The sequence below is a fragment of the Sander vitreus genome, chromosome 17, assembly GCF_031162955.1.
Source record: "Sander vitreus isolate 19-12246 chromosome 17, sanVit1, whole genome shotgun sequence".
Lineage (NCBI taxonomy): Eukaryota > Metazoa > Chordata > Actinopteri > Perciformes > Percidae > Sander > Sander vitreus.
The window spans coordinates 2,320,555-2,464,733 of NC_135871.1; the positions used below are offsets into that span (position 1 = coordinate 2,320,555).

The 144,179-nt window shown below is 41.9% G+C and overlaps 2 protein-coding genes across 2 annotated transcripts; one reads left to right on the plus strand and one right to left on the minus strand.

Moving 5' to 3' along the window:
- Positions 1–2,579: 2,579 nt before the first annotated feature.
- slc2a15a (solute carrier family 2 member 15a) lies at positions 2,580–47,775 on the minus strand. Its single transcript, XM_078273081.1, has 12 exons — positions 47,731–47,775; positions 37,979–38,077; positions 32,862–33,022; positions 28,090–28,214; positions 27,576–27,721; positions 27,251–27,383; positions 25,247–25,434; positions 18,580–18,690; positions 14,195–14,296; positions 13,375–13,450; positions 7,604–7,731; positions 2,580–4,208 (listed from the first exon to the last, which is right to left on the minus strand). Exons 1-12 carry the CDS (start codon positions 47,773–47,775, stop codon positions 3,960–3,962), a joined length of 1,563 nt encoding a protein of 520 aa, XP_078129207.1. The 3' UTR covers positions 2,580–3,959.
- A 49,680-nt stretch (positions 47,776–97,455) lies between these two features.
- Positions 97,456–99,969, plus strand: lbx1a (ladybird homeobox 1a). The gene is made up of 2 exons (XM_078273773.1): positions 97,456–97,783; positions 99,452–99,969. The coding sequence occupies exons 1-2, from the start codon at positions 97,456–97,458 to the stop codon at positions 99,967–99,969; spliced, it is 846 nt and encodes a 281-aa protein (XP_078129899.1).
- Positions 99,970–144,179: the final 44,210 nt, after the last annotated feature.

Genomic DNA, 144,179 nt, shown 5'->3' on the forward strand with positions numbered 1-144,179 from the left:
GACTCTTCTTCTAGTCCGTAGAAATAGCAAAGTCGGTAGCCTTTCCTCATTAGCGACACCTCTGTTCAGGAGAAGACTGCAACTAGTGTCGCGACCTCCACGCGTAAGTATAAACAGTTACAGCGCTCCCATGACGTCACATTGGCGCACGACAGGTTGGCTGCGGCGAATATACTGGACGTACCTTTTTAGTGCATAGAATACTAAGCTATTAAAATAGCCTGATACTTGTTGGCATTATTTTTAAATCATGTTTTAATGTTAAACATACATGTGGCACAGTGAATCCTTGAGAAGAACTGTATCTGTGGATGGCCTTAGTGACTACCTTACCTATAGGCCAGTAAACAGTGGGGATTTATGTTTGCTAATAATATGTTGGATTCATGTTAAGACTTTTTAATTATTTTTTTTTAAACTTAAGGCCCCCTCCTGCATTGACTCTGAAGACCACCTAGGGGTCCAGGACCCCCTGTTGAAGATCCTTGCTCTAGGAAACATTTGAAAAGCTGAGTTTTTTTCTAAACATTTTGATATAAAACACATGGGTATCAGGTTATATGCAAATACCCTTAAAAAGTGAATTTAAGAAGATATGTAAAAATCAAGAAAAGGCCCTCAGACCTCAGAAGATTGAAGTGACATAGGAGATCCTGCTCTACGAAGGACAGCAGGAGCTCTGTAGGGCTCTGCCTCCTCTGCCCTTTCTCCTCTTGCCCTGCAGGTGTTGATGTTGAAGCATTTTACAGTAATTAGAAGTACGAGAGCAGAGAGAAAAACACTGAACTGAATGCACTCCTGCACTATTTTTCTGCTGCTAAATTCTATATATTCTACCTTCACCTCACGGTGAACCTAACTTATAACAATCAATGTGCTGTCTTTAATTGTCTGTCCTGTCCATTCTCTGTCTTAAATGCTCCACTTTAAGTAGTACTTGCACTTTATGTATAAACTATAATGTGTGTGCACTAAATGTAGCCTGTCTTACATGTTGTTTTGATATATTTTTAATGCAACAGCGTGCTCAGCGTGTAACACCACTTGATCCATGGTGAAACGTTGCGTCTCACTATATACAGTGTACATGGTTGAAATGACAATAAAACCCACTTGACTTGACTTGGAAAATTATATTGTAAATGATAATGAGATTTGGTAATGTCTTAATTCAACAAATTACTCTTTTTAATATTTTGCCCCTCAAAAATAGAGAAGAAGCAACCTCCTCTGCTTCTATGGACCAGCCTTCTCTGCAGTGTGGGTGTGGTAACTCAGGACAGACCCTAGAGGAACATCAACATACGGTGGCGGGATATACAACTAGTTCATCAGTGTGAGCAACTGGCACGTACTTCCTATTTCATTCTGATTTTTCTGCAACCTCACCGCAATATCCTTACAAGGAAAGGGAAGTGACCCCGGACAATGAAGGTGACTACACCTTGCCTCGGTATCTTTGTAGCAGGGGCCAAGTCATTTTGATGTGGCATTATTCTGTTGATTTCAACTAAATGTATGGACTTGGGGGGGGGTAAACCGATTGAGGGTTAATGGATTTGCCAGGTATGTGGCAAAGAGGTCTTGCTCTGCACTGGAGGGACAGACTTCACTCCTAACTTTTGGTGACGCGCTAATGTGTATAGTAACCCTAGGCCAGCTTTGCAGTTGCACATTACTTTGTCAATAGTCTCGCATTGCCAGACCTTCCTCCACAACGCAGCAGAGGAGGGTCTGGCTAGTCCACACAGCATATCGGGATGGGAGAAAAACGTCCTCCGGTTTATTGGCATTTCTTTAAACCAATCACAATCATCTTGGGTAGTGCTTAAGCACTAAGCACTAGGAAACTAAACACCGGGAAAAGACGCGGTGCCTCTGCAAAATAGCCTCGGGAAGGAACTTGTTTTGGTGGAACGTGTGTACGTTCAAAAGTAGTTTTAGTCGTGCAACAGAGAACTCAGATTGGACAGATAGTCCTCACAACATGATAGTTGCTCACATTGACATGACATTTATTCTGTTGGAAGGTAACACAGAGACTGGCATCTACCATAATCTTCTATTTATGTGTAACAGAATACTTAAGCTCAGGAGTCCAAAAGTCCAGTCCATTTAAAAGGATGTTGATGTCACTGGCTTACGTTCCCTAATGCTCATACAGCTTCAGTTTAGTTTGATTTCAGATTCAGTTAAAAATCAAGCCCTGCATTTGTGGAAAATGTTAAGGATAGGACTGGATTGAGAACTTCTGCTCTAGCCCTAAATAGACAAACAACCTCTCAACACTTTGACCAGCCTGGCTACCTGAACTGTGTAGGGTGGCTCGCTCTTTCTTATGGATGGAAATGCCCTAGCTTTCACTGTACATCTGTCCTCCCTCCTCCTGACTTAAAAGGAATGAAATTCCCAAAACAAGCCCATTGAAGAAGTTAAGACATCGTGGATCACCTGGGGAGTGAGACTGTGTTGGATTTGGACGGGTGTTCTCGGCTAAAAATAAACCAATGTCCAATGCACTGTATTATTTCGGATTCGGCAATCCATTTATTCACTGTTCTGTATACACATGCTCACTGTAATGTTCCACTTACAAGTTGGAGACAAGAGTAAAGTTCTCCCATTAACCGGTTTATTAAACCACTCAAAACAGTGCCGAGAAAACTTAAAGAAATTTATTTTTTCCAAGGGGACAAAAAAATACGTTAATATTGTGAGTGTCTCAGAAAAACAAATGTATGCATGGTGCGTAAAGGATTACGGCTGCTGTCCCCACTGCTTGATGTAGTCAAAGATGAAGCAGGAAGTGAGTTTGTAAACTGTAATGTAGGATTGGTTTTTTTAACATGTCTGATGGTCTGTTTGTTGTCGTGTCAGACTAATTTTCAGTGATGTCCCCTTGGTCCCAGATCTTAGCTATTAGCTTGGTGAATACAATGTCATTAGTACTGATAAGCAAAATAGGCAAAGCTATGAAATTAAAACTCAATTTACCCTTAATGTAACACTTTATAACAATCTCTAACAAACGTTAAAATAACAGTAACGCTGTTAGGCACTATTTGGATGAAACTGGATCATATTTTATGGTGGAACTGTTTTCTGTTTTTTTGTCTGATGTCCTCTGGCTCCTCTGCCTCGACTTCCAGTGATTTATAGAGTTTTCAGATTGACAGAAAGCTTTACTTGTTGCTAGAATGGTTAATAGTTAGTGCTAAGGCTAACCGCTAACTGCTGCTAACTATAGCTGCCATCAGCTGGTTGGCTTAGTTAGCCGTGCTGCCAGGACTTGGAGTGCCTAGCACAGGGCGATGTTAATGTTTGCATATAGTCTCCCTTTGCCAGACCTTCCTCCACAGCGCTGCAGGCGAGGGTCTGGCTAGTCCACACAGCATTCCAGGATGGGAAAAAATGTGCTCTGGTTTATTGGCATTTCTTTAAACCAATCACAATCGTCATGGGCGGTGCTAGGCACTGGGAAAAGCCGTGGTGCCTCTGCAAAATAGCTTTGGGAAGGAACGCATTTTGGTGGAACGTGTACGTTCAAGTTGTTTTAGTCGTGCAACAGAAAACTCAGATTGGACAGATAGTCTAGCTAGCTGTCTGGATTTACCCTGCAGAGATCTGAGGAGCAGTTAACCATAGTCCTCACAAATCCACCAGAGGTTAGAACGCAAAGGAAGCCCAAGGCAACGGATATCCGGCCTAAATGATTGAATCTGGAAATTTCCGTCGGCAACGGAGCAATTCCAGAAGTGTAACGAAAGGATATAGACTAATGTTTACATCACTAGCAGAGGAGCTTTGGAATGCTGGGAGGAGGAGGTTTTCAGGACCGGTGTGGTGGAGAATGCTTTTTGGGAGAGGCGGTGTGTTGGCTGATGTGTGTATATCAAAACAGTATAATAAAGAGGAAGTAATGCATGGTTTTGTAGTCCCAGTGAGAGCCTGAAGCTCAGTTAAGGTACAGATGAAGAACTGTCGAACTCCAGTGAAGAATGTTCCACACCACCATAGCCGTTCATCTTCCTCAGTTTCAGGTGGTCCAACAGGCCCTGGGTCTCTAGGACTGCCTCCTTCTTAGAGAACATCCGGCTGATCTCCATGAAGGTCTTGTTTTTGGTCTCTGGGATCACAATATAGACATAGACGGCCACGGCCAGACAAATGGCGCCAAACACCAAGTAGCAGTAAGACCCCGCTGACATCTGATGTTCAGATGTGGCAGATGGACGTAGGATCATTGGAAGGAGTAAAAGATAAGGAATAAAAAATGAGATTGAGACATAATGAAACAAGTGATGAATTGTCAATCCAAAGAGGAAAGAGTTATTTCAGATTAAAAGTAGAGGGAACTCAAAACAGAGAGCAAAGGAAAGGGTTACGAATTAATGATTTGTATAGGTTAAAACAGAACAGACATGATGTGGCACGCGGTTGGAAACAATCAACATCCAAGTTTTAATTATGAGTGGGAAATTCCAACTTTTCTGACTTGGAGAGTCATAATAAAGACGTGCCTAAATATTAAGCACATACCACACATCACATCAGCCAAACTCTGTTGTTCAAGTTAATTAAACTCCCAATTTAAAGGTCCCATATTGTAAAAAGTGAGATTTTCATGTCTTGTTTGATTTTAAAACAGGTCGAGCTGCTGTATAAATACTGTTAAGTATCAAAACGCTCAATCCACAGAGAAACGCACACAGCCCGTATTCAGAAATAGAGCATTCAAACGAGTCGTCAGGATTTCAGTACGGTTGTGATGTCACAGCTATACTATATATAGGTAGAAAGTGCTGCTACAGTGCCGTTACAGTCATTCTCCGGTTGCAATGATGGTGCAGAGATGCTGATAGCACAGATGCTAAAGACCCAGAAACCATGACCAATCAGAGCAGACTGGGTGTTTTTAGCATGGGGGATTAAAGAGACAGGCGCTAAAACGCAGCATTTCAGAATGAGGGTGAATACAGGTATATTTAGACAGACAGTATGACCAAAATAATGTGTTTTTTGAAAATGTAAGCATGTAAACATGTTCTACTGGAAAACCAAAATACAAGTGTGAACCTGAAAATGAGCATGATATGGAACCTTTAAGACTGTACTGTGTAATATAGTTAATACACAGGATCTTAAACACTCATTTGACCTACTCTGTAATCATACAACCCTCCTGAGTAATCCTGTGACGTGAACGAGAACATGGAAATCTTGTTCACCTCTACTATCCAGTGAACGCTGCATTATTACATTGTAATTAGGGGTGCTCCAAACAATGTCACCGTTTAGGGGATGTGCTGAAAAAAAGTTCAGCTCGGCAGGACGTATCTTGAACTTTAGATTTCTTGTAATAAACCATGCCCACTTTAATCAAGCTAATCTTAATGCATCGACTGGGACGTGTGTTTCTTGATGCATTTGTGCGGTTCTTCTTTGCGGTTATGTGTTAACATGCATTTCACAGCAGGCTGAAATGATACAACTGTTAGTTTACATTGTTGATGTTAGCATAGCAAGATGTAGAAGTAGAATTGTATAAAATCAAATGAAAACAGAGCACAACAGTGCAGCAATTATGTTATAGTTAAGTCTGACTGTTTAGTAGGATTTTGAAATCCTGTGGGATTCAAACCCTGAACCTTTGAATCACCAAAGAGGGTGACTTTTTGGGGAGACATGCTTTTCTCTCACCTTTTGACAATTGTGACAATGACATGACATTTGCAAATCCGAAGTATTTTTGTCGATTTAAACCTAAAAATGGAAAAGCCACATAACTTTTTTTGCCATGCAATTATTTAATTCAACTTCAAGTATCCTTTTTCTTGCAGTGGAAAAAGGCCCTCAGTGCCTATAGTGCCAGGGCCTCTGATAGCATACTGTACTCGGAGCAAATGGAACAAATGCAGCTAATTGAACTTTGACATTTTTTAATGTCTACTTTTGTCTGTCTACACTGTAAGCCAACATCTCAGACTTAGATTTTGAGCAGTTCTGAGCTACTCTTAGCACACTCTCTCGTGCAGTTCTGTGACTGCAAAATCAACAGACATTGGTGGGACTGGAACAAGTGTAAGACTGTGTTACTACCAGCAGGCCAGATTGATTTCTGGAGCCAAAAAACAGGATTTGAAAGGGATTTTAAATGGATAGAAAGGCCATTTCCATTCAAATCAACATAGCAGAATGGTCAGAGCAGCAGCCATTTTTATGTGTACCATTGCCATGGTAACATATAAACTTCCAATAATAAGCGGTAAGTCGCGGAGCTGAGGTTTTGCAGTAATGGACAAACGAGCCGTGGAGTAGTTACGTTATGAGGCAGAGAGTCAGCTGCTAAATGAGTCAAATTAACTTAATGTTTCAGCCACACAAAGCACGTTGCTATCGCCACGAGTGACAGCTTTATTCGGCTCGTTTTCTGTGAACGATGTGGCGAAGGGGTAACGTTAAGGCGTTGTTAGCAAGCTAACGTTAGCCAACTAACACCGCCATGCTTTTATGCTGCATCGGTTACAGAGAATGAGCTGAACAGTGGGCTGGGTCTAACGTTAGCGGTTCGCAGACCCAATGCCGCTGCGTCTAAAGGTGTGGACACACAGAGCTGATCATCGGCCGTTGGACAGTCTGGCGAGGTCAGTGACTCGAGTCTGTTCGGTGTGTTCCGTGCCGTCGTCCGTCTGAGGGGCCGCTGGCCTTCATTTTGGCCGATTTGACATGTATAATCGGCACTGCCGGCAGTCGGACTCAAATGACCCATCTGATTGGTGGAGAGCTAACCCGTAAACGGGGAGCGGAATGAGCATGACTAGAGTCTCGAAAATCTTTTAAACTGACCTTTGTTGATCTGAAATGAAGACAGATTCAGCAACTGCACGGCCTATTTCTCTCTTAAAATGTTTTCAGAAACACGTTTCGGTGAACTATTTTAGTACAATATGAGATCGTATTCTGAACAAGCCGCCATGACGGCTTTTGTCTTTGAATTTCCGGAGAAGTCAGACCTACGTGACGCGTTCGTCCAATCAGCTGCCGGTTTTCATTTTTTGGGCGACAATACAGATTAGCGCCGCCTGCTGTTATGGAGACGTATTACGTCTCGTTGCTTTGGTGTGTTCCGAGGCATTTTTTTAACCAATTTGGGGAGACTGATCAGTCCAACTGCCTTTTCTGCCGACATTTGGCAGTCGGCTCTGTGTGTCCACACCTTAACTGTCCCTCCTCACTCCCTGCAACACTGAGGACATCTCCCGAGCTGCGAGCTGCGAAACAGCTTACAGCCCCACTGACACTATGACAAATAACAACAATCGCAATTTTGTTGTGTACCAATGAAATGACCAGGGTTCAATGGCCTTTCTATCCATTTTATTTCTATGAACAAGCACTTTATATTGGGAGCATTTTAAAAATGACATAAAAGAAAAGACAATAATTGGGATTGGAACAAAACCAAGCAGCGGGTCAGTGAACAGATTAGCCAGTTCAGATCACATTCAATTTGCAGTTATTAGAAAGCCAGAGCGCGCCTAGTAGTATTAACATTTAGGAAAGAGAAATGCTCACGCAGGGCAGCATATAGTACAGCTTTCACCTGTAAGAAGGGGAAGACGAAGCCCACAGTAAAGTTAGACAGCCAGTTCAGTGATCCTCCGACGATGTAAGCCGCTGGACGATGGGACTGTTTAAACAGCTCTGCTGTGATCAGGAAGGAAACCCCCGCTGGAACAAGAACAAAGCAAAAAAAAAAATGAAAACATCAGTGCAAATCATACACTTATGTTGAATGAGTTGATTGAAAGAGGCACGCTAGTGATTTAATATTGGACTGCTCACGAGAGACAGATTTAAAGGAACATGCCGACTTATTGGGACTTTGTCTTATTCCCCGTCTCCCCCAGAGTTAGATAAGTCCATACATACCCTTCTCATCTCCGTGCGTGTCGTAACTCTGTCTGACGCCCCCACCGCTAGCCTAGCTTAGCACAGATCCTGGAGGTAACCGGCTCCATCTAGCCATACTGCTCCCAATAAGTGACAAAATAACGCCAACATGTTCCTATTTACATGTTGTGATTTGTATAGTCACAGCGTGTACAAATAACAAGATAATATGAGACACAGCCATCTTCTAACCGTATACATACTGGGAACTATATTCTCAGAAGGCGAAGCACTGCTACTTCTGCTACTTGGGCGGAGTGATTTGCTCGCAGCACCTGAGAAGCCCCGCCGTGAGGAGCAGAGAGTAACAGTGCTATTCAGGTGTTTCAGGCGCTAAAATTGTTGCTGCATACCCCTCTAACACTGGGTAGTTGCACCCCTGTGAGAAGGGTATGTATGGACTTATCTAACTCTGGGGGATACGGTGAATAAGACAAAGTCCAAATAAGTCGCCGTGTTCCTTTAAAAGAGCGGTCATTATCTGTTCAACAGAGGCTGAGATATCCTGACTTTTAGTCCCTTGTATGGGTGAAGCTCCCAAAAGTCTTGATCCTACATTTCCCACAATGCCACATGACTTGCATGTGTTACTTATGCAGGCTCTCTGTAATACATCTCCAATTCCAAACTAAGAGAACCCAAAATTTGTTTTAATTTATTTCTATACACTGTAAACCCAGAATTAGTTGTAATTAAACTTTTTAGTGGCCACTACCTATTCTTTCGTATTTTGTTAAAAAACATTTTCATTACTAAGTCCCCGGATGACACAATCTTCTGAACATAGCCATACTGAGAAATCCAGAGAGAGTTGTGTGGAGCTGATAGTCTTCATTAGCTTTGTAGCAACTCATTTGGCAATGGCTTGAATGGAACGGACGTTCATTAATATGAAAAGTTACGCACTAAAGGCTCTGACACACCAACGGCAGAAAAGGCAGTCAGACTGATCAGTCGGCTCCCGTCTCTCAAAAAAGTGCCTCAGAACACACCGAAGCGACGCCGACTTGAGCATACGTTCTGTGCGCGTGCGTCGAGATGTAATACGTCTCCATAACAGCAGGCGGCGCCGATAATCGGGTTGGTGTGTCAGAGCCTTAAAGCTTTAAAGGTCCCATGGCATGACAATTTCACTTGAGGTTTTTTTTTAACATTAATATGAGTTCTCCCAGCCTGCCTATGGCCCCCCAATGGCTAGAAATGGTGATAGGTGTAAACCGAGCCCTGGGTATCCTGCTCTGCCTTTGAGAAAATGAAAGATCAGATGGGCTGATCTGGAATCTTCTCCTTATGACATCATAAGAGGAAAGGTTACCTCCCCTTTCTCTGCTTTGTCCGCCCAGAGAACTTGGTCCACCCATGAGAAAGAGAGGGACATCATGGCTTGCAAACGAGCAAAGTGGCAGTTGGTCAAGGCCACACCCCCACCCTCCACTGTGCCCCCCCTCTCTCCACCTCAATAGCATTTAAAGCTACAGACACAGAAATGGCACATCCTAAGGAAAGCTCATTGTGGGACTGGCTAAAAGAGACTTCAGATACAGTATTAGGGGACCACTAAGGTCTATATAAAAGAGACTTCAGATACAGTATTAGGGGACCACTAAGGTCTATATAAAAGAGACTTCAGATACAGTATTAGGGGACCACTAAGGCCTTAAAAGAGACTTCAGATACAGTATTAGGGGACCACTAAGGGCTATATAAAAGATACTTCAGAAACAGTATTAGGGGACCACTAAGGTCTATATAAAAGAGATTTCAGATACAGTATTAGAGGACCACTAAGGTCTATATAAAAGAGACTTCAGATACAGTATTAGGGGACCACTAAGGCCTATATAAAAGAGACTTCAGATACAGTATTAGGGGACTAGTAAGGGCTTTATAAAAGCATCCAAAAAGCAGCATGTCATAGGACCTTTAAGTTTCTGTATGGGAGGGGCAGGGTCATTTGAACTGTTGTCATTACTTAGAATTCCTCATGGGGGAGACAGAAACTAAGCACTATAGCTTTAATACAACTTAACATGTTAAGTTTCACCTTGATCGAAAACGTAAACGGTTTAAGGCAAATTTCTAATAAAGTCAACTAGTTTGGGATAACAGTGTATAATAACTCTTCTGTTCATATTCCACCACAACAGAGCTGGTGTCTCCTGTCACATCATAAATAAATTGATGATACTAATTGTGGAATATCTAATAATGTAAAGTTGCTCTAGTACTTGAAAAATTAAACCTCATTTTAGACCCATATTGAGCCACGCAGAGGTAGACTCTTTTCAGTTTTTTAGAGTTAAGGTAGCATTTTGTTTTCACAAATCAAGCACCTTGTGTTTTCTTTTGCTTTTGTTTTTCTAATAAAAATTAATATCTCCTAATAGGATATGTCTGAGCAAGCAGATACTAATGGTATTGATGACTGCCTGTGAAAGGAAAATATTATTCATGTTAATTCATTATCTTTTACACCAATATGGCTTATGAAAGGCTAATTAGAGAATGGAATCTGCTGTCATATATCAAAGAATGCATATGACTAATTAGTTATTATATTCTATAATTAAAACTCCATTGTTTGTCTCTCTTACAGGAGGCCGTAGAACATGGATTTGTCAGTGTGCAGAACTGAATCCAGAAAAATAAATAGGCATATTTATCACTCAGTGTATTTGTATGATGCTGTAGAACAGCATGTTGATTATGTGATTTCTATGGCTATTAACACTTGTAAATATTATCAATTAGGTATCAATTTACATATTTGACAAACCGTATGTAAATATGAAGATTAATAGCTTAAGCTACTCTAGGACTTTTACTTTCAATTCTTTCAAACTTTCAACAACAACAACTACAAATTAGAGACCCCTTAAGAATGTTTAGGGTTTGAACCCTAGAGGGAGCCATTTAATAACACAAAGCAACTTTAACCTCTGCAGACTAATCACGTCAATGGTGCTGTTTACTACCTGGAAAGTGCAGAAGCCAACCAAAAAGTGCAGGATGAAGAAACCCTCATTTTTAAAATCTGTTGCACTTAAAAAAATAAAATAACATAATCCTTTCTCGGTTGAAATTACAAACACTATATCATAAATAATATTAAATGTTTCTTCTCCTCCATCTAGTGTTATCTCTCCATGCAGATAGTGTTGGTTTTATTTGGCAATGCAATATAAAGAATAATTGGAATAATTGACATTCAAAAAGAAATCCAGAATCAACGTCCTGGTTGCTTTGGATCACCCACAGACACACTTTGAGGACAGTCTACATTGGCCCTAAAATGAGATTATCCATTACTCGATTGACAGAAAATGAAACTTGGCAATTGATAAATCATTTACATACTTTTTTAAAGCAAAAATGACAAAAAGTGGCATGTTTCAGCTTGTCAAACGAAGCATAGCCTTCAGGCAGAGCACTGCCGTTGTGCTTGTGTTGGCTAATTGGAACCAGCAGTTTGCAATATGCTTCACAATGATTGGCTCATCGACACCTGTTTGGCAAATAACATTTAATTATATTCATGCAGGTGTATAGCGTCATTTATCACTGTTACTCTGCACGGTCATGTTGTATTCATTTGCATTGGTATTAATTAATTAATGAAATGAATCTGTAGCAGTTAAGCTTTCAGTGTTGTCTTGCATGTGCTTGCCTTGTTGGGATCATTTGAATACGCCTGTATGGGCGCCATTGATAACCTTAATGATGGCTCAATTCCATCAAGTGTCCCAGTAAGCTATTTCAGTGAGTCAGCATGCACAATACCAGGGTCTCTCCTAAGTGGAATGCAGCCATCATTATGGGTTTGAATACACCTGTGCTTTTCCTACTATGACATGTCAACATGAGTGCCGTGAAAAAGGTCTATTTTATATTTGCTCATACATGCTACTTAACAGATACCTGAGATCATCTGTACCATGAGCTGTTGGGTTTCTCAACAAACTATAGGTCATCTGCCATCCCTGCCCATGTCACAGCACATATTTTTTCATTTATTTAAGTATAGTGTACATGTGTATTTATGCTCTTATCTATTTATTATCTCATGTTTTTATGTGTTTTTGTGCGATTGGGTATGTGTTGGCTACCTGTTGTGAACCAAATTGCCCCTTGGGGACATTAAAGACATTTCAACTCAGTTAGGTAGTGTAGTGTTACATATAGTTAGGGTTGGGTACCGTTCACATTTACCTTTTGCTCTGTAATAACAAAAACATTATTTCACTTGTCAACGGTGTCTGCGTGAAGTTTTGAAAAGTGCAACTCCTTTACCAGCATTGCCGTGACGCTCTGTGACTTAAACAAGAGTGTGTGTGTGTGTGTGTGTGTGTGTGTGTGTGTGTGTGTTTTGGATCCCCGCTCTCTATCAACATGCAGAGAGGGCAGAGAAACTCGCGCTTATTCGCTTTCAGGTACCGAAATTTGGCACAGTTTTATTTAGTGTGAATCGGTCCACGGTACGATACGTCAGCTTCAGCCTTGGGAAAGTGGGATAGACAGTGTTTACTAGCTTTGAATATTTTATGGACCAAATAATGAATTGATTAAACTGAGAATGTAATCAACAGAATAGTGGATAATGAAAATGATGTGTATTTGAAATCTGTTCACAGCTCCTCTGACACCATGAGATATGAAGAATAACCAGAGCAAAATGATAGTTGTGATGTCTTGTTTTAACTCGGGAATACTTCATCTCCTGACAGATTTCCAGATTTATCCTTGGGATTTTGAATATTAACTATGATGTCTAAACCATCCAGGGTAGATGTACCACCAGCTTTGAGATTGTGAAACAATGGTTTATGACCCTGTTGAAGCCACAAGTCTATATGAAATCATCTTTGTTTTAATAAAAAACATTTTATTCTGATGTCATGGATAAGTACTACACTACCCACAATCCTAACATAACAGCTTAACAGTGACATTTCCGCAGTGTGACTCGAACCCAGATCGCCACACACCAAAGATGTGTCATATCCACTGCGCCATCACCACCACCATTGCTTTTGTTGCTTTTTTGAAGTTTATGTTACTATTATTGACCTATTCTTCCTTCTTTCTATTGTCTTTTTCCAAGGTTTTGTAGTTTTAAAAAAAAGTTTTTGTCGCCTTTATAATTAGCATTTAAATGTTTTTCAGTTACAAGGCTGTAATCTATCGCTTACATCGCTGTATTGTCCCTCTTTATATAGACTTTTTGTTCTACCAAAAATGATTCTCGCTGGTCAGGGGATACTTGGCTTAAAAACACAATTGAAAGGGGGAATATTATTGAAAAGAGTTGGAGAATCACTGGTTTAGACATCATAGTTAATATTCAAAATCCCAAGGAAAAATCTGGAATCTGTCCTATCCACATCATCACAGTCCTTCAACACGCAGTATAGAGCAACTTGCCTGGGCCGATACAGAAGCCAGCGATGATGCCGACCACACAGCAGACACTGACGTAGTGCATGAATGATAGGTGAGTCTGCCGAGAGAGAGAAGAAACAGCATAAGGAGAAGTCCGATCACATTTAGTTATTTTCTCTAATGAAAAACTTGACCCCATCCTTTTCCAACACTGCTTCACCCCTTAGCCCGCTGCTACATGATGGCCCTGCATGTAATCCATTGTTGCACAGGGCAAAGCAGAAACACAGTGCTTTCTGCTAACTGAAAGTGAAACAGACACAGTTGTTCCTCCCCACGCAATGCATTCTCATGAACGGGTTTGTATTATATCGTACCAAAACTTATGAACACCAATTCGTATGATATCCCTATCATACACATTGTAGACCCTTCTAGAAAAGGGTCTTTTGAATGGCAAATACAATTTCAAAGCCCTTCCAGATGGCTCTCTCAACAAGACTAAAGTTATTTGCATGCACTGTCAACGTGAACTGAGTTACCACTGGAGTATGTTTAGTCTCAAATTACACTTGAACTTACTAACTTTAAATATCCCTTTTAAAGTACATTTACAAACAATTACAAAATGTGCAAATAATTTGTTATTAATCACAAGTTAACTATGAACATTGATGCAATTAATAACGATTAAATATTTTAATCAATTCACAGCCCTACTCTTCACCCTGTACTCTCCCTGTACTGGAAAGGGGTCACAAGACTTTTAGAGAAACACACACACACACACACACACACACACACACACACACACACACACACACACACACACACACACACACACACACACACACACACGCACCTGTAAAATGAGGGCTACTGTGATGCCAGCACTGCAGAAGCCCATCATGGCAAATCCCCCGATCATGAGAGGCCTCCTGCCCAGCTTCTCTATGGAGAAACACTATTGGAGGACACACAGAGCTCATGTCAGACACTATTAAATGAATAAATACACACTACAGATGCAAGAACATACCGTAGTGAGCTTGTATCTGAAGGAATAATACACTTATATGCTTTCTTTCTGAGAGTGAGATGTTCAGATGGATATTAATGTTATGTCTGTGTTTTAAGGCCCTGACACACCAACCTGATAATCGGCTGTCGGGCAGTCTGGCGAGGTCACTGACTCAAGTCTGTTCAGTGTGCTCTGATTGGTGGAGTTCTAGACCTTGACTAGCGAATCAGTGCACTTATGTTAGCGTGACTAGAGTCTCTCAAAATCTGACGAAAATCTTTTAAACTGACCTTTGTCGATCTGAAATGAAGACAGATTCAGCAACTGCATGGCCTATTTCTCGCTTAAAATGTTTTCAGAAACACGTTTCGGTGAACTATCTCCGTAAAATATGAGCTTGTATTCTGAATGAGCCGCCATTATGCTCGGTTGTAAAATCCGGGAGCAGCCTGACCCACGTGATGCGTTCGTCCAATCGGCTGTCGGTTTTAATTTTTTCGGCGACAATACAGATTAGTGCCACCTGTTGTTATGGAGACGTATTACGTCTCGCGCAGAATGTACGCTCAAGTCGGCGTCGCTTCGGTGTGTTCTGAGGCACTTTTTTGACCAACTTGGGGAGACTGATCAGTCTGACTGCCTTTCCTCCTGCTGGTCGGCTGTCGGGTTAGTGTGTCAGGGCCTTTAAGCACCGAGCTGGAGTCAGGCTATGATTAGCCTAGCTTAGCATAAAGACTGGAAGCAGGTGTAAACTGCTAGCCTGGCTCTATCCAAAGTTCACAAATACACCTACTTACACCTCTAAAGCTCACCAATAAACATGGCATGTTTCTTTTAGAGTTATGTGTGGAGATTCTCTTGACAAACAACAATGTATCCATCCACACATTCTCAGAACTATGCATTGTGTCTCTATAGCACAGTTTGCCAGATAAGTGTCAGTGAGTACAGGTTTTAGTTTTGATATGATGGAATTGAACCTGACAACCTCAATGTGACAAGCAGTTATTATTACTGTAATAGCCAACTGTTTGATCTATAGGCTGAGACGACAGTCTGGTACTGGCATTTTAAGTTTCTTTCCTGATGTGACAGATCAAGGGAGCATCGGCGATGCCAGTCTGGTATATAGCTTGGAGCCAAAGCCCATCTATCAGGATCTTTTTTAGGACATGGCAGGGGAATAAATCAGAGTACATCAGTGTTTGGATGTACTGTTGGTCCAACCAACAATAAAGCCACTCTTCTGCGTAGCCTTCTTAATGTAAAACATTTGGAGCTATGTTCAACTTCCTCTGTTTATGCTGTTGCCGTCTATGTAGTAGCCTAAAAGCATTTTGTGAGAAAAAAGGGGTTAATCTCCCACAAATTGCAACAGAAACTCTTTCAACTGATCTAGTCTCATAAAAGTCTCCTCTATAACAAATAAAAAGTCCTAAGAAATCCAAGTGGTGGAAAGTATTGAAAAATACTGAAATTGGCGATGCCAATTTCCCATTGCAGCCCACGTTAAGGTGAGACACTACAGGTCCATCCATCCATCTTCGTCCACTTATCCGGTGTCGGCTTGCGGGGGGAGCAGCTCCAGCAGGGGACCCCAAACTTCCCTTTCCCGAGCCACGTTAACCAGCTCTGACTGGGGGATCCCGAGGCGTTCCCAGGCCAGGTTGGAGATATAATCCCTCCACCTAGTCCTGGGTCTTCCCCGAGGCCTCCTCCCAGCTGGACGTGCCTGGAACACCTCCCTAGGGAGGCGCCCAGGGGGCATCCTTACCAGATGCCCGAACCATCTCAACTGGCTCCTTTCGATGCGAAGGAGCAGCGGCTCTACTTTCTAAATGGAACCATTTCGGCCGCTTGTACCCTGGATCTTGTTCTTTCGGTCATGACCCAGCCTTCATGACCATAGGTGAGGGTAGGAACGAAAACTGACCAGTAGATTGAGAGCTTTGCCTTCTGGCTCAGCTCTCTTTTCATCACAACGGTGTGATAAATTGAATGTAATACCGCCCCCGCTGCACCGATTCTCCGACCAATCTCCCGCTCCATTGTCCCCTCACTCGCGAACAAGACCCCGAGGTATTTAAACTCCTTCACTTGGAGAAGGCACTCCATTGGTTTCCTACACTACAGGTGAATAGGGAAAATATTTTAATTTACAGATATCAACATGAAACTTCCCCGGTTGATTACTTAGCCTTCATGAAGACAATAATATTTTGTCTGTTATCTGTTAAACTATTTTTATATTCACCTGTAGTGACCACTCAGCCTGTTCTCATGAACCATTCGTTCAAAACTGTAATCTGTAAGCATTCCACATTTTTTGTTGTTGTATTCACTACATTGATGGCTGCTGTATAAAGGCTGTTTTACAGTCGCCGCATCCGAGCTTGCGCGTGCCAATGTGACATCAAAATGACGTAGATCTCGCTGGTGTGCGAGGATTTTGAGTGCGCGTCCAGATGGCACCACTCTATGTTTTTTTTGTGGCGTGCGACAAAGCGTAAACAGGAAGCATGGACGAGTTTGAGGACAACCGGATGCCAGGACTCTCAGAGTGACTGCAAGTCTCTCTTGTAAACTTACTGGGTTAAGATTAGTTCTTTTATGGCGAATGAAAGGCTTGATCCCACCAAGTAGGTAATCGAATCAAATCGAATCATTGACGGCAATGCTGCTGCCAGTTCTGCCGTTGTTTACCTTTTTCTTCTTCTTCTAGTCTAAAGTCGGTAGCCTTTCCTCATTAGCGCCACCTCTGTTCAGAAGAAGACTGCAACTAGTGTCGCGACCTCCACGCGCGTGTATTAACAGTTACGGCGCTCCCATGACATCACGCTGGCGCTCGACAGGTCAGATGCAGCTAGTATACCGCACGTTTAAGAACGCGGCTGGCACGTATAGCGGTGGTAGGGGTAGATGAGTGGGCGTTAACATACAGGACTTTCAAGCCAGAGAGTGGAGTTTGCTTCCAGGGGAAAACTAAAGCCCTTCACCCAGGAAATGTGTGTTCCTTACGAGTGTTTTAATCCAAACCATGATCTTTTTCCTAATCTTAACTAGTCGTTTTGGTGCCTAATCTTAACTTTCGTCGTGGCAAAACGCTCATATTGTGTGGACTAAATTTAACCGTAATGTCCGCTGTAAAGACTGGCAGCTCGTGGTGCTCTGTACCCGGCTCAAAGTCACAGATTCTTGGGTAACTGAACCACCAACTACCGCTGATACAACGGAGGTCTGTAGCTGGCGTTACGAAGCTCTGTAGCAGCTTAAACAACTAGCAACTGCCGCTCGGCATCATGGAGCTCGTAGCCAGCCGGCGTCACGTGACCAGCCGGGGGTCTCCTAATTTCATAGGATATATCATACGTTTTGGTGTGCATACATTTTCCTACTATATCATATGGACCCGTTCATGTGAATGCGTGGCTCCACTTACGTAACATGGGCTGCAATGGGAAATTGGCATCACAGATTTCAGCATTTTTCAAAACTTTCCACCACTTGGATTTCTTAGGACTTTTCATATGTTATAGAGGAGACTTTTATGAGACTAGATCAGTTGAGAGAGTTTCCTTTGCAATTTGTGTGGGATCATGTTGCATAATGCCTGTACTGATGGGGAATTTGGGATTGTTTTCCCCCGAAAGGGGAGTGGGGATGAGAGCCTCCCTTGGATGACGTATTGCCAGTCTGATGTATAGAGCTACTTCTATGGATGACATATTGGAGCTCTGATGTATAGAGCTACTTCTTTGCTCTTCTTTTCAGTGATAGGTCTAACGAGCAGTCCAGCAGGCAGAAACATCAACGTACGAACTGGTGATTGAGAGCGTTTCTACGCCTGACTTTTGTTGATCAAGAAATAGTTCCAGATCATAACTCCTACTGAAACCACAAGTTGTCATTTTTACCATTTTGTTTGTGCATTCATTAAACAAATGAGATCAAATGTGTGCATCAGTGAACTTTAGATGTGTCCGTAGGTGTATTTTTGAACATTGGACAGAGCCAAGCTAACTGTTTCCACCTGCTTCCAGTCTTTATGCTAGGCTAAGCTAACCACATCCTGAATTTAGCTCTGTTACACACAGACATGAGATTGATATCAATCTTCTTATCCCATATTATGTTAAATCAATATAGTAAAAAAGACCTTCTAGACACAACACCAAAATAAAGATAGGGCTACAATCTAATTGCACCCCTCTAATTTGTAAGATTACCCCAATGAGTCCAGCGATGATCTCTATAATTCCTGTTCCTGCTGTGGTATACGGTACCTGTGTTGCTGGGATACCCACATTTTTAAAAATGTCATTGGTATAGAACCAGATCTGTGGTAGAAAAATAAGACACTAAAGATAAGTAAGGTGAAATCCATTTGATGCTTATTAAAACTTTATTGTTCTGTGTGATCACATGTCGGCTTGTTGAAAAATGTAGAAAAAAAGAGGAAAAACAATGAATAAAAGGGTTTTTTATGGGTGTAACTTAAAAAAAATAAAAAATAAAAATATTACAGAACACAGGTGTTTACACCAAAATATATCCATCTGATTAAACCAGATTAAACATAAAGCAAACGTGAAGTTCTAAAGTTGAATTAACAAAACATTGTCAGCTTTCTGCTTTCAACAAACGTTGGATAAGTGGCATCTCAGTGCTCAAAGTGGCATGCAGTGCTGTCTGCCGCACCGTGTCTTTTTTGAACTGGCTAAGAATTTCTACTGCCTTCTGTGATGACCTCATGCTGCTCTAGTGGGTGTCAACAATCTCGCCTTTCTTCTCTGTTTCTATAGAAATAGCCACTTGGTGTACACTTATATGGTAACTATTGTTTTTTCAACCTGGACCCTATTTTCCTATGTTTTTGTGTCTAAGTGACTTATGGGAACTACAATCTTTGACATTTGTCCAGTATTAAGCAAGATGGCTGCAGTCGGCAGCGGAGAAACAAGCTACAATGTAAGTTAACAGGGCAATTGTCCAGCTTGTATTTACCTTCACTAAAGTGTCTTACAACATTATGGAAAGGATTTCTAAGGAGGTCAACCTTTCTGTTAAAGAGTAAGATCCTTTTTTAAACATAAAAACATCCGCAATACTGCGTTCGCTAAACCCACCAGACTCCATGTAAATAAACAGTAATTTTAGCATCGTAAAATACACTTCATTCAAAGTCGACAGAAACAAAATAAAACATGAAAAGCCGTTTTGGGTCGTCTTTCCACTTTTCCAACCATCACACTTCTAGTTTTGGTTGAAATAAACACATAGTTTACTGATTTACATGTGAAAATATGCACGCTAAAAGTATTGCTTTTTTAAATGGAGTCTGGTGGGTTTAGCGCTAGCGACTTCATAGCTGTTTCTGGTTAAACAGAAAGGTCTCTAAGAGGTTTTAAAGGTCTACCTCCTTAGAAATCCTTTCCATAATGTTGTCAGACACTTTTGTGAAGGTAAGTACAAGCTGGACAATTGTTCTATTAACTTACATTGTAGCTTGTTTCTCCGCTGCCGACTGCAGCGATCTTACTTAGTACTGGACCAATGTCAAAGATTGTTGTTCCCATCAGTCACTTTTACACAAAAACATAGGAAAATAGGGTTGAATCCAGGTTGAGAAAAACTGTAGTTACTCTTTAAGATTGAGATCTCACTGACCTCTTTCAATGAGAGACATCACATTAGGAAGTAATGATTTCCTATTATGGGACCTTAAACCACACCAAACCTACACCTCCCTACAACCAGTCAATGCTGTTAAACAGAGGGAGCACCTTCTTCTACATATTGACAAGCCCAGTCATTCTTCTGATTGACACCAGACCCTTCTCAGTTGTAGCTGAGAGTGGGTCTGGGAAAGGTTCATTCAAAGCCCATTTCCAAAGGGGCGTCACTAACGGACTCAAATGCCTCTGGGTGCAATTGGAAAGACCTTCAACCAATCAGACCAACGATCCGGGTGACGTAACAGCGACAGTGGCATCAACGGGTTGCTGCGCCTCGGTGGCCGTCATGTTGAATGTAAACAAAAAGCTGCTCGCCGCCGCTGCGCTATCGTCATCGTGTAAAGGCCGCCTCAACGGTGTTGATTGGTGCCTCGATTTGTAAAAATTGGAAATGGGCTTGAATGGGCTCTTGGCCAGACAAAGAGCAAATCTCAAATTTGCCTGAAGTTCGTCAGGGTTTTCCCAGGCTAATAAAGCGTATCAGTTCTGATGTGGTAGTGACAAAGACACATAAGGAACGCTTTGAAAAGTCTTGCTCAATTTGACAGTTTCAACAAAGTCACAGGGATATTGAGTACTATCGCTCCTTGCCTTTTATCTTTTTTTTGTTGGCTTAAACAACGTATCAAGAGTAGTGTGTGTGGAATTGAGACACACTGCATCTTACATAGCAACAGTTACCAAAAATAGATAAAGTTATAAGTCATCTTTTGAGCAGTTTGGCTGAGAAGCAAAGGTAAAACCATAGGAATAGAATGAGAGTAGAATTAAACATTCCCATTACAATCAACAATCCAGAGCGGCGGCTATTTCCTTGTGTACTGTTGCCATTGCAAAGAACTGTGGCCGTTGTAGAAGGCCAACTCAATCTATTTAATGGTTAATAAAGTGCTGAGCTTTCTTTTGAACTAGTCATATGGCCACAGCAAACAGTTCAATGTCCGTTCTACTCTCATTCTATTTCTCCCCATAATGTGACATATGCTTCAAGAAGAAATTCTAATTTAATCTGAAAATCTAAATGAGGAGACAGACATTTAGGACTTTGCTGCACAGGTGGCACAGCACTGCCATGGAGAGACAGCAGACATTTGCTCACATTCAATTCAACTCAGTTTGAGGCCTCCGGGGGAGCAGGACAGGACAGGAGGTGTATTAACTGTTGACAGCAGACGGTGATGGTTAGAGGAAGAACTGTGCCAAGGCTTGCCAACTGTCACATCTACTTAGAACTAAAGATCACCCCAAGCCTCTGCCACATCACAGTCATCATCACAATCACCATCGATAGCGGCAGTAGCTTAGTCCGTAGGGGACTTGGCTTAGGAACCGGATGGTCGCCACTTTGAAGTCCCGGACGGGCCAGGTACGGAATGTGCCAGTTCACCTCCTGGGCACTTCCGAGGTGATCAAACCCCTGACTGCTCTGGGTGCTGTGCTGTAGTCACCCATCATTCTGACATCTCTCCGCATTTGATGCATGTGTGTGTATTTCAAGAAAAATAACCGAATGAAAACTTGAATTACCGCCTTGCGATTGGATGTCTCCGCCAACCAGTGCAGTTTACATCTCTGTCTGTCCAGACTTACATAACACCTGTGCTGAATGCTGAATGCTTTGATATTGATTTTAAGGTCACGATTCAATTTTTTATTTTTATTTTAATGGCGCAATTGAATGCACAACGTGTACCTGAAGACACCCAGGAGTCCCTTTGGAGCCCACATGCTTCACCTTTGTTGTTTGTTTCCATAACTCACTCACAGTGGAGGGCAAAAATGTTGCCACGTGGTGACTTCAAGGAAGCACGAGGATTTTCTCTTGTTTCTCCGTCATCTCCAACTCCGGCAGTGGCCATGGGGTCTAGAAAAGAGCACCTGTAGCCTGTAACTTTTAAGCTAATGTTAGCCTGTGTCTTGATGATACCAGCTGGTAAGCTATACTGTCTTTTTAAATAGTGGGGGATTTCAAATTTTAATGACGTGAAACTCGTGACGCCCCTAGCATTGAAGACTTTAAGGAATTTAATAAAAGGTATTAAGTGTATTGTTTTGCATGGATGCTGCACACACATCAACAATGCAGCGGCACAAAATCTATACAATCGCCGCAGTTCTAAGGTAGGCACCCAAGTGTAGTGTCACTAAATCAGTATCTTTATCTTTTGAGTTATGGCATTTAATAATAGCGAGCAAAGCGTTTTTGCAGAACATTATGATGTCACAGTGAAGTTGACCTTCACTTCATCATTTTATCCTATTCGTAGTGCTGTCAAACGATTAAAATATTTAATCGCGATTAATCGCATTAATGTCATAGTTAACTCGCAATTAATTGCACATTTTTATCTATTCTAAATGTCCCTCTATTTCTTTTTGTCCCATTATTTTTTCTCATTTTAATGCTCTTATCAACATGGAAAAGGCCTACATGCAGTAGCCACCCATCTATGGCTGCAGTAAGTTTGTTCTTAGTTGTGGTATCCATGTGCTTCTGTCTGAAGTCATCCATTGTCGCCTGGCTTTGACGAGGGGGCGGACAATTGGCATCAGCTGTGTGCTTGGCCATCAAGTGGTACTTCAGACTGGACGTGCTGCGATGATAGCTCAGTTCACAACGACAAAACACAGATCACTTTGGTCTTGTCAATGAAACCATTTGGCAACTTTTTAAAAGTAAACTTTCCATTCAGAATCTTATTGGCATCCATTTCGGCGTCTCGCTCTTGCCATCCACTCAAAACGTAACGTTAGCCTACTACTCTTTGGCCGGCTCGCAAGCCCAAACAAGTGTGTGCGGCGTGACTGTTTTGTTTTCACTAGCACTACCTAGTACTACCTATTAGACACTTTTTAGACACAAATGTTGTCATAATAAGCGTAGGAATTCTTATTATGGCAAAAAACGTGTTTTGTGAGTTCACAGTTCTCACTTCTCACTACTGCTGTTTTTGTTCTTTGTTTTGTAAGGAAGAGGATTAGGGCCACATAAAAAATGTATTTTGAGTTCTGAGAAAATTGCTATTGCTATAGGTATTGCTTTTTTAAATGGAATCTGGTGGGTTTAGTGCTAGCGACTTCAGAGCTGTTTCTGGTTAAACAGAAAGGTCTCTAAGAGGTTTTAAAGGTCTATCTCCTTAGAAATCCTTTCTATAATGTTGTCAGACACTTAGAATAATAATCTGAGTCTGTAAGTGGCAAAACAAGCACTTTTGTGAAGGTAAATACAAGCTGGACAATTGCCCTATTAACTTACATTGTAGCTTGTTTCACCGCTGTCAACTGCAGCGATCTCGCTTAATACTGGACCAATGTCAAGGATTGTTGTTCCCATCAGTCACTCAGTTGAAAAAAACTGTAGTTACATATCGCAATTGCAATATCAGTCAAAATAATTGCAATTAGATATTTTCCTAATATCGTGTATCGTTAATTAGCAGCTAAAAATACAGCCTGGAGAAAGGCGTGCTAATGAGTCCAGCGCCAGTGCTTACAGTGTGCACTCTGGCCCAGGCGCCCCGGTAATCATTTGAAAAATTGATGAATCTTCAGGGCATAATTCAGAGGGGGAATGTAGCTAATTGTAACGGCAGAAAAATAATGACACCGGCATTTGGCTTTGTTAATGAGACGAGACCACGCAGGGATTATAAAACAACGAGGGATCATTTAGACTTATTTTCATCTCTGTGTCTTTGTCTAATAAGATAGATCAATCAGAAATGGAAGCTGTAAAAACAGGGGGAGTGGTCGGGGTGGACAATGGAAGTAAAAAAGCAAACAGAACAGCAAGTGAAAGGAGCTGACTTAAACCATCTGATGCTGTTACATCAGGAGTTTGTGCTGCTCATCACTGTAGCCTAAAGACTCCATTTAACAGAGACCATTTAGCATCCAACAGCTGATGGGTAGCAAGCACAATAGGGGATATAGAGACAGAACATGTTTGTTGATACCGTTTTAAAGCAAACACCTGCTAAACCTTGGAATGCCCTCTGGACAATAACACTATTTTATACGATCAAGTATTTTGGGCGCCTTTTTAGGGAAATGCCACGAGGATGGAGGGCGGTCTGGCTAGTCCACACAGAATTCCAAGATGGGAGAAAAACACGCTCTGGTTTATTGGCATTTCTTTAAACCAATCACAATAGTCTCGGGCGGTGCTAAGCGCCGGACAGAGCCACGATGCCGCTGCTAAATATCCTCGGGAAGAAACTTGTTTTGGTGGAACATGTGTACGTTCAAAGGTTGTTTTAGTCGTGCAACAGAAAACTCAGATTGGACAGATAGTCTAGCTGTCTGGATTTACCCTGCAGAGATCTGAGGAGCAGTTAACTATAGTCCTCACAAATCCACCAGAGGTTAGAACGCCAACACAAAGACAGAGGAAGGGGACGGACATCGGCGAAAAGACATGCATCCGGCGGACTTTCCTGCGGCACCGGAGCAATCCCGGAAGTGGAACGTCGAAGATATAGACTACGTTTCCCCCGACTCATTTCCTGGTTTTCCTTCACCATAAACAACATGAAATCAAGGAGAGGGTTAACTTTTCCTGCTACAGATTTCCCACAGTGGTCAGAAAGCACAGGGAAAGACATCTTGTTTCTCTCACTATGACTCTCGGCACTCGCTCCACCACACACTCCCCAAGAACACACACCATAGACTGTCAAATAAATACACATTACGGCCATGCTGTTATCTTAAGGAGATCAACGCACACACCAATGCACAAGTATAAACTTTAGGCCACTTATGTAGGCTACGGCGAAAGCTCTGCGTGGAGCCTCCGCAGAACCATAGATCACGGCTTAAGTCACATAGAGTCGAGTCAGACCCAAGTCATAAAGCTGGTGACTTTAGCCTTGCCATGACAAAATCAAAAAAAAGACTTCACCAATGACTGGTGACTTCACTTGGATTTTAGCTTTTAGCTTGGAATGACTTGATATCCTCCCAATGCCCAAATATGCCCATATTTATGTGTGCTTGGACATCTAACGAGTTTAGGGAATTTCCTTTTTGAGGAAGCACCTGGTGAAAATGTGAACATTTTAGACTTACTTTAAAAAGTATTTCGTATTATCAAAAAAGACATTGTGGCAGACAGCACAGCTTCGTATACATTACTCAGTTTTCAAAGAGTCCTTACAGCATCGATGCCAGACAGCTGCATGCCGATGTTGATGACCATCACGCTGAGCACCTGCCAGCGGACTGTGTCATCCAGCAGCAGTTTCCATACTGACAGCGTCTCCACTGAGGACAGAGAGCGCTGCTCCTCCTGCATCTCTTCAATCTCAGCCTGGATGTTACACTTGGCTCTGTACCACTTCAGGGCTGAGAGACAGGGGACAGTAAAACAGCATGGTCACAGGATATCAGGGAAAGAGACAAGAGCACACACTGTACTTGGAAAGTCGGACAAGCTAACTAGCCAGAAAAGATAACAGTAGTGTGGATACAGAATTTTGCCCTGCCTAAGTGTGGTAATGTCAGTCAGTCAGAAAGTCTGTCCACCAGTCATCAACACCTTTAAAGACAATAAACAAATCAGGCGCAAAATGAACCTAGGGGTTAATAACACGTGTACCGAGTCGACCGTTCTCTGGGATATGTTTTCATGCTAATCTTGGGAAAACAGTCATGACCAGTCGCCAGAACGCCGTGCTTGAGCTATGTTACTGGTTACTGGTTGCACGGCGTTCGTCGTTCGACTGGTCATGGCTGCTTTCCCAAGATGGCGCCTGCCTGTATACGTGAACGGTACTGTCTTTCTAAACTATCTTTTTAATAAACTGTCTGTACACTTAAGTTCTCAATGCTTCAGTTTAGATGTAGGGACCCTCATTATGCTACCGTGGAAGTGTGGTGCTATTTTGAGCCTTGTTAGTGGTATAGAAATAGCAATTTCTTTTTACTTTACCCTCTGCCCCGACGACTAGCGTTACAAGCTAATTAGCGGTTTGCGCTTAAACTGGTCACATTCGATTAGCATGAAAACATCTCCCAGAGAACGGTCGACTCGGTACACGTGTTATTAACCCCTAGGTTCATTTTGCGCCGGATTTGTCCTTTAATATGCAGTGTGTCACGAGGGTTAAAGGGATACTTTAAATCTTCTCCATAGTCAGTGTATTACCTTCAATAGATGGTGGATGGCACACCCCTAGTTTGGACAAACAGGCAGGAGTAAAGCAATGTACCGCTGTAAACGGGGGCAGCAGCTAAACCTATCTAAGCTACCTAAAAAAAAGGACTACCAAAAAACATCTACATCAGTTTAAGTGTATGCTATATTTAGAATGTGTTTCCACTTTACCTTTGTCAGACAGCCCTTTCTCTTGGCAGTACATTTTCTCAACTCTAGAATGTGTTCGTATTTCTACACAAAAGCACAACTATATTATGCCGCAGATCAGCTGTTTGGGTCAGATTTTCAGCAGTTTATGAAAGAGACAACAAATACAGGAATATAAAAATGAGTGAATATGACAGCAACAGATAAATGCCGTTCACTTTGGATAGAAGAGCAAACCTTTATGAGCCAGAGTAAACAGAAGAATAACTTTTGCAGAGGGAGACTGAACAGCTGAAATATAGCGTAAACGTCAACCGATATTGATTATTTTAATAAGGCCTTATTTTAGGTGGCTAAAATACGTTTAGCTGCATTGCTTAGCTTCCTTGTCGGTACTTCTGTCTGCTTCTTCAAACTGAAGGAGTGCAGACTGCCATATACTGTAGGTAATACACTGACTATGAAGTATTTCATACAACCCCACTTAAAAATATCCAAACTATCCCTTTAATTCTTGGTCTCATCTTGTTCTGTGTACATGCCGCTTCTGATCTGTAGCTCTGATATCTCTAAATATTGCTATAGTGATGACACACAGCTGTAGCTCTCTTTAATAGTAATACCTCTGTGAAGACACAATTCACAAACTGCAATAGTGCAATAAAAAAATGCACGTCTCAAAGTGTATTACTACTAAACTGTGACAATACATGAATTATTTTTATTGAACCAATTAACAGTAATTGACTCTAGTTCAAATGGTCCTCCTTCCTCCAAAATGTTGGCAAAACTCAGTGTTCTTTTCTTACTGTAAAGTGTCCTCTTGTGAATGTGCAGCAGTGCCACAACACTGACCTGTGATGGTGGCATGGACGTTGTGCTTCTCAATCAGCAGGTACCTGGGGCTCTCTGGGAACCATGGCAACATCATCAACTGGATGAACGTGGGTACCACTATCATTGAAAGAAAGAGGGGCCAGTACTCCTCCTGTAACAGTTACAATGCAGTTATACTTACACACCTGCATTTATTGTATAGGTGAACGCTGAATACGTTCTAATGAATAAAGGCCATTTCAGGTCAGGCTCAGGCCAACTTTAATCAGTCCAAGGTACGCTTTGTTAGGATTTTAGCTTGAAAGAGTAAGCACACTAATGTTAGGAAAGCAGTGTTGGCTACCTTTCCTAGAAGCTCATGTAGGCCGAGGATTTGGGCGGCGAAGACTCCGGTGCCGATAAAGATACTCGGCACGAGACCCAGGAAGCCCCGCAGGTTCTTAGGCGCTATCTCACCCAGGTACATTGGTACTACACTGAGAGAAATGCCTGCAGTAAAAAACAAAAAAAGATCTATGTAACAATGCAGTGATTTAAAATACATTTTCTATGAAGACTTCATAGTATAATTCTGAGTTCATGAGTGAAACATGCGGGTAGGCCAAGGTGAGAAGAGGGAGATTAGCTAACGTTAGCCAACATATTTATAATAAATGTCACATTTGAATAGTAATTTCAGCATTCGAATAGTATTGATTTTTTTACTATTCGAATTATATTCAACTTTCGGTATTCGTTCCAACAGCCCTAGTTCCAACAGCCCTAGTGTATATATATATATATATATATATATATATATATATATGTGTGTGTGTGTGTGTGTGTGTGTGTGTGTGTGTGTGTGTGTGTGTGTGTACCTGAGTGAATTCCTGAGATGAAGCGGCCAATGATGACCATCTCAGGTGAACCACAAATCCTGCTGAAGCCCATTAATGAGCCAGCGATAAACACCAGCACTGTTGTGTTGACCACTGTGCCTTTCCTGAAAGTGGACACACACACACACACACACACACACACACACACAGGCAGTAGGCAGACATTATGAATATACATAAAAGCATATGACTCAGAGGTTTATGAAACAGTGAGGACAGCAGCACTATATGGTCGACAGCAGTAACCCCCTCGGCTGATATACACACAGTCATATTGATAGACATGTATGCCTGTATGTCCTGATTAGCCATAAAACAGCTCACAAGGTTGCTCATAAGCTGTGATTAACCATAAAACCGTGCTGTGTGAAGAAACTGATCAGCCTGTAAATGGGTTTATAAAGTGCCTGCTTTCATTTGCATTTAAATGCCCACCGAAGTTCTATTAAATAGTGGAGATGAATGGAGCTTTCAGATGATTTGCACTGAAGACAAAATAAATTGTCTCTGCACTTTTAGGACTAGTAAACTTCTGAAAGGCAGAGGGGACGAGATGACACTGTGCACTCTGAAGGACAGCAGGGCCTCGGTGGAGGGGTTACCAACAGCTCTGAATAGAGGACAGAGGCATGATTGATAGAACGCCCTGATGAAGTGCCATTTGTGCCAGTGTAGGTGTGTGTGTGTGTGTGTGTGTGTGTGTGTGTGTTTGGGTATTTCTGGTCTTATTTCCTAAACTTGTGTTATCCAAAGATTATTTCTCTTTTGTATATGAAACACGACATAAACTGGACAATGTTTATCCGTGTCATTTTCAGAATTTTGAAAAAGAGTGTTGTATGTTGCTTGCTGTGATTGTGTGTTAGTGGTGTTCAGGTGTTGATGTTGGTGGCAGCACCAGATGCTGCTGAGTGTCTCTCAGGCTGGCAATGCCAATTGGCCACTATCCACCCTCATGGTTGGGCATGGGCAGTCTTTTGGGGTTATTGGGTAGGGTGTCAGGACAGAGCAGAACCAACATCCAAATACAGCTCTGAGGGCTTCTGAAGACAAATATTTACTTCTTGATTTAAAACTCTGCTTGTTCTACAAAAGCAGTTTAAAGAGGCATCATTATTATCTTTATCATTATATATTGACAAATCACAACATTTGTAGAATGTAGGGATGCATCACACTAGGTACGGGCAGGTAAAGTAAAACTAGTGGGCTGGTGGGCACCCCAAATGATCCTACCATTTGGGGTGATAGAAATATGTTTTATGTATTCAGGACACTGCAATTTAAGCATGCAAGTTCAAGTTCAAGTTTTTTTTTTTTGCCATTTGCTCAAGTACAACGTACAGGCGCATTGGAATACTTGTGCGGATCACTCAGTCAGTAAATAAAACACACTCATAATTAAAAAAGACACAGCAGATACAAAAAAGTCCACATACTAATAAATAATAAGTACAATAAATACAGAAGTGCAAAGTGCAAACTTGTGCCCATGATGATTGCACAGAAAGATGAGCTAAGTGTGTGTGTGTGTGCGGGAGTGTGTGTGCATATGTGGTCTCAATGTATCAGAGTCTGAGTCTGAGGTGGGACAGGGTACTTCAAACCAGATAGAATGTCCTTAGCCAGCAGTCTGATGGCTGCTGGGTAGAAACTGTTTTGAAAGCGCTTTCTATTTGCTCTTATGCTCTCTGGTCTATGGTGTCTCAGCACCCCACCAGACCTTCTCCACCATGCAACCTTTCCACATAGTATTGTGCCTGTCTCCATTCCAAAGTAATATGATGAATGACACAGAAATTAAGGTATTTCAAAATGTATTGTGTATTCTACTTTAGTAAATAAATAACATCATCAGTTACAAATATAATCTGTTGACATGGGAAATTGTGAGTATCCTTAATCTCCAGAAATAGCTGAAATGTTGTGTAACCATTTGAAGGGCAACACCTGTGTGACTAACATGTACGTCAGAACTTAAAGGACAATTGCGACGCAAAAGCGAACCTTGGGGTTATTAACAGATGTGTACCCACTCTGTCGTTCTCTGGGGACATGTTTTCATGCTAATCGAATGAGTTTGTAGCTTGAAAGACGCTAGCGCGGACCGCTGATTAGCTTACAACGCAGTTGTAAGTATTCGAGGGCACAGGGAACGTAAAAACAAATCAGCTATTTATACCACTAAAAAGGCTCAAAACATCACCACACTTCAACGGTAGCATAATGAGGGTCCCTAAATGTTAACCCAAGCATTGAGAACTTTGTAAGTGTACAGACAGTTTATTGAACGAAGAGCTGCGGGAGCTCCTTGAAAGGGCTCACGAGAGAGAGAGAGCTACCAGTAGTCAATGCTGCAACACAGCCTCGTACTTCAGGAAACTGGTGGTGTACCTCATGCGGACATTGTGAAGCTATGGCCACCAAACAGGAGTAAGTCTGTGTTGCACGGAGTGGGGATCTGTTGCGTCGCGATGCCCAAGAGACGCAGTGTTTTGTACAGTCTGAAGATTTTCCCCTCTCTGATAAACAGGGCTGTACTTGAAACTTTTTGGCGACCCAGACCCGAAGGGACCAGATGGACAGTAAGTACACTAGACAAGTTATGCAGAGTGCGATTATTTCAGATATATTGAGCAAATTGCTTTTTGATTTTAGTTTGCATCACCAGCTGTAAGTCATGACTGGTAATCTATCTTTTTAATAAACTGTCTCTACACATACAAAGTTCTCAATGCTTCGGTTAACATGTAGGGACCCTCACTACCGTTGAAGTGTGCTGATATTTTGAGCCTTTTTTAGTGGTATAAATAGCTGTGGGGTCTCACGACTCACGCAATGCCCTTTAGGTTTAACTAAATAAGTAAGAGTGACAAGGCATACAAAAAGGGGGTGCTATGGAGTAGAGGGCTGCATTGGGATTGGGTCCCGCCGGGAGTGGGTCCCAATGCAAATCTCACGGGAGCGGGCGGTTTGAACTTTGCTGCGGGCGGGAGACGGGCGGCTAAAAAAACACTGCGGGATCAGGATGTAGCCTGGAACCCCCCACGCCAGCAGACACCATAGATAGGCTATATATACTGACAGCATATACTGTATATCTATGAGCAGACACCAGCAGCGTGTCTGAGCCTCCCAGGACGGGGGAGCTCCAAGGCTCCGTCCACCGTCCTCCCGCTCCCTCATCCTCTGCTCCTTCCTCCCCCTCTCACAGCAGCAAGCACCTGCCTTCGTTCGCTGCATCTTCTCCCTATTATCCTAAAATGACGTGTTTTCTCATGCGGGACGGGAGAAGACACAAAATCAGAGTTTTACAGGTGCAGGCGGGAGTGGACATACACATTGCGGGAGCGGGTGGGAGTGTAACACACACGTTGCGGGTGCGGGCGGTAATGGTCAGAAATTCGGCGGGATGAAGAAAACAGTCCTGCTTAGGGCTCTACTATGGAGCCTGCTAAACATGCATGAAACAAATCACTTATAGTCTTGCAATGCTCACAGGTTTTGACGTATACGCCAACTTCCGTGAGTTTTCGAGTACATCAACCTAGTGCAAACATGGGTGCAAAAGTTTTTGTGCAAAATAAAATATGACTTCCTCTCAGGAAATAGTATGCAGTAACATTTCAACCACTTTCTCTGTCCACTATGTGGCGCTAGAAAACACGGACTAATTATTAGTCATGTTGCTTTAAATCCTGTTTAGACCGCACCATGTAAATGTCATGTAAATCGGATGATCTGTGTCACATAAGGCTGACTTTCTGTTGCCAGTAGGTATCGCTTTGAATATAACTCAGTAGTGGCATGTAGATGTCCTCAGGGCCTGGACTCTTAGCAAACATGAAACTTAAACACCGACACCCAGTGTAGTATTAACCAGTGTTGCAGTTCTTGAGATCGGTCTTGGTTTCGACACCAGTCTCAAGACCACTTTTTGAAGGTCTTGTCTTGGTCTCAGATAAAGAGGACTCAGGATTTTATTTCAAGACCGGTCAAGACCACAACTGCCTTTTGATTATTTTATCAAGGCATTTCTCATGATACACTTATGTAAAAGAGGTGAATGTGGGTGGTTTTTTATGAGAATGTAGATCTTTCAGATCAATTTGAGGAGTGCCTATGGTTAGCATTTTCCACATTTTATCGTGGCATGCAGTGTGGGACTCGCATTGGTCTGGTCTGGTCTGATCTTGGTCTTGGTCTTGACTCGGTCTCGCCCTGCCTTGGTCTTGGTCTTTTCTCGGTCTCGAAACACTCTGTTCTCAGTTTAGGTGGTCTTAACTACAACACTGGTATTAACACAGTTTTTTTGTGGCTCAGCTGTCTGTATGCATTTCTGTTTTGTATATCAGTATACATTTACTGCACCTCAGATAAGAGAAAACCAAGAAAAAAAAAGAAAAATATATATATAAATATTCTTAAAGCAGCACTTTCATATGGCTCTTTGTAGTTTTGCTTATTTAAAGTTAATGTACTTGCACTTACTACTTGTCTGTCTTGTCTGGAGTTTGAACCTTCAAGGTTGAAAGCACTTAATTGGGATTTGCTTTGGATAAAAGCGTCAGCTAAATGACATGTAAAGTCAAAAAATCTAACATCAGTATACCATATCACGGCCTTAACTCATTGGTTAGAGTTAGGAAAAGACTGTAGTCATGGTTCAAAGAATCCAACATTGTCTGTTGTAGAACTGGTCTAGAATCTAGTATCCTCTCCTGAACTTTCTGTGAAAACAAATGTCTTACCTGCCAAAGCGAGAGACCAGTAGGCCCACGATAAGGGAGCCCAGCAGACCTCCAATAGCGAAGACAGACACAGTAAGACAGTACATGAGGGTCAGGGTCTCCTCACTGAGTCCTGTTCCAGTACGACTCACCACTGTCTTGTTGTAGAAATCCTTTATGTACTGAGAGGAGAAGGGGGATAGTAGAAACAAGATGTAGGAAAGGTCAGAAGAGGAAGATGGCAGAAACAAAAAAAACAAAAAAAACATGATCATTCATGATGTATGAATGAAAAATAATTCAATAATTACAGATATACCAAAGTTTTAACTTCAGTCCATACTCACTGAAATAGTGACAGTCACCTTGTGCAGTGACTGCCAGGTATGAAAATTCAGGTTTGCAGGAGCTCTGTCAATTATGTTCGTTTGTTGGCCGTTTGGACACCGGATAAACTTACAGTAGGCTATCGTAGAATAAAATGTGTGCAGATTTAAATAGGAACAAGGTCCTGTTTTAGTGTCAATTGCACAACAATGCAGCCTAAAACAAGTTGGAATTAACAGGCAACCTGTTGCTTTAGTAAAGCTCTTCTTCAATCTTCCCAATCAAAACGGAAGGTCGAGGAAGAGCTGTATTGGAATATCAGCTGAACATACTATGGACTGACACATCGCAGTTTAAGCCTCTTTAATTTAACCACTGAGTAGACTGCAGAGGGCCCAAAGAAAAAAGCAGTAACTCATTGGCTGCGTCTGAAATTCCATACTAACTAGGCTAAAACAGTATGTGACATTTTTTAGTATGTATGGAACCTTAGCATGAAACCAATAGTTCTTGAATTGCATACTATTTCCGGTGAAATACTACAGTATGCAAACACTGTACACTAAGCCGGCATAAGTATCCCACAATGCAATGCGGTAGTAACGACAACATTTATATCAGACAAACAGACAGCAACCAAGGCCGCTCTGTAACGTCAATAACGCTTTAATTTACATTTCTACATATTTAAAGCTACATTGTGTAATAATTTCTCCCATCTAGCGGTGAAATTGTATATGACAACCAACTGAATATTACTTTATAGCCCCTCCCATTCCGAGCGAGTTTGAACTCTTACAGTGGCCGAACCCGAAATGATCTCTTAGTAGCTCCATCGTTTACACGCAGCTGTTCTAGCCACTCCAATATTAACTTTGGTGTTGTTGCTTTTCCTGTCACGTTGTCTTTTTCGCTTCCTTGGCGACTCTGTTACATGTCCTCGAGAATAGGTTTGATCCTCCATCTTCAACAGACTTTCAAATCTGCCGGCAGTCACAAGTAATCAAGTTCTTCAAGTTAATCTCTCAATGACCAAATGCATCTCTCTTAATGACTTTAAAAATGACTTGGTGATTCTGTAAGCAGGATCATTTTTGAGTGCCTCCCAAAGTTATAACACCCCTCCCCTGCTATGGTTAAAGGACAAATCGGGCGCAAAATGAACCTAGGTGTTAATAACACGTATACCGAGTCGACCGTTCTCTGGGATATGTTTTCATTCTAATCGAATGTGACCAGTTTTAGCGCAAACCGTTAATTAGCTTAATGGCGCCCGTCTTTATAAACTATCTTTTTAATAAACTGTCTGTACACTTACAAAGCTCTCAATGCTTCGGTTTACATGTAATGACCCTCATTATGCTACCGTGGAAGTGTGGTGCTATTTTGAGCCTTGTTAGTGGTATAGAAATAGTGATTTCTTTTTACTTTACCCGTGCCCCGACGACTAGCTTTATAAGCTAATTAGCGGTTTGCGCTAAAACTGGTCACATTCGATTAGCATGACAACATATCCCAGAGAACGGTCGACTCTGTACCCATGCATTTCATTTTGCGCCCGATTTGTCCTTTCAGTTCTGGTTAGGTGTCTGCACAATAACTAAAGGCCCTGACACACCAAGCCGACGGCCAAGAACTAGTGGTGATGAACACCGACTGTGGCATGGCCTCACGTTGGCCCACTTCAGCCTTTGTCTTAGCCAAAAATTAGCACTGGAACACACCGCACAGACTACAGCCGATGGCAGAGTACCACGTACGTTCTGCACCTGCGTGAGAGGAAATAACTCTCCATACCAGCAGGCGGCAGTAATCGATTCGTCATTCAAAAAGGGAAACCGGATACAAACGTTGCTTTGATACCCACAACAAACTGCGAATGCTCGAATCAGCAGCGGCAGAACCAAACAGAGCCTCTGCTTCACTACCGGCAGGATGACAGCGGACATCCATTGTCTCCACAAAGTTTTCTCCCTACAGTGGGAGCAGAGGGACCGAGCCCGAACGGCCCACTGCTGGCTCGTTAGCTAACGTTAGCTTGCTAATTCCACCCACCCAACATGCCTTCATTCTGCCTTCGAGACAGAGACAGAAAGTTATTGAATGTAAGATGCTTCTTATTAGCAGCCTATTAACAGAAGTCCAACAGGTCAACAGCAAATCAACTTCTAAACAAAGAATATTTGGAGGAGTAGGTAGTTTGATCAATCAGGAGCTACAGTGTGTAATTCTACAGGACACGGAATTCCACTTTGGATTAAAACAGTTCATTTGTCCGTTCTTCCCACTTTGACATTATCTTTCAGATACTATTCATTGATATATGAATGTAATATATTTGAGCATAGTGATCGTTTTCAATGGTTACTTTTATTTAGTTTTAATCTTGTCTTCATTGGAAAAGAAAAGTCATCAACGAATATTTTTTCGTCATAGTTTGTCTTGAGGAAATCAACACTGGTTGCTTGTTCCAATCCACGGATGAAATTGGAAACTGTGTGTAACACTGGTTAGCTCATTCCCTCACCTACTACAGGTAAAGCAAACTCAGCATCTTAATCCTCACAGATCAGATGCTGTATTGGACCAATAGAAAGGATTTGAGTCAATCAGAGAGCATTCCTTCCTGATAAGAGAGGAAACCTTGTCTTTGTGTATCATGCGGCCAAGATATCCTGGTTTCACGAGACCAGTACCAACACACTCTTTATCTCTATCTCTTTTTTTCAGAATTTTCAGCTCCCTGTCTAATCAAATCAAGTCTTTTTTTGACCTCAGTTTACCATGTTATAGCACGAGTTGGTGGACCAGCATCAATTCCCCCAACTGAAGGAGGAAGACGAGCAGAGGCATGCTTTTAATTCACTAAAAGCTTTTATGCATGTGACTTGCTCTTAATTCAAAGACTGATTTTGATGACAAAGACCTCAGGAGGGCTCTTTTATAGGGCTCTCTTTTTTTAACGGTTGGATATCGGTAGTGATGTCAATGAAAAGGTCTTTCACCAATTGTAGGATAAAAAAGAGAGATATAGAACCGAATTAGATTGGAATTCTACATCAGCTTATCGTTATCCCGTGAAAATATGTTTTTTCACGTTCTAATATGTTCTCCCATTATGACATACAAAGTTACTACAAAATACTACTTATCTTGTTATAATTTGAAACGTTTCACGTTATAATGTTATAACTTATATTGTTATCAAGTGAAGCTCATATTTGAATGAGGAATGTGGCTTATTTACACAATTTGATTAAGTTCTTCATGCTTCATGCTACTTGTGTTGAGCCATGGCGAGATTCTGCCGTTAATGAGCACGGTGTGAAATAAGAACATTAATAAATCTTCAAGGCATAGGCTATATGTTTCATTTCATTCATTCTCCACACGGTACCTCACGTTGTTTCTCAGTAAACAAAAGCACATGGCTTACGCAGGAGGGTGTCATTGAACATTTCGCTGTAGAAAGTTGGGGGGGGGAACATCCAAAATGGCGCTCTGAGCAGACGTGTTTGGATGAGCTCCGCAAACCTGTTTTCCTTTCAATTTATAGCGCAAACAAGTCAACTATCTTTACGTACTTCGACAGTAATTCTATCCTGCTGCTTTTGGTTAATGCCAAGAAAAGCTAAAATGCTCAGAGAAAAGAAAGAGCGAAGTTAAGAAGTGCTTACTCTGCTAACTCTGCTAGCAAACTTGCTACTGCAACTCTGGATGGACAAATTGCAGCTAAGAAAGCGCTTATTGCAAACATGCACGACTGTCTTGGCTCAGTGAAGGTAACGATGATGGATGAAGTATTTTCCACCTCTTCCTGTTACACCATGTAAGTCTTCTGCAGTTGATAATAATAATATATTTTATTTTAGGGCACCTTTCAGGACACCCAAGGTCCAACACAGTCTCACTCCCAGCGCGTCAAAAACGTGACGCTTGGTCAGGTGCCTTTGGCTTCAGGTTCTGACACAAAAAGTCTCCTTTAGCGCCTCTGTCAGATGCCGGGGGCTTTTAACTAATTACAATGCAATCCCTTCCACGGTGATATTTGATGCTCTGGGTACACCTTTTGCCTGATTTTTCAGCGTGCTAGGTCGGGACCCTTGGCGTCGCTTTTTGATGCCCTCAGGCAGGACCAATTTGGCAACATTTTTCAAGATGCAGGGTAAACCCACTTAGTTAGGGTTAGGAAAAGATTGTGGGTGGGGTTACAAAATGTACGTTTACTTAACACATGGGACAAGAATGGGACACCGACCTCAGTCTCCTGGGTGAAAGTCCATCACCCCAACCTGCCTCTTTACACGGATTTTAGGTCTTTCATACTACTGGCTACCTCACATTGTAGCGGTCAAGCTGCTGCTATGCCCGGTGCGGTCCATACAGACGCTAAAGGCTTTTCCATCGGTCTGTGACGTTGAGAGCCACAGACCAAGCGTCAGTATGTGACGAGTTGGGAGTGAGAACGGGTTGCAAGGTCGCCTTACAGTGCATTCAAAAACAGTAACCATGTAGGTAAAACATACAGGTAAAATGATTGTTGAGTCAAAGATTATAAATGCATAGTTGATTTTAACATTAACACCACTTTATTTAGGGGTATGTACCTTGTGAGCACAGGGCTTCTCTAAACAACAGGCCAACAAAATCAGCTAGAACTGCAAGGTCTGCCTTAGTTGACATTGTACTTCAGTGGTTCAAAGCCCTAACAAATGCAACTAATTAAATTAGTGTGTGTGTGTGTGTGTGTGTGTGTGTGTGTGTGTGTGTGTGTGTGTGTGTGTGTGTGTGTGAGTGTGCATGCATCTTACCACAGCAGGGGAGTTGACCACTGCCAGATTGTAGCCGTAAAGCATGGAGCTCCCGAAGGAGGTAAGAAATGCCACCGCCAACAAAGAGCTGGTCAGTTGCTGCAGACAGCAGGAGAGAGAGAGAGAGATGAGAGATGAGTTAGTTCATCCTGAGAATGGTGAGGAAGTGAGTCCTACTTCTAGGCAGGGCAAGGCAAGTCAAGTTTATATATATATATATATATATATATATATATATATATATATATATATATATATATATATATATATATATAGCACCTTATCATACACAGAGGTCATTCAAGATGAATAGACTTGTACATGTACAAAGACACATTTTATAAAGGTGCAGAGAAGTTTAAAACCACATTTATGAAATAAATAAGTATAAGTACCATAAAACAAGACTAATTACCTTAGTTTTAAAAATGGCTACATTTGGAGCCTGTCTTAACCACTGACTGCAGTTGGCACCACTAACTCATCAGTCTCTGCAGATGACCTACAAGGCTTGTACTCAGCAAACATATGTGCAATATATGTTGGGTCTAGACCATCGAATGACTTAAAGACAATAAGTAGGGCCTTGAAATCAATTCTAAATTGAACCGAAACAAAAATATGCTCTTGTTTATTGGCATTTCTTTAAACCGTACGTACGTTCAAAAGTTGTGTTAGTCGTGCAACAGAAAACTCAGATTGGACAGATAGTCTAGCTAGCTGTCTGGATTTATCCTGCAGCGATCTGAGGAGCAGTTAACCATAGTCCTCAGAAATCCACTGGAGTTTAGAATTACAACACATAGAAAGAGGAAGGTAACGGACATCCAGCCGAAAAGAGTGAAATCCGGTGGAATGTCCAGCGGCAACAGAGCAATCCCGGAAGTGGAACGTCGTAGATATAGACTAGTAATGCTGTAAAGATGCCTGAGAGTAATGAGCCTTTAACACAGTTGTTTTACAATATGTATCAAATCAGCTGCAATTAAAACATATTAAAAGCTTGTAGGCAGAATATCTAGTGAGCATGTGGATGGTTTTTAATTGCAGTGAATTCAGACATAGAGACCCTTCTTTTTGCAGAGGGTGGTAAGGTCATAATGTCTCTGCTCGGCTGAGTGGAGCTAAAACCAAATCGTATATTTGACACGGAAAGTCCACGGAAACGGAAAATACATGCATCCGTTTCAATACATGCATTTCCTGTGAAGTGGAACGTCAAGGATATAGACTATCTTTGCTCTGACTTCCTGCATTCTCTCTTCTGATATGCTATTGTCGTAGCATTTCTCCATGGAGCTTTCTGTTTGCCGGACATTATTTTAGTCTTAACAGGTGCTAATTCATCAACAACCCTGAGTGTTTTAGTATTTTCAGTAATGTACCTTTTTTGACGGTTTTAGATCTAGTCTAAAAAGCTTGAGAAACTAATGCATCAAAGAAAATGTGAAAAAAAAGTGAATAGACAGAGCTAGATCCTTGACATTTACAGCAACAAAACTAAGGCCCTTATTAAGAACCAAATCTATAGTGTATGACCTCTAGTGTGAGACAGGCCAGTCACATGCTGCGACAGCTCCAAAGTATCAAATTAGGCCCAACATTATTTAGCAGTGTTATTATTGGGATTGTTGATATGAACATTGAAGTCGACAGTTAAAATAAAAGAATTAAAGTAGCCTACACACATATAATTGACAGCATTTCAGAAAAGTCGTCAATAAAGTCTGCAAAGTATTTCCGGGGGGCTCAATAATGTAATAGTTCTTGGTGAGGTTTTTACAACAGTACAGAGATTTTTAATTCAAAAGAATTCAATTCACCTGGTGAAATCTGTTTGCATTGAAATGTATCCAACCTTTCACCCAAGTCTAGAAACATTTAAAAAGTTAAAATGTGGGGGCTCAGTGAGAAACGTTGCACTGCAGCTTTTATCTAACCATGTCTCTATTGAAAGCATAACATCTAGCTGGTATAAGGTAGAAGGCTCCTTCAGCAGCAGACTGCTGCACCCTCAGTGCAAGAAGGAGCACTACCGCAGCTCCTTCATTCCAGCAGCAGTCAGACTCTTTAATGCAACATCATAATGTAGCACTGCTAGCTGTTTCTGCAACATGAGCCATCAATGGACAATATTTTGCACTATGCACATGTATCTATTTATTACTCTGTGTCACCTCCAACTGTGCAATATGTCATCTCTATTCATCCACACCTTACTCTTCTGTATATCTGTGTTTATATACTGTCTGTTTAAATAAAGTTGTTTATTGTGTAAATACTGTTGTTTTATTTATTATTATTATTATAACTAATTATATTCTATTTTTCCATTTCCTATAGTTTATGTGTATTTTTTCTCCTATGTCTAATTGATGTGTATTTGTGTTATTCTGATGTGTGTACATTTTTCTTTTGAGCTGCTGTAGCACAGGAATTTCCCCAGTGTGGGATTAATAATTAATAATATCTTATCTTATCTTATAAAATCCTTAATTAATAAGGTAAAGTCAACACGGGGCCAACTCATAACACCCCTAAGCGCCTGTGTGTGGACAGCAGTTGCAATGGTGTATCTATCCACCAGGAGGAGCAGTGATTCTGGAATCTGAAGCAGGTTACTGCCTAAAATCAGCTGCTCTTATCATATTTGATGTGTAGCCTACTGTAGGATGGAGTGTGCCTCCTACACTGAGCATACATTTATAATATGATCATATCACGTTGATCAGTTCATGAAAATATATTGCCAAAGCATTTTGTAAAACCCTGATAGGCTACAGATTGTTGTTGTTATGCTTTTAAGGAAGCAGCGAGACGGCTGAAGGAGACACGCCTGTAGTTAAAATGAAAAAATGTTTGGGGCATTTTCGGCCTTTATTTTGACAGGACAGCTGAAGACATGCAAGGGGAGAGAGAGGGGGGAATGACATGCAGCAAAGGCCCACAGGTCAGAGTCAAACCGGGGCCCGCTGCGTGCAGGAGAAAACCTCTATATAACAGCGCCCCCTCTACCAACTGAGCTATCCGGGCGCCACAACCCCCTCAAAATGATTATTTTCACTGTTCACTATCAGTCACTGTTGCTTCATGCTGTTGTTTTATGTCACAATGAGTGCAGGGAGTGTTAAAAGCATCGATGGGATACAGAGCTTAACTGTCATTTCCCCTTAGTCTCACTGACTGGACTGGCAAATTATTGGAGCAAATGTTCTATTACTGGGGAAATCATCATTTATAGGTTATACATAACACTGTCATGGGGACTTGTTCTAAGCTGCTACCACTACTACTTCTACTACTACCACTACTACTACTCTTACTACTACTTTGCTATTGGGTGGTTGACGTTTTAGGCTGAAAAAAAGTTTTTGAAAAAAAAAATCTGATATTAGGCATGGAAATCACTCCTGTTGTACTGACTCTCCTATTCGCATAAATATGTATGGTCTTTTAGATTTTGTATTGGAATTCATATTTATTCACTAATTTGTTGTGTTAGTGACTAAAATGGTCATATGGTGTGACATGAAAATGATTGTGTGTAAAGTTATAATGGGGTATATTTGTTTTATGTGAGTTAATGTAACATAATCTTCTATCATTACTTCATCAAGATCTAGCATTTCCTTGTGCAAATGTATTACATTTTACAATATATTTCTTCATCAATACACAAAGTAAGACATTTGTCCTCAATCTTTCAATAAGCTTCATATTTATTTTGACATACCTCGATATAAAAGACTTTTTATTTTCATAATTTCTGGATGTCACACCAAACGATATGGTGTCACGCCATATAATAAACCATACCACATAACAATCTGTTAATGCAAAAATGTGTATTATATGTATTTCACAAACAACAAAAGACGTAAAGGTTGTTACAATGTTACAAATGTGTAAAACAGAATGCCAGCAAATATTCAACCCGGTCTCACGCAAGTTTGTGAAATGGTCACGTTATTTAGATTTATTGATTTGTGTACAGGTCACGATTTTCTCGTTTATTTCGTGTACAGGTCACGATTTTGTACAGGTCACGATTTTCTCGTTTATTTCGTGTACAGGTCACGATTTTCGAATGTGACCATTTCAACTGCCATGCCACGAAAATAACGACATTAATGTGTTCAGGACATGAATCAATAGATTCAATAACGTGACCATTTCACAAACTGTCGTGAGACTGGGCTAAAATATTGTATAGCACTAGAAAACTAGAGTTTTTCTCTTCTCCATGGTGGGCTTCAATCTGAATGTTTGTAGTTCCACTTTGAGTTTATTCTCTTCATATCTGTTAAAAGACAAATTCAACAGTGTATTCAGATATTTAAAAAACATATCCTGCATTATAATCAGATTAAATTGTTGCAATTACGTATAGTGATAAAGACAATATTAATATTACTGTTGTCTTTAACACCAGGATTTATTTTCTCTGACTACTATTGATATTTAGAATGTCAAATATGTGCAGTTTATACCATATAGTGTGACAAATAAATCATATGGTGTGACGAGAAAACCCGGTCACACAATATCATATGGGGTCACACCATACACTTGCAGAACAATGAGTCTTGTGGCTTCGTGCTAGCACCATGCAGCATGGTAACATAGATTTAAAGGTAATATTGACAAAACGTAATTTACTTTTGACATTTTCCTGTAAAATGGGTCACACCAAAAGACAGTGAAAAGGGGTACTGAAGTAGGAGTGTTAGAAATACTTGATTTATTGAAAGAAATATGAGAGATAACTCACCTGGAAAACTTTCAATGTCCTTCTGAGATGTTGTTATACTTCCTGCATGAAGAAGGACCCCCCCCATCCCCAAAGGTCTCCAGACAATTGCACATTTAAAAAACAGTATTTAGGGTCACACCATATGATATTGATTTTGGGACAAAATCTTTTTGTTCAGGGCTGGTTCAAAATATTATGCCTGGACTTTTAAAACAGTAGACTTACAAGTAGACATCTGTGGTATTAATATGTACTTAAATAAGGGGAAAATATATTAATTTTATTAGTTTTATTCAAAATCAAACTTTATGAAATGGGCTTGGGACATGCCATATGAGCTTTTCCTGGTTTGGCTGAAAATTGTGAAAAACAGGAACATAAATGGCATGAATTGTCTATATGTATAATATAAAACGGCTTTTTCTGAACAATATAACCACATTTATTTGCAGATTAGACATTTATTTACTTATGTTTGACACTCAGGACCACAAAAAGGCCATGTCACGTCAACCAATGCGTTCCTTAAAAAAATCTAGTATGATTAAATGAATGTTCTTCTGTTGGCTTAATATTCAGTTCACAAAAACACATTTACTTGGCATTGTTTGGGATCTTTTTTGCAGTTAGTCCAGCCCAGGTTATTATTGGATGGATTCAAATATAGCAGATTTGTCAGCTAAACATAAATTCCTTGAACTCTACTCTAGCATAACAAAAATAGGTTTCAAGATGACTAATGCTGTTTATGCCAAATTCTTACCCTACCAATGTAATTTCATTTAAAAATAGTGACATCAGACAATTGTTGGCTCTTTTTATATTGCGGGAATGGAAATTTGTCATCACTAATATGTGTTGGGATCTGGTTTCAAAATGATGAAGACATAGCTTCTGTAAATGGGAAGGATCTCCCCAGACCCCCCTAGGTTTGGGCTGAGCCCCGAATGTTTACATTGTCCACAATACCCATTGGCTCCACCAATGGGTATTTATTTAAATGAAGCTCTTAATTCGCCAGTCTAAAATGTCTTGTTTGCATTGTTCACATTCCTTGCTGTAAGCAAATCAGAGAGCGTGGCTGGCTGCCAATTCTGAGGGAGCTGAGAGGCAAAGACAGAAGCTTTCCCTAACAGTGTGACCAGTATCTCAAGAAAGTAATATCCAGCTAAACTTTCATATGTCTGCATCTGGAAAATATTTGAATATTGGCTGATTGAAAGTGATGCCAGGCAGAGAAAGACATATGACATGACGTGAAAGACATGAAATCCAAGTGACTAAATTAAATGATCAAGTTCATTTTCATTACATGGGAAGTTATCAAAAATAATATATCAAAATGCACCGTGGTTTACTTTAAAGGTCCAATATGTAATATATTTACTGTAATAAATCCCAAAATGACCCCAATGCGTCATCAGCTATTAAGGAAACATGCTAAGTTGAAATACTATCTACAATGCTAAAGCTAGTATTTTCTCTTGAAATTTCCGTTCCGTGACCGAATGTCTGTCTGTGTTTTAGCCTGTGTGTTGTTATCATCTGCCCAATTTGACAGCCAGGCCAGGTTGCCAGATATACCTGTAAAAACATAAACCCAGCGTGCTACAGCTGTAACGTTAGTACAGCCATGAAATCTGCAAACAAACGAACAGGATCAACAGAGATAAATTCTACCCAACCTTAAAAACCCCGGCAATTTCCTCCTGAATAGGTAGCTAAGCATTAGCCTCAGGCTAATTTATCACGACTTCAACGGACGGGCCTTTTATGTCATTTCAACATTCGTGTTCTCACATTGAATTATATAGCTAGAGTACCCAAGTTAGTTACTCGCAAAAACAATTGAGACACAGCCAGTAAAGTGATCCCGACTGGTCCTGGCTAACGCCGCCATGCTAACCCTGCTAACCCTGCTAACTACCTAACATTACCGGAGGACCAGGCAAGCGGGCCACAGCTGTTTACGACATGCAGCTTGCTCAGCGGCTGAGCCGACAACGCTAAGTTATTTGAAGCCAAGAGAGGGGGGCTGTGAGGATCGTGAGTTTGCAGTGTGTTTAGCGATTGTTGCCGTAATTCTAAGCCAATAAAGTGTATTCAGTCGGGTGGAGAGGACGGCAAGGTAGTGTTATTTTTAGCAGTTACCTATCGTAATTCTAAGCCTAGGAAGTGTGTCTGTCCGTCGTGTGGAGAGGACGGTGAGGTTGTTGTGTTTTTAGCGGTTCCTATTGTAATTCTAAGCCTAGGAAGTGTGTCTGTCAGTTGGGTACAGATCTCTGCATGAGCACGGGCTTCTATGACTGTCAATATATATATATAACGTTAGCTACTCCACTGTGCTGTGAAGTAATGAAAGCAACATTGTTGTGAATGCTCCTTCAGCGCACTTTGAAAAGGGTCTGGCAAAGCGAAACTATGGATGCTGCGGTCTCAGCCTGGCAACCTCCGTGAAGTCTGGGGAGGACGGGGCGGGGGAGACAACTCTCTCCAGTATTTTGAATTTGTACTGCAGTAACTATTTTGAACACTAGCTGTCAGTGTTACATATTGCACCTTTAAAATACTGTTGGACAGTAGCTCATCTCCATGGTTCACGCTAATGCTGTAGTATACAGATTATAGATAGCATAGCAAATCTTACAGCATATCTCTATGCTATACACTATAGAAATGCACTCTCTATGCTAGCATTTAAACATGCACGAATGGAAGATAGTCATAATACTTGGATCAGGCTTCTTCCCTTATTTTGTTCCTTTTGGCCAGACCTCCAGAATAGTTAAGTTGTGAATAAACTTTAATCTACTTTAACTAATCCTCAGGTTTGGTGTTCTTCGATATGTTGACGGTCACGTTTAAGTTGTGTTTGTTTGCTGTGGCCGTAACTTATTTGGGGGCTCGTCAAACAGTCTGGTGTGTAACACGCTGGAGTGTGGTTTTGATTTGGTGTATACTTGGTTTGTGGCGTTGTGTGGAGATGCCTTCCAGAGGGCTGTTACTGGTGTAGGGAGTTGCTGTATTATTGTTACTACTGCTTGGTTTGCCTAAGATGGAGTTTGACATAGAGGATTTTGTTAGTGACCCAACGTGGGGCAATTTGGAAGCGTACACTAAAAAAAATCTGAAAGTCATTGCGGACAGGTTTACAGCATATCTCTATGCTATACGCTATAGAAATGCACTCTCTATGCTAGCATTTAAACATGCACTAATGGAAGATAGTCATAATACTTCACATTAGCATATCTTACACGGTTGAATTATTGGACTTTATTTTGAATGTTATGGTAATGCTGCAGATGTTAATTACCAGTTTGTGCCCCTCAGATTACCTAACTAAAAGATGACAGCCCAGTATTAGTTTAGTTGAGTTTATTATAAGGAGCCCCATTAGCTGACGCCTAGACTAGAGATCTTCAACAGGGGGTCCGGGGCCCCTAGGGGGTCCTCAGAGTTACAGGGGGGCCACCAAGTTATTGTTAATTTTTTCAAAAATTAAAATGTCTGAATGAATCAAACACATTATTATCAAATATAAATCAGCCTATTTAATGAAATTTAATGATCATGTTTTCGTACGGTGTTTTGGATGTTTTTGAACTAAGCAGTACGGCAATCATGCTAATGAATACAATTATTTTTTCATCAGATGTCTTAGTTACAACACGATGGAGCTAGCAAAGCAGTTTTGTGTTTATACGTGCGACCAGGATTTATTCAGTTTGGGAAATCCCACGGTCTGTAAAGCTACAGGTCTGGCTGACTAAACAGGGAGGGATCCATCTGCTAGCGATAGGGGCCGAGACTGAGAGAGCTACATGGAGCTACATGGATAAATATGCACCAAACCTTGCTCTACTCATGAATACAAAAGTTGGGTGACCCTTCCCCTGAGACAAAAAAAAAATTGGATGACCCTCCCCTCAACAAAGAATAAAAAGAAATGACCCTCCCCTATTTTCCTCCGGTGGTCCATTCCATAAATACCGAACGGTCCCTTAGGATTCACTGTGCCACATGTATGTTTAACATTAAAACATGATTTATAAAATCATGCCAACAATTATTATTTGAATAGCTTAGTAGTCAATGTACTAAAAAGGTACGTATGAAGGCTTTAGGCAGTCAACACGTTATTGTAGGCCCAGTTTATTATGAAACTTAATATGTAGTAGGGGGTCCCTGCTCCGTCTCTCTCAGTTAAGGGGTCCTTGGCTTAAAAAAACGTTGAAGACCCCTGGCCTAAACGACCAGCTAGGCCCAGTATCCCAATTACATCTGTACTGGATTATTCGGCACCTCATTATTGATTTTGTATATCGACGTTCAGTGCCAATAGAGAAAGTAATGTGCGTTTTATGTATCTATCTCTTTCTATCTAAAAGTATGGGTGAGGTCAGGTTGGTTGATGGGACTGTAGCCTGTCAGATTTTCTTTCAGGAGACCAGTTTTAGGGCCCTGCACAGACCTGCAGCTCATTTTCACCTTTCAACCCTTAACCATGATTAAGTGTTTGGCTGTATTCCATGTTAAGCCATTCAGCTTTGTGCTAGCTAAAACAGGCTTTTATACATGCTAGTGTATATATAACTAATTATTTAAAATAGGTATGACACAACGCACAAAAGAGCTGGGGAAAAATATTAAACATAGACTGTTACAGTTAATACAATTTATTTTATTAGCAAGTTTCAAAGTTTAATTAAGTCTGATTTAATTCAAATTACACTACTTTTTCATGTAGGCTGTACTGAAATGACAGTTTATTGTATATTATTCACCCTACTGAAAATATCAATTATTTCACCCAACCGAAAAAAAAATCATCAAAGAATGTTGCCTCATATTTCAAGTAAAATCAAAGTACGTTTTTACAGTGTGGGTTCCGCTTATCATAATACATTTGATGATTTTAAGGTTAGTCTAAAACAACAGGGAAGCAGTCAGTTGACAGCCCTGGCTGACCTGATTTATGCAGTCAGTCTAAACTTACCGATGTGATTTTCCCTGATGATGGAATTAAAACCTCCTCAGCCATTTAAGAAATCTGTCATCCAGTCCCAAACAGCAAACAGCAGAAAATCTCTACACGGCAAAGGATCTCATGGCTGTAGCAGCAACACACAAGGTCCACGAAACTCCACGATAAAATGGACAAGCCAAATTATGTGTTGTGTGCCAGGCTTCTCCTCCACACAGCAGCAATCCACAGGCCCCGATAACAAGCCTACACACTGTCCTCACATGACGGATAGCAGCGTGACAGACCGAGAGAAAAGCCTGCTGGAAGCAATTAACTCTTAAGTGAGTTTACAAAGAAAGAGAGGAGAGGAGAGGAGAAGAGAAGAAATGAACTAGGAGAAGAATAGGGGTGAAAAGGAGGGAAAAAGATGACTCAAACACTGATCATTTGTCGCAGTTGACAGAAGCAGAGCAGTGGGTTTTTGTGACTAATTATTGGGAACAATCACCCGACTAGCATTACACATTCCTTAATCCAAAGACTTTACCTCCAATGCTGCTTAATGAAAGGTTGGTTTTGTTCAGAAAATCCTGCCCTTTGGCACTAATATTCTCTGTACTAGCCTACAGTTAATCACACTATACACTTGCTTATTACAACATAACTATACATTTGTAAATTCCATGAGCTGGCCTGAGACATTCAATCCTGTATGTCTTATGTAATATGTGAATATCCTTTTCATAGACAATAGTTCAGCATTAAACACCATTCTGCCTCCCAAGCTCATCACCAAGCTCAGAGACTTGGGACTCAACACCGCCCTCTGTGATTGGACGCTGAGTTTTTCTGATGGGGGAGACCCCAGGTAGTGCGGATTGGCTCCACAAATATCCTCCACCTGACCCTGAACACCGGTGCCCCCCAGAGCTGCGTTCTCAGCCCTCTCCTGTTCTCCCTCTTCATGCACAACTGTGTGGCCACACACAGCTCCAACACCATCGTAAAGTGTGCTGACGACACAACCGTCATCGGCCTGATCACCGACAGCTAGGAGACGGCCCAAAGGGAGGAGGTCAGAGCCCTGACATCTAGTGCCAAAACAACAACCCGCCATCTCAATGTAAGCAAAACAAAGCTAATTGTGAGTCGGCGGCTTCAGGTTCCTCGGGGGTTCACGTCAGTGAGGATCTGACCTGGACTCACCACATCGACCCCATCACAAAAACTGCTAGACAGCATATAGACTGCTACGACAGCGGCTCTTCTTCATCCGCAGGCTGAGGATGTTCAATATGGACCCAAGACACTCTGTAACTTCTACAGGTGCACCATCAAGAGTATCCTGGCTGGCTGCATCACCGCCTGGTATGGCAGTTGCACTCCCATTAACTGCAAGGTTCTACAGCGGGTGTTGAAAACTTTTCACGTTGCCTCATTGTTTTTTTGTTACAACGTGATAATTGTTAGGCCCGCTATTGTTAGGTAGCTTCTCTGTTCTCTCCTCTCACCCTCCCTCTGTCTGTCCTAAATGCAGGAGTGGAGTTTGGTGTGCAGGAGTCAGGGTTCCAGCTGCCTCTCATCTACCACAATCAACCTCTGCTTCATGTACCAATATATCATTCCTCCACTCCACGTCAGATCATAGACAATACTGCCACAGTTAGTCTCGCTCCAGTTGAACCTTTGCCTAGGCCTTTCTGTTTAAGCCTACTTGTATGTTTGCCTGTCCTGATTCCTTTTCTTGTGCCTCCAGCTGCCATTGGAACCTGACTCCTGCTACCGCTCCACTCCTCCCATACACCGAACCGGAACCACCACCACTGGACCCCCGCCGCTAGCCGAACTACTGTCTCTCTCTGACAGACCCGCTCACCCCGCTTCACCTGACCTGTTCTCCACCCTGGAAACCTGGACTTGCCTCCCCCCCCCCCGGAAACCTGGATTTGATACTTGAGTACTTTGAATAAAAACGTCAGAGGAAAATTAGGCTTAATATTGGCAGGGTATTTGATTTATGAAGGGGCCCAGCTGGCTTTCTTCCTACTGGACAGGTAAGATAACATTACTGCAAAGCATGTGAAATATATTGTAATATTGTTGTTTTAGCTGGCTTATATTGCTATTGCACTTTTTGACGCTCTGGGTCGGGACTCTTGGTGTCACTATTTGACGCTCTCGGGACTTGCGTCCAGCCCTTTGGTCGTCATATTTAGACGTGCTTGGTTGGGACTGGGAATAAGAGCAGCTGGCCTGGCTGAAGACTGATGGGGCTGTGGAGAATATCCACACATCCATCACACTGCTAAATAACACCTGTGCAAAAGAAGAAGAAGAGTACCACGTATAGTAGTATTAGTGGTACTTTAAGTTCATTGTTAGTTTCTACAACGTAGGGTTGCACGTGGCCGGGTTAGCTCAGTTGAGAGAGGTTTATTCCTCGACGCAGAAGGTCCAGGTTTCGAGTCCGGCCTGTGACAATTTCCTGCATGTCTTCCCCCTCTCTCTGCCTTTTCATATTTGGCTGTCCTATCCATTAAAGGCGGAAATGCCCAAAACATTATCTAAAAAAAACACAGGGTTTCACAACGAAATGCATTTGTAGTCCCTTTATACTACACAAAACAAGAACAAATATGTTTTACGGTGGAGAGTGGAGGATGAGGGTGGAGTCAAGGACATTCATAGCCTGAAGAAAGAAACTGCTCTGTGTCTGGTGGTACGGCAGCAGATACTTCAGTATCTCTTGTCAGATGGCAGCAGGGTGAACAGGCTGTTGCTGGGTGGGAGGGCATTGTCTTCTAATATTCTTTGGGCTCTGTGCAAGCACCGATGCTCTTCTGTCCTGTGCCGTGCGCCAGAGTTAAATCTCTCCAGATGTCTCAACTTTGCCTCCTTGGTGCAAGCTTTCGGTCTCTTCTGATGTCTCTGTTTTGCGCCCATAATGCCAGTTTTCAGTCTCTCCAGATGTCTCTGCTTTGTTTCCTGGATGCCAGTTTTCAGTCCCTCCTGATATGTCCGCTTTGCCTTCTTTTTGATGCCAGCTCTCAGTCTCTCCTGATGCCGCCGCTTTGCCTCCTTGATGCCAGCTTTCAGTCTCTCTTCTGCTTTGCCTCCTTGATGCCAGCTTTTAGTCGCTTCTGATGCCTTACCTTTGCATCCTTGATGCCAGGTTTCAGTCTCTCGTCATGTCTCCGCTTTGTATCCTTAATGCCAGCTTTCAGCCTTTCCTGATATCTCTGCTTTGCCTTCTTGATGCCAGATTTCTCTCTCCAGATGCCTCGGCTTTGCCTCCTTGATACCAGTTTTCAGTCTCTCTTCTGCTTTGCCTCCTTGATGCCAGCTTTTATTCTTTTCTGATGCCTCACCTTTGAATCCTTTATGCCAGCTTTCAGTCTCTCATGTTGCCTCTGTTTTGCCTCATTGATGCCAGTTTTCCATCTATCCTGACGTCTCCGCTTTGCCTCCATGAATCCAGCTTTCAGTCTCTACCGATGTGTCCGCTTTTTCTCTTTGATGCTAGCTTTCAGTCTCTACCGATGTTCTCTTTGATGCTAGCTTTCAGGCTGTCCTGATTTCTCTGCCTTGCCTCCTTGATGCAAGCTTTTAGTCTCTTCTAATGGCTCCGCTTTCCCTTCCTAATGCCAGCTTTCAGTCTCTCCTGATATCTTTGATTTGCCTCCCTGATTCAAGCTTAAAGTCTTTCCTCATGTCTCTCCTTTTCCTCCTTGATGCCAGCTTTCAGTCTCTCCTGATGTCTCTGCTTTGCCTCCTTGATGCAAGCTTTTATTCTCTCCTCATCTTTTACTCTGTCCTGATATCTCAGATTTTCCTCTTTGATGCAGACTTTTTGTCTTTAATGCCCCTGCTTTGCCTTCTTGATGCCAGCTTCCAGTCTCTCCTGATGTCTCTGCTTTCCCCACTTGTTGCAAGCATATAATCTCCCCTGTTGCCTTTGTTTTGCCACATTTTTTTCATGAAGTTAATGAATTAACGTTCAGGAGCAGGGCCACGCCTCAACCACACCTCTAATCACCGACCAGCCTTTATATTCCAAGCCAATCCACTCTTTGTGTCTCACAACAGCCGCACCAAGATGTCAGCTCGAGGAGACGGCGCCCCGCAGGCTGCGGCTGCACCTCCCCAAGCCCCGGCTCCAGCTCCACTGTACCGCCCTCCTCCCCCGCGGCGGTATCCCCCGCCAAACATCAAACCGACGGGCCCATAAGGCAAGCTTGCTGCCACACTCCCATGCAGTAACGCAGGCGAAACCCAGCCACACTGTGTCAGAATTAACAGGAGCAAACACCCATTCAAAGTGCGTAGCCTACTCAGTTATTCTCCACCTCCCAGCTGATTACACGGATTGGTAAGAGTCCTGAGTCCCCCCCCTTAGCGGGCCTTGTTTTCGGTACTCTGATCCGAATACACATTTCGTTTGCTGACCATGCCATGCATCCCCAGCATATATCGGGTGGCAGCCGCATTTTCGACTCTGCCTACCAAGGTTTGTGAGAAACCAACAAATTGCTTCACACAGTGGCGGGGAACAGACAACACACAGACATGCACGTGCCCGCTCTCGCAATGCTGTGCTGTGTGGAAGCATGTTACCCATGATGAACACATGGATGTTGAAGCTAATCACAAATAGCTATACGCTTTGATTCGCCAGCCCTCCCCTGGTTCATCAAAGTGATAAATACTATCATGCTATCTCAAGTTCAGATAACAGCTCTGACGTCAGAGCTGGCGGAGCTGCTGGAAAAATATGCTATAGCCTAATCTCCCACGCCCCTCCAGAGGAGGAGAACGACAGGTTTTTCTCCCGTTATTTCCTCGAACAGGAGCAAACGGGAGGGATGAGTCTGATGCTGGACCTGTCTTTGTTCAACCGGTGCATCCTGTAAGCGACCGTTCCACATGTTGCTGCCGTACATGCGTTGCAGTGTGTGACACGGGAATCAATTGTCGCTCCCATCCCATCCCGAGCCCACGAAAATACTCCCGTCACATCCCGATCACATGACTGCCCTCGCAAAAAAATCCTGTACTGCAAAATCCCGAGAGAAAGACTCCCGAATCCTGTCCCGCTTCATTACCATTACGCAGAGGGGCTCATGGTTCTGTTAGAGGACCTAATCCTTATGACACCCTCAGAGAGAGCTGCACTCCACACCGTGGAGGCTGTGCAGCATCTACAAACACTGAATTCGCCATAAACTGGCAAAGGGTTCGCCATCCCCTCACAGTTGGTAGTTTATCTGGTGTGGACATAAACTCCACCACTATGAAAACCAGGATGGATGCATTAAACTCTCTGCTGTCACACAATGCGCCTCACAGGGTGGTGTCAGTGCTGTCAGTGATGCGTCTGCTGGTGTTGAAGCCCGCGAGTCACGTAGTGGCTCCCCTAGTACAAGAGTAAACACACACACGTGTCAAACCTGGCCTAGCGGAAACCCCCTGTGCTCTATTGTCGGAGATTCCCCTTGGGAGGGTGACGTCACACGTAACAGACACAGACGCATCTCTCGTTGGATGGCAGGGCAAGTCCGAGTCCCAGGCTGTAAATGCTCTCCGCATTGCCTGGAGCCTGCCACGGTGCTAAAGTGCTGAAACACTTTGCTCTAAGTCTGTCAGGTAGACGTGTCGATAAGAACAGACAACGTGACAGGGGCAGGTACACTCAGCCCGGCTTTTAGAAATAGCCAGGAGCCTGCTGCTGTGGTCACACAGACACCTGCTCTTAATCAGAGCGGCGTACACTCCGGGGTTACTAAGCCGTGCGGCAGACCTGATGTCGCGGGGTCCCTCTCACAACGAGCGGAAATTAGATCCCACTCTCGTTTAGATGCTGTGGAACAGGTTGGGAGGGCGAAAGTGGATCTGTTCGCCTAACGAGAGAATGCACAGAGCGCACTGTGGTTCCTCTATGAAGGCGCAAGACAGGTCTCGCTTTTACCCGTCTCCCTGACTCCTCGTCTCCTGGCTCGCATTCAGGAAGAGAGCCTGGCAGCCATTCTAGGGGCATTAGAACACACGAGCGCACCATGGTTCCCGATTTGGGGGGATGTCATCATCATAACAGCTGCCATACGGCACAGGGACGCACTGTCGCAGCTGGACTGTGCGATCTCCCACCCCGCAGTGATAAGCCAACGGCTGTTGCCCTGGCCGCTGAACGGGAGCGCTTGGAGAGGTTAGGGTGTCTCGTTGCGCTACTTAGGCAACAGCTCCACCCTGTGGTTAAATTGTGTATGTTGAGCTGTAACAGTAGAGCCCACTGTGTGAGCCAATATGCTGTATGTGAATACACGGATCACCCAGTCTGCCCAGTGCACGTGTTATCTCAGTATGTTTTACGCACGGCAGACATCAGGCGGAGCAGCTGTTCGTTCACTATATGACACTCACGCGACTCAAAAATGCGTTATCAGCACCCACGGCCTTCCTCAGAGGTATGACAGTGGCTGACATCTGCACAAAAGCGTCTTGGGCATCTCCGTGCCATTTTTCATCTGCTTTTAGATCTGGTATGCCATGTCTCCATCCTCCTGCACCAGAGTGCCATGAGGAATGTGCTTTGCATTAGTTAATGATGAGTTTAATCTTAATTATGGAGCACCTTCAGAATCCATGTGGCAGGGCCTCACAACGTTAAGCAGGCCAGTCATGGAGATAGCCTATAAGGTTTCACACAAACAATATAATTTTGTTACATTAAAAAAAGGTGCCATTGACTACATCAGCCCTTAACCCAATAGCAACAGTTCTTAGAGGATGAAGCCTATATGAAATAGAACGATAGTTACGTATTGTAACTCCAGATTCTATGAGTATAGGCATAGCCCTCCAAGATCCAGGCCACCTGCTTCACTAACATTGGCTGAAGAAAAATGTTGATGTTGGGAGCAGATCTCTGTTCTCGCAGCTGTAATATACAGTAACTGTGGACGTAAGGGAGGCCCGTGCTGGGCACGAAAGAAATCTTTATGACTGCGCATGCACGAGGGATAAACCCAACAGCAACAGCTCTTAGAGGGCTATGCCTATACTCATAGAATCTAGAGTTACAATACGTAACTGTCATCACAGTAGTAGTAGTAGTAGTAGTAGCAGAAATAGCATTGATGATGGTATAATGAGGTCATTTCAGTGCTATGTTAAGTTGTGTTTTCATTATATTCTATGCCCTTACCCCTCCTCTCAGTACTGCTGTTCCACTGGCTGATGATCTCCCAGCGGGTCGCCAGTCGGTTAATAGGGGGAGGGGCTCGAAGATGGATTACCCAGCGCATATTGGCCATCAGGACCAATCAGCTGCCAGAAAGGAAATGGATGGCTCTCATTTGTTCTCATTATTATCATAACAGCCATAATGCTCAGACAGACACACATGCCACTCGCGGTCATCACCATGAAATGTTCCAATTAGTTATGCTGGGAGACAGCCTTTAAGAGAGTGGGAGAGTTTGTGTGTGTGTGTGTGTGTGTGTGTGTGTGTGTGTGTGTGTGTGTGTGTGTGTGTGCGTGCGCGCCTGCTCATGTGCAGGGTGTGTGGCTGCTCTAACCTGTTAACATGGACGCCGAAATGAAAAAAGGAAGAGGTTTACACGCTCAGGCAATGTGGCATGGCCAGTCTCTCCTGCAAGTATAGCTGACTTATTGATAGCTGTCAGTTTCAAGCGGTTTTACGTTATTCAGATGCAGGGAGAGAGTGGGTTTTTTAGGAAATAATTACCGCGGTCCGGGCCTTTGTGACCTCATAGCTGGCCATGATACCAGAACACTGTAAACAGTAGTGGATTTCTTGTCAGTGTAACTTAAGACTGAGTATATAACAGTTTCTATGTCCATGTTTATAATACATTATAAACACATTTGCAATGTGTTACAATCTGTTTATAGCGCTGTATAAGAATAGTTATAAGCACTCAATTATTTATAATTCTTTATAACACAGCATGTAAGTAAACACACTTATAATGGGCTATAATTTTGCACATTTCACCTCGTAATTAGTTATAAGCATGTATAACTCTTAATTATAAGTCTTAATAACACATTTAAAAAAAATTGTATAATGACTTATATGGTCAAGTATCATAATATTTTATAATTACCAGTCATTCACTGACTGTAGGAGCCAAATATGTTGTCTTGAGTATTCAGACATTAGGTGTTGTTTCTTGTGTGTACATTGGGTGTCACTATTCATTTACCTGGGGCAAGGTTATTAAAGGTAGGATCCAAATTGTTGTCGGCAGGTGTTTGGTCCGGAAGGAGCAAAGGGTTTTTGACCGCTGTAACACTGTAAGGCTGTGATGCTGCGGCGCATTGGCACTGAACCTTTCTTTAAAATGCTTTCTTACAGTTTATGGATTTACTGCCGAACACTGAAAGAATATGGACATTTTCATGCTGTACGGTAAAACAAAATAAACTTATTTTTATTCTGCAACACAACAAACCCCTGGAGATTTTTTAACGCTACACAGCAATGTTAACATCAGGGCAAGGCATCAGCCAGTTCACTCTGGGTTAAACCACCTCAGTACCTAACATTATTAGACTGAGCTCCTTTAATACGGGCCAGTGGTGGCATGAAGGTTAAAGCGAGCTTGGGACCAGGAGGTCACCAGTTTGATCCCCAGACTGGCCAGATAAAATCTGGGTGGGGAAAGTAAAAGAGCAGTGTTTGTCCCTTCCCTCATTACCACCACTGAGGTGCCCTTGAGCAAGGCCCTTAACCTCAACTGCTCCAGTAGAGCCAGCAGATCAGACTGTGGCTGTACTGGGCAGCTTCCAGGAATGAATATGGAGCTGTGTGAATGTGACAGGTAGTCGTTGCAAATGAGAATTTGTTAAATAAAGGTTAAGGCTTTTCTGATTTCATTTCTATGTTTCATTCTTTTTATTGTATGATATGTTGTATGATATGTGTTTTACTTGACTGGCAGTGACTGTGAAGCACTTTGGATACCTGCTGGTTAATGTAAAGTGCTATATAAATAAATGTTGATTGATTGATAGTTCATTGTATTAGTAAATCAATTTGGTGTAACCCAGTGACAAAACATGGTTAATATATGTGTTTATGTTCAATTCAATTCAATTTATTGATAGTATCCAATCATAACAAGAGTTATCTCGAGACACTTTACAGATAAACAAATGATGTCCACAAAACCAAAGCAGAGAAGGTAAGGTAAGAGAAAATGTAGTAATGAAGTAATTATGTCAAAGTAAGATATGTACGTGGAATATGTTATATGTTGATGTCTATGAATTTGCCTCAAATACAGTGGAGAGTTGCTGGATCTGTCTGTCCTCAAAGTGCCAGAAATCTACAAGGACTTCACCCCCGTTTCTGCAGCATGGGTATCACCTGCATAATCCAAGTGATAAAAGAGAGAACAGACCATTGTTTTCTCTGATATATGAATAGGTGCCTGTAATGTCTGTTGACATATTACAATCACTTCAATGAATGTTAATAAATACGTCTGATGTGTAGTTTTTCAGAGCTATGAGATACAGATTATTAAAGCAATGTTCATATTTGTAACAAACTTAAGCCATGATCAAGACAAATAGGTTTTTCATGTTCTGTAACCTTTAACAAAATGCTGCACAATTACATTTACCAAAGCTGACACTTGCAGGTTGTTAAGGCTTATCTTGTCAAAACAAGCGAGTAATTCATAACAAACTGCCCAATATCTAACACAAAAACCTAAATAGCATATAGTTCATACTCCTGTGAAGCAGTATGCTTTGCCTGTAGGATTTACTGTAGCAGGAACATTGATATTGGCAAACAGATGACCCAGGTACAGGTGAGTTGGTGAGCAGGGTTATGATATGAACTAAAATAAAGATAAGCCTAGTGTTCACAAGATGGGAAATTCCAACCCGGTCTCACGCCAGTTCGTAAATAGTCACGTTATTTTTATTTATTAATTTGTGTACAGGTCACGATTTTCTCGTTTATTTTCTGTACAGGTCAAGAATTTCGAACGTGACCATTTCACGAACTGCCATGACACTGGGCTGCTCTGAGGAACGCAACAACGGGGAGATTAAACGCCACAACAGGGGAAATTAAACGCCACACGCCGGCGACAACAACGGGACGGACTGCCACACGGGGACGCGATCCCTGGGCTCAGGGACACGATCCGCGGTCTCTGTTAACAGGGACATGAAACACCACAACAACGGGACGGTTGAGGTTAGGAAAAGAAGAACTGGGAAAGGTACCGTCACACGCAGGACACACCGACAACAACGGGACGGTTGTGGTTAGGAAGAGAATAATGCTGAAAGGAACTGCAACACGCCGGACGCGATCCCCGGTCTCCTGGGTGAAAGTCCTGTATCGTTTGACCCATTCTCCACCCCGACCAACCTCCCAACACTGATTTTCTGCTTTTCATACTACTCCCTACCGTTGTTGTGCTGTGATTATGAAACATGCTTCCCATTTAAATACATTAAATTAAAATTCGTAATCACCACACGAAAAAAACGACATAATCGTGTCCTGTTCACAAATCAATAGATTCAATAACGTAACAATTTCACAAACGTGAAGACTGGGCTGGACATTCAGGTATTGCAACACAAAATGAGAATTATAAAAGGTCCTCTGACATGCTGCTTTTTGGAAGCTTTTATATAGGCCTTAGTGGTCCCCTAATACTGTATCTGAAGTCTCTTTTATATAGACCTTAGTGGTCCCCTAATACTGTATCTGAAGTCTCTTTTATATAGACCTTAGTGGTCTCCCTAATACTGTATCTGAAGTCTCTTTTATAGGCCTTAGTGGTCCCCTAATACTGTATCTGAAGTCTCTTTATATAGACCTTAGTGGTCCCCTAATACTGTATCTGAAGTCTCTTTTATATAGGCCTTAGTGGTCCCCTAATACGGTATCTGAAGTCTCTTTTATATAGACCTTAGTGGTCTCCTAATACTGTATCTGAAGTCTCTTTTATATAGACCTTAGTGGTCCCCTAATACTGTATCTGAAGTCTCTTTTATATAGACCTTAGTGGTCCCCTAATACTGTATCTGAAGTCTCTTTTATATAGGTCTTAGTGGTCCCCTAATACTGTATCTGAAGTCTCTTTTATATAGACCTCAGTGGTCCCCTAATACTGTATCTGAAGTCTCTTTTATATAGACCTTAGTGGTCTCCTAATACTGTATCTGAAGTCTCTTTCCCGAAATTCAGCCTTGGTGCAGAATTACAGCCACTAGAGCCAGTCCCACAATGAGCTTTCCTTAGGATGTGCCATTTCTGTGTCTGTAGCTTTAAATGCTATTGAGGAGGAGAGAGGGGGGGCAAGGTGGAGGGTGGGGGTGTGGCCTTGACCAACTGCCATGCTTCGCTTGTTTTCAAGCCATGATGCCTCTCTCTTTCTCATGGGTGGGCCACATTCTCTGGGCGGGCAAAGCAGAGAAAGGGGAGGTAACCTTTCTCCTTATGACGTCATAAAGGGAAGATTCCTGATTGGCCCATCTGAGCTTTCATTTTCTCAAAGGCTCATAAAGTGAAATTTTCATGCCATGGGACCTTTCAATAGGAGGTATATACAACTAGTATAAGAGTAGAAAATAAATTAACTATACAAGAGCAATTAAGGCAAAGTTTAAGTTATGAATAATAAATAGTGAGTCATGTCAACAGTATACACCAGAATAATATACTGTGATTAAGTAATGATACTTAATGTTGTCTGTATTAATATAGCAAAATAGAAAAATGATTTATGATGCAGTATGGTGAACAACCAAGTCCCATATGACCCCAAAAGACTTTAAGTGCAGCTATTGATGTTCACTACAAACAAAACTTGCAGATGGTTGTAGTCTGTAGCCAGCCATAGATAGATCTGGGCCTGCTGGAGGGTCATGGGGGGGGGGGCAGCAGTGTGACTTCTAGCCTTCATGGGTTGGTAATATGACTCTGTGCAGCTATGGTGCAGCAGCTCAACATTGGTCAAGTCCTTCAGCCCCATATGGAAGAAAAGAAAGTGACACAAAATAGTTGGTTTTCTGTTCAGTTTGCTTTGTATTAAACTGCTGGAGCAAATAAAAACGCATATATTACATTTCTAGATCTGTTTTATTTTAGTAACATTTGTGAAACTGTAGGATAACGTTACAATGTTTTATACAGACTGATATAATTCATTATTTTAACGTTATATGAATGAAGAACAATAACTGATAAACACACAACAGTGATGCAAAATCCAACACAAACAATCCAGTTTCTGGATTGTTTGGCTCTAACATGTCTGAAATTAGCCAAATCCCCAGGGTTAACCAAATGAGAAAAAAATACAAAGTGGGTTATAAACATTAAATATACATACTGTCCATCATCTGTCGTTCAATCTAGCTAAACTCTATAAAGAAACCTTTGTTTACAGACATCAAGCTAGGCCATATGCTAACGCCATATGCTTTATGCTTAATTTATGGTACTCACCCTCGTAATTGTGGACGTAACTTGATATGTCCCACTTCTAACTTTTCTCCCTTTTGCTGGTGGGTGCAGGTGAAAGTGTGTCGACCATTCTGTGCACATTGTTGACATTATGTACTTATCATAAAGCATTGAAAGGCGGGGGTAAATAAACCCGGTTACAGAGTAGCCGCCCGCAAGGGACTTTCTAACATAAAGCGAACGCACCCTCAACTGGGCAGGGATCATTTTATTGGTCAACACTACACCTTGCATTCTATTGGTTGGGGTATTTGCACAAGGTTGTAACACAAAAAATCAGAGAGCGCAGGAGAAATCTGAGAGAAGATTTGCAAGCGCACAGAAGCATCCTGAAGGCGAGGAGAAGGGCTGATGCTCAGAGCAGGAAATCTGTCCATGCAACAACAAATCTGAGTCCAAGCAGAAACTTTGAGCAGAAGCACAGCAAATCAAAGGGCGAGCAATTGCTATTTGAGTGTGAGAGCAAGATTTTCGAGTGAAAGTTTGAAAAAAAATCAATGAGAAGTGCTCTCAAATTGAAAGAACGCGCTCTTGAATAAGGATAGGAGAACTCTATAATGCATTGTTGCATTTCAAGTGTTACATACGGTAACTTAGCCTACTTTGGATGTATCGTGAGCTAAACCGGGTATCACTGTCACTGGGTCACGAGCCGAAGCATTAAGAGACTGTTGTAGCAACCAACGTAGTAATAACTTAGAATAATATCGCGCATTTCATGAAACCAAAGGACGCTTTGAACAAGTATAAGGGGACAAGGGGAAAGAAAATAGTAGGCTAACACAAACACAGAGTAAAAGGAATATAATGGCCGCGCTAAATGGAAGAGGGACGTGATTTAATGTCTGTTACTAATGTACAACCACATTGCGCTTTGTAAAGTTATTTTATGAATGAAATAGACATATAACATACCTGAGGGCCAATACAGGACGTTTTTAATCCTTTACAATCCCGTAATTGCTTTTAGTTGTTCTCCGTTTAATTTCCTTTTTTTCCTGTGACGGCCCCGCCCCAGTATCAGGTCATTTAGATGAAAAATTACACAGTTTCAGAAACATTAAAAAGTTACATATAGTCAACGACGGATTATCATGACTAGGCCAGGCTGAGCCTTTGATTAAGCTCTTAAAGCTCTGGACAAAAAATGAACTCACGCTTTGCATTTTTTGTTTATGACCAATGTATGTTTACTTTATAAGATGCTGCGTGATTTAGCTCTCCCACTTATACTACAATCATTTGCTCAAACTTTTTCAGTTACATGAACAAAGCAGTTAAGTCTTCATAATATATGCCACCACTTTATGTGCTGCAACTGTTTTTATTTAAATTTAAATTTATCTGAAACTTTATTTCTTAAATCTTTATTTAAGTGAAATAAGCAAATACAACAATCAATAATTATGAACTGAAATCTTAAATCTAATGTATAGGTTATCACGTTCAAATTTATTTTCCAGTCTGTCAAAGAGAGACGGGTATCTCTCTGCCCTTTCAGACGTTGCTCCCCCTCTCCTCTGCCTGCTCCATGGCCGGTGTGTGTGTGTGTGTGACTGACAGCCCGACCAGCGAGCTCATTAACGTTACGCCCGCAATCGCTTGTGGAGCTCTTTAACTCCGAAAAGGCAGATAACCACAGACTCACATTAATCTTATAATGAATATTTGTGTTGTGTTATTTAACCCTTGTATTGTCTTCCTGTTGACGACCATGCACTTGTCCCCCGTTTTGGTTTGCCTGTTTATAAAGCATAAAGTAGCCTATAAATTATCACGCCACAGCCAACTTTACAACTTATTACCACTAGTTTTACACGTATCTTTGGAATTGATGGCCAATAAACCTCATTTACATCAAATTATGCCTAATTTTTGAGTAAAATAAGCAAACATTATGAATTGTTTTGACAAATAGTTAGGATCAGAGGAATATATGTTTATGGATGTTCACATATTTTGACCCAGGTTGACCATGAAAGTAGAGATCATCAATAGGCGTTTGGAACTATCCATGTTATTTTTGGCCATAGTAACTGATATAGAAACTTTGAAAATGGGGCAAATTTGACCCGAAAGGTCAAGTTGACCGTTCTCTGGGATATGTTTTCATGCTAATCGAATGTGAGCAGTTTTAGCACTAACCGCTAACTGCCTGTATACGCGAACGGTACTGTCTTTATAAATCTTTTTAATAAACTGTCTGTACACTTACAAAGTTCTCAATGGTTCGGTTTACATGTAGAGACCCTCATTATGCTGCCGTGGAAGTGTGGTGCTATTTTTAACCTTGTTAGTGGTATAGAAATAGCGATTTCTTTTTACTTCATCAGTGCCCCGACTACTAGCATTACAAGCTAATTAGCGGTTAGCGCTAAAATGGTCACATTCGATTAGCATGAAAACATATCCCAGAGAACACGTGTTATTAAAAACACACAGAGGGAGAGAGACTGTAGCCTGGTAGCAGAGCTCTCTGCCCAACACCACCACTAAAGACAAGAACTTTCTGTTTCCTGCATGAAGTCTAAACAGGACATGGTAGCCAATCTTTGTAACTGTAGTTATCAAACTCATCTCAGAACAAGTTTGTTTTGGTGTTTTGTTCACAAGCAATTGGATGCTTCAGAAGTTGACATTTGGACTTAAACATGATCTGACACCTGGCCTGGTGTTAACCCTTTGTGCATACCATGCAGATACTGTCACATTACAATAGCTACAGCGATCCGTGCTTCCGGAGAGCTCGAGTCACTGTAGGCAGGGAAAGTTTACCCGATCTTGTGTCCCTCGAACAGGTGCAGGAGTTTGGCATTGATGGTTCAGCTTAGCGCTTAACAGCCGAGAGAGGTCGGAAAAAAACATTTTCACTGCGGACACAAAGGAAAAGCTCTGGGTTCTGAGAAAGTTGGAGGAATGGAGAAAATCTTTTCAGTGTTTACTTGTAGGTGTCAGCGTGATATTGTAAACTTATCTCGGCTCAGTTTTCCTACTTCATTTTTTGAAAACAGAACTTATTTTTCTTTATGTTAATGGAGGTGTCATAATCACCTACTGTAGGTCATAGCTCACTTACTGGTCTATTTACACCTCTTTCCACATGTCTAACAAGTACTTTTACTACTGTGCAACTGCTGTCATCAAGAACACAGCATCATTACAGTCAATTAAGTCCATCAGCATTTGGCTCAAACTTCTTTCAACACACACAAAGGATGCTTCTCTTATTGCTGGTGTCACAAAGGCTCGAAGTTAAAATGAGCCAACTGCTTTGTCAACACATAGAACTCAGGCCATTTGGTTGGCCTCATTCACGTCCAAACATATCTCTGCTGTCACTCCACTTTACGAGCTGGGATTAAAAGTTGTTGGCTGTAGATTCCAATGCCTCCAACTGCGACCATTCCTATGCAGCTCGGCCTCTCAACAGCAACTTGGGAATGTGAAGAAATCGGGAGAAGGCCACACACGGACGACACGCAAGTCTTTCCGCCAAGATATTTAGTTCACATGTCAGTCAGTAACACACATGGGATGGGGACACTGTCAGGGATGAGTTAATAAATTGACATTAATTAGCCACTAATGTGTCTGTTATTGCACACATTTACTTTACATGAATGGTCTAAGTCAGGGCAAGAATGTATGGCTATATTAACCTAATCTGACACAGAGACCATTTTAACAGACAAAAGAAATGGTGTAGTCTGGACCCAGCATTAGTTACTGTAATGTAGGCCCTGGACTAGAATGTCTTTTAAATCCCTTTGTTTTTTCTAATAAAAGTAAGACTTGAGAGCTTATTGTTGCTTGGAAAACAATGACTTGACCCAAGTCTGGCAAGAGCTTATTCCATGCTGTGTCTCTTCATTGGACCTGTGTGATAACAAGATCAGCTCAAAACTGTTATATCCCATAGATGTCATGCATACTGGTGTGTGTGTGTGTGTGTGTGTGTGTGTGTGTGTGTGTGTGTGTGTGTGTGTGTGTGTGTATGCCAATCTAGTAACCTAAATGCATGACATGACTATTTCTAGGTGCACAGTCAACTCCCTAAAGGTTATACTGGCTTATCGAAATTGGAGAGGATAACAGAGATACTTGATTTGACTAAAAAGCCACACAATCAGGTCATCAGTAATAGGCTATGTTTGGGGTTTCATATTGAAAGTAACCCCACAGACCAACTCAGCAGTCAGGTCTTTTATGGATACAGGCTGGTACTAATGTCCCAGCAGGCCAGAGGACCGGAACCATGTTCAGCATGTACTCTTGACGCTCTAAAAGCTTTAAGATGAAAGCGCCCACTGAGGGGTATCTAATATCAGCCCATGTACAGTATGGATTATAAAGGGATTGAACATTAATTCCCTCACCAGCCCAAATGTTTAGCCTTAAATCCCAAACTGAGCTCCACAGGTTGTTTTTTTTTTCTACTCAGCACTGTTCACTAAAATACTCTGAATCTAAAGCACACCAACAGAAAGCATGCTAAAAATACATCATCAACATCCTGCTGGCACTATTACACGTGGCACACACACACATACACATAAGCCCTTTCGCAATTCCCAGTTTGTGCATCCCCGATTCCTCGCCTCTGGTCTTAGTCCCGACCCACTGTCGAGGCAACAGGTATTTAACAAACATGAGACATCTTTGCCTCGGAGCCGTCGTTTAAAAGCGACGTCAATTAACTATGATGTGCGGCACAGCTGCATCAGCTGTTAATTTTTTACAAATAATGGTCTGAAAAAGGAAAAACATCCAGTGCGGCAGTCCTGTGGGCAAAAATGCCTTGTTGATGCTAGAGGTCAGAGGAGAATGGGCCAAGTGATTCAAGCTGATAGAAGATCAAGTTTGACTCAAATAACCACTCATTACAGCCGAGGTATGCAGCAAAGCATTTGTGAAGCAACAACACGCACAACCTTGAGGCGGATGGGCTACATCAGCAGAAGACCCCACCGGGTACCACTCATCTCCACTAAAAATAGGAAAATGAGGCTACAATTTGCATGAGCTCACCAAAATTGGACAGTTGAAGACTGGAAAAATGTTGCCTGGTCTCTGATGAGTCTCGATTTCTGTTGAGACATTCAGATGGTATAGTCAGAATTTGGCGTAAACAGAATGAGAACATGGATCCGTCATGCCTTGTTACCACTGTGCAGGCTGGCGGTGGTGGTGGTGTAATGGTGTGGGGGATGTTATCCTATCAATATGGGCCAACATTTCTAAAGAATGCTTCTAGCACCTTGTTGAATCAATGCCACAAAGAATTAAGGCAGTTCTGAAGGTGAAAGTGGGTCAAACACGGTATTAGTATGGTGTTCCTAATAATCCTTTGGGTGAGTGTACATACACAGTATGTATATATGCTTTATACAGTACATATAGCCTTATAGGCACTACAAAAGTTTGTATGAAAAGAACTATATATATAGAACAAATATATACAGTATATTATGTACACACAAACTATCTATTATTAATGCGTGGATCGACTCTTTATCCGAATCCGCGTGTAGACTTAAAAATCCACCCTCCACCCACCTGAAAGAATAATTTTCTCCGATTTAAAGACCCGCACGGACACTTCACTGCCCCTCTACACTCCCCGTGGGCTAATTTGCTTTTTAAATGATGTGTTGCATTAAGTTTGGGTGTATTCTATAACGATTTATTAAATAATCAGAGATGTCACTGCAGCTATCGTTGGACATTTAAGCAGCAAAACTAACTGTAGTCATAAACTCAACAGAAGAAACAACTACTAGACCTTTAGCTTTTAAAATCATTTAATTTAAGCTGCTGTCTCTCTGGGGATGCACTTACAAATGAAGCTGTCTGTCTGACAGCAGCTCTGCTATGTTCACATTTTAGAGAACATTCATAATATTTTCCTTGACAATTATGTGTTATTTCACCCACCTGCTATTAATCAGAATGTTAATTGATATGCCAATCCACGGCCCGCAGATATAACAATATTATCTCTCTCTCTCTCCCCCTCTTCTCCTCTCTCTCTTTCTGTGATGCCTCTTTGTTCACATGCAATGGGTGAAAAGACTTCCGCAGAGGATACATCGGTGTATCCTCGATTATAGCTCTTCCGGGGAGCCCTCTCGCTCCTTGATCCTCGCTCCTGAATGTGCATTTGAGTAATTATTCATTTCAAAGGGTTTTACATCATTCACCTGCAATCCCGTGGAACTCCTTTTTACTGTCTCTCACTGGTTTGTGTCCAGGAAACACTACAAAAACGTCTAAAAAACGTTTCAGAGCGAGGCACACTCTTCTGACGGCTCTGCATAAAGTGGTTTTACTAATATGCTCCGCATCACCAATGTTGTTAAGAAAACTGCCGTTTGCAAAAAACGTTACCAAACTGAGTAAATAAACCAACCCTGTTTTTTTTTATTCATGCAGATGACAAGATTGCGCTAAAATGTGCCTGATACAGACTGAATGAATGAATGAGAAACTGAAAGAGTGTTGTGTCAGAGGGAGGAGACTGAGAGAAACTTGAGGTTTATTGAAGAAAACCTGCTCCCGACCAGGTTAGGCTGGAGTTACCCCTCTCTCCAACCCCGTCTCACGGCAGTTCGTGAAATGGTGACGTTATTTTGATCTATTGATTCGTGTACAGGGAAACGATTTTCTACTTTAAATTGGAACGTTACTATTTCACGAACTGACACTGAACTGACACTGCTCTGGGGGAGATGGTGACAGCACGATCTGCGGTCTCTGGGGGACACAACAACGGGGAAATTAAACGCTGGCGACAACTGCCATGACACCGGGCTGCTCTGGGGGATGCAACCACAAGGGACGCCACACACGGTAGACGGTGACAACAACGGCCGCCGGGACACGAGCCGTGGTCTCTGGGGGACGCAACAAAGGGAAACGTGAATGTGAAAGTCCTGTGTTTTTTGACCCATCCACCACCCCAACCTACCTCCTTACGGGGATTTTCGGCTTTTCAATACTAATCGCTACCATAATCGTGCTGTTATCACGTAATATGCTTCCCATTCAAATACATTAGTTTAAAATTTGTGCTCACCAACACGATAAAACACAGAAAAACGTGTCCCTGTACACAAATCAATAGATTAAATAACGTCACCATTTCACGAACTGCCGTGAGACTGGGCTGCTCTCTCTCAGGTTTGATTAACCTCCCTTTCTGAAACTTAAAACCAGAGTTCCCCTCATCTCAGGCTTAACAAACTCAGAGTTTTCACTAAACCTGTTTTCTGAAAAGGGCTCCCGGTCATGCAACTGTTATGGACATGCCAAGGTTTTTTTAGGTTTGGTAGAATCTATCTCCGTTGAGCGAGATGAGAAAACAAGAACTGGCTTGTGAGATGAAAAGATGGAATCAAAAGGTTAATAATTCTGACAAGGAGGCATTGGAAGAGAGGCCATTAAAAACAAAAGAGCAGGAGGATGAAGCCAGAGGCTAGAACCATGCAGTGTACAGGGCAGACAGCCCTAAATGGAAAGGCCTGACTCTACTGTAAACTACACCACAAGTGTCATAGGCAGCACTGCATGATGGCTGTCTAGTTGCAAGGAAAACAATCACAGTACTCAGTCAAGCCATTAATAACTGTTTGCGTCAGTATGCATGTGTCTATGTGCATCACATGCCCATTTGTAAAAGTGTGTGTGTGCTCCAGGGTGTTAATTTACAGCAATGGGATGAGTCCTTGGCATCCCAGCGTGATTCATATTAAAAGTCAATTGGCCTTAAAATTTGGCCAGACCCCCAAAGTCTGCAGCGAGATGTAGCTGTCAGCTAATGGCAGAGCAGCCCACAGTCTTTGGCTGAAATTGAATCTGACCACAGAAGCCAATGGGCCAGAGACAGAGTGTCACAATGACTGGCCATTACGCTGATGACATCCTCTTTGCTAACTGGCCCACACTTCCACTCCACATCTTCCCGTACAAGCTGTAAATGCTGTAACTGGTGACCAGTTGGTCATTTTGTATGCAGCTTTCATGTGTGACACATTGAGATTTATGAAGAAAGAAGCTCCTAAAAGAGCTCTTAAATCTATATGCCCTATCCCAATGCACTGCACTGTTGCAAGAATATACTACTACTAGTAGTATGTGCGAAGGGTATGTGCGTGTGTTGTCCGTAACCTCTTGGCCTTTAACATTAGCAAGAGCTATCAGCATCTCCCTGCTCTTAATTTCTCGCCTGTGTGCCTGTGTGGTGAGGTATATCAGCACTGGCTGGGAAATAGAAGAGATGAGGGCAGAGAGGCTATCACCCTCCTGCTGCTCCTGTGATTTCACTAGACCTCAACTATAATTACCGTGCACACTATTTGCAGCAACACTAAACTTTACCACTTACGACTAAAGCATCTGTTACCGGCTTCAAAACTTCTCCTAAACTCCTCCTTAGACTTGTCATGCTTTTTCTCTAATAAAGGTAAAATAGCGACATAATACAGCCATGAGAGATCAAATTTTGAACTCTTAATGTTATCAATGTCTTAATATTTTCTGTTCCCTAATCCAAGGCCAACAATTCCCTTCATCTGTACATCCTCTGTCTCTGTTCTGTCTCTGTTGGCGTTCTCCCCCTCCTTCTCCTTGCTTTCTCTGGATCCGTCTTGGTGGCAGATGAACGAGGCCTGGGGCAGCTTCTCTCGCTATGTGAAGCAGAGAGCCTTTGTTACTGTTTCATTTTTCTCTCCCCCCCATGACAGCAATGAACCGCCATGGCAGTGAAACCCTTTGGACTGTGAAATCTAGCTTTGTCCCCACTTATACCCTCCATTTTCTCCATACACAGCTGCACAGCTAAAGAGGTTAAATGCTGCTTGACGGCTGTTATCGGGATTGATCCCTTTTAATCTGACAAGAAAAAACTAACTTGTGTTTTACCAAACATTTCTTAATTAGACAAAAGGCTTTTTATTTCACTTCTAAAGAAAAATAAGTGCCATCACTTTATGAAGATCAGCTTTTTTTGCTAATGTTGCTAACACACCCATCGATCACCTTAGCAATGTTACATGCTAGCATGTAGGTAAAGCCAACATGATCAATCACCCTGGCACTATGCTAGCACTGGGTAATGTATTTATCATTAATCTCATCAGTGCTGTCTTTCCACATCATTTCAAGGCTTCACTATGACTCCTAGCACTAATTTGATGGTAATGAACCCATCAACACACAGTGCTTGATGAATACATTGATAAATCACCTTCTGGTGGGTTTTGGACAGGCCACATCTGATCCTGTTAGATGATCTCTAGCCCTCATTCTGTTAAATATAGAAGCTGTGGAAAAACTGGTTGATGATTTGGATGGGATGATAAAATAGTTAAGACTGCCATTTGTCAGCACTTCTTGTGTCTTGAGCCTTTTGAGTAAATAAATAGTGCATTCAATTTGACTGTTTTCATATAAGTAGGCTACAGTGTGTTCTGACAACTTGACATTAACCTCTATATATTATGTATTTATTTGTTGTCGTTAGGTATTTCACTATCTCCCCCCACCCCATAACTTCTGTAATGAGTTGATCTCAGTGTCTTGAGATAACCTCTGTTTTGAGTTGACACATGATTAAAAAATAAAATTGAATTGAATATCAACATGGCTGTCACCAGACCATTATAATTGTGTTATGAAATATGAATAATTTTCCTGGCTTCAAGTAAAGTGAAACAATTTTGACTTTTCATAAACATGTCACAAAGTTTGATTACACTGCCAAATGCTTTTATAACGGTGTCATGGATAATTCCATTGATCTCAAGTAAAGTGGAACCATTTGGAATCGTCATTAAGGTGCCATTGGATGTTTTAAGGCCAGTTTGATGACAGGGAATACAGTATACATATCGCCATCATGTTAGCGGGTTTGCCTGGGAGCTCCCAGTGAATATGGTCGAAGTCGCTGGACCAAACATAGCCTCCAAAAAACTGACGAGGAAGCAGTCAGAGAACGCTGTAACCGGCAGCTGCGGACCAAGTTGCAATGTAATCCTATAGGGCAAATGTGCATCGTCATTTCTGTCCACTAAATGTGCAGATTTTGCCATTGACAGACTCAGGTTGTTATTCTAAGTGTCTGACAACATTATAGAAAGAATCCCTACAGAGATATATGTTTTTGTTAAAGAGTAAAATCCTTTATGTTTAATCAGAAATCACCATTGCCAAACTCACCAGACTCCATTTAAATAAACAATAATTTAAGTGTGTATAGAGACAGCATATTTCCAAATGTAAATGGGTGAATTAAGGGTTTACTTCAACCAAACCAGAGTGGTGATTGTTGTGGAAGTGGAAAGATGAACCAAGACGGCTATTAATAGTTTTACTTCTGTTTCTGTCACCTTTTAATATAGTGTGTTATTCGATGATAAAATTACTGTTTATTTAAATGGAGTCTGGTGGGTTTATCGCGATAGCGATTTCAGGTATGTTTCATGTTAAACAAAAAGGATCTCTCTCTTTCACAAAAAGGTCGGCCTCTGTAGGGATCCTTTCAATAATGTTGTCAGACACTTAAAATAATAATCTAAGCATGTCAGTGGCAAAATGAGCATTTTTGTATACGTAAATTGAAGGAGCGCAATTGCCGATCAACGTTAAATCGTAGCATTGTTTTGCCTCTGCCAACTGCAGTGGTCCTGCTTAATACTGGAGCCATTTTAAAGATTGTTAAACATGATCAGTCACTTAGACACACACACACACACACACACACACACACACACAGGAAAATAGGGTCCAGGTTGAAAAAATAGATATTGTGCTGTTAGGGGTAGCTGTAGATTTTTGGGCTCCACCATGAAAAGCACATCGTCGCTGTCAGGCAGAAACTTTGTAGCTCTATATTTCGTCATTTAAATTTTAAGCTAAAGGTCACCCTATTACATCTGTCTGTTGGTTTTACAAATATGTAAACAGTGGCGAGGCCATTTCATCTGACTTTGTCGAAAGGTAAATAGCTTTTTAGAACAAATTTTGCCTTTTTTCATTTCCTGAAAAGGAACAGACAGCGCCCAACAGCAACAACATGTAGTTTCATTTAGCTTGCATGTGTGGTGCTGGTATTATATCTATAATAAAATATATAGCTATGTCCCTGTGGTTGTGTAGCAATATGGCAGAACTTTATAAACTTGCTGAAAATACTGTGTGAAAGCACCACAGTGGAGGCCCAATACATGACACTCTTCCTACTGCAAATACTGCATATCCAGTGCAGGAATGACAGACTCTGCCATCAACAATGAATAAGAGCACAAAATAAATACATTGAATAGCTATTGTCAACCATAAACATGGGCTAACATGGGCATTTTGAAAAGAATGAAACTTTGACAATAACATGTTATTATGGTTACATAAGCAATTTTCACAGTATAGATAAATGCAATAATTAATAATAAAATACAAATGAGAACCCCATATTTCAGACGCTGCTTAACATGCAATAGCTCCTGCTGACTCTTATATAATTTGTTGCATCCAACTACAGCAGTCCCTTGTGCATGCAGGTGATGGCACTATTACTTGCCCATGTCTGTGTTGCAGCATGTGGCTCTGAATCACGCATCAGGTGCAGCAATAGTCACATAAGGAAACAAAGGTGTGTGTCTTTGTGAGTGTGTCTTGCACTGTCAACCAACCTTCCACCAACCATTTCTTCATTAACCCCACCCTGCTCTCCTCCACCCTTGACCGCTGCTCCCATATGGACGGCAGTCCCCACTCTACGAGTAGTGCTGGGAGCTGCTCTCTGTTCATTAGAGAACAGCCTCCAGCCTAAGACAGCACACTGGCCTTCTGACTGCTGCACACAATACTGCCATACATTGCTTCAAACAGACACAATAAAATGTGAATTTGTTCATATTTCATTTTCAATTTAAGGATACATTTAAATCATTTTCCATTTGGCTTGTTTTGCCATATGCTCCATGAACACACGTTTTCCTCTCTGAAACAATAATTACTGCAATACCATGACATAAACAAAGATGTTCAGCTCAGTCTGGCTCTCCTTGAGTTACCTGGCGTCACTGAGCCAGAGATTGATGATTTTGGATAACCAGTGTCACAGTCTGGTTATCAACTGGCTCATTTAACTCTTGGTTTCTGGTCCAGTAATGAGCATGTTCATGTGACAGAGGCACATGCAAAATCATATCCAACGTAATCATAATCAGGTCAGAAATAAAATGGTGATATCCACGGGGAATAAGGTTACGTGGTAGCAAAAAGTGATAGTCACAAGTTAAAAACATATTTAATACAACCACACAACCAGGGTAGAGTAAGAAGCAATAGAAACAGTTGAAAAGTGTCCAAATATGAAGCATAAGGCTAAGGCTCTAAATAAGTGTCAGAATTATTACCTAAGCATGTTTATATGGTTGGAATTTTCAGCACAGTAGTTTTTAGTAAGTATGAAAAACAAAATTGGTGGCTGGGTTAGCTCAGTTGGTAGAGCAGGTGCACATATATAGAGGTTTACTCCTCCACGCAGTGGTCGCGGGTTTGACTCTGACCTGCGACCCTTTACTGCATGTCATTCCCCCCTCTCCTCTTTCATGTCTTCATCTGTCAAGTGAAAATAAAGGCCTAAAAATGCCCAAAAAGTATCTTAAAAAAAAATTTGATTATCTATTTATATTCAATAGTGACATTCTTACTAGTTATATATATATATATAACAGTGTTTTAGACGTCCTTTGAAGGTTCACTTTTGATTTCCACATTACATCCTAATAGAGTTCTAAAGTAACGTTTGTATGAGGTCTGATATCATGTCCTAAGCAGAATCAATGTTGGTCATTTACTTGCAAACCAGTTAACTGAACATGTAGAACAATTACTAAAATGTATGTATGTATGTAACTTGTGAGCTTACCAGACCTCAGTCACACAAAAAAAGAAATGCTATCTTGAATCCCTGACATAATTATGACAGTAGCAAAGATATTCTATAATAATATAATGAATAAAAATGGCTCTTTTCCTCTTGAGTACTTGTCATTTTATTATAAAGTCAGTTGTGATTTCCACATAAGCATCCTGTAGAAATGATGCATTTTCTCAGTGAGCTGATTGGTCAGGCTCTTGACACATTTTTATCAGGCTCATGACACATTTTAAAGGTAGGGTCCATTCATCATTCATTTCTGGGTTTTTCAAATGGAAATGCCCACTCAGCATCAGCAAAACGCAATGCCGTGGGTTACCACAGTAAGCTAATTATTAAAGCTATGAATAATGTGAATGCCAGCACTAGCTAAGTCGACATTAGCTGTGTTAAGTTTGGAAATAATGGCCCAGAAGCTAAGCAATATAACGTTATTATTGTGGACGACTCCTGTGTTCTGCGAGGTAAAATAACTGTTTATGTCAATGGAGTCTGGTGGATTTCAAGAGAGTGATATAACCACTTCAGTTCCCCATCAGAAAGGGCTGTCTGGCGGCAAGGTAGCAGTGTAAGCACTGGAAATATATTTTTTTAGTTAGTCCTTTTTTAAACAGCGCAGAAGACAGCAAAGGGAGCTCCTCCAGCTAGTAAAGGAGCGTCGCCTCTTGCGGAAATCATGGAGGAAAGCCAAGGACCAGGAAAAGGAGGGCTTGAAGAACCAGATCAAAGCAAGACACATACCTGAGGCGAGCAGAAAGGATCAGAAAACACAGAAGCCGCAAGGAGAAAGCAAGGGCGAGCTTCCTGTGGGATCCCTTCAAGTACGCCCAATGCCTGCTGGAAGAGAAGAAGCAGGAGCTGTGGGAATACATCAAAGACCAGCTCGCGACAACCAAAAGGAGAGCAACCTTGGATCACCAGGGCACGTACCTCAACCACCCGAGCCTTCCTCGCAGTTTGACATCACTGGTCCCAAATGGTCTAAGGTCAAGTAGGTGGTAGAGCTATAGTGTTTACAACAACTGCCCCAGGCTCCTAAAGCTTTTGTTGAAGCTGATGGGCGTTGCCTGGAAAACCCTATCAATCACACCAGAGTGGAGCAGGATGCTCACCACCTTCATGGGGTGGCAGTAGCTCAGTCTATAGGGAGTTGGGACGGACCAAAGTATGGACTGTGGACTGGTAGCTGGAGAGATGCCAGTTCACCTCCAGGGTACTGCCAAGGTGCTCTTGAGCAAGGCATCGAACCCCCCCCCCCCAACCACTTAGGGCGCCTGTCCAGCAGTCGCAGCCCACTCACTCTGACATCTCTCCATTTGTGCTTGTTTTGAGGCATCCCTTCCTGCTAAATGTGGAAGGGAAGATTCTTCTCGGGGGTGGCAAAGCGCATGACCAACTATCTTCTGGCAAATAACTACATCGACACCAGCTGTCAGAAGGCAGGAGTCCCAGTTTCCAGGCTGCTTCGAGTACTTGGTCACGATCTGGGAGTAAATCCAGACAGCTAAGCGCAGCAAATCAGATCTCCACATAGTTTGGGTCTGTTCCCCACCAACTTATCACTTTCGCTTGAGTTCTTCCACATACCATCGTGCAAACAGAGCCTTACAGCAAACTACTTCAACAACTTCCACCTTTGCTCTATAACCCAGGAGATCTCAACTGGTTGGCACCGGCTGGAGAAAGGGAAAGCAATGGGTTGCTCTATCTCTCCCATCCTTTTCATACGTGTTTGAGATCATCCTAATTGGTGGAAGACAGATGGTCCGTGGAGTCAGATCCCAGTCAGGTCAGCAACTCCTGGCCCTATGGAGCTACATGGACGACGTCACCACCCTCCTCCAGACTGCAGCATGCACCACCAGAGTCCTGAAAAGGTTTGGGGAGCTGCTAACATGGGCCTGGCTGAAAATAAAACCAACCAAGTCCTGCAGCCTCTCGATCAAGAAAGGAGTCTATTAATGAACCAACCTGTGTGAAGCCTTGAAAAGGTTTTATATGGCCAACTTGTCAGACAAGTACATTGCTGCCTTTGTCATATCCCAGCTTTTGGAGGGTATGAGCAAAATTGACCAAAGCTTTCTACCTGGGAAATTCAAGGTCTGGTGTTACTAGTTTACCTTATACCAACAGCTGATGTGGCCCCTAAAGTTGTGTGACATCACCACAACAACAGGTCTGAGGATATACACAAAAGCCAACAATTACATCCGCAAATGGCTGGGCCTTCTCCGATGTCTTTCCAATACAGCGCTGTTTGGGAGAACCTCCCTAAAGCTTCCACTGAAATCCATCAGCTTGGGCTATAAACAGAAGGTGAGGCTTGTATTCGAGCTGAGAGAATCACCTGACCTATCAGTCCAAAACACCAAGCCCCAAGTTCACACAGGACACAAGTGGAGTGCAATGCAGACAGTAGACCTGGCCATCAATCAACTGAAAAACACCAGGAGTCTCATTTATAAACATGACGTACGCACAAAACGGGGCTGAAAATGTGCGTACGCCACTTCCCACCCAAAGTTTGAGATTTATAGAAAACAAACTTGAAGGGAGAATGCCCTCCACGCAAACTCTGACCCAGGCGTAAGCACATTTTGGAGACAATGGGAATTGGCGACGCAATGGACAGTGGTGGCCTGAAGGTTAAAGAAGCGAGCTTGTGACCGGGAGGTCGTTGGTTCAATCCCCAGACAAGACAAGATAAAAAAAAACCTGGGTGGGGAAAGTGAAAGAGCCCTTGAGCAAGGCCCTTAACCCCAACCAGTTCCAGTGGAGCTGCTCAGTGGCCAGCAGGTCGGACTGTGGTTGTACTGGGCAGCTTCCAGGTATGAATGGGGAACTGTGTGACTGTGACAGGTCATCATTGCAAATGAGAAGTTGTTCTCAATCGACTTACCTGGATAAATAATGGTTTAAAAAAAAAAGATGGTGAGGTGGTGAACTGAAGTCAGATTGCACAAAGTAAATGTGGAAAGAATGATTACTTGTAATATTTAGTAAGTATTAATGCCTCACACACATTTTTTTCAATCTATATCTTCTACGTTATCATGAAGATTACATCCAGCATTGCTATTTGGGCTTGTACTGATAATAATAATAATAATAATAATAATAATAATAATAATTGTTCCATAAACCGCTTGAAAAATCCAACTCAAATCTAAAATCAAAATTCGTTCTAAATCTTTTCATGTTCATAACAAAACCTGTATAAAGAAACGTGTTTTTGCCTATTACACTTTCGTTTTCAAATTGTATCTCTGGGTGGGGGATACCACTAATTGATGCTGTGATTTTGGCAAGGTGTTAACAATCACTCCAATTGTTGTAAACATATAAATACTTCCGTGACCCCCGTGCGTAATGCTGCATGATGGCACTGCTAGAACTGCAGGAGGACTACGCCAATGGCAGACTCAGGAGAGAAAGAGACTTCAGGGACCACAACGATTTACTGGTCCATATTGATGACTGGCTAATATGCCAATTTAGATTCCCTACAGCTGTGCTCTTGGATCCATGTACTGAATTGGGTTCAGTACTAAAGGCAACACGCCGTTACATGCCATCCCGGTCCAAATCCAGGTCCTCACCACTCTGGCGTTCCTGGCGTTCCTGGCTGTTTCCAGCGGGAATTGACAGACAGGTAAGTGTTTTATATACTTATATATAATCTTCAACTTAATCACAAAGCCTTGTCTCGATATAATCTAATTCTGTTAAATCTCATCCTATAGGTCTGGTATATAGCAGCCGTCCCTGACTGCTATAATGCCTGCCATTTTGGAAGGTATATTTTATATAGGTAGAAGATACATCAGGTTTCCTTACACTGTGCGAGAACAGGCCAAAATTAAAATGCAATTTGCAGCAATGTCCGGTTTCCCGAATGTAATCGGTGCAAGTGACTGCACTCATATTGCTATAAGGGCTCCATATGAAAACAAATTTGTTTATGTTAATTGAAAGCATGTGCATTCTATTAATGTGCAAGTCATATATGACTCTAACACTCACAAACATTGTGGCACGCTGGCCTGGCTCAACACATTCCTTTATCCTGACAAATAGCAGTGTAGGGAACAGACTACAGGCAGGTGCACGACCTGATGGCTGGCTTCTTGGTGAGTTAACATGTAGAAATTGTAACAATTTGTCCTGATGTTGACTATAATTATGTATTAATTATAACCTGTAGGTGACAGTGGTTACCCCCTCAGACACTTGCTCCCTACCCCATTTTTTAACCCACAGAGGAAATGCACTACAACGAGGTCCATTCTCGTGCGCGCTCGGTCGTGGAGCGTGCCATCAGCCTGCTTAAATACAGATGGCGTGCTCTGGATGCCTCAGGTGGCAGACTTCTTTACCAGCCGGCAAAGAAGTCACACAAAACATACTTACTTCGACCAAAATGTTAATGTTTGGATTTGAATTCATAAGGAACACTACTGGGAAACCACAGAATTATATTAAAAAAATACCATACCACCATTTTTAATGGGATCCTCTCCTCCAGAGCAGGTTTGCTGTGTAGCATCTGTTATCATTGTACAATACACCAGCTTTGTGATTTCAGAAAACCCTAAGTGATTCCGAAAGATAACTGCATAACACACCTGGTGAAGACAATATACACAATTAAAATCATCTGGGTTGCCTATTCCTTGTACAACCTAAATGTCTGACTTTCCTATATCAGCAAAGTATTCCTTGTTAATTTAATGGAATTTACACTAAACTGTATAAAAATAAAACACTGATAAACTGTCAAAGTAGCGGGGATGTTACCAGACCACTGTCTCTGACTGAGAATATGCCTCAGAAGCAGCAGATTGTAAATTACACACATACATGTATTCCCCAAACCTGTCACATATATGCCCTGGCTCACTGCAGTTATTACAGGCTCAGCTTATTGGGAAACTGCTACATTATGGGACGTGTCTAACAAATCGCTTATGCTCTTGTAATTGGATTACAGCTGCAGCAAGCTCCCATTGCTGAGACCTGGCAGGTTGCATGCACATATACACAAGGTGTGTGTGTGTGTGTGTGTGTGTGTGTGTGTGTGTGTGTGTGTGTGTAAACCTGCAGTGTATCTCTCTGTGAACACAAACAATAAAGTGCCTTATTGGAATTATTGACCTTCAGGAAGTACTACTATATTTCACAGTCAGAAAATCTGTCATCACTACAAACTACCTCTATTCTATTCACAATTATCATGTTAGCTGACTTTTTGGTATTTTTTGTTTAATTAATCACTTGATATATATTGCCTTAGTACTGCATTTGCTTGTTTTTCTTGCAGGTCCTTTGCTGGGTTAGCCTGGTCCTACCAGACTCTTGTACATTTCATTTGTACAGAGAGTCTGGCCTCTCTCCATTGACAAGTGTTAACGTCCTTGAAGGCGGGTACTCTGTTGAAGTTTAAAACTATTGGATCTGCCCAGAGCCACTCTGGATCTGCCATAACCAATCGCTAACGTTTGGTCGCGACGTCGGCTTAGCATCGCTAGCGTTCGCCTTAGCCAACTCCTTCACCACTAACGGAGCGAGCTGGAAAATCTAACTTTTCCCGAACCCCGTGGGGAGGAGGGCCACAACATCATGGCCACCAACAAAACTCAGCAAAGATTGTTCTTGCTCGGGCTTTAACTTCTGGATATTCGGCAGCGTTGCCACAACGGACCGAATGGCTTCGCTCGCATCTTTCTCCACCGCCATTACGTAACTACAACTCTAACTAGTGCACGACATCAACGTCATTGTTCTCAGCCACTCCATCTGTTCACTGATTGGACTGGTTAAGATTTGGCTGGAGAAAACCCCAGAATATACCGCAAACCCAGACGATGTACTGAAGGAAAATGAAAATTGAGCGGAAGTACGTAGGAGGGCGGAGCCAGGCTAGTGCTGGGTGGAGCTGAGGTCTAATTGAGCTGAGGTGTGATTGCTCTGATTGCCCTCACTGGGAACACATGGCCAGTGTTCCTGAGTGATTCAAACCTGCCTGCCCAGACACCAGTGTGTCAGTCAATTTGCCTTTCACAAAGCAGTTGTGACCTTGTTGTGTTAATGGCTGTGGGCCCTGTATGTCTGAGTTTTCTGCCTCATCATATTGGGTGTCCCGGGGCTCGGTTCTGGGACCAATTTTATCCTCTTGGAAACATTATCAGTACATTTAAAGGTATTTCGTATCACTGCTACGTGGATGATATTCAATTGTATTTATCTTTTAAACCTTTACAGGGGTTTCTGTCTGCCATTAAGGACTGGATGGCCAGTATCTTTCTTCAATTAAATCCTTACAAAACTTGTGATTGTTGCTGCGGACAGCACTGTTTCTGAGGTGGCTAGCAGTATTGGCTTACTGAACTCCAATGTGCGTTCCCGCCAGAGATGTGGACTCGAGTTTGAGACTCGGACACGAGTCACACTTAACTCGCACACAGAGACTTCAGACTTGACTTGAGACTCATCCTCAAAAGAATTCAGACTCAACTCGGACTCGAGATGTGGGACTCGTGAACAATATTTATTTTTAGGAAACAATTGAGTGAGCTGAATGTTATACCCCGCCCTCCCTCTCTCTCTGTCATTATCTTATGGCATTATTTTTGTACACTCTTTTATTCATTGGGGCATTTTAATGATATCATAATTGAGTGACAGACTGTGTCTTTTCCCAGCTGTAACCGCTCATTGACAGTCAGTCAACCTGCACTAATGCACTCCAAGAGAACTTAAGCAATACAACGCCCACTAACGCATATCATTTAGTTAAGTGAGACCCTCCAGAACTGAGCTGACTGCAGTCTTTACTTACAACTATCCAGCACGCTGATAATGCCTTACAGCTAGTGAATGTGTTTCTTTGTCATTTGTTTATATGATATGTGCGAGAGAGACAACAAGGAGAAGAGAGAGAGAGAGAGAGAGAGAGAGAATAAATCTTTGAAAGATAATCTGTATGATGCATGGCCATTATTTCATTGGATAATTGTAGTTACACACACCGATTACGGAGGAATGCTGTCAATACAGTCCAGCTTCACTGTAATCTGTATTTATTTTCCCTATTGTAGTATTTTATTTCCCATTAGTCCAGAGGTGAGCAGCTAATTGGTGATCTGAGTTTCCTGTCAAAGCACTGCGATTAGCTGAGACTGTCACCATTAAAGAGGCTCTGTTTTTGTCTGATGCTGCTAAACACCATGCCTTTAATTAAATATTGATTTTCCTGCACAGTTCTCGTTGACAAATGGCATGCTGCTCAAGCAGTAACAATATTTGTTGCTATTGATGACCGCCAACTACTTTTCAGAGAAAATAAAGCATCCTTTTGAGATCTCTTTTGTCATTAAATGATGATTCCAGTTTATTTCAACCTGGTGTGTGTTTGCACTCTTCACCTGCTTTTTAGAGTTTCTGCAACACAGTCTCACCCCCAGCGGGTCAAAAACTGATGCTTGGTCAGGTGCCTTTGCCATTAGTTCCTGATGCAAAAAGTGTTCTTTAACATCTCAGTCAGACGCAGGGTGCTTTCAACTAATTCCAATGTAATTGCATCTGTGGCGATATTTGATGCTCTGGGTACACACAGTCTGTTTTATCTACACCAGGGGTCTTCAACGGTTTTTAAGCCAAGGACCTCTTAACTGAAGAGAGATGGAGCAGGTACCCCCTACTACATATATTGTAGAAAATAAAGATGCATATTAAACTGGGCCTACAATTATGTGTAGGGGGGCCTAAAGCCTTTTTACATACCTTTTTTGCATGGAATACTTAGCTATTGAAATAGCCTTATAATTGTTGACATGCTTTTATAAACCACGTTTTCATTTTAAAACATACATGGAGGATGAACTGTATCTGTGGATGGCTACTTTAGTGACTACCTTTCCTATATGACAGTAAGCCTGTCCACAGTGGGAATTTATATTTGCTAATATGTTGGATTCATGTTAAGTTAATTTTGGAAAAAAACTTTCAAATTTCACCTGAATTGCCTTACCAGGAAATGAGCTTTAGTTAGCTGCTCTGTATACACGGCATCTGTTGCACTGCTTCTCTTTATGTAACTATGTTTAGCAGCACGGTCCCTGCCACACGTATTTCATTACTTTGTGGTAATGTCTGAAGTTCTACCATGGACTCTAACATTTTTTTAATGGAAAAAATGTCTCGGTTACCTTGTTTCAAGCCATTCTAGCGTGGTATAGAAAACCTGCAGGAAGACTCAGCTCGACTTGTGCCAGTTCTCATTAATATTCAACGAGCTAAGCTGCTTGACTCTGATTGGCTAACAGCTAGCCAATGAGAGCCTGGCTATCAGCATACCCAGCGCAACTGGGCGAGCTCATGAATAGTAATGAGCTCAGGCAACAGCACGTCAGACTGACCAGCTTTTGTAACTGGCCTGATTTCTCCGCAGCTAGAGCTGACAGAGGAGGTAGCAGTTCATATTCACATTCACGACATAACAAACACATATGGACCGAACATATTTCAACAAATACAAGTAAAAACGGGTTTGTGTGGCAGGGCACCTTTAAATAAACTAATAAATGGCAGTTATTCATTATTCACGGCTTTAGTTGTGGTGACTGTATATATCACCTTTGGTCAGACATAAACAATAAGATAAAATAAAACAATTGCACCCCAAATGTAGTGTTTTCTCGTACTCCATCTTGAAACAGTCATGATATGCGTTCCACTATAAAAACGATTTGTCATAAATGCACAGAGGCAAAAACCTTCTGTTCAGTGTTGCACACCAACTGATAAAATAATATGTCACCGTTTACAATTATAAGTAGAGAAATAACAGATTTTCGGGATTTGACATTCAATAAGTGAGTTCTTTCTTTAAATGAAATGAAAACAGGACATTTTGAAGTCCTCCACTGGTTGTTTTATGAGTTTTATGGGGCCCAGCCTAGGTTCTTATACAGGACATAAAAATACATCTCCTCGCCTTTCAGATCCAGCCATACAAGTCAAGAAGTGAAAAAACTGAACATTGAAATTGGAGAAAGAAGTTTTTTTTTCCTCAAAGTAGCGATTTGTTCCAGTCTGCAGCTGGACATGGGGGGAGGAAAGGGAAGGTTGGGTGGCACTGCTCACTAGTAATGAACACATCAGTCATCAGTGATGAATAAATCACTTTAGTCACGGCCAACAGTCAGTGAAGACAGCAGTCTGGTACAACGAGATGCAGTCTGGAGCAAGACTTTCTAACAGCTTGACTTTGAATCAACCTGTGATTATAGCAGTATTGAAATTATGTTCGTTTGTTAAAAACATACAGAATCATGATAAAAAATTTGCTCCATCTGTCCGTTGTTTCTGACCAACTCATTAAGCCAACTCTACACTTGGGAGTATAGCGCAAAGCTAAAATCTGTATCTCATAAAATATACGTATTCAAACTTATACCAGAAGTGGACAGTTCTGCACCAGAAGTTGGAAATCATCTATACTGTTTCATTTTCTGACTTCAAGTAGATAATACCTTACAAGCAGGTTATAATTCACTATAAGTGGTCATTGTTTGCTTTAAGTAAAGTGAAAAACATTTAAATCTAAGCAAGAAGAACACAAAACTTTGTAAAATGAATGTATTTAACAGGTCATAACAGAAATTGAGTACTGTAATGTGAAACTGAAATTTTTTGGTAAAGACAAACTGAATGATGGACATTTCACTAATGTAAAGACTCAATAATACCTGAAACCATTTCTACTTCACCTGTAGCTGTAAATAACCTCACAAAAGACAATTAGTACTCCACTGGTAGTACAGGTAAGGTACTACAATTGAACACAACTGAACAATGGACATTTGCATTTCACTAATGTGATGTGTCCGCCAAACCATACCCACCCTAAACACTAATGTAACCCCTATTTGGGTAAATTCACCTTTACTCTAGGTTGGTAAGGAGCTAAGGGACAGACTAATCTACTAAATAACAATAATGAAAATAGAAAATGGACTTTCAAAAATAAAAGTAACTCTAACCCTAACGTTAGGGATCATGTGTTTGGGATCATGTGTTCATGACAGTGTCATGTGTTCATGACAGTGTCATGTCACGCTTATGTAGATACCTTCAAGTAAAGTGTTACCCATTATTTTAATATAGTCAGTCGTCAAGTAAAGTGATTGAAAATGAGTCCCACTCCGGCCCTGCAGTGCGATCAGTATTCTACATCTAAGTAGCCTTGCTTTAGGTCCGAGACAGTAGCGTGTTAGAGGGCTACTTTCAGCTTAGTTCCACAACTTCAAGTCATACCTCCCCATCTCCAAGTCATACATCTGAGTCCGCAGTCAAAGCCATTTACCATTGTATCCCAATTGTCTTCATCCTGAATGACAAACTCTATAAAACATTTGGCAGAAATGCTTATTACAAGGACCTAATATAAAATATTATGCTTTATATTAAAGTCTGTGCAATAAGCATTAGTTAATAAGTAATATGGGCCTTTTAATTCCTTATAAAATGGTTATTGTGTTAATGAGACCATACATTTTGACTAATACTAGTGCTGTCAGTTAAACACGTTATTAACGGCGTTAACGTAAACCCATTTAACGGGTAAACATTTTTTTACATGCTGTTGCAACAACTAGTAACGTTAGAAAACTACAACACCACACCGGATCTAGCTAGACCGGAAACAAAACAGGCACGCCGCACACTTGTTTGGGCTTGCGAGCTGGCCAAAGAGTAGTAGGCTAACGTTAGGTTTTGAGTGGATGGCGAGAGCGAGATGCCTAAATGGATGCCAATAAGATTCTGAATGGAAAATTTACTTTTAAAAAGTTGCCAAATGGTTCCATTGACAAGACCAAAGTGATCTGTGCGTTTTGTCTTCGTGAACTGAGCTATCATCGCAGCATGTCCGGTCTGAAATACCACTTGATGGCCAAGCACACAGCTGATGGCCAAGCACACAGCTGATGGCCAAGCACACAGCTGATGCCAAGCACACAGCTGATGGCCAAGCACACAGCTGATGGCCAAGCACACAGCTGATGCCAATTCTCTGCCCCCTCGTCAAAGCCAGGCGACAATGGATGACTTCAGACAGAAGCACATGGATACCACAACTAAGAACAAACTTACTGCAGCCATAGCTAAATGGGTGGCTACTGCATGTAGGCCTTTTCCATGTTGAAAAGAGCATTAAAATGAGAAAAAGAAATCGAGACATTTAGAATAGATAAAAATGTGCGATTAATTGCGAGTTAATGACAATATTGTGATTAATCGCGATTAAATATTTTAATCGTTTGACAGCACTAACTAATACACGACTAATGCATGGTGCACGCTCTACCTGGTGAGCTACCGGGGCACCCCATGCATTTAGAGAATTCCGGTCGATTTCAACACGTAGCTATGTTGTTTGTTGTCACGTAGTGCTGTCAGTAGCGAGAAAAAAAGAAAATAATTGGTGTTGCCAACACCAAGTTATTCTACTGCTAGCTTTCCCAACCAGGTGGCTGAGACGGGGCAGGTTTTAAACATGCTTTTAGCCTCTTAACATGTTCGAGATGTCATTACAAGTGCCTTGCCATGTGAACTGATTCCTTCCGAGTGAACACAGTGAATATGGCTGCAGTAGATGTGAAAGAAGTGCATAAAGTTATCCTCTTCTTTCGTGAAGAAAGTGGTGGCCCGTCTCTCCCTTCTGCAGGTTCAGTGAAATGGCTGATTGCACAGCAATTTCTTACGATCCAAAAAATGAGTTGTTACTGTCCAACCTTGGCTAAAAGTACAAAAGTATGACTGGTGTGCGTCTTCTGGAGCAGCTTCTGCAACTAAAGGTGGAGTTGTCACAGTTTGTCAGGAAAGACTAGGCTTGGACCCAAGTGCAGTTAGAGGTGATTTATTAAACAAAAATGAAGTACATACCAAAAGTGTCCAGAAAGCAACAGGCAAAAACTAATTCCAAAACAAACAGAACCTCAAAAACTGGAACTCAGAGACAAAAGGTTGACTCCAGACACGAACACACAGCAACAGAATACAATGATCTGACAAGAGACAAGGGAAAACAGAGAGGCTAAATACAGTGTAATGAACACTGACAAGGGACAGGTGATACAACAGGTGGAATAAATCAGGGTGGGGCAGAACAATCAAAAAAGGCGGGAAACAAACAAAGACAGGAAGTAAACTAGACAAGACAAGGGAGACAAGACAGACTACAAAATAAAACAGGAAACCAAGCAAAACAGAAAAAACAAGACTACCACAATAAAACAGAACAAAATACCAAAACCCTGACAGTACCCCCTGTCACAGAGAACAACAGAGAAGCCCCGGCAACAGGGAACAGAGAAGCCCCGGCAACAGGGAACAGAGAGGCCTCTGCACAGGAAACAGAGAGGCTTCGGCAACAGGGAACAAAGAGGCCTCAGCAACAGGGAACAGAGAGACTTCAGGAACAAAGAGGCCTCGGCAACGGGGAACCATGGGCACTTGGGGCAGCAGCGAAGGCAGAACCCTTCAGGCGGCCGGCGACGAAGGCAGAACCCTTCAGGCGGCCGGCGGCGAAGGCAGAATCCTTCAGGTGGCTGGCGGCGAAGGCGAAGCCTCTTAAGCGGCCGAACAGGTCGGCGAAGGTAGAGCCCCTCAGGCGGCCGAGCAGGACGTCGAAGATTCAGAGGCGGCCGTCCGCGAAGGTGAAACCCCTCTGGAGGCTGTCCGTGAAGGCGAAACCCCTCTGGAGGGCGGCGAATCCTCGAGGCGAGGGCGATCCCTTCTGAAGACCGGCGGCGAAGGCAAATCCCTTCTGAAGGCCGGAGGCAAAGGCGAATCCCCTCTGAAGGCCGGAGGTGAAGGCGAATCCCCTCTGAAGGTCGGCTGCGAAGGTGAAGGCAAATCCCTTCTAAAGGCCGGCTGCGAAGGCGAAACCCATCAGAAGACCGGCGGCGAAGGCGAATCCCCTCGGGAGGCCGACCGCGAAGGCAAAACCCCTCTGGGGGCCATCCGCGAAGGCGAATCCCTTTTGAAGGCCGAGCAGGTCTGCGGCAAAGGCGAAACCCCTCAGGAGGACAGGCAGACCGAGCAGGAGAAGGGGCAGCTGGGCTGAAGACAGGCGACGGGTCAGCTAGGCTGAAGACAGGCGACGGGTCAGCTGGGCTGGAGACAGGCGACGGGTCAGCTGGGCTGTTCCAGTTACCTTATTGGTGGACTCGCCTACTCCCGTTCCTGTTACCTTGTTGGCAGACACTGGCCCAGCTGACCCATCGCCGGTCTCCAGCTCAGCTGACCCGTCGCCTGTCTCCAGCCCAACAAAATACCAAAACCCTGACAGGAGTAGCATGTCAGTCTTTTATTCTGGGTGATCTCGCTTTGCCAGACCCTCCTCCAAAGCGCTCTGAAGGAGGGTCTGGCTACTCCAAATAGCATTCGGGGATGGGAAGAAAGCATGCTCTGGTTTAATGGCATTTCTTTAAACCAATCAAAATCATCACGGGCAGTGCTTAACTCTGCACAGAGCTGCTGCAAAAACTCAGATTGGACAGATAGTCTAGCTAGCTGTCTGGATTTACCCTGCAGAGATCTGAGGAACAGTCAAAAATAGTCCTCATAAATCCACCAAATTTAAAATTCCAACACAAATAAAGCGTAAGGAAACGGAAAATACATGCATCCGGCGGAATTTCCTGCAACACCGGAGCAATCCCGGAAGTGCAACGCAAAGGATATAGACTACCTGGGTGTTGTCTGGGTCCCATGAGTCTCGTCCAATGGGAAGCCTAGATCTGAACTCAAACCTAGTGACACTCAGGTGAGACCTGCACAGTTTTGATTTCTGTTTCTTTGTTTAGTAAAGGCTTTTGTCCTTACATCCAGGCAACTATTGTTAAGGCTTTGGCCTGGCTGCAGGCCTTCCTTTGTTAGAGGAGGCCACATTTTTGCCTGTTATGTCCCAACACTACCTACTACAGAGGAACTGAACACCTGTCAGTGGCTCACCCGTCCGCACAGGAGACTATTGAATTCAAATGTATTTGTCACATACACAATCATACTGAATGCACAGTGAAATGCATTGTGTACCCGTTGGCTCAGTAAAAACAATAAAATCCCAAAAATTATAATATACAACACAATAGAGTAAGTAATGAGGTATAGATCTTCTATATTCTATAGAAAGAGCATCTTAAAAGTCAACTGTTCCACTGTTTTCCAAATAAATCCCAACTGTACCTGTTGCATCATATTTCTTTTATACAATGTGTATTTGAAGTTATTGTCTTGCTTAACCAATTTATTTCATCCATATTCAAAACATAGCTGATGTGACTACAAGGTAACTATTCACACCATGAAGCCTTGAAACCACAGCAGACATTTGTAAACTTTTAATGGAAGAATTACACTTTCACGTTTGAGTTAAGACTGTGATTTTTTTCTAAACACTAACAAGCTAATGTCCTTACTTGTTTTAAAGGAGATCTATTATGCTTTTCCTTATTTTCCTTATTTTCGTCATATCCGTTATGTTACAATGTCGGATGTTCGTATTAAAAATGGCCAAAGCTTCAAATAATAAGGTAAATCGATGTAAAAGAAATCCCTGTAAAATCACCCTCAGATTTTGTTCTAAACGTTCTGGTTTCAACAGTTTGTTCTACTCTCAGCTTGGTATGACGTCATACTGGGCTTTTATATGGTGTTCTCTATCGTATCAAGACTATCTATCCACTGTTGTGGAAGTTTTCTTTGCAGCAGGTGTTAGAGGTTTTGGAAGAAATTAGATTTTGTGAAACAATATAAAGACAGTCGAAGACTAAACCAAGTTAGGTTTTTGTATTTTATTATAAACTTGCAAGTTTACAAGGAAGCACACAGTTCACAAAAGGCACGCAGCGCTGGTGTGAAAGGTCTTTTAATGAATAAAGAAAAACACACAGTATATATGCATCTCCAGTGAGATAGAAAGACATGCCCCCTCCTTTCTAAACATGACTCAACATTTCTTACAATCAAACATAGTCAGACATTCAGGAGCCACTTCACTTCTTCCCCTCTGTACCACTTTCTACCAAAAGGTTTAGACATCCCGTTTATCTCAACTATGTGAAAAGTCTCAACTATCCAGGGAGAAATAACAGAGTTTAGGGTGATCTTGTAGCCCCTCTGTTCAGCGAACACGTTACGTTCCCAGACTTACTTTCAACATGTGAGGAAAAGAAAAAAACTCACTTTCAGCATTGTGAGAGAAACAGTAAAATAAATTATACAAATAATATAGAGAATCATGCTTAAATGTAAATTTGCCATCACACCACCGTTACATATTCCATATGTACAGGGATGATCCCCTTGAGGTCAGCTACGTGGATATTTCTTTAAGACACACCGGGTTGCCTGGCCACGCCCTGTGCTATTTCCTATAAATGCTGGCGTGGAATCACTGATTGTTTGATCTCCACCTGAGGAGTATGGTTAGGTGTGTGCAGACAATCTCATGGAGAAAAACAGAAAGTGTGGGTTGCAACAGTGAATCTGCTTACCTGTTAAGTTAGGAGCCTGTCTCTGGGCACCCTTTACCGGCGTATTGCTTGCGTCCTTGTGAGCTGACGCGCCGTGTGGGGTCTCGTGCTGAGCGGGCGTAAAGTCGGCTAAGACACGAAACAGACACTTTCCTGCTTTCCTTCCTGGAGCGTATTGCTGGCGCTCTGGGAAATAAGCAGACACGTTCGATGCCTAACCGCCGTCTCTCTGTCTTGGGGTAAAGCGGTGGTTGGATGCTGAAGTCCCTCGGGATATTGCTGGCTTGGTTTACACGCCATGGGAAAGTACATGTCTCCATACTAAGAACATGGCGTAAAGACTGCTATCAGATGGAAAAAGACACTTTCCTGCTGAGCCGGTGTCTCTCTGCCTCGGGATAAAGACGGATGCTGGAGTCCTTCGGCTGGCTTGTTGGTTCGCGCGCCCAGGAAAAAATAAGTCTGGTGAAGCTGGCCGTTGGCAAAACCATACGTTACATTTCCCCGACATGAAACAAGGTGAAGTTGAGATGTTGCAGAATAGTTCCCATCACTGTTCAAGATGACAAGCATGAGGTTCCACTAGTTGTGTGAGCGTGAAACTATCCGTCACTCTGCTTACATTCGAGCTGTGAGTGACCGGTAACAACAACAACAACAACAACAACAACAACAACAACAACAACAAAGTCCATGTTGGCACTGGGTCAGTTGGTTGGCGGCGTACAGTGTTTCCCTCTTCCATTAAGAGCTTCGGAGAGAATTACGTTGACAGAAAGGCAGACGTGGCTCTTAGTTGGTTTAGCACACAGCTGGAATATGGAAAGCCGGCAGGGACATATACTGTGGCTGTGGTATTTCTCTGCCTTTTGAAGATGGGTATGTATTGTGTTTGGGGAAAATATTCAACACTCAATATTGCCCAGGGAAGTCCTTTGAACGTGTATGTTTAAATATTACTTTAAAACGCACGTACTAGAGAGGGCTGTTGCTGTTTCTTTGAAAGGGGCTCCTGCTGAGCGCAGACGTCATGTTGGCAGAAGAGACACCTCTGGCAGGTCTGCTCTCCCCACTTTGATATGGAGGAGGTGGCGGATTCAGATGTAGAGGTGTCATCCATGCTCTATTCTGAGGGCGGTATAGTGTCCTGCAGACAGAACATGGACAAAGGCGGTGACTCTATTGTCAATGATTTTAAACAGCGGCCGTATCTCTGGACATTGCCCTTCCTGTAAACCTGACAGCGCTCCTCTCTCAGTTAAAACGAAAGAAGTACAAGGGTGCAAAGGTGCACTCAACACTGGTAGAAACCTGATTCCACAAACCTTGTGTGTCTCAACGCCAGCCGCTCATAAGTGGTCTAGATCCTTGGGAGCAGGTTGCCTGCGGGCTGCTCCTTCCGATGTATACAGCCCTCCCTCCTCTATTTTTCCCTCAGATCAGTGAGACCTATTGTGAAAAGGGGATGAGCAGGGACCTCCGGCAGAGCCCTTGTAATGCCAGCGGCCTCTGCTTATGGCGCACCTGCCTCTTTGGCGGGCGCAGGGGACTGCAGATGTGCACAGCACATTTTGGACAGTGGCCTTTCCAGGCATGCCAGGGGCTGTAAAGGTGTGTGGATCTCTGAACCTCGGCCAACGCTCAAGGTTGTGGCATGAGACCAGGAGGCCTCAGGCCCTGACTTAAAGCTGTGCAAGGGCGCAATAAGCCGTGCAGTAAGCTGCGCAGTAAGCCGCGTAGTGACCCACACATCAGGCGTGTAGTAAGTAACCACATTCTCAGGTTGACTGGTGGCTCTGCCTTCACCTCATGGGATTGAGGACCTACAGATAGTTCCCCTCACCCTCCTCTACTTGAGACCTGTGCACCTATGACACTATGGTGACTATGGTTGGTCTCGTAGAGGCACGGAGCCTTCTGCTGGTGGCTGACTTTGAAGCATAGCAAAGAAGTGTGCTGCGACCAGTGGTTTACCACCAGGTGGTCTCCACAGATGTGCCCCAAGCAGGTTGGGGTGCTGTCCACAAGGCCGCAGGCCGTTGGTTCAGCCTCTAGGTGACTCAGCATATCTCTGCCCTGGAGCTAGATCTGTTCACCTAGCACTCTGCCAGATCTTGCCCTGAACTGAGAGGTCATCGTCTTTGTCAGGATCGACAGCACAGTGGTGGCAGCCAATGTGTAAACTGGCAACAAGGCTGTAGCTGTGGGCACATCCCCTCTTCTGCTCGCTCATAGCGGTGCATATGCCGGGCTGCTAACTAGCAGCACCAGCAGACATTGTGTTGAGAGGGGGACCGCACCCATGGGAGTGGAGGCTCCACCTTTAGGTGTTGCTTCAGTGAAGGACAAGAGGATAGACGGAGTCTACTCTTCTTCTCCCTAGGAATGTCAGTACGCTCCTGGGTAGGGACGCTCTGGCATGAACGTAAAGGAAGATGCCCTGGTGGCTCACCTGGTTACGCATGCACCCTGTGTGTTAAGGCTCAGTCCCTGCCGCAGCGACCCAGGTTCAATTCCTGCGGCCCTATGCTGCCACCTATGGCCTCAGGGTCTGCTTTACGCCTCTCCTCGTTCCGCTCTCCTCCAGCCTTTTCACACAGAGTTATTACGCTGCGTTGAAGCGAGCTGTCCCGTCACTGTTCCTGTGGTCAGAGCCAGAACCAGAGATGGTACCAGGGACGGGCTGACAATCTGTGTGTTCGGGAAAAGTCCAGAATGGCTGTCCAACCGGCGGCCGTCAGAACAAAAATAGTCTAATAAAGTGATATTAAACAGCCAACAGCAGGGGGCGCTAATACGATCACTTATATGCTACGTGTAAAAACTGAGGAAGAAGAGTAGGCCTACATCATTAGACAATGACAATGGCTAGTAGAAAACGTAAGGAGAAAGCTGGATGGGAAAAATTCAAAGAAAAGAGGGCCAAGTCTCTCGAGACTGATGCAGCAAAATGCAAAAAGCTCACAGAGCAAGAGGCTTTATAATAGGCTGCCTTTATCGCTATCTTAGCAAACTGCATAGTCAGCTATCAACATGGGTGTGTATCATGATTGTGAAAATGATCGTGCCATTTAGTTATTAAACACATTACAAATGAATCGCAGGATGACCGTGATTTCACTTTGTTGTATATGAGAGGTTGTAGTGAGCTCACTTTTTCTGCTAGGATGAAGAATATGGTATTGAATTAAATAGGAAAACATCAGGCAAGCATTGGTACCACTCTAAACGTGCTAACAAACAGGGAAGGGGGCTAAATAATTCACCAAATTTAACCAAAAGTTTAACCAAAAAATCCTAGATTGCACTTTCTGTCTGTCTTCCATCAGAGTGCAGTTTTTCCTTGTCTTTAATATTTGCGTTTACTATTGTGGAACTGGCAAAGACCTGGTGGTTGTTGATAGGGCCTTGTCATTTTCATCATTTCACACAGAATCAAAAGTGTAATATGACATTGACAAAATATTAAATAGGTTATTCAATGCTAATTCTTTAACACAAAGCAAAACATATACTATTATAGCATCAATTATAGCTAATAACCTCTCTTTAACATTATTTGTTTATTGAAGGTTGAAGATAGTTGCAGCACAAAAGATGACAGGAAGAGTGTAGGAAAGTGCCAGGATGTCCCAGGATGTAATATTTTTACCACCATCAGAAAAAGCCTAAAAAACAGTTTTTAGATTAAATGTTTTATACTTACAAGTTTGTGTAATTTGTTGTTCTGTAGCCAGTGAGATTTAATTATTTGTATTTTATTTTCAATGCAGATGTAATGGGATTGTACATTTTTTGTTTTTATTTGAAGGCTGAGGTTTCATTAATAAACACAACCCCAATTATCATCATTGGTTTTGAGATGTTACTTGCTGTGAATACCTTGTCTGATAGGCTACAGTATTGTGGCATAGTATCAGGACATCCTGGCTAGTGTCTGTCGCGCACGGCTAGGGGCGAATGGCCGGATGATGGGCCTATTTGGAAGAAAGTCCACGGCTGTTTTTTAGCCCCAGTCCGTCCCTGGACAGCATCTGTGTCCCAACATGTGACGGTACGTCAGCAGGGACAGCAGTGTGTCCGAGCTGCTGACAGATATAAACATGTCGGGAATTAATGTTGGTGCTTGCTACACGTAAATATAATTGCATTTTATCAACGGTGGGAAGTAACTATGCCGTACTTTAATACAACTGTAAGGTACTTTTAATTGAGTATTTTAATTTTCTCCTACTTGCCTACTGTACGTTTTACTTCTCTATTTTTTTATAGCTTTAGTTACTTTGCATATTCATATTCATTATACAAAATATTATGAATAATCTATGATGTATTAAGAATAAAGAGAAGGCTTTATTGATCCGGTGGTGAAATTCACAAGCTACCTGCCAAGTCAAACTTCCGCTGTTATTTTGCTGAAAGTAACTCAAAAGGAATGCAAAAGTAGTGTAAAGCATTACAATTCAGAGACAGTAATATTGTAATATAACTAATTACTCTCAAATGACAGTAACTAGTAATCTATAATGTAGTACATTTTGGAAGTAACTTGCCCAACACTGTTTATTCCTGTCAGGGTCTAAAGACCATTTCAAACAATATAAAAAAGTGTATATTGGAAAAACCCTGCCTTAAATAACTATTCAGTACTACTTTACTTCTTACTTACTTTACTATCACTTTACTTGGAGGGGACACAAAAAGGGTAAGTAATAAGATAAAGATGAAGAAATAAGGGACTACTTGGTAAATACTCAGTATTATGTATCACTTTACAATATGGTACATACAAACTGTAACTACACTGTAAACTTAACTAAATGTACAGCTAAACTCACAGTATCTTACTGTTTTAATGTTATACAGGATCATACTGTAAATGGCAATGTATTCTGGGAGAAAATAACAATATTACTTCACTATCTGCGAATGTTACAGATTACAGGTATTTACTGTTAAAGCTGCAGTAGGTAAGCCTTATAAAACTAACTTTCTGTCATATTTGTTGAAACTGACCCTATGTTCCAGTAGAACTACATGAAGCAGGTCATTAAAAATAAATCCAGCTCCTCTGGCTCCACCTACAGCCTGGAGTGAGATTTGCAAAAATCCACCGCTCCCTGTTCAGATGCACCAATCAGGGCCAGGGGGGGGTGTCTAACTGCGTGTCAATCACTGCTCATGCACACACATTCATTCTCCCTTGTGGAGGGAGGGGCTTAGGAGACCGTTTTGGGCTTTAGCAGAAAGGGGGGAGGGACTGAGAGGTTGTCGATGTACAAGTTTTTTTGGCTAAGTCCTGGATCTTCATAATCCTACCTACGGCACCTTTAATACCAATGCATCTTGGGAAAATAAAGGAAAAGGCGGGTATTACACTGCAGCCAGTATATTACTGTAAATTAAAATAATACAGTAAGAAACTGTCTATTTACAGTAAAATGCCGTAAAATTTTAAAACAGTATGCACACTGTAAATAAACAGCAGATAACTGGCGAAGCTGCTGCCAGTATATTACTGTAAATTTATGGTGAAAAGTTTTACAGTGTAATGTTTGAGTAATCAAGCCTGAGCAGGCTAGTTCAGAGTCAATCAGGAACGCCTCATGATTAACGTGGTCAGTATGACTGATTACCAGATATTTATGAACTAATCATTACCTCATTATTTATTAATATATTATCTCCTGGTCGGTTTTCTAGGAACTCATAATTATGTAGCCTACTTTATCCTCCTATTGTCAGGAATGACTCATCATTAGGTCATTCCTGAGTCATTCTTACTTGTTCCTTGCAACTACTCATATTTTTGTGTACCGTATTGTTAATGCGTTAAAGATTTTGAATTTTGGTTGTTTGCTTCGGTCTTGGAGTTTTCAGTATGCTTGAATTGCATGAAGTGTGAACTTCAGCTAAATGTCTTCCTGTTTGAATATCATTTAAGCGCTTGTGATTATTGTAGTTAACGGTTACAGTCACAAACATGGGGAAACTAAGCCCATTTCTTTTTTTATAGATTAAGCAGCTCTTTAATGTGAGCAGTGTCAATGGGGGCCTGTGTAGCTACAGGGGTTCACATTTACAGCAGAGCAGCTCACAGCCCCGGGTCGGCACTTTACACATCCCAAAGATGAAATTAAAACCTACGTGGAAAAGGGAATGTTTCTCCATTTGGGAGCGGGTATCAGATGAAGACATCACATCCATCAGCACGGATGTTGAGTTCACTGATGAAGAATAAAACGGGCTTGAGGGCAGGCGGGAGGCCCGCTCTGAAAAGATCCAAGACGAGGCGTATAATCAAATGTCACAGCATGACCAAAGCATGAGTAAATTAGGAAATAAAACTGTCCGAGGACTTTGTCAGAGCTCCAAAAGGCTGTGACTGCAGATGGCCTCCATAAACTCCTCTGATCAATCATCCATCTTTTTTATGGCCTGCTATTAAATGTTTAGCTGTGGGGCGACTATTAGACAAACTCTATATATCAATCTATCTATCTATCTATCTATCTATCTATCTATCTATCTATCTATCTATCTATCTATCTATCTATCTATCTATCTGCCTGCCTGCCTGCCTGCCTGCCTGCCTGCCTGTCTGTCTGTCTGTCTGTCTATCTATCTATCTATCTATCTATCTATCTATCTATCTATCTATCTATCTATCTATATATTTATCTATCTATCTTTTGTATTACTGCTACAGATGCATGAACCTCTATGGGAATTGTTACCATGATTGTTATTACTATTATAATTTCCTTTTCATTGTTCACCCAACTTCCTGATGATCACTTTTCCATGTCCCAAAATGCAATAATATTAATAATAATATAAGCTACCATAAGGGCTTAGATTATCAGATATGAATAACCCTATCGTATTTGACTGTATTTATATTTATTTCCCAATTTAGTTTGTGCAGCAACCGTTTATTATTGAAAACAACCCTGAAAACAAAAAAATAAAGCTGTAAACTCCATCTGCTGAAGAAAACCATGAGTGGAAAAGTACTGGAACCTTGAGGTTTTGTGTTTGTATCCTTAAACGTTATACTATTGTTTACGTTGTAATAAATGATATGTAAGAGAAAGACAATATCTGACAAGGTATGAAGAAACGTATGAAAGGTATGTTTTATATTGCTTCGGACTGTTTTAAGGAGACAGATTTTTGAAGATATGGCATTTCTAAAAAGATTCCTGTGTGTAGTTTTTGCTTCCTGTCTCTATATGTTTTAATGGGTTCAAGTTATTAATGAAGAATGTGAAACCGTTATCCCTCCTGTTGTCCTTCTTTGGATTTGACCCATTTTCAAAAAGTCTCTATATCAAAAATGTGGGTTTCTTTCAACCAAATTGTCCAAAACAAATAACGTGGATGGTTCCATACAGCGTTCTTTAGTGTCAAATAAATGATCAGTTCAATACTTTTTATTAATTTGGGTATTTTATTAGATTTTCTAGCATTTGATAAAAATATAGATAGAAAGTTGAAAAAAGTGACAAAAATAATTCAAAAACGTGGGGGGGGAACAAGAAAAAATCGACAGAGACATCAGAAAAATCGACAAAAAAAGTCAGAAAAAGCTTCAAAAACTTGATTAAAAACCCCAACAAAAACGTTAAAAAATAAAAAATAAAAAAAGACATCGGAAAAAGTGAATAAAAAAGCTTCAAAACGTCAAAAAAGCCCAAAAATAAAATAAATAGCCCAGAATGACAAAAAGCTGCGTGACGACGGGAAGACAACACAAGGGTTAAATATGTCGCAGATATTTTTAGGAAAGCATAACTAAATATGTTTCCTGATATAATCATCAGCTGAGTTTTTCTCCGGCCCTCCGTGCTGTGTCTGTGGGGGAGCTGCGCTCTTTGCTCCTGAGTTATAGCTCGGTGTTTTTTGGAGGGAGGGAGGGAGGGGGTGTGGAGGTGTGCTCAGATGCCCTCCTCTGTCACTCTGCCTGTCTCTCTCAAGTGATACCATGCTGATAGATGTCTCTCTATGCAACACAGCGCGCTCTCCGATTTCCCACTTGCAGTCATTTAAAAAAAAAAAAATGTTTCGATGTGCGGCGTGATGGGAGTTTATGTTTATCATTTGCGTGTCTGGGTGTAATTGGCCTGAAGATTGACGCAGAGCGGGTTTATCCAAATTGGCACGAGCTCGCCTGGCGATCAAACACGCGGTGCCAATTATGCCGTGTATGCAAATGAGGACAATATCACGTGGAGACAACATTTGCATGTTTTGTGACAAATTAACTAATTTTAGAGAGAGAGCGTGTTAAGTGGGCCTGCTCTACTTTCTAATTGGACTCCTCCCCATCCGTAGTGCCCTCTAATTACAGAGAGAGAGAGAGAGAGAGAGAGAGAGAGAGAGAGAGAGAGAGAGAGAGAGAGAGAGACCTTACATTCAGCTATAAGTTGTGGTGGTCAATCGCTGCTGTGTATGGTGCACCATTATCCACCGGATGGGTTCGCCTCTGCCTCGTTGTGCGTCACCCTGGAAAAGTGTCTGGGAAACGTTCAGGGACTTCAAGTCCAAAGTGTCCCTGCAGCCTGCAGCTCGGCGGCCAACATGCGGCTGCAGAAACACCTGTGACCCGAGCGGATTATCCTTTCCTTCTCCTGCTATCTTTCTGTTTCACTTTACCACAGCCTGTCTGCTTGTCCCCCGCTTTAAATCGCTCGTCTCTAAATTACCACAGTCAGGTGTGACCCGCTGAGCCGAGCCGAGCCGCGATGAACTCTAAGGGCGACTCCAAATGCCCCGCGGTGCTGGAGGAGAGGAGGCGCAGTCCGTTGGATCAGCTCCCGCCGCCGGCCAACTCCAACAAGCCGCTGACGCCTTTCAGCATCGAGGACATCCTCAATAAGCCGTCTGGGAAAAAGTGCTGCTCCCTGAGCGTAGTGGCGCAAACCATCTCTCCCGGAGAGAAGCTGCCCCCGGCGGGTCACAGCCTGCCCGGCCGGCCGCTGCTCAGTCAAACCTCCCCGCTCTGCGCGCTGGAGGAGCTGGCCAGCAAAACCTTCAAGGGCCTGGAGGTCAGCGTCCTGCAGGCTGCCGAGGGTAAGAGACTTGTTTTTTTTTAATGGGAATTATAGGCACGCCCACTAATTTTTACTAGTATTATATAGCAGTATTTCCTTTTCTGAAAACTGGTATAAAAAATTAAATAAAATAAAAACTCAAGTTGGAGGCCGCGTGCTTTAAGGAGCGAAAAGACGCGACATTTTGTAGCCTATTTATTTAAAAATTTTTATTTGTGATTCCAGAATAATTCTGCAGCTTGTTTTGTGTTAAATAAATGTACAGTAACCGTAGCCTAACCACTTGATCTAATAGAGTAACATAAGGCCATTTACAGTAAAACACTAAAGACACGTAGGCCTGTAACATTATGGCTTCAATGCATTACTAAAATAAAAGTGTTCAATTTAAATAATATTTAAAGCGCAATGCATTCCCTTAAGAGAGATTTTTTTTTTATTTTTTATATTTGCTGTTTTCCGAATTAATAAGATAATTATCTCAGAAATTCTGAGATACATTTTCATGAAGACTGTTCTGTTTTCCTGCATCAACGAGGTACCAGATAGATAGATAGATAGATAGATAGATAGATAGATAGATAGATAGATAGATAGATAGATAGATAGAATTAATAAAATATGAAATTATAAAATATTTTAATAATAAATAAAAGCCTCAGCAAGAAACTAAGTGACGTGTTCTGTCTGTCTGTATATGTAGGCCTATAACAGCTGTTTGTACTCTACTAGTGCCCACTTCTTATGTATGTATGTGTTCTTTGATTTGAAACAGGAGCCCTGTGTTGTTGGTATTAAGCCTTGCTGAGGCTACTGCACGCATGGTTGAATCGATATATGAATTCAGAAAAGCAGAAGATTATTTTCATGAACACGTATCTCAGAATGTAGGCCTATTAGGTAAACTCCTCGATAATTCAGAAACACAGAGCAGACTTCATAATGAAAAGATAATAGATAAGATAATGAAGGGGAGTCTCGTTTTACACATATAAAATAATATCTGGTTGAGCAGCATCCTATAGTTTAAACCATTCACTATTTCAAATTGCGTTTTAAATAGTATTTAATATCAATATTGGACTGCGACTAATCAAATATGCTGCCATAATCCAGAATAATGTGTTTGTCTGTAGTGTCTCTGTGTGTGCTCATGTGTTGTTGATGCGTCCTAATGTGTGTCTATGCACTTTTACCTATATGTCTACTGTGTGTGATATACTTGTGTTATATTTTTCTCATGCCATCAACCTGCCAGTTGTCCTGATCTGGAATAGTGGTTGTGTCATTTTACTTTGTCTATGCCTTTATGTCTTTCGTGTTTTTATGTGTATGTGTTGTATTGTTGTAGTGTATCTATTTTTTTAAGCCATTAACCTGCTATAGGGACTGCAGATGAAAATTAACCTGCATGGCTAAATCTGGCACATTTACATGTTGGACTTTGTACTCATGTTGATTAATGTGCGTTGTCCCTTTTAAATAAATAAATAAAAAATCTAAAATTACGTTTTAATTAGTTGTAATCAATAGGCTACTTATAATCATGCAGGGAAATGGATCATCAGTCATTCTACCTTAGCAGAATCTGAGTTGTGACAAAGTTTTTGGTTGACCGGTAATATTTGTGTGCATTTGTTCACATAGGCCGAAATAGGCTAGACCTCATTTTCCCCTCTTGTCTTAGGCCGAGACGGCCTGGCGCTCTTCGGCCAGAGGAACACCCCTAAGAAGCGGCGGAAGTCCCGCACGGCGTTTACCAACCACCAGATCTACGAGCTGGAGAAGCGCTTCCTCTACCAGAAATACCTGAGCCCGGCGGACCGGGACCAGATCGCCCAACATCTCGGTCTGACCAACGCGCAGGTCATCACCTGGTTTCAGAACCGGCGGGCCAAGCTAAAGAGGGACCTGGAGGAGATGAAAGCGGACGTGGAGTCCGCCCAGGTCGCAGGCGCTGTGGCCCTCGAGAAGCTCTCCAAACTGGCCGAGCTGGAGAAGTGCGCGGCCAGCGGTATTGGCGGGGGGGCTGTTTCCGAGCCCGAGCCAGTCTCCTCCAGGTCCCGCCGAGACACCACCGAGAGCCTCGGCTCCAGCAGAGCGCACATGTCTCCTTCTTCACCCGCACCGTCGTCGTACACAGAACGGCTGAGCAGCAAGTGTTGCTCAGAGGATGAAGATGAGGAGATTGACGTGGATGACTAGGGGGGGGGGGGGGGGGGTCACACCGTGTAAAGTGCCAAATAACGCGATGTTTGCAGGCATCTGGCTTTACGAGGATTTCATCCGTTTACGAACGGACATGCAGCAAACTATCCAGAAACAACTATCTCTGTGCTTTGATCCAGTGGTGTAGTCTAATGTTTTTTATATATTACTATATAAATATATGGACCAGAATGGACATATGGGGTCTGGGTGTTCTCCAGAGTTCATTTCCTGCATTCTGATACACTTTAATGCACCAATTTACGGTGGAAATCCCTTTATTTAGCCTATATGAAGAAAAAGATGACAGATGACAATTCAAAATATATCAAAAATATAGCGGAAAGTATGTTGTTGCTTGACATTGGGCATTTTTAAGATGGTATATGGAAATCCTGGAGCTTTCTGCGTATCACGTAGACTACACCACTGATTTGATGTGAGAGAAGTCCTGTAGGCCCGCTGGGGAAAACGCCTGGCACATTACATTCAGACATTCAGAAGGAAAAAAAGGCAAGGAAGCCAACATGCAGGTATTCTGGTTACAATCACAGAAACATTTCACCGCACGTTTTATTTGATTTGATTCTGAAATGGTTGAACAGTCTTCTACAAATAATGTTTTATAAGCTCCTGGGCGGACTGTTTTCAGCTTTTTGATATCCCATTAATTGTTCTGAAAATGATAATCACACACAGCAAATGTTCAGCCAATAGCTTGTGATACATCACGATTTAATATATTTATAATGCTCTGTGAAACCTATAAGTGCCTTCAGAATCGGAAGCTGTACAAATTGTAGGAACCATACTGGCAATGTAAAATAAAAAAAAAACAACACATTTTCAAATATCCAGCATGTCGCAGATTTCTATAAATTATTTCTATGGGATATATTAATATAAGAAAGGGATCATTTTAGTCTCATCATTTAATGTGTTTTTTGGGCAGGATTGTGGCGCAGAAAAAGCGTCGTTCATCAAATCCATTCACAACAACAGCAACTTGGCTCCTGACCTCCTGCGTGTATTTTTTTCTGTGAGAAACACAATCTGGAGCGAGCGAGCGTGTGTGTGTGTGTGTGTGTGTGTGTGTGTGTGTGTGTGTTCCCCAGGGGGCCACTCTCCGGCAGCGCACAATATTGAGACAAGCGTTCCTCCCTGCCGCACCGCCCGGCGGCTCTCAGCGCACAAAGGCGACCAGAGGAGCGTGTTTCAAAGGCCATATGGTTTAAAGATTCTCCTCTCAATTACGAGTCACTTTGATGGATTGACTTAACCCGTCTATTCAACAACGTGGCCCCCTTTTTTTTGTCGCACATATAGCAGACACGCTCGCTCTCCCCCGGCCCGCTGCGTTAAAACACGGCTATGAATGTGAATGGAGCTCAGGGGCCTGGTCGGGGCGTTGGAGGTGCGGGAGGCTTGGAAATAATTGACTTGAAGATGTCAGAGCTCTCAGTCACACACACTTCATCTGCTCTTCATCAGCTGTCTGCCGTGTTTTGCTTGGAATTTAGACCCGTGTTTGTAAGAAATAGCCTACAGGCTATAGCCTTTATGGAAAATAAAACAATAGCACAAACTACAAATACACTTTGGAAGAAAAAAAAATGTATCAGTGATTACATGAAGCGATGCAATTAACTTATTTTCGTAGAATTTCCTTAAAAAATATATTTATTATTTATTATTGCTCTTTTCCTTGTAAACAAAAAAGAAATCTAAACATGAAAATATAAACAATAATAATAACCCATTACAAAACCCTTCAAGCCCATTCATACAGGCCTATAAGTGGTCGGCTTTTATTTCAAAATGCATTCTTGGTTGAGGAACTGTAGGGAAATAAATGTGTTAACCTCCCCCCCCAAAAAAAAAAAAAAAAAAATCATAGCTTATAAATATAGAAAACAAAAAAAAAAATCTGTTTCCCATAGTAATGGTTCCTCCATTAGTATTGGCTGTACACATTCTATGGGCGTTATAGCTTTTTATTATTATTATCCATGCTTATTTTATCCATAAGCATGGAGCACACTGCTGGACAAACGTGGAAGATTTGGGAGAAACACTGCAGAACACACACACACACACAGAGGGAGAGAGCGAGAGAGAGAGGGAGAGAGCGAGAGAGAGAGGGAGAGAGAGAGAGAGAGAGAGAGAGAGAGAGAGAGAGAGACAGAGAGAGAGAGAGAGAGAGAGAGAGAGAGAGAGAGAGAGACAGAGAGAGAGAGAGAGAGAGAGAGAGAGAGAGAGCGAGACAGAGAGACAGACAGAGAGAGAGAGAGAGAGAGAGAGAGAGAGAGAGAGAGAGAGAGAGAGAGAGAGAGAGAGAGAGAGAGAGAGAGAGAGAGAGAGAGAGAGAGAGACAGAGAGAGAGAGAGAGAGAGAGAGAGAGAGAGCGACAGAGAGACAGAGAGAGAGAGAGAGAGAGAGAGAGACAGAGAGAGAGAGAGAGAGAGAGACAGAGAGAGAGAGAGAGAGAGACAGAGAGAGAGACAGAGAGAGAGAGAGAGAGAGAGAGAGAGAGAGAGAGAGAGACAGAGAGAGAGACAGAGAGAGAGAGAGAGAGAGAGAGAGAGAGAGAGTAGAATCATTTATTCAATCAGCCGGAAAATTGAAGTTTGATGCATGGCTCCCTGTATAAACAACAGGACCTGACCCCCCAATACCCCCCCTCCCCCCCCCCACCTACACACACACACACACACACACACACACACACACCGCCCCCACCCCCCTTCTTCCTGGTGGACCTCTAAACAACTGGCTGCTACCATCTGGGGCCTGTCAACACAATGACAGATATAGTTATCTACAAGTGAAATATTTGACGTCATTATTACAACAAGCTTGCAGCTTTAACAGCAGTAGGAGTATGAGAACGCCCGCCATTTGAATGAGGTGAGATTTCAATTTTTTTTTGTAAATTTAAGCCTGTCACATTTTGTTTTTGTGACTATTATTACTTTTATTCTTCCTACCATGAAATCGGCCTTCCCATGCATGAAAAATCACCGACATGTTGTGGGATCCGGATGTTGTCTTAAGGTGTTAATTCTTAAAGAATTCACTACAAATCAGTCACACATGCTAGCACTAAGCAACTTTAACCAAAATGTAGGCCTGATAGAGCAGACGTTTTCACATGCTTCAAGCTATGAGGAATTATTAAGTCTGTTTTTCTCAAAAACTGTAAAAATAATGAAACCCTACTCTTCAGTTTTTGCTAAAATGACACTACAATTGCTCCACTGCATCTTCAGAATGTCTTCCACAGAGGATCCAGTCCGATTTTTGGAATTGACACAGATTAAGCCCGCAGGGTTGTCAAATTATTTTACTGTAAACAACTACAGAAAATTCTCGCTTCATAAATCTCCAATGTTTATAATCATAAATGACAACATGTTGATCTCATGGTAGTAGTGTTTAGATGGTAGCCTATGTATTTGTTGCACTGCAAAAATGTGGCCGGAGGTACGTTTCTCCAGGTTTAGACCAGGTTGATATTTTGAATTCTATCCTCATAAGCTACTGCAGTCAATGGGACTAGAGTATCTTTAAACAACCATTTTGTCACTTATGGAGCAATCCATCTTTGTAAATATAAATTACAGACATCTCTATGTTGTTTTGATGAAGTACACAAATCCTCAGAATTGTGGTAGCTCATTCGGCAGTCAGCTCACCAAGAACGAGAGTTTGTCACTTCGAGCCCTGGTTAATGCAGCCTACGGAAGCACAATGCTGCCACGTCTAAAAAAAAAAAGGAAGAATCAACATTATGACGTGAAATGTTTTTTTTTTTTCACATGATACCGTTTTAACAAGTTATTTGCATATCATTACATACAAAAAGAAAATGTTCTTTCGTTATAACGTGAAAATGTGTCTTGTTAGAACATGAAACTCCTGTTTGAATTGTAAGTGATTGAAAGTAAGTGAACATTGAAATAACAGATAAATAAGAACATGTACATCTCAGCACAATCTTCCAAAATTATTGCAAGTGAGTCAAATAATCACAATAATTTTGGAAGATTGTGCTGAGATGTACATGTTCTTATTTATCTGTTATTTCAATTTTATTATATATATATATATGTATACTGTATGTATGTACTGTATATATATACATATGTATACTATATGTATGTACTGTATGTATGTATGTATATGTCAACATAATATATATATATGTATACTGTATGTATGTACTGTATGTATGTATGTATGTATATGTCAACATATATATATATATGTATACTGTATGTATGTACTGTATGTATGTATGTATATGTGTGTATATATATATATATATATATTTTAACATGTTCAAAATAAACTACAAACAAACTGAATGAAGACACAGATGGATAAATTGCAAAATATGGGTCATATACACGATTTGATTAAGTTCTACTACATGCTTGGGTTGAGACATGGCGAGATTCTGCTGCTGTCAACGGCAGTGGATGATATTGTGATAAGTATGCGTACACTAAGAAGGATTTTGAAATGGATGGAGCTGTACAGAAGGAAGAATGAGTCTCAGCTCAAGCATAAAGTTCAACAATGTATCCGTCCACAGGCCGTGTCTTCATTCCAACAGGAGTTTCATGTTCCAACAAGACAAATGATCACATTACAACGTGGAACGTTACATGTTACTAAATAAATAGTATATTGTAATAACAAGAAAATGTTCTTGTCATAACTTGGTAAGTTTGTACGTTGTTATGATGTGAAAATATATTGTTAAAACTTGAAAAGCATCTTGTTTTTACAAAAAACTTTTCACATAACAATAACTCAAGACAAAGGTAATTATTATCCAAATTTCTATGAACGTCATCATTGTTTTATAATTATAATAATAATGTATAATGTAACATTATTGCATTAAGGCATTACTAAAATCTGTTCAATTATAATAAGCCCCCCAAAAAATGATATAGTTATTTCCATACAAACGAAAATATCTGTAAAATCGAAATACATATTCAAATTCTGTTATGCACTTAAAAGAGACCAATAGTGTTTTTTGAGGATGTTTTCGTGACTAATTTCTGGTAGAGCAGCAGCCTGTAATATAAGCAAATGATGAATAATAACAACAACAATAACATAGTAGCAGCAGCTTCATATTATTTGTAGCAGTAGTATTAAAAACATTCAATTGCTGTCCTGTCCTGCGCTGTCCTGTGTTGTCCTGTCCTGTCCTGCGCTGTCCTGTGTTGTCCTGTCCTGTGCTGTGCTGTCCTGTGTTGTCCTGTCCTGTGCTGTCCTGTCCTGTGTTGTCCTGTCCTGTCCTGTCCTGTGTTGTCCTGTGCTTGTCCTGTCCTGTCCTGTCCTGTCCTGTGCTGTGCTGTCCTGTGCTGTGCTGTGCTGTGCATTATGGGCTGCACTGTGAGCGTGGGAGTCTGCTGCAGCTCTGACTGAGGAGCAGTGTGTGCTCTGTGTTTCTGTGTGTCAGGACGGAGCTGAAGAAATGAGCTGCCTCTGCCGCAGGGCACAGCTTGATTGATCACTAAATAGGGCAGATTTGAAAGTTTTAGTTATAACATTCCTGTAGAGCCCCTTAACACTTCAAACTTCAATTTTACGGGCTATTGAACTAAGCGTGTCCCTGACAAAATTGATATATGTATTAATTTACTTTAACCAGTGATTAATTACTATCCACACAGAGAATTATCCCAGAAGGTCTCCCTCCCCCCTCTGAATTTGCATATTAATCAAATTCTAGTTGATAATTCAGATGAAGAAATGGATTTAGCAGCGCTGGAAGGCATAACTCTCTCTCTCTCTCTCTCTCTCTCTCTCTCTGTGTTTCAACACATGCACTTCAGTCTCTCGCCCTCCCTCCCTGGGGCCTGAGCTCCCTCTCTCCCTGGCTGCTAAGCTGCTTGTCGAGTGTATTAAAATCACAGATGCAGAACGAGCTCGGCTGGCTATTTGGTGAAAACAGAAATTGCATGTCCACTTTTATGATGTGTTCATGCTGAGCAGGCTCTTCTTAATGTGGCCTGTCAGAGCCGCCTGGGATTTACAGAGAGCAGTCAGGGAGCTGTAGTGTGTGTTGATTAGGCCTGTGCATGTACGGTATGGGCTTTTGGAGGGTCACCTGTATTGATGATGTAAATAAATACTTTGGCAGATGTGAAGAAGGAAAACATAGTGTAGATTAACATGGTTAGAAGAAGGCGGAATGTTAATGTAAGCTGAAAGCTTCTCATGTGTGAATGTACTAAAATCAACCATATATGCAAACAAAGATTTAAAGGTCCTATGACATGCTGCTTTTTGGATGCTTTTATATAGGCCTTAGTGGTCCCCTAATACTGTATCTGAAGTCTCTTTTATATAGGCCTTAGTGGTCCCCTAATACTGTATCTGAAGTGTCTTTTATATAGACCTTAGTGGTCCCCTAATACTGTATCTGAAGTCTCTTTTATATAGACCTTAGTGGTCCCCTAATACTGTATCTGAAGTCTCTTTTATATAGGCCTTAGTGGTCCCCTAATACTGTATCTGAAGTCTCTTTTATATAGGCCTTAGTGGTCCCCTAATACTGTATCTGAAGTCTCTTTTATATAGGCCTTAGTGGTCCCCTAATACTGTATCTGAAGTCTCTTTTATATAGGCCTTAGTGGTCCCCTAATACTGTATCTGAAGTCTCTTTTATAGAGACCTTAGTGGTCCCCTAATACTGTATCTGAAGTCTCTTTTATATAGACCTTAGTGGTCCCCTAATACTGTATCTGAAGTCTCTTTTATATAGGCCTTAGTGGTCCCCTAATACTGTATCTGAAGTCTCTTTTATATAGGCCTTAGTGGTCCCCCTAATACTGTATCTGAAGTCTCTTTTATATAGGCCTTAGTGGTCCCCTAATACTGTATCTGAAGTCTCTTTTATATAGACCTTAGTGGTCCCCTAATACTGTATCTGAAGTCTCTTTTATATAGGCCTTAGTGGTCCCCTAATACTGTATCTGAAGTCTCTTTTATATAGACCTTAGTGGTCTACACCTATCACCATTTCTAGCCACTGGGGGGCCATAGGCAGGCTGGGGGAACTCATATTAATGTTAAAATACCTCATAAAGTGACATTTTCATGCCATGGGACCTTTAAAGCAGGTAAACCCAGTGTTCACGTCTTTAGAGTGCGCCACCAGTCTTTATAATATCAATATTAAATATAAAGTATATGTTGTTGTAATACAAATGGTATATATTGGGCCATTTGACCTTTTGTATATATGAAGGCTGTCAATCAATTGAAATTATGAATCGCGTTTAATCGCATGAATGTCCATAGTTTACCTGCTATTAATCGCAAATGTATCGCACATTTTTTGTCTGTTTGAAATTTACTTTAAATGGGATATATTTAATGTTTTTAATGCTCAAGTGGTATTTGAGACTCAACATAACTCTGGTGGTAACTCAATTCACATCAACAGTACAATATAGACGAAAACCTGTCGATTTTAACCTATTCAGGCTCAAATGTATTAGCACCGGCAGAACCAGCAGCATTGGCTCTGCACAGCACTGTTATAAAATGAACATTTTATTGCAGTGGCAACTAAACATGAACCCAAACAGCAGAGAAGGAAGTTTACATACTGCATGACATAGAATAGCCTACATCAGAGAGAAGTCACACATGTAACTTATCCTTTGTGCATTCATAACAGCGTTGTTGCTTCAGGACTATGGTCAGATCATGAGCAGCAGCAGTAAAAGAAAAACAAAGAATGGAAACTTCTACTCAAGCATTGTTTGAATTATGAAAGATATAATGAAAAGTGGCTATCAAAGCGCCAAATCTTAGACAGTGTATTAAGTCCACGGCAGTGACAGGATGAAAAAAAACTAAAAACTACACTCACAGATAAGTTATCTTCTTATTTAATGTGGGCAAATCACAAATGCGTTTCAGCTAGAAGCCCTCATCAGTGTTCAGGATTTCTTACTAAATAGGAAGTTTACTAGGTTACTTAAATAATAACGCAAGAAGCATGAAAGACGTTTTACTCTGTGAGGGCCAGCACTCAAACAAACTGACGGGCTGTCAGCTCCTGGGAAATGTCTGCACATGCTGCAGAAAAGCTCGTCCTTATTTACACTGGATTCCATCCAAAAAAACGGTCCATACCACTTTAAAGAGGAGCCATTGTTCTATGGTTTAAACAGCTTTGTTTTAATTAGAAGAGAAGACACATTAAACCATAAACACACAACTAGTTATGTTACTATTTCTTTTTTTTTTACATATATTTGAATATTTTTCATAACAAAATGTATTTTGATCAAACTTGGCTGGACGGGCCAGTGCCGCCCTGGCCCATTACTGACTACGCGCCAGGGAGGAAGAGGGGGGAATGACATGCAGCAAACGGCCTTCAGGTCTTAGTCGAACCCAGGCCTGCTGCATGGAGGAGTAAACCTCTATATATGCGCGCCTGCTCTACCAACTGAGCTATCCGGGCGCCCCTAGCATCACTTCTTAAAGGTGCTCTAAGCGATGTCACGCATTTTTTAGGCTACAACATTTGTCACCTACAGCAAACATCTCCTCACTATGCGCTAGCTGCCTGTCCCCTGAACACACTGTAAAGAAACGCGGTCCAGGAGCCCAGGCTCCACAAACGGCACCACAAAACATAACAAACAGCGTTCCAGCCAGTAACCGACAAGAAGGATTTTGGAGTGGGTGTTGGGGGGTTAGTGCGCGGAAGGGAGGGGGAGGGTCAGGACTGATTCGGCATCATTCAAAAAATGTACGTTTGACTGTCACGTGGCACAAGAATGGCACAGTTAGGTTTAGGATAAGATGGTGGGTGGGGTTACAAAATGTACGTTTCAGTGACACGTGGGACAAGAATGGGACATTAACCCCGCTCTCCTGGGTTAATGTCCTCTGTTGTTTGACCCATCCACCACCCCAACCAACCTCCTGTGCACTGCCTGTGTGGCGGCTGCGTGGCGTTTTCTATGTCTTTGCACACCAGAAACGTGTCTGTACACACATATGTTTCCTATTGATAAAATGAAATAATAGCGTGTTCTTCAACTTTTGACTTTTGAATTTGGATCACCCTTGTTCAACATATGGGGAGAGAGTTGTGGAAATGTACTGCACTCAAGCAGTAGTATACCTCATGTTAAACATAAATATATACTGATTTCATTACGGCAGTATTGACGGCAAAATAGGCTACAGATTGAAAATCGATAATTATTTATTAATATTTCTTTACTGACGCTGACAGCCACTGACCCAGCGTCAGTATTTGACGAGTTGGGAACGAGAACAAGTTGTGTATTTATAGTTGGACCGATATTGTGATGTATCATTATAGGATTGTCTAGCATTATATTGATTATCGCGCAATTGCTGTATCGTGATATCATCGGTATCGTGAGCCATGCATCCTGTATTGTACCGTGAGACACGGGTTATTTGGTTATAATTGTATAATTGGTTATTCCCAATCCCTATTCCTGATTTCCCAAACTACGGTGCGGGCCGAGGGCCAAATCACAGAATGTGCAAGCGTTAATAACATGTCAAAAAAAATAAGTGGCGTTAAAAGGAATTTGCATCAACTCGTTATTATCGCATTCATTTTGACAGCACTAGTATGTAATCAGGTATCAGCTAAGTCACATGTGTCACACTCAAGGCCCGCAATATCAATTTATGTTCACAATCAATTTCAGCCCACCTAGTTTTTGTCATTTTCATTGCTTTTTTTGACCTTTTTTCTATAATGGTTAAGGAACTTTTTTGCTGACTTTTTTAGGGCTTTATGTCGACCAAACTGTAAGGGAGAAGACTTTATAAGACATGCAATAATACAGTCAAAGATATTTTACTTTTTCAAAATGAAAGCATGTAAATAAACTCTAAATGTCTGCTGGCCCTTGATGTGATTCTTATTTTCCAATGTGGCCCTTAGGGAAACTGAGTTTGAACCTACTGAGCTCAGTAGTATCATGCAACATTTTATACATCCCCTGCTCCTCTGTTACACAGAGTTTAGCATACACCTTGGCATGTGTGTTTCTTTTCCACTTGTACGGATTGAAGGTATAGCTTATGTGATCCCAAAGAAGCAGTGTCATCTTCAGCAAACCACAATGTAAAGAAAACAAAAGTGAAAGAAGTTGGATTTATCAACACACGACAGGACACAGACAAAATGGGCAATCCTATTATGTAAGGTTATTTTTCACCTTTGTTTATTCAGGGGGGGAGTATCACTGAGAGCAATACTCTCTTTTTCAGGAACACCCTGATCACATTCATACCTGGAAGCTGTCCAGTACAACCACAGCCTGATCTGCTGGCCACTGGGCAGCTCTACTGGAGCGGTTGGGGTTAAGGGCCTTGCTCAAGGGCACCTCAGTGGTGGTAATGAGGGTGGGGCAGGAGCTGCTTTGCACTCTCCCTACCCAGATTTATCCTGCCAGTTAAGGGAATTGAACTGATGACCTTGAAGAATAACTTATTTTCATCTGTTTTGCCAGAAGACCACATGTGGATATACTATTCTAAAATGTAACATCGCCCAAACTATGAAAAGAAAAAATAAACTTCCCAACAGGATGTTGGATAAACCAATTAGCTTGCTTCACACAGATGCTCCTCTCTGAGCTGTGGTTACCCATACCACCCTTCTCTAAAAAAAACTTTTTGTGTATCTCTGCCAGAGGTACTAAAATATTGTACTCAAGTAAAAGGACCAATACTTTGATGAAATATTACTCAAGTACAAGTGAAATTACCTATCTGAAAAATTACTCAAGTAAAAGTAATACGTAGTTCATTTAAAATGTACTTTAGTACCCATGTGTTTAGTTTCCCATGTGGTGAAAATAGGACAAGGGGTCATAAAGCCACAACTATTTTGTTTTTAATTAAAGAAAAATCTATACAAATGTATAAACATCTATACACATGTAATAACAACGTAACACATGTCACACATGACATTAGATGTATGTGAATTCATTTAGCCAGTGTCCTACATACGTTGTCCTACGGGTTGCTAGTGCTAGACAAAAATTAGCAATGCCACGAAAACACGTTGTTTTGCTAATTGCCAATTTGCTTAGTCATGAAAATTTTGTTTGAAGTACCAATGCACAAATACTTACCAAAACATGCTTCTGCAGATTAGATGTGGAGTTATTGAATGCTGCCAGTTCAGTCACCTTTGGCAGGCACATCTGGCATTGCATGATGATACTATTGGCCCTCTTTCAAATGTGGCCGACGATTTTCGTCGTTTTGGGCAGCAGAATTCAAAGTTTCAGCTAGCATTTCTACTGAAACAGTCTGTGAACCGTCGTCGCTCGCCTGATCCACTCGTTCTCACGCTATGTTTAGACGGAAACGATCTGAAGAGAAAACGCAAAAGTGACGTTGCGTTCTCACTTTTTATTCCGCGTTTAGACAAGAGTTTTGGGGGGGGAATCTGCGTGAAATTCGATGTAGTAGGCACGCCAGGCGGCTAGGTGGCACTGCCACACAACACCACCAAGGCCACACGCCTACGTAGAACCTTCCTTATCCTTCTCTCCTTAGTATCGCCAAACCAAAATATGTAGAAGCGAACAACAAAAGCTGACAATTCTGTCTGGAAAGACGACGAGGTGGAGTTGCATGTTTGTCTGATGATGACCGGCACAGTCGACCGTGATAAGCCACAGCACAGCACCCACGGGAGCACTACCAATATCCTGAGCCTCGCAGCCCTTCAGCCGCTGCTTGAGAGCGAGAGGCAGCGGACAGAGGAGGCTGAAGCAGACCCGTCCTCTGCCCGCTGGCCGCTGCCACTCTCTCTCTCTCTCTCCTTCTCTTCATCCGCAACATTGTATGTCTGGCTCAAATGAATAGCCTACATATGGTCATCGAACTATAACAACCTTATCCACATTGTCGAAATCATTTAAATATTGAGCCATTACATTGAAAATCTTTAAGATAACAGGAGCCGATCATTTCTGTAACCTACTACGTAACAACGGACTACCTGGACGCCTGTCAGACTTTTGCGTTTTTACCCTACCATAGCTAAATGACAGTTTTAGAAGTAAAGGTGGAAGTAATGGGATGTTGTTATAACGCAAGTAAACTAAGGAGGAAGCTGTGGATTATAAGGTCAACTGAGTGTGTGACGTTAACACGCTAAACCTGATCAAAGGTGACAGATGAAGAGAGGGGACCTAGACCTAGACCTACTCTATATGTAAAGTGCCCTGAGATAACTTCTGTTACGATTTGACACTATAAATACATTTCAAATTGAATTGAAATTGAGACGCTCATAGTAATACTTTTTCGTCATTTGTAACATTTAGGAAGGCACTGTAATGGCGGCCTATGATTGGCTTGACCAACCCAAACCCAGCCAGCACAAACCCTAGCGCCTGTTGCTAATGGCGCTAACGGAGCTAACGGCAATAGCAGAATGTTTGCTGAGTCGTCAGGGAGGTACAAAAGTCTGTGTTTCGATAACACAATACAAACTTATGACTTATCTTTAAACATTATAATTAAACAGTATTCCATATCCAATTTAATTCTGTATATATAAAATAACTAAACAACATGGTCAGTGCCACATGAGTACAGACTTCAGGCAGTGTACAACTCCATCTTTATAGTTCAGTATGCAACCTGGTTGCATTCAGAACTACAGCAGTAGTGCACCCATGGGTCCGTAATTAGCCCTCCTGTTGTCCTCGGGTCAAATGGGACCCATTTTCAAAAAGTTTTTATATCAGAATTTGGGTTTCTTTCAACCAAATTGTCAAAATAGATAACGTGGGTGGTTCCATAAAATGCTCTTCACAAGTAAAATAAATGATCAGTTCACTACTTTTATTGAATTTGGGGGATTTATTCAATTGTATAGCATATGGAGAGAAAAATATTATAAAAGAATGTCGAAAAGAACAACAAAAACGTTGAAAGAATCGCAGCAAAAATCCAAAAAACATCGGGAAAAGCGACAAAAAAAAAAATGTTGATCCCCCCAGAAAAACAAAAGGTTGCATGGTCGACGGCAATACAACACAAGGATTTAAAAATATGTTTTGGAATAATAATAATGTATACTTTATTAATCCCGCAAGGGGAAATTACAGTGTTTTCACCCTGTTGTTATTACACACATTACACACAGGCCTGAATTACACACACATGCTCAGTACCTATACATGTACTAATGGAGAGATGTCAGAGTGAGGGGGCTGCCCATGGAAAGGTGCCCCGAGCAGTTGGGGTCTCTGTGCCTTGCTCAAGAGCACCTTGGCAGTGCCCAGGAGGTGAACTGGCACCTCTCCAGCTACCAGTCCACCAGTATGGTGGTGGACTGGTAGCTTTGCTGGTCCGTATGGGGACTTGAACCAACAACCCTCTGGTTCCCAACCCAACTAACTGACTGATGGTTGTTGGCCTCTAGTCCCACATGGGAATCATTTCAGAGCTTGATCTTCCCATGTACCTCTGTTCTAGGTGTCATGTCCAGACTGAGCGGTAAGAATGTAAGGACAAGTAATTGTTGATGTGCACCACAAAATTCTAAATTGTTGGTTTGAACCAAAGGCTGAACTGAAATAAAAAAGGATCCAGTCCCTCCGTGATGCTCATGTTTCCCAGACAACTTCAGACCTGCGGGGATGGTGGTATGCCTCTCTTTACTGTTATATGCTCAGAGAAGCAGTTTAGGTGACCTGTCTATTATTCCTCTACTGACCCCTTGTGGTGGATTCATCATATTACAACTGAGCTGTAAATGTTTACATTCCCAGTTAGGATGAAGCAGTCCTAGCCAGGATCTACATGGGTTTAAAACTATAATATTAAGCTGTTGTGAAGTAGTAGTCACAACAACTGTTGAGAAACAAAGGGTTACTAATGCTTTAATATAAGGTTCTGATGAGAATCAGAGCTGTTATCTAAAATACATTCCTATATCAAGCTACAATTTCATACTGATGTCACAGGGTGGCAACAAAGAGCTATTTATTTTCTTTGACTCAAAATGAAAATTCACTCACTCAAGGCTTATTAGATTAAGCTAGAAAGAAGGTAAAGTCAGCAGCTCAGTGGCTCCAAAAAAATGCTTAATAAGGCACGCAACGTTTCGGCCCACAATCTGGCCTTCCTCAGGTGTCTTTGATAGCAGTGACCCATGACCCTTATCTGTTGTCATCTATACTATGGTCAGAGGTCATGTGATATGTGAAAAAATTGGATTAAAGTGCTCATATTATGCTTTTTGGCTTTTGCCCTTTCCTCTATTGTGTTATATATATATTGTTTTTGTGTGCATGTTATAGGTTTACAAAGTGAAAAAGCACCTGAGTTTCATCTCCAACAGAAAACACTGTTCACAAACTGCTCCAAACAGCTCTATTGTAGTCCAGCCTTTACTTCAGAGACAAACGTGGTCACTTTGGAACACATGTTATAATGCTCGCCTAGCTGCTAGCATGGCACGCCCTCATACTCTGCTTCTGACTGGCTAGTAGTCCTTACCTAGGTACTGTCAGGGCACGCCCTCATACTCTGCTTCTGACTGGCTAGTAGTCCTTACCTAGGTACTGTCAGGGCACGCCCTCATACTCTGCTTCTGACTGGCTAGTAGTCCTTACCTAGCTACTGAGCATGTGCGACTCCCAACAAAGATAGAACAAAAGTGAGATGTCTCACTCTGTAGCTAAAACAGAGAGCTCAACACACAGGGTGAAAAGAGGAGCTGCAGCAATGTGCAGTACAACAAAAATATGGTGTTTTTTGAAAATTAAACCATGTAAACCTATTCTGATATAACCTCTAAATACAGTTATGAACCTGAAAATGAGCATAATATGAGCATTTTAAGTTCCCTGAATAAAGTGTGATCCATTGGTATCTCTTTTGAGTAGCCAGTCCTTTATTTACAAATGTAAGCCTTTTTAGCTTGTGTTCTCTCCTACAGCATCAATAAGCATCAATGCACCGATGGCTCTTTCGGGACAGCCTTTATGAAACAAAGTAGCCAGCCAGTGCCAGAAGACAAAGCGATACAACAAATTGATATTATCCAGCGAGAAAACAATATGAAATGAGAATATTAAATTAATGTTGCATAGACTGATTATTTTTGAATTGCTTTGCGTAACTGTGAAGTTGCATGAAAATGAGGTTTCATGCAATTGTTAACCTGCAACTAGTTGCTGTAACTGTGTAAAGTTTCACTGTGTAAAGCCGGCCTAATCGGCACTTTACAATTCTATTCATTGTCAGGGAAACTAAATTTAAATAAAAATCTCCACAGCTCCATATGTTGTGCTGGTTGTCCCTCTGGCTGGGACATGCTCTGACATATTTTGCTGTCTTAACGCCAAGGTCGGTTTTTCATTTTAATTAAGAAATTACTTTCTGTGGCATTCTACAGGCTGCATTGTCTCCATACAACCATTACTCTTCACAGGTAAAATAAATGATCAGTTCACTACTGTCATTGCATTTGGGTGTTTTATTTAATTTTATAGCATTTGAAAAAAAACAAAATGACAAAAGAACGTTGAAAAAAAAGTGACATAAATGTTGGAAAAAGCTTCAGAAACGCGGGGGAAAAAATCGACAAAAACACTTTGAAAAAATCGCTGAAAAAGAATTCACTAAAACGTCGGGAAAAGGTGACAAAAAATCAGGGGAAAAAATCAACAAAAACATTTTAAGAATCACTGAAAACAATTGACAAAAACGTCAAATAGTGACAAAAAACCTGAAAAAAATCGACAAAAACATCGGTAAAGTGTCAAAAAAACAAAAGGTTGAAAAAAAAAATATCATTTAAAATTTTGACCCAGAAAAAACAAAAAGCTGTGGGAAGACTACACAAGGGTTAACTTTTAGTTGTTGGCAGAACTGACACATTAGTGTGTGTTCTCTGGGTTGCCAGGTTTGTCTGTGTCCACCTGTCTCAAAGGCCGGCTTGTGGTCACTCTGTCTTTATCTGATGTCTTATGTTTAAAGTTAAAGAAAATAAGTTACCTTGTTACATACATGCAATGTTTAATGAAAGCGACGGGGGATATCATCTGAGAGGTCATTGTATGCTCAAGCAACCTCTTGTGCAAACTACTGTTACTGTTGCGTTTCAGTTTGTGGGGTGACCTTATGGAATGGACTGAACAATGACATCAAACAGAGCCATAATATCATTCAGTTCAAAAATAGATTAAAGACATCATTACTTGACCAATACAGAAAAGAATAAACCAAAACATAGGATTGGAATTTGTAATTTAAAGGTATTGTTGTATATTATTGTATTGTTGTAAGTTATTGTAAGACCGAAAGATTGTATGCTGTAATTGCATATCTATTTACTTTGTAATGATATGATTTTGTGAAATAATGGGCAGGACCAAATAAGCTATTTGCTTCCGCCTGCTCCTTCTCGAACTAATCCTTTTTATATATATATATATATATATATATATATATATATATATATATATATATATATATATTTTTTTTAAATTCTGATTGTTTTATTTTATGGTTTTACATTTTTTTGTCTTGCAACATTGTTGATTGCCCGAGATCAATAAATAAAAATGAAATGAAAAATTAAAATGAAATGAAATGTCTTTCTCAGTTACTGGTCACTCACAGAGCCCAGATAAGCTGCCACTTGATGTTGTCTATTCAGTGGTTGAATAACATGAATGTTGAAGTTTTTTAGGAGATATCCAGTGCTCTCCCAAGCTGATGCTGCTCATTTAGTTTACCCTCTGTACAACAATCTTCTGGAACTTTAGATTATAAGCGTTGTACTGCTATGAACCACAAGGGGGCATGTCCTCACTGTGTATGTTATTTGAAAGAATAACTCCTGGGTAATATTTCTTCATCATCATTGAAACCTATGACATGTATGCAATTACTCCAGTTAACAGCTCCTTTTGTCTGTTCTGCTGCAGGTTTGTTAACAGCTCGCAGAGACACAGCAGCATTCACAGACAAAACCCATCAGTACTTTTTCCTAACACATCTTTATTAATCATGGGATGTTTCCTGGAAGTATTTTCACTCTTTCCGCTGCGAAGATAATGGGATGTTCTTACGGTATATTGAAGAAGAGAAACCCAACCTATTTCTTCACATTCCGTGGTAGTAGAAAATCGACCACAGTTGGTCTCACTCAAGGCGAGATGCTTAAACTTGAAGCCAGTAGATGAAGTCATAGGCCAAAAATGGTCTTCTTCTTTGAGATTACCTCTTTTTGAAGGCCAAACATAGCTCCAGTCAGGGTTCCAAAGATGAGATCCCCAAAGAAGTTTCTGCAGTGGGTTTTGAAGCAGCGCAGTTAACAGTGTACAGCTTATAGTATTTTCATAGTATGTTCAACAATAATAACAGATCTCCACAGTTTTTTTACCATATTTAAACCATATTTGGAAAGTGCAAAAAAAAATTGACCTCATTTAAAATTATTTTGTTGATTTATGGAAGACCTGAAGGCCAAACGTTCAAATAAATATAAATATATGGCAAATAGTGTTGGGATTTTAACCCGGTGTAAGCTGGAGAATGTGTATTGGCCGCTTCAGGGCTCCTATAAGAGAACGCGAGTCACCAATATTTATCATTATAAACTGAAAACAACTGAAGAATAGCTTAATCTGCTGCAACAATAGCTAAATGAGTCCTAACTAACTTCGTCTCTGACTTCTGTACAGGCAACCGCCGTAATGAAAGAAAACACTGATCTGACACATCCATCTTGGCAGTTGAGTTCAAATATCAACAATCTTTGCCCAGCATCGCTTACTGCACCTTTAAAGTACATTTAGAGTAAAAACGGCCTCATCCTCCAATGCAAATATACACATATAGGTGGTGTATTACAATAGCTCATTGAAACGCAGAGCTGATGCCATTGATATGTACGTGTGCTCCATTTAATTTGTAATCTAGGTGCGTTATGCATGTTAATGTATAACATGGAACAACAAACAACATGTGATAGTTACTGTGGTAAGGTGAAATAAAGTCATGTTACTGCATTCATTTAATATTTGTTTTCTGGTGAGAAATCTGAAAAGTTGCAAAGATACGTGTCACTGAATGCCATTGAAATAGCATATCCAAAAAGTACAAAGACTCTCTATTTGAAATGTGGTAATGGGACGTGGCATGTGATGGTTCTTTTCAAACACATCATTGATTGAAAGAAATTGAAGAAATGAAAGTGTTTACCTGCTGTAATAACATGTCCAAATTCAATACCACTTCCTTAAATTCCCTTTCCTCTAAAGTTATAAAGTTTCATTTTTACTGATGATGATGTAATATATCATCACAGGATAAAAACCTGTGTGGATATGATACATATGTATACCAAGTTTCACACATCTACATGAAAGTTAAAGGAGGGGGCTTCAATCTTGAAAACTGTTAGGGGGCGCTATCGAGCAAATTTGCCACATCAAAGCCCCAGAGCCATGTAGATTAGAGTCCGACAGAGCAGTAACCGAACCCGGCCCGAGCCCGACAGGCATTAAGATATTTATGTCCGAGCCCGACCCGAGCCCGACACAGTTACAATCTCATACTAATGACACATGTACGTTTGTATGTGTGGAAAGCCCGCTTTTATTAAGCAACTGTAAGAAGGCATTCGGAAATGTCAACCGATGAGCGCATCAGCTCACACGGGGCAACAAGCGCACGTTAACACAGGCGCACACAAGAGGCCCAATCATATAGCCACTGATGAACTGGCCCAAGCTAACAGAAGAGGTTCTGTGGACCTGGGTCTCTTAATGAAATTCAAATCAACACGAGTGTCCCCAGCAAAGTAACATTAACGTTAACACAAAAGCAGCTTATTGAAATGAAAATCACTCTTACCATTTTCCTCGAAAACTGTATAGGCTACTAAACTGCAACATGGAATCTATTTACATAATCCATCCATCAAAGTTTAGGCTAATCCATGTTCTTATGCAGAAAAAGGATTGCATCAACAGTGGATGGCTTCATGGCTGTCCTCCTCTGCTCGATGATCCTGCCAGCAGTGCTGAAGTTGCTCTCACTGCTACTGCTGCTGGCTGGAACGGCAAGGATACCGCGGGAATTTTAAATTTAAAATGTTCAATGCCTTATCGCGCTGATGTGACCGAGCTTGACCCAAACCCAAACATCATTTCTAAATATCTGTCCGAACCCGGCCCAGCCCGTCGGGTACCGTTGGGTCCCGTTGGGCTCGGGTTGGGTATCCATCCTCTAATGTAGATGTCCTCAGGCCAGGACTCTTATCAAGCATGTCACATTTTGTGCAGACTGGACAATGTACATTGGAGTTACAACAACTTTTTGTCCCATGACAAAACATTGAGATTTGTCGAGCGGCCACAGCAATCTTCAAAATGAAGCATCATCGAGGTCTTGAGGCTTTCCTGAACACTTGAGATGGATCTGGTCAACCCGCCAAGAAATGGACATCAAAGTGTAAAAACTGTAACTTCCTGTTGCCAATAGGATGTGCTATGATCATGACCAACAGTCCCTGAGACTTTTGTGCTAGGACGCTAATAATTTTAGTTGATGTTACGCTGTCACTTATACCCTATGGTAAGGTTTTATAGTATACCTTTTACAACCACTACATGCAATTTCTGACAGCCTGTAATGTCAGCTAATGCACTTGGAAATTAATTAGTCTCTGTACGTTATCATGACAACAAAGTATGTCTACCCCTCTTTTGTAGGCTACTCACCATCACAAGCCAGTTCAACTGCTATGTCGTCTCTATGTTTGTTCTCTTATTTCGCTTGTCAAAGAGGACATCGTTTTGCAAGACCAAATGGATCAATCGATCAATATCCATACTGTTGTGTACTGGTACAAATAGAATTATGACGTCCAAGACTATCTATTGATTGCATCATCAAATGAATAATAGATATGAATAATAGAGATAGTTGAGTTCCAAAAATTAAATTGATGTGCGTTTGGTCTGAAAAGACCTTTACTCTAAATTGACTTTTTAACTTTCCAGCTCTGCCTTTAGGAAGCTCATTAACCTAATTTCAACTCAGAAAAATGCCATAACATTAACTACTTAGCAGCAGCCATAGTATCGGATTATGTATGTACTTTAAACATTTGATGAACATTAAATAATAAATAATCCTATTTGTTTTTAAGAACTGGGGAGGTCCTGCCTCAGTTTGTTACTGTTCGCTCCACCAACAGCGAGCTAGATGTATGTACTCCTCTTACACTTTAAGTGGTGTTTGTGTGGAGCACTTGTGTGTGGATGCTGTGCTGTAAACTAAGCTCAGCCTGCAGTCTGGTTTACTCTGCTTTAATTCAAACCATCCATACGGACTCAGAAAGAGTATTTACTCACATTGTGAACCCCGTAACCATGGAATCAGGGGAGACACAGCAGAGGTATGGCGAGGGGGAGGGGAAGGGGGTGGACAAGGAGTGTGTGTGTTGGGGAAGGGGGGATGCTGAAAACAAAAGAACAGAAAGAGGGAGAAGGTTTTTTTGCTCTGTGTGTGTGTGTGTGTGTGTGTGTGTGTGTGTGTGTGTGTGTGTGTGTGTGTGTGTGTGTGTGTGTGTGTGTGTGTGCATGCATATGCGATGGTACCTGTGCTCTGTCTCAATCTGTCAGCCACTCTGACACTGAGATCTATCCTGCAGCAGTGGGCAGGAGAGAGAAAAACTGAACGAGAGGACAGTAATTAAACCTTGCTTTGCCTGCTTCTTATGTATACATGCATTTTTGCATGTTTGTGTCTCAACTTGCACGCACACTACACAGCGTATATATCAGTATGTGTATCAAATGCCAAATAAGTATCAAAATAAGTGTACCAGCATGCGTGTGTGCAGGTGTGTGTGTGTGTGTGTTTGACACTTTTATTGCCAGGGGAAAGAAGCAATATCTCGTCTACAATGCCAGACATGGGTGACAAAATGGGGTCTTAATTTGCTTTAGTGAGCTGTGAGTCTCTCTATCAACTCCGCATCAGGGCTAAAGTCAATCACCCAGCATACTGAGCGACAGGACCAGGCCACGCTCCACATTTCCATTAGACTAATGTTTATTTACAGCTGCAAACCCCAAACAGCCTTTTGGTTATTGTGCACTGATCCCATTTCATCCCGTATGACTATAATGAAGTCAGGACTAGGTTAAGTTGAGGAGTGGAGCAGTGTTTGCTGTAAGCCATGTCAAGAGGCTGAGTGTTGGAATGTGTTTAGGTTTCATTAAGGCTTAAGATGAGTCGCTTCAGGCTCCAGATGGAGGATCAGGACTGCAGTGCAGACCGAAAACAAACAGGCACGTAGTCAGTAATGGGCCAGGCCGGCACTGGCCCGCCCACTTTACTCACTGGCCCGTCCAGCCAAGTTTGATCAAAATACGTTTTGTTATGAAAAATATTCAAATGTATGTAAAATAGTAACAGAACTACAGTCAGGTCCATAAATATTGGGACATCGACACAATTCTAATCTTTTTGGATCTATACACCACCACAATGGAGTTGAAATGAAACGAACAAGATGTGCTTTAACTGCAGACTTTCAGCTTTAATTTGAGGGTATTTATATCCAAATCAGGTGAACGGTGTAGGAATTACAACAGTTTGTATATGTGCCTCCCACTTTTTAAGGGACCAAAAGTAATGGGACAATTGGCTGCTCAGCTGTTCCATGGCCAGGTGTGTGTGTTATTCCCTCATTATCCCATTTACAAGGAGCAGATAAAAGGTCCAGAGTTCATTTCAAGTGTGCTATTTGCATTTGGAATCTGTTGCTGTCAACTCTCAATATGAGATCCAAAGAGCTGTCACTATCAGTGAAGCAAGCCATCATTAGGCTGAAAAATCTAAATAAACCCATCAGAGAGATAGCAAAAACATTAGGTGTGGCCAAATCAACTGTTTGGAACATTCTTAAAAAGAAAGAACGCACCGGTGAGCTCAGCAACACCAAAAGACCCGGAAGACCACGGAAAACAACTGTGGTGGATGACCAAAGAATACTTTCCCTGGTGAAGAAAACACCCTTCACAACAGTTGGCCAGATCAAGAACACTCTCCAGGAGGTAGGTGTATGTGTGTCAAAGTCAACAATCAAGAGAAGACTTCACCAGAGTGAATACAGAGGGTTCACTACAAGATGTAAACCATTGAGCCTCAAAAACAGGAAGGCCAGATTAGAGTTTGCCAAACAACATCTAAAAAAAGCCTTCACATTTCTGGAACAACATCCTATGGACAGATGAGACAAAGATCAACTTGTACCAGAGTGATGGGAAGAGAAGAGTATGGAGAAGGAAAGGAACTGCTCATGATCCAAAGCATACCACCTCATCAGTGAAGTATGGTGGTGGTGGTGTCATGGCGTGGGCATGAATGGCTGCCAATGGAACTGGTTTTCTTGTATTTATTGATGATGTGACTGCTGACAAAAGCAGCAGGATGAATTCTGAAGTGTTTCGGGCAATATTATCTGCTCATATTCAGCCAAATGCTTCAGAACTCATTGGACGGCGCTTCACAGTGCAGATGCACAATGACCCGAAGCATACTGCGAAAGCAACCAAAGAGTTTTTTAAGGGAAAGAAGTGGAATGTTATCCAATGACCAAGTCAATCACCTGACCTGAATCCGATTGAGCATGCATTTCACTTGCTGAAGACAAAACTGAAGGGAAAATGCCCCAAGAACAAGCAGGAACTGAAGACAGTTGCAGTAGAGGCCTGGCAGAGCATCACCAGGGATGAAACCCAGCGTCTGGTGATGTCTATGCGTTCCAGACTTCAGGCTGTAATTGAATGCAAAGGATTTGCAACCAAGTATTAAAAAGTGAAAGTTTGATTTATGATTGTTAATCTGTCCCATTACTTTTGGTCCCTTAAAAAGTGGGAGGCACATATACAAACTGTTGTAATTCCTACACATAATTATTCCATACACTGTAATTCCTATACAGAGAGATGAAGTGGGATCTGTTGATAAGGTAGGAGTGGAGCCAGCTGAATACAGTACCTTCGATACCGAGGTCTTTTAGTCTGGTGAGCAGGATGTTATGGCTCACGGTATCGAAGGCTGCACTCAGGTCGAGGAGAATAAGGATGTTGAGGGAACCGGTGTCAGCAGAGGTGAGGAGGTCTTTGAGGACTTTGAGGAGAGCGGTTTCTGTGCTGTGGAGGGGGCGAAAACCAGGTTGGAGAGGTTCAAATTTGTTATTGGCATGAAGATGGGTTTGTAGTTGTGAGGCGACTATGCGTTCCAGGGTTTTAGACAGAAAAGGGAGGTTGGATATTGGGCGGTAGTTGTTGAGGGAGGAGGGATCCAGACCAGGTTTTTTAAGGATTGGGGTGACAGCGGCAGTTTTAAAGGCAGAGGGGACCAAGGGACAATGAGGAGTTGAAAAGGTTAGTGAGGTAGGGGCATAGGACGGGGAGGCAGGACTTCAGGAGTGGAGTTGGGAGGGTGTCAATGGAGCAGGTAGTGGGTTTGGAAGAGCTGATGAGTTTAGAGATTTCAGGAAGGGTGACCAGGTCGAACTGGGAGAGGAGGCAGTGTGGAGGAGGGGTTGGGAGGTCAGGAGGGATGGGGAGAAGAGGGGTCGTGGTAGGTGCTGGAGTAGATCCTGGGAGGTCAGATACAGGGGATAGAGATTTGTAAATTGTTGTCTTTTGTTGCAGAGATCCGGAGTAGAGGTAGGGAGGGTGTTGGTCCGAGGCTTGATGAGGTTGTTCATTGTGGAGAAGAGGGTTCTGGGGTTTTGACAGGGGTTGGTGAGGATGGTGGAGAGGTAGGCAGATTTAGCAGCAATGAGGGCATCTTTGTAGGCAGTGAGGTGGAATTTGTAGGCTTCATGGTGAACTGTGAGAGATGATTTTATTGTCAGACATTCAAGTTGGCGGCCAGTTTGTTTCATTTTCCGGAGTGCAGGTGTGTACTAGGGTGAAGAGGTGTTAAAAGTGACGTTTTTTGTTTTGATGGGGGCCAGGGTGTTGAGGGAGGTAGACAGGGTGGAGTTGAGGTGGTTTGTGAGGTCATCCGGTGAGGTGAGGGTTGAGTCCAGGTGGAGAGTGGTGGAGAGCAGGTCAGAGAGATGGTGGGGATCGATAGATTTGAGGTTGCGGAAGGTGATTTCTCTGAGGAGGCGGGGGCGTGGGGTTGGAGAAGGGATGGTGAAACGTATCAGTTTGTGATCAGAGAGGGGAAAGAGGCATGGATGGAGGTCGAGCACCGGTTGGTTTGTGGAGCAGACCAGGTCGAGGATGTGTCCTTTTTCATGGGTGGGGAATGTGACATGTTGGGTGAGAGAGAAGTTATCCAGTAAAATGGTGAATTCTGATGAGAGCTTGCAGGTGGGGGAGTCCATGTGGATGTTTAAATCACCGAGTAGCAGCAGACGTGGAGAGAGAGATGAGGCTAGTGTGAGGAGTTCAGTAAAATCAGAGAGGAAAGAGGGATTTGGTTTAGCTGGCCGGTAAATGAGGATGACTGTGATGGAGGAAAGAGCTTTGAAGGCGAGATATTCAAACGATGATACTGAGGGGAGGGTGAGTTCTGTGATCCGAAAGTTCTGATTGAAGATAACAGCGAGGCCACCTCCACGGCGGGAGGGTCGGGGTTTGCAGATGTAGTTGTAGCCAGGGGGGGATGCTTGGTTGAGGGAGAAGAAGTCATTGGGTTGTTGCCAGGTTTCGGTGAGCAGGAGGAAGTCCAGAGTGTTGTCGAGGATTAGTTCATGGAGGGCAGGGGCTTTATTGTTGAGCGATCGGGTGTTGAGGAGGGCGAAGTTGGCATGGTGAGAGGGTGGTGGGATGAGGGCAGGCTGGAGATGGAATGGAGTAGTTGACGAGTTTGACCAGTTGTAGAGTTGAATATTTGAACATGATGCCGAGCGGAGGGACTGAGGGCTCCGTGATAGCGGTTAGCTGTGGACTAGGGGCACAGAGGTGGATGACTGATGTGAGTGCCAAAATGATCCACGGCATGACAGGAGGAGATGAAAGTCCAGTCTTGGTCACGGCTCGCATCTGGTGGAGGTTTCCCGTGAGAAGGAGGTCAGCAATCGGGTTAGCCGCTGTAGCAGCTAGGATTAGCCGCCACGCGTTGGGTGAACGGGGGCAGCCAGCTAGCGGCTAACCGACAAGGCAACAGTCCGGTCGTGGAGCCCAGGCGGCTTCGGGAACCAGCTGAGAGGCTGTCCAGAGGTACAGAGGCTGTCTAGAGGTAGGGGTACAGCGAACACAAACAAACAGGAACACGAGAATAGCAGACGGAGAAGCATCGAATAAACAGCGCCAGCATCCTATCACGTCGTTGCCATGATGTCGGATGTCATTCTGACCTAGCACAAAATGGGGATACATGTGTGATTTCTGTCTGGTGTAGGCTATGCATGCCATGCAGTATGTAAACTTCCTTCTCTGCTGTTTGGGTTCATGTTTAGTTGCCACTTTGTGCAATAAAATGTTCATTTTATAACAGTGCTGTGCAGAGCCAATGCTGCTGGTTCTGCCGGTGTTCATACATTTTAGCCTGAATAGGTTAAAATCAACAGGTTTTCGTCTATATTGTTGTGTACAAACTTTTTAGACTGAGCTTTGTTGGTTGAGCATGTTGTAGACAGTACTGCTATTGCCGTTGTAATGCAGTATGTTGGAAAGGTAAAATTGTTGCTGTTTTTTTCAGTTTGTTCTTTTTGCTACTTCTACGTCTACGTGAATGTTGGTAAAATGCTTTCAGAAGATTACATCATTGAAAAAGCCTGTAACTATTCTGTAACTGTGGTACATTAATCTATCAGGAGTCTCGATCAATGGAAGTACATTTTCAGGATAACTGCCTGACATCCAGCGCCAGATGTTCCTCAACTTCCACAGGGCAACAATCTTCAAGCTAGCAAGTTACACGCTAAAAATGGCTTTGGAGACAATTTGGATTGTGCAACAAGGCAGGCCCACTTGGTTCCTTCGGGGAATGATTGTTAAGATTTACAAGGAATATGTTTACGGAATTTTATCTCTAACTGGGAGGCTTTGGGACCAATTGGCGGGGATTGCTGTGGACGAAGTACGGCATCGCACTGGTAAGAAAAAATGAGGTTTAACCATGTATTCAGCTAATTTAAATAGCTGTTACTGTATTGTGTTGCCTTGGGCTTCCTTTGTGTTGGCGTTCTAACATCCGGTGGATTTGTGAGGACTATGGTTAACTGCTCCTCAGATCTCTGCAGGGTAAATCCAGACAGCTAGCTAGACTATCTGTCCAATCAGAGTTTTCTGTTGCACAACTAAAACAACTTTTGAACGTACACGTTCCACCAAAACCAGTTCCTATCTGAGGCTACTTTGCCGCAGCACCACGGCTTTTCATGGTGCTCAGAATCGCCCAGGAAGTCACCATACGATTGCCAATATACCAGAGCACGTTTTTCTCCCATCCCAGAATGCTGTGTGGACTAGCCAGACCCTCCTCCACAGCGCCACAGTCTGGCAAAGCATGACTAGGCAATGAGAGACTTGTCCATTGGCTATATGGCATTTTTTCTTAATGAACCTGTTTGCTTTGGGTGTGTGTGTGTGTCCTTTTTTAGGCTGGTAGGTTGGAGCTTGATAACAGCTGGTGGCAGCAATACACCAATCCTGTGGCACAAATGTGTGTGTGTGTGTGTGTGTGTGTGTGTGTGTGTGTGTGTGTGTGTGTGTGTGTGTGTGTGTGTGTGTGTGTGTGTGTGTGTGTGTGTGTGCTGGCTGTAGGTGGGCGGCTGTGCGTAGCCGCAGCCAGCTTTGAGAGGGTAATCCATCTCCATCTCTTAAATGATTATCTCCATTAATCTGCTGCAAAGTAATAAAGTAAACACCATTCCCTCCACCTCCTACCCTCTTCCTCTTCCCTCTCCACCTCCTCCTCCGCCTCTGCCCAGGATGGAGGTTCATTAAGTCTTTAGTACATTAATACGTCTTCATGTCCCCATACCGTTCCTATCACCTGGTGCTTGGGGCCCCTTGAGGCCCCAGTAGAGATTCTCTCTGTCTCTGTGCATGAAAAGGGGAGATGAGAATGAAGTGGCTGCGGTGTGTGTGTTTGTGTGTGTGTGTTTGTGTGTGTGTTTGTGTGTGTGCGTGTGCGTGTGCGTGTGTGTGTGTCTTTGTAAGAATGTCACTGAGTCGAGGTGATGGGCGCAGTGGATTTAATTTTACGATGCGGGACTCAGATGGCCCCGGCGGTCGCCACGGTAATTTGCCTGATCAGGTTTGAGAATTGTTGCTGTTGGTGATCAATCATCCAGGTTGTCACAGCGACTGGGGGCCCAGTCGGCATGAAGCCACTTGTAATTGGCGCTAGATTGATGTGGCCATGTTTCCCTCACATGTCGAACAAAAGTTTGGTCAATTAAAGGTTGTTCAATTTACAACCCATCGGATACACACACACACACACACACACACACACACACACACGTGAAAGAGAGAAAAAGACAGAGAGAAAGAGAGAGAGAGAGAGAGAGAGAGAGAGAGGGAGGGAGAGTGAGAGTGATGGGACAGTAAGGCAGAAGAAGGTCTGCTATGTTTTAAACTCTGACACTGTTTATGTTGTTGAGTGTTGCCGTGCTGCCTCTACTTATTACTGACTAAAACATACCATCATTCTATCACATACTCATACACAAACAGGTAGGACAGTTTGTGCCTCGCATTAATCATAGTAGCTTGTGTAATTACTTTACATTTGGGCATTAGCTGACTTTCTGAACCACAACTCATGTGACACAGTAATCATAAAGTAATGCCACATACTCTGTGTGTATCGAATTGTATATTAGCCACTGTGTGTCCCAGTTCTATTTTGTATGCTAATACTGTTAAGTACATATGCACTGTTCTTAAAGTTTTCAGCCTGGGCTAAGAGCACACCAAGACCCCCACCAGCACCTGCTGCTCAACTGGCAACACACATTTGACCTTTTTGCCTTTTGGAGGTGGTGGGCCCACAAATTGCAGCCCAAAGAAGTGGAAGGAAGTATTCCTATGTTCAGTATTTACCTGACAAGAGCATAGGTTTTAGTATAGGGGGAGGGTTATGGTTAAACTATTATCTATACCCTGTAAAGCAACTTTGAGTTCGTGAAAAGCGCTATATAAATTAAATGTATTATTATTATTATTATAAAAGATCTCTCATTGTGTGTGTTTTGTGCCAATGCTTTAGTAAAGTTCAGTTAGTCGCGCCACCCCGAATGAACAACAACGAAGAAGAAGCCCCCCACCCGCTGTACGCGCGCAGGCTCACACACAGACACGCCATGGAACAATGCACTGGAAAGTTCACGGCTCCATTTATCTCCCTGGCAGCATCGTTTGTGGTAAGTAACGTTAACTAACGCCACAGTATCCACTGAAGTTATTGACTAGTCAAGACACTATTTGAACATTATCAACGTATGACAGCAATCCTATCTCGCAATAAGCAAACCTTATGGCAGAAGTGATCGTTAGAGGGACAAGGGACGTGTTATCTAACAACGGTAGCTGTCAGTCTCCTCTCCCGGCTGATGTCGACTCACATTCCTTTGCTTGTCGTGAAAAAATAACGAGCTCATATTATGGTCATTTTCAGGTTCATAATGTGGTTTAATTTTCAAAAAACACCATCTTTTTTGTTGTACTGCACATTGCTGCAGCTCCTCTTTTCACCCTGTGTGTTGAGCTCTCTGTTTTAGCTACAGAGTGAGACATCTCACTTCTGTTCCATCTTTGTTGGGAGTCGCACATGCTCAGTAGCTAGGTAAGGACTACTAGCCAGTCAGAAGCAGAGTATGAGGGCGTGCCCTGACAGTACCTAGGTAAGGACTACTAGCCAGTCAGAAGCAGAGTATGAGGGCGTGCCCTGACAGTACCTAGGTAAGGACTACTAGCCAGTCAGAAGCAGAGTATGAGGGCGTGCCATGCTAGCAGCTAGGCGAGCATTATAACGTGTGTTCCAAAGTGACCACGTTTGTCTCTGAAGTAAAGGCTGGACTACAACAGAGCTGTTTGGAGCAGTTTGTGAACAGTGTTTTCTGTTGGAGATGGTAAGTCCCTTTGGGGGGGGAACTTTGGGCTTTTTCACTTTGTAAACCTATAACGTGCACAAAAAAATATATATAACACAATAAAGGAAAGGGAAAAAGCCAAAAAACATAATATGAGCACTATAGTGTAATATATAGCTGGCTGATGTTAGCTAATTATTTAACGTTTAAGGGAAGCTACGCCGATTTAGCACCGGCGTTTGTGTCATTGCAGTGTGGGTTAATGAACAGTGTTTGGCTTCCCTCTGTTGCACGTAACGTTAACTTACATGACAAAATCTTAATGAAAAAAAGAGTACAAAACGTGTGCTCCAAATACACCTTTTATTTTCATTTATTTAGCAAACTGTATTTACCTTTATTTTTAGGTCAAATCAGACCTTTGCAGCTGGCTGGCAGAGGGTCACCATCAACGGGTCGAGCCCAGAGGAATTTAACTACAAGAGGGCATCAGAACAGTTCTTCTCAAAGCCCAGGGACAGTAAATGTCCGTACAATGGTGTTTTAAGCCCCCAGCATCTCCTTCCAGGCAGCGCTGTGACCGTTGACCTCAAGGCACCTAACCCTAACCCTAACCATAATCGTTGCCTAATCGACTTCAAGGCAGCGCTGCGACCATTGACTTCAAGGCACCTAACCCTAACCTTAAACCTAACCCTAACCACCAATAAACTAAATGTCCAAATTCAGGCTGTCAAATTCATGTTGGTCAACAGGGAGGTAGGGAGTGTTAGAATAGAATATATCTTATTGTCCACCAGGACAAGTTGTCTGTTCTATCTTACCTGTCAGGTATCATTCAGTAAAAACCCTTTTATTTCAATAACTGTTCATTTTGTTGATCTGCGGCACTCTGGATCAATGGACTGAGATTAAAAATGATGTATAATGGATGTTTGTTTGGTTTGAGTGATGCTTTTGACTTAAGTTGCAGATCACCTTTCCTTTGCTGTCTCACAGAACGGTCTAATAACGTGAGAATGAAATGCTTTCCTTCAGAATGAGATATTCATCCTTTGACACCAGTTGTGTACTTTTCAAAGAAGGAGTGTGTAATTAGCCTGGTCCTACCAGACTCTTGTACATTTCATTTGTACAGAGAGTCTGGCCTCTCTCCATTGACAAGTGTTAACGTCCTTGAAGGCGGGTACTCTGTTGAAGTTTAAAACTATTGGATCTGCCCAGAGCCACTCTGGATCTGCCATAACCAATCGCTAACGTTTGGTCGTGACATCGGCTTAGCATCGCTAGCTTTCACCTTAGCCAACTCCTTCACCACTAACAGAGCGAGCTGGAAAATCTAACTTTTCCCGAACCCTGTGGGGAGGAGGGCCACAACATCATGGCCCCCAACACAACTCAGCAAAGATTGTTCTTGCTCGGGCTTTAACTTCTGGATATTCGGCAGCGTTGCCACAACGGACCGAATGGCTTCGCTCGCATCTTTCTCCGCCGCCATTACGTAACTACAACTCTAACTAGCGCACAACTTTAACGTAATCGTTCTCAGCCACTCCCTCTGTTCGCTGATTGGACTGGTAAAGATTGGCTGGAGAAAACTGCAAACCCAGACGGAGTACTGAAGGAAAATGAAAATTGAGCGGAAGTACGTAGGAGGGCGGAGCCAGGCTAGTGCATAATGTCCTTGTTTGACAAAATGAATATTAAATGTACAGATTGGATGCTCTATATGTAGTAAGTATTTATACAATTAAATGTCCAAATTCAGGGTGCAATGCTTGTCCTATTGATGTAGGGAGAGTTCAAATAGAATTAGGGCTGTCAAACGATTTGTTTGACAGCCTGTTTTATCACATGATTAAAATTCTATTATTTTGCATTTCAGAACTGTTTTTAAGTACATATTAACAATGGAAAGCAATTCTTACCAGTGTATCTTGATTGGGAATCAAATTAATGCAAAGAAAGTGACTTTATGACTTTATTGATTAGCTGATGGTGCCTTAACGGTGCCTGAACCGAAAGTAAAAAAAAAAAAAAAGAAGGGTACTAAACAGTTGGCAACATTAAAGAACGGCTTGTTTATTGATAAGGCCATATCATCAAAATTAAATGATTTAATAATAATGTAATCACTATAACAATAACTTATTTCACTAGTAAATAGCTGTTGCAACAACTTTGAATGCACCACGAGGCTGTCAATTACCAGTTTCACTGAACGCACCGTCTGTGTTTTTCCGACAACAGCAGCTGCAGATTGTTACATCCTGGTGTTGAATCCTCTACAGTGAAATACAGTCACACTTTACACCGTTTAGCTGTCAGCATTGTAACCGTGTTTAATCAGCTACTAGCTAGCGGTAGGCTAACGTTAGCTGCTGTTGAGTATAGTGTTAACTAGCTAGCGGTAGGCTAACGTTAGCTGCTGTTGAGTATAGTGTTAACTAGCGTCACGTGCAGCGATGTTTCTGTTTCCTGTAACGTCTGTTTCAGAGCATCAGAGAGAAGTGCAGGCATATCAGTGGCACCGGAATGAGGCGTTGCTATTCCTGCAGCAGCAGGATGTGTTACGAGGAAGTACGGCGAAATAGTATCCTGTTAGGCACGACGCAAAGCCGAGTGAAGTGAAAATAAATTAATAAATGGCGGCATGCGATTAATACGATTAAAAAAAAAATAATTAATGCTGACAGCCCTAAATAGAATACATCATTATTGTCATTATTTGTTATTTGTCAAGTTGATTAATACCCTGTCCACTACCTGTAATAGAGAAAATAAACTAGTTCAACACAGGTAACCACGATTGTATTTCATTTCTTTTAATGACTCAAATGTATGCTCTAGTCGATTTTGTGTTTTGACCATTTGTGAACTAGTCCATGCTTTGCAGGTGTGACTTTTTTCCGTGTCACCACCATTCATATCTATACAAACAATGTGTTTATGATTGCTTACAATAACACAGATTCTTCATAGATCAAGCCTCTTAATTTTGCTCTCAAAGTGCACCAGATTGATGCAATGTATTAGAAATGTACAACATTTTCTTCCTGGGGAGCATAACACCAGACCCCCCCCTACAGGGTCGAAGTCCACCAGTTTGCGTTCCTGTATAATATGTAATATTTCTGCATTAAATAATAATAACTATGTTATATATTTTTAAGTTGTGTATTAACATTATCCCAATTTTTGGGGGGAAATCTAAACCCAGAGATATATGTAATTTTGATCAATGACACTTATCATTTGGTCGCCTGTCAATGGTGTCATATAACCTCTGACCATAGAAAACCTTTGACCCCTCTAGTTGCTCTAACTTCTGTTAAACACAGGAAACAGCAGATGATATGTTCGAGAGTAATTGTAAATCATACAATGACAGAGATGTATACTCAGTAATAGTAATACAGATTTTTGTTCTGCCACACAGCATCATTTTTTCAATGAGTACATGCCACTTTACATCCATTAATACAGCAGAGACCTAATTTATTAATATGATATTTCAATATTGATCCAACAACAACGTGTACGTTACTACAAAGTGCTCATGCTAATGCTTGGTGGCTGAACTGTAAGGTAACGTTATAAGGTAACAACATTCAACACACTCATGAAGTTATTTTTAGTATAATTGTTTTGAACACGTTTAACAGTGCAACCCATGATTAAGTTCACCATGTAAGGTTAGCTGTATGGGTAGTCAATTAATCTATTGCTAAGTTAGCCAGCTAGCGCACCCCGTCTGCCTCACTTCCCACCGCTAAGAGACTTCAGTTTGGATGAGAGCAGACAACGGCCCCGGGGACACAGCCACACCTAGCTCCCAGCAAGCGACTACAGCTAAGCGAACCCAGCCGACACAAACCACTAGTGCTGGGTGCTAACTGAGCTAACAGCAGTAACAGAAAGTTTCATGATCCATTGGGAACAGACCTTATAGGACCCCAGATGGCAAAATATACAGGGGCCATCAGACGTCTCCGCCCCACCCACAAAGTAAGCCTCCCAGCAACGAAGAGTACGTTACAAAAACCCCTTTGCCCCCGGTGCTGAAAACATCCAAAGGGGGACACTGACATGTGAACTATATTTAGGGCCCGAGTGCCGACAGCAGCAAAGGCCCTATTGAAACTGAAAGAATTATTTTCCCGGCAAATTAATTGCCTTTTTGAGGGGCTTACCATATTCAAAAACTCACCAAAATTGGCGGTTGCATCAAGTCTGGTGAAAATTTACGTATTTTAAGGGTTTCGGGAATAGGCGCACAAAAATGGCTCGCTAGCGCCCCCTACAAAGTTAAAAAATGGATTTCATCCAATAAATTTCAAATTCGGTCTGTCCATCTTAAGACATTAAAGATGAAAAGTTGTTAAAAAGTTTTCGTCATAGGGCGTGGCCGTGGCGGGGCAGCCATTTTGTGCATTTCGCCATCAACACAGGAAGTGGGTGTAACTCGAGTGTACATTGTCCAATTGGCTCGAAACTTTTCAGGATTCATAAGAGTCCAACCCTGAGGACAAATAAAGGCTGATATTTACTTAAAGTCATAGCGCCCCCTAGTGGACACAGGAAGTAGGCCTAAAAGTCAAGGTGCTATACTTTAACGAACTCCTCCTAGAGATTTCATCCGGCGGACTTCAAATTTGGTCTGTACCATCTCAACACCTTAAAGATGGCGGCCAAGACGCGTGGCGGCCATTTTGATTGTTTAGCGATGAACAAAAAAATTGTTGTAACTTGAGTGTACGTTGTCGTACCTGCCCGAAATTTCTCACGATTGACAAGGGTCCAGGTCTGAGGCCATCTACAGGCCAATATTTACTTTTGGTAATAGCGCCCCCCGCTGGCAACAGGAAATGCGCCTTATATGACAAACATCACCTGAATAACATGAAACTTATAATGTGTGGTCGACATGTGATATTGAGCAGCCCCTATACTTTAACCACGCCCACGTATTCAGGCCACGCCCCCTTTCATAACATGTGAACCGTTTAAGGTAGAGTCTTGTGTGAGTTGTCACTGAACTCAGCAGAGAGTTCCTTCTTCATTGGTGATGGTTTTGCCCGGCCCTTATGCTTAAGCCACGCCCCCTTTCATAACATTTGAACCGTTTAAGGTAGAGTCTTGTGTGAGTTGTCATTGAACTCAGCAGAGAGTTCCTTCTTCATTGGTGATGGTTTGGCCCAGCCCTTATGCTTAAGCCACGCCCCCTTTCATAACATTTGAACCGTTTAAGGTAGAGTCTTGTGTAAGGTATCATTGAACTCAGAAGAGAGTTCCTTTTTAATTGGTGATGGTTTGACCCTTCCCCTATAACTTAGCCATGCCCCTTTTCACAGCTAATGAACTGTATGACATAGAGTCTTGTGTGAGGTATCGTTGAACTCAGCGGGGAGTTCCCTTTTCATTGGTGACGATTTGCAGTGTCTGAGTGCTGCGCAAATGCACGGTCGCAAGGAGCGGCGTCCGCCAGTAACCTTGTCGCGCGCAGAGGCGCGAGGGCCCATCCATCGCTGCTTGCAGCTTTAATATGATATTGTGTTTTTAGCTGCTGGCTTACATAAGGTAACAAACACACTTATTAAAAGTGAAACTAGGGATGCACTGAATCCAGGATTCGGGTTTGAATTCGGCCGAATATTGGGCTTTTTCACGGGGTTCGGTTTCAGCTGAACCCTAGAATTTTTTTCCACCAAACCGAACCCTGCGCTTGCACTATGCGCGCTATGCTGGTCAACGTAATGACGGTGCCGTTGATTACGGGAAGGTGTTTACGTAGGTGGACCGTTCAATGCAGTAGGCTGTGAGAAAGTGAAAATGGAACTCGTGAGCAGAAAAAGCGCCACCCGGCAGCACCCCCAGCCAAAAGAAGGCGACCCAAGCCAAGCCACACGCCCAACCCGCAATGCCGACCTGTCTCGCGGCGGCTAGGACCCCAAACAACACACAACATCGCAGCTGCCAAAACACCTGCGTATGAAACACCCGAAAGTCAGGCTGTCAGCCTGTTCTCCCTACAGTGGGAGTGGAGCAACCGAACGGCCGGCTGATGCTCGTTAGCTAACGTTAGCTTTCTAATTTCACCCACCCAACATGCCTTCATCATACACTGGTTAGCAAAAATTTGCCAAACAAAATTGTCACTCATCTGGCGATAGTGATGTGCTTTCCTACGATGTGAAAAGAGCGTGTGAATTCAACATTAAGTTGTTACATGTAACTATTTTAGAGGCTGTGGACGTTGTTTACTTCATTAATGTGTTTACTGTGTTAATGGACTGAGGATGGCAGTAGGATTCGGTATTCGGTTTCAGATTCAGAAGGCAGAATCTTAACCAGTGGATTCGGGATTCAGCCGAACCCCAAAAATTTGGATTCGGTGCATCCCTAAGTGAAACTAATGGGTCCTGTCCAAGTGTCCATATGTGGAAGGTGGGAATGAGAACAGAATCACACATGAGCTTTTCATATCTAAAGAGCTTGAGAAAGTTCCCAAATTTGTCTACAAAGCTCATGCCTCATAACATATTCTCACTGGACTTTTCTAATGACCAAAATAAGAAAGGTTTTAAACTGATCTTTATATCCTGAGAACCCCCTGTAATCCCTCTCAAGGAGCTCTGGCGGTTTCTGGTCGTCACTATGTGAATGTCTGTCACAGAGACAAAAAGGCATACAGCAGCCATGGTTTTGGAGCGTACTTTCCAGATCAGGGTCGAGGGTTAGAAGCCATCATAACTTCTGGGTGACTGTGTTTCTCCCGCTTCCTGGGGCTGGTCGGAAGCTCTTGACTGCATGCCTCTCAGGCCTGTCACACTCAGAGATATTTATGAGCTGGAAAGCACAGAGTTCACACACTCTTTTAGCTCAACGGGTGCTGGTCCATAAATACACAATAGGGCAAAATGCAATGTGGCCCCTAACTCTGCTGCTTTGGACCCAAGCTGCAGCATTCACCTGGACTAATGCAGTTCATGGGAGACGGCTAAAATGAAAACCAGTGATCAGTAGACGACTGATAGACTATATATCTAGTTTGGTAGTATTGTTTGTGTCAGTACCCATTTTCTATGTACCCTATTGATCCCTGTCATTCAATGTTAGTCTTTAGTTTTTACTGAAGAGAATAGGTGAAAGGAACTAATGCTTCAGGACACAGAAACTAGCAGAGACTGAGGAGAATCTAGCTGCTCTACAACAGGCTGAACACAAGTATGACACAGAAGACACAACATGACATCATGACTTTGCGTAAACATACACGCCACTTTCCTAAAGCCAAGTGGCGTGTTATCTGTACACATTTTGAGCTAGCCACGTGTATGTCTACAGTACAGTACTGTCTGTACAGTCTGCAACGTCCACTTTCTAAAGACACATGGCGTGTTATCGCGAGGCTACGTGTTATCGCGAGGCTACGTGTTATCGCGAGGCTACGTGTTATCGCGAGGCTACATGTTATCGCGAGGCTACGTGTTATCGCGAGGCTACGTGTTATCGCGAGGCTACATGTTAGGAAACGCCACACGCAGGTTGGGTTTAGGAAAAAAACAACCGGTTGGGTTTAGGAAAAGAAGAACAGAGTTGGGTTTAGGAAAAGAAGAACGGAGTTGGGTTTAGGAAAACATTGTTAGGTCAATTGTATGTTGCGTTTGTTCCGTTAAGTCCTTCAGTTGAGTTCTGTTTACTTGACCTCTTCCATGGGCACAGAACTTATCTTCATTTTTGTTGTTTAATAATCTTGCTATTTTGGGGTAAATAAAACCCCCCTTTTTGGAAACTAACCTGTGACTGCTCTTGCCTTACTGCTTGGCACCTTACAACAGGCTACTGTAGACAGTGGAACTGTGATTATACATCCCTGGAGGCTCCACTCTTGCCTATTATATATGGCCATGGACTGAGACCAACTGACACAAAGGACAAAAATATTGTCTTGTAATTGTTGAAATGATGCAGTGAATCCACTTTCAACATGTTTAGGTATCAATCTGAAACAGCATATCTTCCTATCAAGTCAGTCAAAACGGCTAAAACACTAAACCCAATTCTCTCAACTAAACGCTCAGTGCCCTAAACACGTTTGTCGAATCAATCTTTTGGCAAAAACACATACACATTTTGCAACACAAGTTCATGTGTTGCAAAATGGTAAATATGGGCGGCAGAAGCTGAAAACAACACCACTGTCATCTCAACTGAAAATTGTTTACACATATCCTTTGAGTGCAACTCAGAAAAGGGTCAAAGATCAGCAACTTCAGTATGTGCAAGTAAGTGTACACTTTTAGCGCTGATGCTTACAGTACTTTTACTGTTGGACTGCACTATGTTGTACTGTATGTAAATCAATCATTTACAAAACTACTTTTTGTACTGCAATCTACTTCGATGTATCGATAGTGTTTGAATTGGATTCCATGGAAAGGCCTCATGAATACATTTTTGTGGATGAAGGTTCAATTTGAGGAAGAGGAGAAGGAGAGGCAGGAGCATAATTGGCAAATGTGCTATTGTGGTCCCTGGCCAGTGTGCAGCTAAGAAACCGTGGGGTTCTCCACCAATGTGCCGCTTTGGGGCCATATAACACCAAACATAGCAGAATTGTGAGCAGGCAGAGCATCCTGTCTATATCATAGTTTGGGACGTCAGTTTTCACCTTGGTGTTGGGGAGTGGTTCAACATTAACCAACGATTGATAAATGTTTATCTTCCAGCATACTTCCTCAACCCACTTAAAGGGTTTAACTCTGCATGGCAGTAGATATGACTGAAACACCTATGCAGGGAAAACCTCCAACAATAGGCTCTCTCCAGGCAATACAGAGCCAAAGTCACGCCCTTCTACTTCCAGCCCATAGGACCTATCTTTTGAAAAAATATGAACGGGAGTCAATGGGGAAAGACAAATTATTTTTTGATCCCGTTTGAATTGAGCCATGAATTACACATATGACGTTCATCAGTTTAATAGATCATTTTGCAAGTCAAGAAAGTCTCAGTTTATTGTTCAACTGTTGAAGTATAAGACTGTGAAAATACGTAATTAGAACGACTACACCCTTCAAAGTCGCATGGATGACGTCTCGCTGAAGCTACGATGTCTGTGTGTATCGTACCGGGGATGTAACACTTCACCGGATAAAACACATCAGGTAAGAGAACGTTACATGTGTTGTGGAACAGAGCTAAGCTAGCTAGCTAGCGAGCAAGTTGAGCATCAAGCTAGGTGACGTAAATTGTGTGAGACGAGAGATGTAGTTCACTGAGACGAGAGATGTAGTTCACTGAGACGAGAGATGTAGTTCACTGAGACGAGAGATGTAGTTCACTGAGACGAGAGATGTAGTTCACTGAGCAAAAAATAATTTGCCTCTCCCCGTTCAGTAAACAATATGTTCTGTACTCAGTTGTGAATATATATATATATATTTTTTGTGTGGCCATTTTAGGCCTTTATTTGATAGGACAGCTGAAGTCATGAAAGGGGAGAGAGAGGGGGATGACATGAGGCAAAGGGCCGCCGTTCGGAGTCGGACCTGTGACCGCTGTGTTGAGGAGTAAACCTCTATGTATGGGTGAGCGCTCTACCAGGTGAGCTACCCAGGCACCCGTGAATATACATTTTAAATTTGTATGTACAGTAATGCAAACAAAGATATCAACAACAAAGATGTGTGGCATCTGTCGGAGTTATGTGCTGGAATCTCTTGAAGAACACTGGAACCATCCACCCAATACTTCTCCTTTTGATGATAAAGATGTCTGACTGAGTCCACATAAGGAGCTGCTCAGTAACTCTATCCAGCTGCTGGATGGCAGTGTTGTGTCTAACACCAATCTGTTTACTGGTTTGTTGCTCCTCTCAGGTCCTTTTGGCCTCTGATCTGGGCTGACCTGAGATCTGCTTGTTTTGGGTAGGAACAGTCCATTAGGCCAATTAGAGCTGACCTTTGACATCTAGAAAAGGAGAGAGTGTGACGGAAGGAAAAATTATAATCATTTACTCACTCTATTCAATTTCAATTCAAAGGGGCTTTATTGCCATGGGAAACAAACATTTACATTGCCAAAGCAAGTGTGAAATAAAAACACAAATGCACATACAATAAGTAAAGATCTACTAGAATAAGTGTAATAGAGCTCTGTAACATTACAACATTTTAATCAAATATATAAACAATAAAAAAGGTTAAAATTAAAAGGTAAAATTAAAAAATATAGTCATATATGTACAGACACTTAAAGACACAAAAGGCACAAAGATAACTTAAAATAAAAATTAAAAAAATGTGGACATTGCAGTTAAAAAATATACAAATACGTGTGTGTGTGTGTGTGTGTGTGTGTGTGTGTGTGTGTGTGTGTGTGTGTCTGCAAATGGTCACCGCAGTATTACCCTAACCCCAGATGATTGACAGTCCCGCCCCCCCACACACACACACACAGTCAACTCTCACCTTCTCATCGCTGTGTTTTGTTCTGTCTGTCTTTCGCTTTTAGACACACACCACTTCACATAGGTACGTGGAGTAAGCATTTGGCAGACCAGTTCAAGTAGGAGATGATGTACATTTTTTATTTGAAAATGTATTTTTTATTTATGTTACTCTTAAGGACTGAAGTTTGAAGTCTGAACTTAAAAATAAAATGTGGCACAAATAGGTAAATTATTTCACTTGAAGGAGAATAAATGCTATGCCATTTATTCTCCTTCAAGTGAAATAATTTACCTATTTGTCAGGGGTGAATGTCTCTCTACATTTGTAAAATGATACATATATGGTAGAATCAAATGTTGTTTGTCTTGTGTATTGCGTTATCTACAACACATGAGTGTAATAAGGTAAAGGTATTACAGGAGAGATACTTGGATTTCTCTTCAGTAAAATTAAAGAGTATACGTATATATCAGGGGAAAAATGTGTATATACATCGTATATACACCAAAGTTAGTTTGAAAATATCAGCATATCGAATATCGGCCAAAATCCAATATCGTGCATCCCCAACATGGACATACAGACCCTACGCCGGACCCTACACCGTAGCCTGACGTGCACCTCTCAAAACGTAACTACACGTTGTGGCAACGCAAACCGCAACAACTGGGACTGGTCCGCTCGGCCGTGTCGTGGTAGCGTCGCGTTTCCAAATTCTACTTCTCCATAAACAACTTCTCCCACTATGCCTCTAGATTCAGTACTCGCTTCGAAGCTAATCACCATCACTCTCTCACTCGCTCTACCACACACTCCCCCACACACACACACACACACATGCCGGCTCTGCTATTCTCTTAAAGCATCACCAAAGCACTTTTCATCTTCGGTCCCCCTACAGGTTGGAAGCGGAATTGTCCATTACCGTTCTCATTCGAACTACAGATCTGCTACTTCCGATCTGGCTAACTTGCATAGTGCGGTTATAGCCGATAGAGGGCCGCAAAGCGAATGCAGAAGTGCCGTTCACCCTGTTACAAGTTGATGAAACACTGAAACGATTTTGGAAACATTATTTTAAGGTACAAAACAATCTTTGGAGTTGCTTTAAAGAGAAACGCTAGAATGACGCAGACACCAGCACAGAAGTATCAACCTCAGGGCGCTTACGTAGGCTACGGCGAAAGCTCTGCGTAAAGCCCCCGCTGAAGCATAAATCCGCCTATAGTTTTGCCATCTACATCACTAAGACGCACACACACAGGAGAGAGAGAGAGAGAGAGAGAGAGAGGGAGAGAGAGAGAGAGAGAGAGAGAGAGAGAGAGAGAGAGAGAGAGAGAGAGAGAGAGAGAGAGAGAGAGAGAGAGAGAGAGAGAGAGAGAGAGAGAGAGAGAGAGAGGGAGAGAGAGAGAGATAGTTTGGGTTTAATAGTTGCCATTTTGCTGCTTATTAAGCATCACAGCTCACTAACGCAACAACCATGAATGAACTGTATAACTGAAAACCATAGGAACCACAACCTTCCACACACAAGACAATGGAAAAACAGCCGTGCTGCACTTGAGTTTGTCAACGTGATTGCAACTTAATGAGGTGACAGAGTTGGTCTTGGCTGGACTTAGACAGATCTGTTAAAATGGTTTAGAGAGGAGAGGAGAGTAACGGAGGTAGAAGGGAAAAAGAGAAGGGAAAAGTTAAAATACTATTCGGTATGAATGGCATAAAGATGAGAGGAGGAGATAGAGAGAGGGAGCAGAGGTTGCAGTAGAAGGACGAGGCCCTGGATTAGACACTGCATCTCATCCCCCCCCCCCCCTTTTTTTTTTTGAGCGAGGGTAAGGAGACTCGATCTGGATCTGAGCACGTCATTAAGGCAGCAACACACACACCCCTGGGGCTGCACAGGCACCAGCAAGTCTGTTTTTGAAGTGTGTGTGTGTGTGTGTGTGTGTGTGTGTGTGTGTGTGTGTGTGTGTGTGTGTGTGTGTGTGTGTGTGTGTGTGTGTGTGTTTTGAGTTTAATGAACTGATAACAGCAATTGTGACTATAGCATTACGCTTTACATTGCATACAACATTGAATAAATAAACTATTAAATTCCCCAAAGTAAAATATTACAGTTTAACATGTATGTAACTTAAATTATAATCAATTGATAATACAATAGTAATGAATGACATGGTATCTTCTCTGTAGCATTTGCGTTACTAAATGAGAGTTTAGTTTTTCTAAGCCATTGTTTGCGGTGAACAACTACGGCGCTAGGCAATGACATTTTCAACTCAATAAACATAACTGGCTGGACGCAGTGGGTGATGGGAACTGTCTGTGGAGGGAGACTTTCCATTACTTACCAGTTTGTAATGCCGAGCAAGCTGTGTACAGCAGTGTGAAGAAATCCTTATCCCTCCTGTTATCTATGGGTTCAATTTGACCCATTTTCCAAAAGTTTCTATATCAGAAAATTGGGTTTTCTTTCAACCAAATTTTCATAAAAAGGTAACGTGGGTGGTTCCCTACAACGCTCTTCACAAGTAAAATGAATGATGAGTTCACTACTTTCATTGAATGTGGGTGTTTTATTCAATTTTATAGCATTTTGAAAAAAATATATATAAAAGAGCGTTGAAAAAAGTGACAAAAGATTCGAAAATGTGGGACGAAAAAACACAAAACCGTCAAAAGGCGCAGAAAAAAGTGACCAAAACGTTGAAATAAGTGACAAAAACATCGGGGGGGGGGAGCGACAAAAGTGTCAAAAAAGATGACCAAAACATTAAAAAAACAGTTTTCATTTTAAATTTGGACCCAGAAAAAGTAAAAGTTGCACGGTCGACGGGAAGACAACACAAGGGTTAACACACAGACACAGTCAGAGTGCAACAAAAGTAGCAAACATTCCTGAAGGAGGCGGACAAAATGTTCACTGCTACTGTAACGAGATGTTATCAGTGAACATGTTGCAAATACATTTACTGTAATATGATAATCTTGGGATTTTGCAGATACATTTTAATATGTTAATTTAAAAAAAAGAGGCATTACTTTTCTTGTTGCAAATAAGGATACATTTGTGTGTGTGTGTGTGTGTGTGTGTGTGTGTGTGTGTGTGTGTGTGTGTGTGTGTGTGTGTGTGTAGATGATTCCCATGCTTCAAGAAGTTATGATGTGATTTAGTGCAGGTCGTTTGCCATTATGAGTTGTTTCCATGCCCAAATGAATTTATGTCCAGCCCCTTCTGTGTTGTGTGTATATACAGCTGTTTGGCACTGCCTTCCCCCATTTCCTCGCTAAACATCAAACATTAATGTAGCCTGTTACATTGATTCTATCATAACCAGCTACAGATCCAAAATGCTATGTTGTTCATCTATCTGTTAGACCCTCAGAGAGCCACTGGAGAATATTGTTTGTGAGGAGGGAATATTTTTCTATCTTTAATTCTCAAGAGATTATCTCTCTTACGTATTTTAAGAATAATCTACCCGAAAACACTAACATTTTTGGGAGTCAGAGTTTATTTATCCAGCTCTTGAAGCTAACTAATTAGACAGTCAACAGCGTGTGTGTGTGTGTGTGTGTGTGTGTGTGTGTGTGTGTGTGTGTGTGTGTGTGTGTGTGTGTGTGTGTGTGTGTGTGTGTGTGTGTGTGTGTGTGTGTGTGTGTGTGCGTGCGTGCGTGTCACTATGTCAAATACATCTTCATTCTTGCATAATCTGATGTATTTTTTCTGTGTGTATGTGAAACCAGGCAACAAGTCTTTTTTTATTCAAAATCTTCACTAATCTGTGCTGTGTTTTATACACTCAACAGAACATTTAGTAACCTTCCATCAGAAGAACACTTTGTCTTCACTCACTGGTTTTAGTATGAACCTCTTGTCAGATGTTTTTGTATCCATGGACTTCACCGGACTTAAACGTTTGGCTCTGTTCATACCAACTGCCAATAGAAGCAACGAATACAAATATCTAGAAGGACGCAGACAGTTCCCTTTTAGTAACCTGCTCTGTGTCGCATATATTTGATACCACACAAATAAAAAACACATAAATGTGTCCTCAAGACTCTTATCTCTCTGGTGAGTACAGTATTTTGCCATTTGGACTCACGGTATTTGAATTACAGAAGGAACTTCAGAGGTAAAATAATCATTAAATATACAGTTTTGACCTGTCAAACATACTGTCTCCCCCTCTCTTCTCTACTCCCTAAATCACCATCTGCCACACACACACACACACACACACACACACACACACACACACACACAAACTCCTCCTATAATCGGTAATAGACTCTTTATTGTTGTCCTGCAAAGAGAGGACAGCAGAGTAAAGGTAGCTCAGAGCAGCTGTTACTAATTATATTAACTATATACCTGTGGTGACGACGGCCTTTACTCAACCATTGCATTTACTCTCTCTCACACACTTAAGCCAGTGTTATTGGGATGTGCACCAAGTAGTAGGCACACTGTCAAAATGTCTTGCGGAATTTTCTAGTTTTCATTATTATTACTCTAGACTTTTTCACTTTGAGAATAATACACCTCTAAAAACACTGAACATGATGCAAGCAGTTGCAGATGTATGGCAGTGCAGTGATGGCTGCAGGATTCCAATAGGATGATCCCA

Bases quoted from the DNA above. Each gene is read 5' to 3' on its own strand.
- slc2a15a (XM_078273081.1), bottom strand. From the start codon at position 47,775: ATGGCTGAGGAGGTTTTAATTCCATCATCAGGGAAAATCACATCG. The intron at 27,384-27,575 runs GTAGCCAACACT...TAACTGTTACAG, and splicing joins TACATGAGCTTCTAGGAAAG to GAGGAGTACTGGCCCCTCTT. The intron at 18,691-25,246 runs GTAAGGACTCTT...TTTCTACCACAG, and splicing joins AGCTGTCTGGCATCGATGCT to ATCTGGTTCTATACCAATGA.
- lbx1a (XM_078273773.1), top strand. From the start codon at position 97,456: ATGAACTCTAAGGGCGACTCCAAATGCCCCGCGGTGCTGGAGGAGAGG. The intron at 97,784-99,451 runs GTAAGAGACTTG...CTCTTGTCTTAG, and splicing joins CGTCCTGCAGGCTGCCGAGG to GCCGAGACGGCCTGGCGCTC.